Consider the following 144,179-nt stretch of genomic DNA (forward strand, 5'->3'; position numbering starts at 1 on the left):
TATGCTGTTGTCTGGGATTTTGTTTTGCTACTGCTTAAACTGTCTCATTAGAAGACAATTCCTGTGTTTATGTTTGGTGCTTAGTGTGCATGTGCGATTGTTTTTGAAAAAGAGTTTTTACCAGCATGAGGAGAGAGTGCACAGTTCAGTTCTCTCCGTTTCTTTTCACACTAGAATGCCAGCCTCATTTTTAAACCTGTCTGTCAACAGGCGGCCATGCTGACAATACATGCTGGAAATAAGGTACAGTAAGTGCTTAGAATTACCACTCACTGAAACGACACCATCCATCCAGCCTTCAAAGAAATCCATTTAGGGGGTTTTGAGAGTTCTCTTAGCTGTGTGATAAAGTGTGAGTGATATGATCTTGAGGAGAAAGGCTCATCATGAAGTTGAGTACAGTACACTACTCGTCTAATGTAAACAGGCATAAAGATGAAGATCTTGTGTCCTTCACATAATTCATACATTCAAATTTAAAGGTGCATTAATAAACTTCAGCCTCTCTATCACAAATCAAAATGTAATATTGTATGTTATATAGTGTCACAGTGAGGCTCTGTGACACAATTGTTATATCGTTATATTAGTTAATTAATTTTTGTCTTTTGTTACTGTTAAAGCACATTTATTTGACTCTCTTAGGTTTCTTTATTACCTTTTATTACCAAATGGTTTAGTCCAAGTAGGCGAGCAGGGCTTGGTCTTTTTAAGATGGCCTCTCATATTTGTTAGATAACTCGTTAAGAGATGATTTTTATGATTTTTATTATTATTTATTTTTATTATAAATACTGAAAACAGTAATTCAAATATCAGTATGTGCTTTGTGTTTTTTTATTTTATCATTTAGCATATGTGGTCATTAGCTTAGCAACATTAGTCAAATTACTTGGTTATTTTTATTATTTATATGCTATTATAGTATTTATTTATATTTTAAACTAGCGTTAATTATTACATTTCACTTTTATTTTGCTTGATTTTATTTATTTATTTATTTTTGGTAATGTTTCTAACTAGGGTTTCATTAATTTTTATACAAGTTTCACTAATTTTAGTACAGCAAGTCAAACTTAATTTATTTCTGGTAGTTGCAAATTCAATTTCGATCATTTACATTTAAGTTTAAGTTAAGTTTAATATTTAGATTTCGTTTTATTTTGAGGATCCAGAAAAGCCAGCTGCTTACAGTCGAACATGTACATACAGTAAAGCAAAATTATATTTTTATAACTTTTAGCAATAGAATTGTCAGTACCCTTTCAGCTATTAGCAAATAAAGGCTATTCAAGTCAACACTCGTTTACTGTAATGTAGCCTGCATACTTAACTATTAATTGAACACCATTAGACATGGTCATTGGGATTATTTGACCAATAATAATAATAATAATCTTCAAGGATACTGTGCATGGAAAGCCAGTTTCAAAGCACTGTTCTTGGTGTAAATATGTTTCTAATTTACAAGGTGTGACCTGTGTGGCCTAACAGTAGATGACCTTTCAGTGGAAACCCCATTTCCAGCTCAGTCACTGCTGTTTGTCCTTCTCACATACAGATAACCAATCATTTTCCATCCTGTTTTTCATTGCTGGCAGTTTGTATGTGAGAAAAAGATAACATTTGACGGCTGTTGTGTTATTTTTGTAAGTTCAGGGTATCATGTTCGACAGTGTGATGGTCAGCTTTGTTTACACGTGTGCAAATATGGTTTCTTATCAAAGGTGTGGTTAGACCAGGGCAATATTTTTGTCTAAAGTACCTGGTGAAATGTAATTTGTGGGGGACAGTGTGCATAGTTGGTACGACAACCCAAACATGAACCCAAAAGCATATTTCAGCGATGTTTACCATATAGAATTCAAAGTGGTCTTTATGTTTTAGTCTTTTAGAGTGGAAACAGACATGGCTCTGGCTGGGTTATGGAAAAAGAGACTGTGTTTTGGATGAATGTCAAAATATTATCAATCAATATGACCAATCTAAATATTTTCCCCCCACATTGTACATCTGTCTCACTCTGTGTTATACTGATATGCCTACTGGGCTGACCTGACGTCCAGATAAAAGCCCACGACACACAAACAGATCACTTCCCAGACTCAATACTGAAGCCACGGCTCAGAGAGCTTCTATAATCTCAGACAGAGCTGTAACCAGTGGGATGTAATTAAAGCACCTCAAGCAGTGCACAAAAGCAGCTCCTCTGGAGCTGAGGATATTGGCCATGTGGTGCCTTTAGTTTTAGTTTTTGCATGCAGGAAAAATATGCAGACCACAGTTGGACTTTGAATGTTTTATGACTCAGATAAAAATTTTCTGAACCAGGGATTCAGTTTGTCATAATGTATTTCCATCATTTTTTTTTTTTTTAATCTTGCCAAATGCATTGTTGGCAAAGTAGTTAAGGAGCGAACAACTAGACCTTTAGGATTTCCAGCCTTAAGTTTAATCTTTTGATGTTTCTATATACGTTTACAAACTTATATAAGAATAAATATATAAATTATATATATATATATATATATATATATATATATATATATATATATATATATATATATATATATATATATATATATATAAATATATATATTTACATTTTTGTAAAAGTCTGCATTTATTTGATAAAAAATAGTTCAAGCAGTGATATTGTGAAATATTATTCAAATTAAAATAAGAATTTATCTTTAAAATGTAATTTATTCTAAAATAAAAGTATTTGTTTTTAAACTTATAATAACTTATAATAGTAGTGTATTGTAGTTTCCACAATAAATTATTCCTGAGCATCAAATAAGCACATTAGAATGATTTCTTAAGAACCTTGAGAATTTTTTTTTTTATAGAAATTGGTTTAATTTTTCCTTTCACTTTTGATCTTGCTAAATAAAATTATTTATTAAAACAACTTTACTGCAGTTTAGTTATACAGTATACTGAATGTGAATTGCATACCTTGGCATTCTTTCAGTTAATCTAAAACCATAAATAATGTTGCATATATTCTATATCAACACAATGTAATTTATTTATTTATGTTTTGACACTCCACATTTTATGAAACTGTGAATCGGTTTGGAGACCAGAAGATGATTCCATTCCTGGGGCCCAACATTTGGTGCTATATACTCCTGGTCACAAGTAACACAGTCCTCTCTGTTTATGGAGATGTATATGAAGCATATCACTACATTGTGGATGCGGTAATGGTTGTAATAATAATCGCACTCTGCATGCAAGTTTCCAACCAATGAAACACAACTGTATCTGAGCGTTAAGATGCCTGAAACCCTGTCTTACGAAAGTTGTAATTATTTCATGTAGCCTACTATATTCAGCCAAGTTTAGCATGTTTGGCAGTATTTTCTCACAATTTTCGTGTTGTGAAATTGTATTATTATAGTTTTCTATAGTATTTAAAACTGAGGAAGAGAGAAAAAGAGAGTAGGAGAAGGAGAGAGAGGGTATATTTTGTCCAAACACTCAGCGGTAAATCAGCAGTCAGTAAACTGGGCCAGTTCTATTGTTGGTGCCTTGCAGCAGAAAACAGAGTCACTCCTCACATTAGTATTCAGGACTGGACTCATTACAATTCAGACAGTTTGCTTGCCTTCTTCATGTCTGCCTGTACACTATAAATGAATTACTAACTATACAAAACCCAGATAGCATGGCTCTAATCAATAAACACTGAGTTAAGAACAAGTGAGATAATAAGATAATAAGATAATCAGTCAAAAAGTTGACTTGAATAACTAGGCAAATACTATTAATTTTTATATCAAAAGTGTCCATTTTAACAGACACTTTCAGGAACCCAATACATGAACCATGGGGTGACAAATATGCAGTGTATTTCTTATTCGGGCCAACAAAGAATGAACAAAAAAAGTACTTAGTGCACCTTTAAATAATTGGTTGATAATAGTCAAACTGCAAACTACATTACATGCAGTTTTTTTTTAAGCTTGTAAATGACTATCTGAGCATGAGTTGTATTTCCTATGTGGGAAAGTGAAGCTTTTAAAAGCTACAGTACCTGCCTTTGGAAAACTTCATCATGTAAGGCTTTTACTGTAATGGGTCTTGGGAGGGGAAGTTGTAAGTTACCAAAAGGCAATTTTGTGGGCTTCCTCAGAGGTGCTAAATTCTGCATTATACTCCAATTTCTTCATGAAAAACTAAAAAAAAAAAAAAAAAAAACCTTAAGCAAACGTGATTATTTTTCTGTGAAGGGTTGTCTTGTGTCTCAGGCATCAGCATTGACAGCAAACAGTGCCTTAATGTGCATTAATGTGTTTTTTTAATGCAGTTTCAGGCACCGATGTCCTTTTCTTTCTTTTTAACATACAACAAGGTCTGCATGAGTTTACATTTATGTTCTTAGCAGATGCTTTCAGACCAAAGTGACTTAAAATAAAGTGCACAAATCATGTTAATGGTTATTTCCATGACAGATAATTGCCATTCATGTGATTTGTGCACTTCATTGTGCAAGTCGCTGTAGCGTCACAGGCTGGTTAATCTCTGGTCTCGGCTCAAGGCAACACACCATTACCTGCCAACACCTGCTGTCTTTCTCTTCCTGAACTCTATACCCCATGAGAGTTCAGTTCACGCTTACCTACATTCACTCTAATGCATAATGCATTACTCATCTTGCCCTTTAAAAAACACATTTATTAGCCATATACAGTATGCAAGCTTATTTCACTCTCGCAACCAGATAACTGGGTCTCTTGTGCTTAATATCTATCTCTAGTCATTGATACTTCATGCATTGATTGTTCTCTTTTTCACTGATATATGTAGAGCTTAATTATTTCTCTTTTAAAAGTTTCCTTTTTATGTTTGGCTTTGAAGTTCCCGTTGTCTAAAGTACTCTCTTTATTACTCATAAAATCCTTATTCATTAATCAGAAACTACTGCAAAGTAAGAATCATAAGAATCATAAGAAGTGTTGGGTGTCTGACAACAATATGGGTTTAAACTGACATGAGAGTGAATAGACGTTGACAGATTATTCATTTTTCGATGATCTTAACCTTCCAGACTCTTTTGTTTTCCGTCAATGTTGATATCTTATCCTGTATAGCTCTTCCAGAAAGCTCCCCCACAATATGCTCTGCTGTCAGGTGTGTGTGTGTGTGTGTGTGTGTGTGTGTGTGTGTGTGTGTGTACATCGTACAAAGCGCAGTAGTATGCCTGAAAGCTCTGTCTGTGGTCTACAGGATGATTCAGCTTTCCATGTGGATCCTCTGCCAGACACATTAGCTTCAATCTGCTGGGAATCTCATCACATGCTTCTTGGCTTTATGATGGCATGCTGCTCATCAGAACCAGCGCTGCTCCGCTGCTGGTTGTAAAAACCTTCATCAAAAAGGTTTGGGTCTAGAAACATCCCACATACCTCTGTAGCCGCTCTGTCGAGGAGTGTGTCATGTTGTCAGCGACATTTCAAAGGGTGCAAAACCCTGGATATGCAGAAATGATTGATGGGAAGATCTGATTGATCCTTGGTGCTGAGTGTAATGCGCAGCCACCAAAGCTGTCAATCATTTTTTCATCCAAAAATTTGAAGTGTACTTGGCTATGAGAGAATTATGAAACATTGACAGTTGTCGCCGTTAACGCCCTATGAAATGATCCCGTCATCAACAGTAAACAACTCTACATTAACTAAAAAAGTGAGTTAATGCAAGAAACATTCTTTTGCTTTTTGCTGTGTTTACGAAAAGGAGGAGCATGGTCAAAACCTTTATATGTTTTACCGTAATAATAAGGTTTAATGGTTTAAGATTTATTGCACTAATATATTATTTAATGAGGCACCATTCGATCTTAGATGCTTGTATCACATGCATCTCCATCAATCAGCCATTTATTTATGAGACAAGCATACAAAAATTGTTTGGCCATAACCTGACTTGGTTCTATGATAGAGTTTAGATTTTTTTAGATGCAGATGTTGCACTCAAAAGTGGAGGCGGATTAATGCAAGATAGATAAACATGACCAAATGATTAGAAATATAGAAGTACAGAATTTGCTTCTTTACAGAGCATTTAGTCTGTCACAGGCTTGCAAAAACATGAAATGCCAATGCATATGCAATGCATATTTATGTTTCCCCCCCAAAAATGTGGTCTTTATCCAAAGCCACTTATATTGCATTCAGTTCCTCAAATTTCTGATACTAAATGCCTAAATAAATACAAAAGTAAAATATATCAATCTCTAGTTCCAAAAGACCTGGAGGTGTCAAAAATCCCCTGGATGACACAAAATGACACAATTTGCATCATCTGGCTAACATTTGCAGAGATATAAACAGGGATTTCTGGGTGAAGGTAAAACAGAGATACACTACACATATACCAGCATTTTAACAATACAAATCTGCAAACTTAAAATGTACTAAAAGTCACAAAACTCCCATTTTTATTTCATAGGCTTTTTAAACTGTTATGATCTTTCCTGCAAACAACAACCTAGCAACCATCCTAGCCTATAAATAAAATCTAGATAACTTAATTATTCTATAATGTCTTGTAGCCACCCTCTCTCGGTCCCAGACTTGAAGGTCAACACCAGAGAGCATGCTGACCCACTTTTCTATGAGGCACATGGAGTTCCCGGCCAGTGACTGGAAGGCATTCTGCAGCGCACCATCTGTGCACATGGAGAGGTCAAATGTCAGCATGCCTGCTGAACCACACCTGGGAAAATTCCTAAAATGCGATGGATTCGAGATAATCACTTAAAGCATACGATAGGAGACCTTCGTGGTGCATAGACCGAAGATACTCTCATCAACGTAAACTAGCTTTATTTTCCGTTTTTATACATATTCCTGTATAAACATCCTGTTCGAGTTGGAAATGTGTCATAAAATGGGTTGTGAATGCCAGACATTTGACTTTAAAACATGCTCTACTTGGATATTTGACTGATATGTGAGGGAAAAAATGTGTGAGGAAATGTCGGAATGGTTTATTTGAGCGATTCGAGAGTTCTGAGTGTGGAAAAACTGTGCAAAGGGGTTATTTGATTATGTAAATCAGATGTGGGAAAGCCATTTAATGCGAAGAGAAAGTATGGGCGGCTGGAACAGGCCAGGTTGTGGGGAACAGGCCTCCATCCAAGCCTCTTAATGACAGTCATTGACCCCCTTCTGTCTACGACTTTTGTGAATAAAGCCACAAAAATGCTCACATTCCTACATTCATACAGAATAAAGAGATGGGAAATTCTGCTGCAAAAGGTAGGAACTTTTACCTGATACAACCAAGCAGGAATCTTTTACACCCTGGAATTTCCTTACCCATGTATTCATGTATATGTAAGCCTGAAGAAAGGTTATCTATAAACTTCTGTTGTTTTTACAGCGATGTTCTGGGTTAGATTTTGTATTACGGTCTTCTGTTGCCTGTGTCATTCATCCGTTCATTCTTTATCGCACTTCTGTGAGTAATCTTAGATTTCCATCTCTGCTGGAAATAACCTTAAATACTTCTGATGTGTCGTGAATGTGTGCAGGTGCAGGTACTCAAGCGTGAAATAGCGATTCTTTGTGCTTTATGGGCACGAAACACTTCACTCCAGCTCACATAATGCAGACCAGTGGATCTTTTCCAAATACAGAGACTAATTCATACCCCACATAACACACACACATCTTCGAGACCATAGCTGCTCAGTAGGGAACTGGCAAAACGTCTTCTTTTCACAGATAAGGTTACCAAAGTTGAAATCATGCGTACATATGACCGGAAATGTGAAAGTTAGTCATCAGTGACTTATTCGTTCCAGATCTGTCAAATTCAATTTTGAGTTTAATCATTGAAAGACATACAAAAGGGCTCGGCTTTCCAACCTACCTCTGTTGAAGGTCAGTATGCAGTTATTCCCTTAAATTCATTATTAGTTGGTCTGCATAATGGTTGAAATCAAAATGTAAAATCAAAAAGCAGAGGAAATGTACGTGTTGATTTTCTTAGCACAAGCTGGCTGACTTACAACCTTTTTGTTATTGAATGACTTTCTCTTTCATAAATGTCTCTCTTTAATTATGCACAAAGAACCCTTCTCCCTAAGTGGTCTGGTTACTGAAATTGCATTTTCAATTGCTACTCTACTGAATGCAGCACTTCTGAGTCTGAAAGATTGTCTTGCTAAAGGTCAGCTTATTTTTTTGCCCAGGCAAATTTCTATTTCTTCAAACACTGATGGGAAGTTAATAACAAAAAAACTAAAACAAAAAAAAAAAAAAACAGCAGAAATGCAATATTAAGTACAACTGCAGCCCATGCTTTCAAGCTTACCAAACCTGCAGCCATAAATGAATAATGAAGGAGCAAATGTTATCAATCACAAGTGTCACTTATTCTTATCTTACGGTGTCAAATACACCACCCAGGTTCTCTCATCCATCACGCCATCCTCCTACATTATCATTTCATTTCAAGGCAGAATGATTTAATGTCACTTATGTGGCTGAAGGCAACTTTAAAAAACTTTAAGTTTTTAACTGTAGACATGTGATCTTGTGGTCTCCCTCGTGGCTGTTATTCATTAAATATAACAGTTGCAAGGGCATAGATGGACACAGAGGGGGTGAAGCTTTGAAAAGAGATGGATATAAAAGTACAAAGAAAATACAAACTTTGAAAATAAATAATATTTTGTAGTCATAAAATTCAACTATTTTCTTTAGTGGAGCAAAAATACACAAACCAACTGGCAATGCTGTGTCTAAAATGTACTTAAAATTAAACTCTTGTTTATTGAAACGTTGAATTAAAGCAATATCACACTCACAGTCGATGTAGTGAATCATGGAGAATTTGTGGATTATTGGGATGTTTTTATCAGCTTTTTAAAACTCTCATTCTGACGTCACCCATTCCCTACAAAGGATCCATTGGTGAGCAAGTGATTTTGCTACATTTATCCAACTTTGTTCTGATGAAGAAACTAATCTACATCTCGCATGGCCTAAAAGTGAGTATGTTTTCACCTTATGTCCCTTTTAGGATAAACTATTAAGTGTTCCTGTGGCTCAGTGGTAGAGCATTGCATTAGCAGCACAAAAGGTTGTGGGTTTGATTCCCAGGGAACAAGTCGCTTTGCATAAAAGTGTCTGCTAAATGAATACATTTATTAACTATTCCTTTAAATGCATTTGTAAACTGAAAAATTCCACAATCCAAAAATTGAAACAGAACTGCAAAAATGGCTCAGTCCTTTAACAATATATGGTAAACCACAGATCAAGGGCTCTCTTAAATTTGCAGAAAATATTTATGAAGCATATAATGCATTAAAAATTGCTGGTTGTTAATATAAAAAACTATAGGCAACTGGGTTTAAAAGCTATATGTAAATAGCAGGCTGTTCGCTTTAGAGTAATGGAGGTTTTTCCCCACACAGGAAACAGATTATTAGAAAATCATACAAATTTGACATTGACAAATGCCATGTACAAATAATACATTTACAAGAGGGATTACACCTATTTAATATACAGGAATTTGATATTTTACTTTAGGTAATGACATTTCAGCATGCTACATTAAACCTTCATCAAATTTACATGGTATATAATTCTTCATAAGCTTAAAGTGTTACCCATAAGCAAACAATATGTAGGCGTTTGAGCTCTTTATCGTGAACTCAAACAAACCATCTATACATTCAAATGTGAAGTTTGCCATATAATTTGAAGCTGGCACTGTGCTGCAAATGAATTTGAGCGTGCCACGTACTTCAGGCTTACTTATTCTGCTTTAAAACTGTTTTTGTGGGATTTCAGACTGTGCTAAGCCTAAATTTGTGGGTCTTAGTTTAAATACTGCCCTTATCTATGTAGAATTATCACAGTGAGAGGAATTCTGAGGTTTCTGTCTATATCCCTTGCAGGAGGCAAACAAAAATTGTTTGCAGATCTTATACGTGGTATACCCAAAAAGCATGAATTGGGAAACAGAACCTACTAATTTAGAAAAAAAATCGTGAGAGTACTGAATTATACCACTGTAACTTTTATGAAAACTTTTAATTTGTGGAAATGAAATACAATACAGCTAACATTATAAATGTAAAATACTCTTTTAGTGCTGTGTGCACAGAATTATCTCAAATTAAGCCATGCATTTAGGAAGGGAGCAAAATGGTAATTACAGTGTCAGAAAAAACAAATGGTTGTCTAGCTGTACACCTACTTATATAAGACAATTTCAAGAGTCTGTTACAGTGAGACAGAGGGTCAGTTCCTGTGATTCCTTCAGTTCTCTAACAGATTACATCATAGCATCCTGCTGTTCTGTGAATAGCGACATTGAAGACTGTCTAAGTAGCCTGGGTCTCACTATTGAACTAGAATTACATCAATATTCACTGGACCATAGAGCACTCTTTGTGTCCTCAGCAACTACAAGATTGATTCTTTCTCTCTTCCTCAGTTTCTTTTCTTCAATTTCTCAAGCCTTCAAAGGGATCCAAATACTCCCTGCTGTTTGAAGAAAGCAGTATATTACCCATAAAGCCTGCCTAAAGTGTATAGCTTCTTCTAAATGAAAAATATGTGTAGGTTGAAGACCTGATTATTGGAGTAATTCATTTGAAAAGACTTGACTTTTCCCACTTTTGCCAAACACAATTGCTTGATTTGTATATATTTTATTTCTCCCTGGATGTGGGCCCTCTGCTGGATGTTTTAAAATTCAGCTCATTTAGGATTGCATGTACTGTATATACAGTAGACTTGACATTTTTATCATTATGACCTTTGTAATATGTTATTAATAATAACTGACCTGGTTTTAACAAGAACTGAGTGTTATAAACTAAACAAATCAACAGTATTCACAACTGTTGGTTATGGCTGCAGACCTAAAACAATTGATTTGAACACCATTTCTTTCAATGGGACACATCGGCTTCAAATTTAAAGTGCGAAAACGTGTCATAATATTCGTTTTGTGCCTTAATGGTCTGCTGATCAACTGCATAATCACAAAATTACTCCCTTTTGAATTTTCACTTTCTTGTCTAGCATGCATTTTTTTTTAGCACATTTTAAATTCACGCCCGCTATATTTGTGACATGATTCAATAATTAATGTTAACACCACAGCAAATTAAATCTGAGACGTGAATAATTATTTCACTCAAAAAACATGCCTTGCATCTATGACAAGAACACATTTTGGTTTTAGGACAACTTTGATTAAAGGTTTTGACCCACTTCAATTGTTGATTAGTGTGCATATGGTGAGAACACTTGAGGCATTTTGGTGCTTCTATATTTTAGTTTTCTATATATTTAGTTAATCATTTATGCTTATGTGTCATAAACTAATAGCATGTTACTATATATTATATCAATCTACCTTGACTGCTAAAATATTATTAAGGTATTAACTGTGCTAAGGGAGCCAAAAGCCAAGGAATATTGCTATTCAAAACTATTTACATGACTAAAAATCTGCACGAAAAGTGAATCAAATATTTTGTAAACATTTCAGAATGCGTGCAATAGAGGGTTAAGTCAGACCGTGTGTATGTGTATACATACCCAGGAGGAGGGGTAGTGCGCACGCGCACTGGAGCCACTAACCACACGCGGCTCAATCACGACATTTATTCGGCGTCCACTATGCATCATCTCAACACTCTCGGTGTAAGGACGTCTAAACACAGTCGAGCGTACTGTAAATACTGTATGTGCATCATCCACTCTAGCCTACGGGATTCTCTCCGCAAATAACATGGGTTAAGAGGAGGATGTCTGGATAATTCATTTCAACACTTTGCAAGGATGGGGACTCGGATATTGTTTTTTAACAGAGGCATTTTGACAAAGACGAAGAGAGAAGTCAAAGAAGGGCTTTAATATCATCCTTCTACTCTTTCATTTCCTTTCCTTCTTTTCTTTTTGAGAGATGATCGCAGAGTTGGTGTGCAGCGCCGTGGCACTGCTCCTGTATGTCAACACACTGGACGCCGATTTCTGCTACGATGACAGGTATGCCAGGGAATGAACCTGATACATCTGCACGTTCTTGGTCGTTGTAGTGAGTTCATCGGTTTCGTAGCAACCGGAGAACATTGAGCCGAATGTAGTGGCGGCGGCTTTTGTTCTTTTCATTCTGTTACATGTTGCGACAGCGCGTGGAATGGCGGCGCGAGCATGACAACTGACAGCGGATAAACAGAGCCAGTCGTGCAACTTTTAAACATTAAATCTTGTGCATGTGTGTGTGTGGTTATTTTTATTTATTTTTATTTTTTTGTAATGCGCTCAAGGACGCGAATCACGTGCTGTGTATTTGTGATGGTCGGGAAAGTGATGATGCCTAAGAATATCGCACTCTGCTTGTTAATTTATAACGGGGAATTGTCAGCCCGGGGGAACTGAGCGTGTCTGAGACTGCCAATATAGAATTAGAGTCCGATAGTGATATTAAGGAATGGGAATTGTGTTCCTCATGAGACTTTGAGTACTTTTGATGCATGCTTTTCGTTTGGCATGCATTTACTGCCCTCAGTAGTCTGTTGCCAAAATAATGAGAGAATCATATAAGCGTATCGACTAAAACGATGAAGGCTAACAAATGAGAAATAATATTAAAAAGTATGTTAACGGCATATATGAGAACTAAATGTAGCCTGTATTTAATAATGGCTACTAAAAGCAACATCTGGTGTTTAAATAATATTTAGAATATACAATCCTTGTATGTATGTTTAACTGCACTTTTTCTTATTAAAACCTATTAATTGAGGTCTCACGAACTTTTAGTAGGCTACAGTTAGTCTTGGTTCGTTTTGGATGGGTCATTCATTTGCGGTTAAGCAAGTGAGTAAAATCAAAACAAAAACCACTCCGACTGATTCATACTTGTTCTTAATTCTCTAAAACAAACGACTCATCACAGAGTCGGTATTTGGGAAATAGGACTGCACTGGCCGCTTTGTATGTTTTTGATTAGCTGAGATGAACCAGCTCATAAGAGTTAGTCACTGTTGAATCGGACTGCACCGGTCATCATTTTGATTCGATAAAGAGAACCAGATGATGGGAATAATTTGTTATGGAATCACGTTATGAGAAAATCCGACTCAACTCGAATATCATGAAAATAGCATGAATCTCTTCTAGCTGCCTTAGTAATATTCAAGTACGCGTTGTAGGCTAATATCTCACGTTGTCCCGCCACTTGTTTCTAATGGACGGAATAGCCACATCTCCATCAACTCTCTCATATGGAAAACGGTAGCTTTTCATAATCTTTTTACCCCTCTACCCCACTGGGATGACACATTTATTTTCCTAAATGGCGTTAGGGCACGTTATAACAACATTCAAGAAACCTAGAGCTGCACGACAGTTACGCGCCGTTGAGAAGCAATAATCCAGAGAGGAAGCGAGCGACGAGAGCGTCCACTGTCGCCAGTTGTGAATTAATGTGTCTCCAGGGTTAGATTCCTACATTTACAGTGACTAATTAATTTAATTAGATGCCTACCAACATTCTTATGCTATAGCCTACTAACCATATAGGCTTAACATGTTTTCTTTCTGGCCGACTATCTCAGAAATGTGTGGAATCTTAAAAATGGGCAAATTATCATTTTCCTCAGGTTGTCAAGACATGCATTTTTCTGTCATTTTCTTCATAGCATAGCAGTTAGAGCAAGTATGAATCCTCTGAGCAATAAAACCAAAGTTTCAGTTACAGTAGGTATTGTAGATTGTGCACTGTTTTGGTTTTGTTGTGTAAACTGCAGTCTGAGTAGATTTGTCAAGCAGTGCCTTGTTTTCAAAAGACTCATGTTTGTGATTAGTAGCAGGCTTCATTTAAAGCCTGTAACTTTTTTTGTGTTCAAAATTAACAAAATGTATATAATAAGGGAGTACACCAGAAATCCATTTTCCAAACCATGTTTTTGGCTTATCCTGGATCACTACGGTAGCCTGACTACGTCAGACTTCCTACTTCCGCTCAATTTCATTTCGCTTCTGTACTCAGTCTGATACAGCGTCAGAGCTTTCTGTTTTCCACCGGTCTGGAAACAGCCGGGCCAATCAACGAACAGAGGGCGGGCTGAGAGCCGTGACGTAGATGCGTAGATTAACTTCGCATAATCTGCAAAAGTCGTTTACAGCCATGTTCACTCCGGTATTTCGATTAATTGAAATGGAATCGAAATCGTAAATCAGGTTTTTTTTGTTTTGTTTTTTGGTGTAACTTCAGTGAACTATGGCTCGTTGTAGTAAATGCTGCGCCATCTGAAAGCAGGTGATGATGATTTACTGCTGATTACAGAACTGGCTAAACTAACAAAATGCGGATGACAATCGCATTCAGTTTATTGTGCAGCCCTACATATGTATGTATGTCACATAACCTGATTTTTGGAATACCTCCATACCTTCGTCGTTCGTCAGACATAAACCGAGAGAAGTAGCTCCGGCTACAATGTCCACAAGACGCATGCAGTTCTGTTTATTAACCGCTAATGCTCCAAAAGTTACGGACTGCAGCTTTAAAACTATAAGTGACATTTTGTCTCACAGAGTTCCCAGAGGTGGAAAGAGTACAGAAACGAGTGTCAGGCCAGTTCTGGGAAGTTTTACGCCTCCTGTGCTATAGTTATACTTTAATTTGCGTTGAGAAAGAGCAGATGTGATGTGGCAGCAGTAGAGAAGCCTTTTTTTTTGGTTTGGTCCTGATATCACACATGTAAATGAGAATGGTACCTTAAATCACTGCAGTGACCTCTGTTATTCAACCAAAGGCTTGTGAGGACCAAAGTTGGTAACATTTAAGTGAGCACTATCCGATATCCCTAGTCGTATAAGGGCTTTTTTAAAAATGGGAGGTTGGCATTTGATTTTGGAGCATAATAAAAGCGTTGAGGAATGGGGGTTATGATTTTTAATGTGGAGACAGGAAACGGAGCACTTAGCAAAGTGGTTTCTGCACATATATATTGTGACCAGAGTAATGCAAAAAACATTCTCTTCAAAATGCTGGCTAAAAAGATTCCAAAAATGAAAAATGTGAAATTTTGATGGCAAAGGCAGCGTGACTTATACATCAACATTACAGTATATGTCTGGATTGCCTCGTCACTTTTTAAGCATGACATTTAGTTCCTTTTTCAGGCAACTTATGGATGTTTCATGTTGGAAGAATTTCTTAAAAGGAATTATTGTCTTAAGGATTATAACAGAATTATAAGTGAAAAAACATATTCCCGATCTAAATATGTTGCCTTTAAAAAGTGCTCCTGCATCTCTTGTGGGTTTATACATGATGCACTGCTAAATCCATTTTTGAAATGACAGTTATTGTAAATCTAAAGGGAAATTGCCTCTAATAATACAAGAAGCTAAACTTTCTATTGCTTCCTCATTAAAAACTTCAGCTGCTTCCTCCTCTCTAATCCGTGTACCATTGATGCTGTTGTGACATACCATCACTCAGGTCTATTAGGCGCTCTGTAAGCTTGACTTTAGTGCTGTGTGTCCTTAGGGAGCTCTCTGTATCTGCTCTTCATCTCCAAATCACACTCGACCCTGACACCTGTGCCACAGAGTGGAGGCCATAACTTGTAGAGCTCATATCTGTGATGCCATAATCCCCACACCCAGAGAAGAGACGGAGAAAAGAGTGGATAGATGCCAGGGCTGAGTTATGGCCTCATCTCCGTAGCCTGCTGTGAACCTGTCCAGAGGCCTGATAGATGAACGCGCATGAGGAATTATCGTCATTCACCTGAAATTGAGGGCAAACCCATTGCCGTTTCAAGTTCTCGCGGGCTATTATTTATTTGGGGTTTGTGGTTTTGGAAAAGAAGGCTTTGAGTTGGATGAATGAGTTCCTAAAATGGGTAATTTTTCTTTTTTCCTTTCGCATGTCGAGTAGAATCAGATACGTTTTGAGTACTTCCTCCACAAGTACTTATGAAGACGGCATGAAATGGCATTTGCAATGCATTCATCTTCTATAATGTGGCAGTTTTCAGAGTGCAGAAGAATATGGAGCTGAAAATAATGCATTATGGGATTTGTCTGGACCGTGAAAAGTGGACCATGGTAGACCATGATAGTATTGGTTAATAATTTTTTCCTTTTTGTGCAACCTTGGTTGTGTAAGGAGAAATTAGAAAAAAAAAAAAAAAAAATATATATATATATATATATATATATATATATATATATATAAGGTACTGTATACATAATTTACTTTATCTTGCATAATGGTTCATATTGCCTTTAAGAATGTGAATATTGTAAAGTCTGCTTCTATATTGTCTTTAAATGTTTCGCAAGTATGTTTCGAAGCAGCATCTCTCTGGTGCTTTTAGCTCTACACTGTAAGAACTGAATGTCATATTAAACCTCCCCAATGATTCTTCTCCATTAAGCAATTTTCCGAGTGGTTCTGCTGGTAGTTTAGTTTCCAAGCCTGTTTAGCTGAGGCTGCAGGGATGAGCTGGTGTGCGCTTTAAATAGCCTGCGCTGTTGGTTTGGGTTTGTGGTGCTGTCTGGCTCTGTTCTCCTCAGGCCCTGCTGGAGTGTCCACCCTGTGGATCCGACCGCACACTTTGGCTCTGTGGTGATGTCGAGAACCAAGGGCGGCAACCCAGACTCAGAGCATCTCTCTCCTTAATCCATCCATCCCAGCGGCACCCTGTAATTATCTCGGAGAGAGAAAAATTAGAGCGAGAGACACTCTACAGCTCACACCACCCCTACATGGCCCCCTTTTAATCTTCCAACAGCTCAGTCCAGATGGTCATGTTTGCAAGGCATTGTGGGTGTTTCTTTTTTTCTTTTTGTGTTCCTCCTCTTCTGTACATTTGTTTGAGGACGATTCATGGGGAGTGTGATGTAGACATCAGCATTCCAGATGACTGTGATTATACCATTGACTCAAAGAGTCTCTTGCGAGAAGGTGTTGGATCATTGGCATATTGTGGTCCAGCAGAATGTGTGTTCGTGCTTCACTGTAGAGGCACTTTGTTTGTTAGTCTGGTGTGTTTTCTTTTCAATTAGTGCAGTGTGTTTCCATGCGAGTCTTGTAAATGGTTGACTTCTAGGCCTATACTTAGAACATTTGTCAGAGTTCTTGGGATAAGATTAAAAATGAGGCTCATCAATTTTTATGCACAGACAGTGCACAACTTCTCCAAGTGCGTGCCAGTGGCCTGTGAGTTTAAGAGACTTCAAGCTGTGGGTTAAATCATATAACTTCAGGGAGTATTTTGGCACATCCAGAATGGGGGAAACGTATTGCCTCATCTTTTGGTTTGAGTAGAGATGTCATAAAATAAAACACCAATATGAACAGCCACCTGTGCCATTTGAGTTAAAGCTGCTTTTGAAACAGCTGCATTCGCTTTACAGCAGTATAAATGTTTTTGCTTTAAGTTCATAATGCCGTGACAGTAGTCTGTCATTTACTGAGTGTATAGATGGAATCAGAGCCCAGAATGAACATGGTGTTATAGTGGTATGTGCTAGTTAAGTTGGCTTTGGTGAGTCAGTTGTAACTGTACCAGTAACCAGCTGGCTGGTAACTTTATTAGGAAAGGCAACATTAAGTTGTATAAATCGAAAGTGTAAGTGACATCCATAAAACGGACTAAAAAAAACAGCATAATTAAGAAAGGATCTGCTGTATCGCATGTTTAATGACAACCTAAGGGGAGTTTTTGTATTTTTTCCCCATATACTTTTCTCTATTATGGTATTGTGAGTATCACAAATATGCAAAGAAAAAAAACAGCTACATATACTATAAGAACTGCACTTTTGATTAATGCAAAATAAATAGTATTAAAATAATGAACTTTGTAAATAGTAGGGCTGGACCAGAATATTAAATAATTGAAATATTCGTTCGGTGTGTTGGCATTAGATTTTCAATTTTAAGATTCTAATATTTGTATTTATTTTTTGAACACCTGGCACCCCCCCGATACGGTTCTCATTCGCCCTTGAATATGAATCGCCCATGAGGGAACGTCATGATTAAGTTCATCTGGAAGAGAAGAGAAAAATGCCAAGACCTCAGCTGTGTGAGCACTTTAAATTGAGTGAGGACGAGACAAAGGCAGTGTTCTGTAGTTTATTAAAAGTTTTTCAATTCTGAAATTGTCGCGTGTCCATATTGCGCCAAAATGCGACACTGCACTCCCTTGGGTCCACAGCAACACACCTGCCATGCGTGAAGTCGAATGGATGAACAGTTCTCAACATAATAGACAGACAGACAGACACACATACACAGATTTCTGCCTTTTTTACACCGTGTCTGCTACGAATGTGACAGTTGTCATGTCGCCGCACCACAACAGCTAAATTCTGTCTACACTAGTGACAAAGTGGCCATTGAAAATCATTTGAAATTTGTGTCAGTATGTCATAAATAGAACGCAGCAGCAGTCGGGAAGTTGTCAGCCGCGCGCCGCATAATCAGTTCTATTGTGTAGACATGGTGTTAGAGTGAAGAATATGTTCATCCCCCTCCCGCCGAAGCTTCAAATATTCGGTGTTGATTACTACTAAAGCTTCGAAGCTCAAAAAATATTATTAGAACCAGCCCTAGTATTAAAACTAGTTAATAAATGAACTTTTCACCACACTAATCAATGGTGAATATATTGTTTATTACTACTATTAAAATTATTTTCAAATATTAATGTATAATATATCTTCTCATAGATTAGTGTACGAAGTTAAAAAATAATGTTAAAATTTTACTATTAAAATTGGCCCATTGGCTCAAAGACATCACAATTAAATTAATACATTGTTTCAGTTAAATATTTAAATAAATTATTTTCCAACAGTGCAGCACAAAATTTAACATTTGAATTTGTGCATTTGGCCGATGCTTTAATCCATACACATTTTATTAATAAATTGCTGGAGTGTAAAACAGTGTTCTCATTGCCCTCAGGAACAACTGGATTCGCAATGGATCGTTAAAAGTCGAGGAATGTATAGACGTTTTTGTTCTCTGAGAGACTCCTCTTGGACCAATCTCTCTGTGACGTATTCTAACCCCTGAGTTCTGGGTCAGCGGCCTTCTGATGAACCACCAACACTATTAAACACAACCCGTTCTACTGTAGTTGGCGTGTGTGTGTGGGGTTTTGGTGTCTCCCACGGAGTAATCTGACTAACAATTACTATGGCCATGACCTCGTAAGGTGAACTTTCTCAAGGCTGTAACCTCAGACCAACCATTTCTCCAATTTACTGCAGTCCTGCTGTGTCCGGGGTTTAAACTGAGTGAAAATCACCATTCAGTGTGTGTCTGACAGAAATACCAATGCAGAAGTACATCCTGAAATGTTCTTAATGTTCTTTCTCAATTATATAATTAGAATGACTTTAAAGCATCAGATTTAGTCTCTCTCAATATTCTGTGCTTAGAAGAACAGTGTGTGTGTGTGTATGTATATATATATATATATATATATATATATATATATATATATATATATATATATATATATATATATGAAACTGATATAATAAGAGGAATGTTATATTTAGAAAAGCTATTAAACATCACATCAAAGCTGTGTCTCTTTCTTTTCAATAATTTAAGATAAAAAAATATGCTTTAATCATTTGGAAATAATTACTTTGACATCAGACATGGTATCAAACTATTAGCATCATATTTACTGTAAGTGTATTGTTTTTACTTTTTTAAAGTACTTAAACCATGCAGGTGCCTCTTGATAACCATGTCCATTGTCCAGATGGCGTCTAGACTGAAATCTTGGGATTGGGAGCAAGCCGAGGTTTTTGCCGACTCTTCTCAATCATTTGGTAAGCAGAGGGGGCCTCTGTCTCTCTCTCTCTGTCCCTCCAGCTTGATTACTGAAGTGAAGCGCTGTCAGAACAGCCTGAGATTGGATGGCTGTCGTCCCACTCTATTGGCTCTCTGAGGGAGCAGATTCTCTCTGTGATTGCCAGGGCAGATGATTGTCATTTGTGATGTGTGGGCCGAAATGAGCTGCAGGCCAGTGCGGCCTGACCCATCGCTGCCCATGGGGCTCTAAAATGGGCTGTTGGTCACAGCTGATGGCCTTTCTGGCCTCCTAAATCAGACAGGCCGTAATCAGCACTGAAAGAGGGAGGCCATATGTACAGCAGCTTTACTGCACAGTAGAAGACAGCAGTGAAGATTAACTTTACTGGACACGCTGTAGGAGTGCATGGCTACCTCTACAATCGCTCTGCGTCTTTGTGGCTTTCATTTAATTAAAACCCAACAGATTATCTTTCTAGATTCATTATTTTGGCCGCCTTCTCCCTGCCCCCTTCAGTTATCAAACTAATCACATTAGCCACTAATTAAGGTAGAATTATACCCATGCATAAAGTATATGCATCTTACTCGAGTCTTGCTCTTACCTTTGCCCTGAAAACTAGGGTTACATAATCATTTAAAAAAAGTAAATTAAATGAATAATTGAAAAAATAAATTAAATATACACTCATTTTTGATTAATTAAAATATTTGAATAATATATATTTAAATAAAATAATCTTAATAATAACAAATAATGATACTAGGAATATGAGTAATGTATTATTATTATTTTGCATGTTAGAAGAATGTAGTAATATATTTTACAATAAGTAAATAAGCATTAATTTATTTTTATTAATTTAGCACTTAGCTTTGACTTTAAATAAATAAAAGCGTACATTAAAAATACAAGTAACTTAACTGGACAAAAAAATGAACTTTTTTGACAAGTGAATTACAACCTGTATCTGTTTTACTCTTCACTCCAAGAATGCTAAGAATAATAAATAATAACAATAATAATAATAATAATAATTATTATTATTATTATTATTTTGCATGTTTGGTCAAATTATTTGACTTCATTTAGCTTTTCATTGTTGTTATTCAGCATTATATTAGAATAAATAAATGAGCATTTTATTAAATTCTCAGTCAACTTTGACATTGATTAAATAATAAATGCATAAGTCACAACTAAATTAGACCATGAATTCACATTCAGAAAGGTTCAAATTCAATGAAAATGCAAAAATAGCTGGGTTCGGTTTCATTCTTACATTTTTTTTTCTCTCTCTCTCAATATGAAAGCTGCAGTTTCTGTGTGGTTTTTGTCACTTTTTTTAGGCTTATATCATATCACAGTTCAAATCGTAGTCGCAATATTTGAAAGAATAGCACAGCGACTACAAACACTCTCAGAAATGACATTACAGATGAGAGTGAACTTGTAAAAGAATGAACAACAAAACTTGGCTCTACCAACAGAAAGATGGATGTGAGTTAGTTTGCTCTTGCTTCAGGGGATGTTTAGTTGGACGCTTTTCAACAAAATGTTGATGTTATGTCTTCATTACACACAGGTCTCAAATCATTTCCTTTTATTTCACTAGATTGTTAAGGGTCAGAGACATGAGTTTTGATTTAGAGCTAATGTTCTTGATGGATCTAATGCGGTGTTCCTGTCCTGTGCCGGCCTGCCTTCATTTTAATAGGATTAGCAGTAGCCTGTGGATTGTGGGGGGTGCTGTGTCAGTAAAGCGTCTGATCCATTTGAAGCACAAAACCCCCCTGCTGCTAACGTCTAAAGAGGATGCTATAATGCACTTAAAAAAATGAAGCAAGCCTCTTTTTTTCTTTGGTCTACCTTCTAGTGTCTCCTGTGCAGCTTCTATGCCTGCAGAGGAAGCTGGGACATGACCTGGCCAAGAAGCTTTGTGCTTTGTGGAGATCTGTGTGGTCTCTATTCACTCTTCCGCCTGTGCACACCATTAGCGCTCACTGATGAGAAATAAGCCTCGCTTGTGCTGCCTGTTGGCTCAGATGAACAAAGAAGTGCTCGTTTTTTTTTTGGAGGCAGAGAGTAGATGCAGTGCCTTTGTGTATCAACCTGTCAGAATCAATCTAATCAGCACTGCAAACATGTACGTGCTGGGAGAGACGACCCCAGCTGGAGACCAGAGCATTATTTGGGTGTATTTAGGTGCTTTAGGTGTTTCTATTGTTATAGATGATCAGTTTTCATGCATGTGACATGCTTGTAATACTTCATCTTTCTTCGGGTTTACATATTGATGTGTAATATTTTTGTTAAATGTAAAATCTGGTATTAAATTTTTTATGGTATTTAATGATTTTTCTCTCTAATTAAGATTGCAGTTTTAAAAATGTAAAAAAAAATAAAAGTGTGATGTATTAAAATATTGAGGAATTATATTTTTATTAGTGCTGTCTGACGATTAATTGCATCCAAAATAAGTTTACATAATGTGTATGTACTGTGTATTTTTTTGTATATATAAATAGACACACACGCACGCACACACACACACATATATTTTATGATATATTTATATACAAAATTATATTATTTTAATATTTCAAAATATATACTGTAAGAGTCTGTATTCATATACATAATAAATATACACCCTACACACACACACACATTATATAAACAAAAAACTTTTATTTTGGATCCGATTAATCTTTTGACATATGATTAATATGATATTTAGATATAATATCTAAATTGATTTCTGGAGAGAAATATAAAAAAAAACTGTTATACTGTTAAGAATAAAAACAATATACATAGTATAGAGTTATATAACATGTTTTTATAAGTTCATTATATATAAATGTGCTAAATTGTTACAATATGTAAATTTGTTTTAATTTCAGTTTTTAAAAAATCTATACATTTTTGCTGTATGTAGGCCTATATAATAGTTTTCATTTCAGTTTTTGGGAAACAAATAGATTTTCCTTGTATGTATATGATAGTTTTGAATTATATTTTCATTTAAAAGTTGAAAATAAAAAATATTGAAATTAAAATAATAATTAAATTATTTAATATAGTATTAGTATATTAATTATCCATTATGTATGTTTTTAAAATACATTTTCTCATTTAAGGAAATTAATTTTACCGTAATATAAATGCATTGAATTTTAAAGATCATATGAAACTATCTTTTTTTTTTTTTTAATTGCTGCATTTAAAATAAGCATAGCATGTGATCCAATAGAGCTACTGAAATGGAAATCATTTTACTGAGACTTTCAGCGCTCCAACAAGCCTTCCCTCTTTCTTTCTCTTTTTAGATCTTTAAATATTTGCGCAAATCTTCTAATGCATTTATGCAAAGTCAACAAATGATGTTGTTTTTGGCTCTGACTCAGTAAAGCTTTCATTTCTCGAAGGGTTCAGTTCCACAGTCCTCTCTCTACACTGATCTTATCATAGCTATTACCTTTGATTCAGCAATCCTGTGGCTGGCTTTGCAAGCCAGAGATGACTTTGCCAACCTCGTGTAAGCAAACTAGGGCATGTGAGCCGTCTGTTTTCCATATCTGACATCATGCCAGATGCGCAGTGCCCATTTGGTTTCTTACAGAGATCAAGGGGATAGAAGGAATAGATTCTTGTATTTAGTAATAAAGGCTTTAGAAAATGAGCTAAAGTCTGCATAGTGTGATTAACACAATGTTCTTAAAAATAATTTGTGATTTGAATTGTCTGACTACTTCAAATGGATAATTTAACCCCAAATTAAACTTCTCTCATCATTTGCCCACCTTCAAGTCTTCCATATTTGTCTGACTGCTTTCTTCCACAATAAACAGTTTCGTCACAAACGTTTAGCTGTTCTTTTGGAAGCCAGTGGTTTCTGAAGGCCAATAAAAGCATGATGAAAATATCATAAAAGAGGTCCACATGTCCTCTAAATCCATAGGATGGCTTTGTGAAAAAAAAAGGCTGAAACTTAAGTTATTTTTCCGTTTGTCACTGTTCTCAAATCTCATTCAACTAGCATTAAATTCAAATTTACCATGACAGTCATGAGACATGCGAGATCCTGTGAAGTTTGACATCATTGACGAATGAGAATGAACTATGGCCAAGGAGAAGATTGAGTGAGTGTATGATGACTATGTTATAATTGTATTGGTAAGTTATTCTTTTAAAATAATTTAAAGAGATAGTTGACCTAAAAATGAACAATTTGTCATCATTTGCTCACCTGCCATCAAATTTCTTTCTTCTGTTAAACACAGATGGTTTGAAGAATGTTGGTAACCAAACAGTTGCCGGTAGCCATTGATTCCATTGTATTTTTTCCCCATACGTCAATATATAAAGTGCATTCTTTACAGTATCTCTTGTGTCCAACAGAAGAAAGAATTTCATACAGGTTTGGAACAGCTTAAGGGTAAATGATGACAGAATTTTTATTTTTGGGTTGAGTTATATCTTTGATTTGCATTCTTAACTTATTTTTTCTTAAATGCGCCATGTCTGTAAGCGTTGAATAACCAATGACAATCCAGATTTAGAGCCCTCTTGCTGGCTGTCTGCATGTGTCTTCTCTCAGCCTGGCACAGAGAAGTTGTTAATTGGTCCCATGGAGGACACATCTGAACGTCTAAAGCAACACTTGCTGTTTGTCATCAGTTTTCCATCTTTCAACATCCAGCTGACATCAAACTTCTTTTTTCAGTCTGTGATCTGCGATACTAATATCCGTCTCTGAGGAGACGAAGACTGCCTGCACTGAGATGTCTGTTCTTTTTTTAGATTTGTTAATTTAGGTAGAAATGAGAGTAGAAAGAGAGCAAATCAAATCCAACAGCTGTCACAGAGGCTTCCTTTGGCTGTGAGTGATCGCAAAGAACATCTTGGAGGTTGAGTCATTGCTTTTGGAACGACGTTCATGTTGTCCTACTTCCAAGTTATCTCTTGTGTCATCACTGTAATGCATACAAACATACAGTACTGTATCTAACGCTGACATCAACAGGAATATGGCAGGGAAGAGCATTTGTGGGGTGTTTTATGGGACAGTCAGGATTACAGCTGTCAGGATATTTTAATTTTAGCAGTCCACACTAATACTAGTCTTGTACAAGTCTAATACAAGTCTTGATACCAGTTTTGAAAAGAGAGAGAAAAAAGAACCTAAATAATAATTAAACCTTCTCTTGTATATAAGAGTGTTTAATATATGTACACTACCATACAAAAGTTTGGGGTTGGTAAGATTTTTAATTTCTGCTCACCAAGAAGGCATTTCTTTAATAAAAAAAAATAAATAAAATAAAAACGGTAATAGTTAAATACTATTAACAGTTTAAAATAACTGTTTTCTGTTGTAATATATTTATGAATTATTTTTTTCTTTCTTCAATGTCACATGATCCTATAGACCGGGGTGCACATAAGGTCCGCATGCTACAATTAACTGCACAGTGACCAAAATAAAAAATGCTGTAAAAAAAAAAAGTTTTGACAGTGCATTTGTGTATGTGCCACAAGGATGAGCTGTTTTCTTTCAAATTGAAGCTAAATACACGTAGAAACCTTGTGGCGTGGGTGACACAAGAGCATATGCAGTACGGTGATATGGAGTGACACAGAGGAGACAGTTAACAAAGGAATTATTGAATAAAGTTGTTATTTTTGTTTTCTTCGCTTACAAAAAGTGTTCCCGTCACTTCATATAACCCAGATTGCACATTTGATGGCAGATGGAGTTTACTGACGACGACTTTTCATACCTTTTATGGGCCATTACACTGTTATTTACTTGGCAGTTCATGGGACAGTCTCAAGCCTCCAGGTTTTTATCCAAAATATCTTTGATTGTGTTCCGAAGACGAACTGAGCTATTACGGGTCTGGAACAACATGAGGGTAAGTGATTAATGACAATTTTCATTTTACTTTTTTAGACTATTTTATCCAAAGCAACTTACAATTGGGGAATACATAAAGCGATTCTTCTTAAAGAGGCAAAAAAAGAATGTAGTAGTAAAAATTAGTTTTTTATTTTTAAGTTTACTATAAAATAATTGTAGTTGTATTTAATACAAGGCCTGCCTACCATTTCATTTTAAATAGTATTGTCACGCATTATTATTTAGTTTATTTTATTGTAAAAACTAAATAAAGAATACTATATTTAGCCCATTATAATATCGTATAACTCATTAAAGGAAAAAAAGTTGTTCTGAGGGTTTATTTTTTTATTTTTTAAATATTTTTACAAAAACACTCAGTAATACAATAAAGATAACAGAAACAAATGACAAGCATTATAACAAGGAAGACAATAGATCAAAGATTTAAAAAAAAATGAAGTAAACAGTGATTGAATTCTTTGTGCTCATCCTGGAGATTGTTGTAATATCCGTTATAGACACACCATTATTTGCATTGCGGTTGATTTGCCCATACATATTCAAACCAAGTCTAGCTTGACTATCGATTGTTACATTTGTATTATTTTAGTGTTGACTTTCTTTCGACATCCCTATCGGATACTATACCAACATCCACTGTTTGTCCTGAACCCCGAAGAACAGGCCTTTATTAGGCTTAGCCTGCCAATTTTCACTCTTCTCACACTTAGTATTAGTAATAATACCAGTCATAAAACCAAATGGAAACTTTTACTGTGAAAAGATGTCCAGTCAGACATTTCTCCAGATAAAGAACCACTTTTGTCTATTGTGTAGGTTGCAGGGCATTGATCTTGAGTAAACGGAACTACGGGATGTTTTCCCTCACTCTTGAACTCACGCACTGTTTGCTTTGCCCAGTGGGACGTCAGGCAGAGTGGGGTCTTCCTTTCCTGGATGGGGGAGTTAGTGGAGGTTTATTTTTGGGTCTCAAAGGAAATTTAGCTTTTGAGAGAATCCATGTGTCTTTTTGACAGATTGGCCACAGATCCTGCCGGCACTATTACGTGTAATTCAACATTCTCGCATCTACTGAATATCTCAGATTAATGTAGTTCTATTAGTCAATGACTCTTTACTCTAGCTGGGTCTGAAAGTGGGTTTAGATTGAGTGTCTAAAGAATAACAAACTTAGCACTGAAGAAACGCCCTTGATGACTTGGTGGGGATCCTTTCATAATCAATAAGTAGATTCTTATAAGGAGTTTGGACCGCCAGATGTAGCCCACCGGCTTGACTGCCAACATGATGAAAATGTCAACATGTCTAATTAAAACCATTTTAAATGATGCGGACCCTTTCGGCTTATCGAAGATGTTTGCTTTTGCGTGATTGACTGCTATAAAAGTTTGAGGCCCATCTCAGGGGTTCTCATCAGAGAGACAAACACAAAAACTTCAAAGTTTCCATCTTCTCATCAAGGGCTTAAATAAAGGAACTGTTTGGAAACGCTCAGTTGTGCTGGTCTGTCACTGACTGTGATTGATTTTGTTGAACCTTGTGGTGAGGTTCAACATTACACAAGATGTTTTGAACAATTTCCCATGATCCTCCTGTGTCTTAGAGCGCAAACAATTGAAATGTTTTGGTAGAAAGTCTAAACCCATTGAACTTAGTCATCTTGGTCACAGTCTCATATATCGATTTTAAAAAAAAAAGATTGTTTTTTTTTAAAATTGGTATAGAATTTCATTCATCTTTTATTGGCTATAACATAAAATAATTATTTGTATCATCCTTTCTTTTCTTTAATACTAGTAGAAAGAGTACAGGAAACAATGGCAAGAATACCAAGGAAGAGGGATAGAAAGTTTTGAGATCAGGGTCTGAGCTTGTCACTTGCACACCGCTAGGCCAGGCTCTGGCTCGCTCGCATTTCTAAAGATCAGGAAGTACATCATCCAAACATCTAATGCAGTAATGGAAGTCACTCCATCAAGCTGCGTCCTGTTAATGCAGTTTGTCCGTTATGGACAGAAATTGATTTTACTGTCTCGAGTCACATCTTAAAGCATTTTGTGTCATATTACAGCATTACCAGTTCATAGCATAGACTGTCGAAGCACTTTTCACATTTATTACAAGACCCACTGATGAAGAGATCCGCAGATGTGGATTTTTATGTACGTATTGTTTGCAGATTGCCATAAAATGACATAATCTGTTGCTTGTAGCATCTACTTTCCAGCCCTAAATGACACATAAGCTTAATGTGTCTGGGAAAGGCATCTTTCCTGTGCGCTGTGTCTGGGGAACGGTTTGTGTTTGTGTGTGCATGTGGGTGTGTTAATTGTCTCTGTGATTAATACTGGTTGTCTGTAGTAAGATGAATTGGCAGTCTCCTGCCCTCAAATGTTTGCTGGCGAAATCTATCTTTAATTGCACAGTAATGGCTTGACATGAGAAAAAACAGAGACCTCTGGAAATCATGAGCTTAGATTGAAATGTAATCACATCTTGCTCCTAGCTTCAAAAGGCAATTAGCCAAAAAACAAGTTTTGTTAAGAAAAGAGAAGACGACTTTGGTCTCACAAGCCCAAGAGGACATGTTTCCATTGGCCGTTGCTTAGTGATGCCCATGCTCAAATGGAGCTTAAAAACAGAGTGGTTTCTTTCCAACCACACTGCACTGACCTTGAAATTCTTCGGTTTATCCAGTTTGCATCCTCGGTGTCTTCTGCTGATATCGTCAAGGGCCAATAGAGTGGTATTTTCAGAGTGTTTTTGTAATGAAACTTGGGCTGGGATTTGATCCCAAACAAAATAGATTTTGAATTGTTGAAGGGCCTAACTTCTATGGGTGTGATTGCGTCTATTACTGTACCTCAAGTTTTCAACCTAGTCCCAGAAGAGCATTAAATAGGGTACTTTATTCATTGCTTTGACTTGAATAATTACAGTGCACCCAAAAAAAATAAAGTTAATTTTGTTTGCCAGCTCATTCCTTGACTCTTTCTGTAGGTTATACTAGTTGGCGGTGATGAGTAAGGATTTTTTTGAGCATTAGGATATATAATGAGAGACCTTTAACTCAGCAGACTTCGTGATGGTCGTGGATGAATAGCACAACAATGGCACATGGCACACAAAAGTGGAAACGCTTCAGGAATGACTGGTTGCTTGACATGTCGGTCAAACGGCCTCATGGGTGGGCCTTGGCCAATGAAAGCTGACATACATTCTCTACGCGAGACTAAGTACTCACTAACAGAGATTTAGATACATTTGTGAACAATATTTGAGAGAAATAGGCCTTTTGTGTACATAGAAAAAGTCTTAGATCTTTGAGTTCAGCTAATAAAAAATGGGGGCAAAAACAAAAGTGTTGCTTTTATAATTTTGTTCAGTATATTTAGCTATAATTACCACATAATCTTGCATTCTTGGGTAAAATGTTCATTTCACAGTTAATGTTAAAATTAATCATCCACAGCTGCTGCACGTTGTCTAAGAGCACATTATCAGCTCCATTATAAATGAATTGTGATTAATTATCGCTCAGTTCTGCATTCTGACTTCCATTGCATTTGTCTGATTAAACATGATCTCATCTGGAAGCCGGCCATTAAAGATCGTCTTGCTTTGTATGAATAGGATATTTACATTTGAGTGTACAATACAAATCCTGCATATCCTACTGCCGCTGATGGCTTGACCAGCGCTGTGGCTGGCTGCAGATTTTTCCATTCCTTCCTTCACCCAAGCGGGCACGTTCGAGTCAACGTTCCAGTCACTTTGAAGTATCTCAAGTTAAATTGGATGGTGTCTGCACAGCATAAAGAGCATGGAAGAGTTATTTGTCTTACTTAGAGCGTATCTGATTTATAGCGGAAATATCTGTTTGTAAGTAAAGTAGCTCCCTCTGAATCTATAACCTCAGCACACAGAGGCGCATGGCTCTTCACAAGGTTTGGTTTCAGATCGTGTAACGGTTGTCGTTGGTTATTATTACAGTTTAAGCTCTGTTTAAATGCTTTAATCATCCATTGTCCTGGATTGTCTGTCTTTTGGGTCTGGTCTTGATGGAGTTGCTTGACTTGGCTTAAGTAATATTTGCAGTACTTTCAAATTATGCTTTTTTCAACTGTGTTTAACCAAAGGGATTAACTTTTTACATAACAGAAAGCATACTTATACCTGTATGCCAATGAGTATAAGAGAGTTTTTAGGAAAAAAAAAATAGCAGAATACACTCAGTGTATGCAGTCTGGTTCCCAGATTCCAATAGTTGTTGATCCCCATTGACTTCCATAGTATTTCTTCCCTTACTTTCTTCAGAATTCTTCAAAATATCATCTTTTGTGTTCAACATTAGAAGGAAACTTGTACAGGTTTGGAACAACATGAGGGTGAGTAAATGATGACAGAATTATCATTTGTGGGCGAGTTGTTCCAAGGAAATGAAGTCAGCAGCATCTAAATTCAGTTCAAACTCTTTTCTTGGGATGTTTAATCGGCAGTAGCACCCAGTGAATGAACGCACTCCGCCAGCAGTGACGGGCTCAAGCTTTCACGATAAACTAGATTAAAGGTTAAATCCCCGTAGCGACACCCTTTCTGGGACTGAGAAAACCTTCAGTCTCTCCTGCGATTCTTAAATTTGCGCACCACGGAGGGCTAGCTTTTCGTAATTGTGTTTATAAAGGAAGAAAAACAACACAAGAAACATCTTGATTATCATCGCCACAGGGTTCTGCCTGTCGAAACAGGCCAAACTATAAGTGAAACCTGTTGTGTAATGCTGTGAAGTTCAGAGGAGAATGTTACTTGGAAACATATTTGTTGAAAGTAAAACTCCTTGTTGAGCTTGAAAGCCTACTTCAAGATGCTAGCTTGAGATAAAGTGAAATGCTGCAAAGACGCTATGCTATAATTGAAACTCTGTGTAAGTTATCTGTGAAGTTATTAGTTTTTTCTGTAAATGTAATTTGGGATGTCACAATACTAAAATGTCACTATTTGATAGCAATTTCAATGAAATACCATAACGAAATGGAATTAATTTTAGAAAGTCCTTCTAAATCTATGGCGACAAACATTAAACTAGCTGATAGCTGCAAAACTAGTTAGTTATGATTATTTATATCTACTTATTATTTATTAGTATATTAGTAGTATACCAAAGTACTATATCTACCTACATCACTACGTAACACTTCAGCCTATACTTTTTGAAGTCTGAGGTATTATTGGTCAGTATTTGATTTACAAGCTGTAGCTTTAGATAGAAAAATTAAACATTTAATACAGTTCTTGCAAAGGCCAATGCAGTCTTTCTCCAGGGGTATATTGAGAAGAGCTATTGAATTTATTTAGAGCAGGACAAGCTTTTCCAGCTGTGAGAGATGAACGTGAACTTGACAAGCCCCTTCCATGGAAGTCCTACATCTTACAGTGAAATTCCCTGGTCACTATTTGAGTTTTTTACTCGCAATTGTCACCTTTATTTTGTTTCTCTCTCCCTGTTGCTGTTTAAAGTAATTTAGAGTTTGTCTACTGAAAGTATAAGGGGTCATATGCAGAAGTTCTGAATTTGACAAAGTTATCTTGAAGCACTTTAATATGCTCAGACCTTTAACAATCTAAGAAGGCTTTGCTAGAGTGATCAAGCTTAGATAGTAGGTGGCTACTGGCTTGGTGTCTGCATTTATAGTCCAACTGAGGCAAAAGAGAGGATAATGATGTAGATGACGTTGGTTGACAGCACTTGACCTCTGGCTAACTTTAAAAACAAAAAATGACACCTTCGCTTTTTTGTAACTTTTTGACTAGGGATGGGAATCATAAAGAATTTAAAGCTTCTGGTTCCAATTCCAATTCCACTTGAGTATTCTGGTTCCTTAGTGGTTTTATTACCACAATTTATTGTTTCAGGAAGACATTTGAAAAATATTTAAAACATTTCTTATAGCATATAAGTTTTATCTCACCTAAATTCAAGCTCCGTCTGTGAACAGTATATTTGGATTGCATAAATGCATTTATAAGGGGAAAAAAAGTAAGATAACACAAGCCCTACACAACCCCCGCACAGCCTCAAGGGCCCATATATCTGAAGTTACATGGAAATCACTGAAATCCTTTTATAAAAATAAAAATAACCAATTTTTTGACTTAACTTTTTAGACTACTGCCATCCTACCATTAGAAAGATGCTGTAACTGCCAAATGATCTCTGTCTCTCTCTAAATGTATTTTCTATCATATAGCTGCACATTTGAGAGCGTTTTTGTGGTATGTCACTATTGTGTGAAGATAGTATTTTGTCTTGGGAATTACTGGGTTTGGCAATCTTGTCATGTGGATAATAGGTAGTTGTGGGGAAAATATATATATTTTCAACACCATCTTTCAGCTCTCCTTTGCTATTATGCCTTCAACTCAGATTTATGGGTATTCACAGTCAGTAGATCCAAAAGTGTAATATAAGCCAGTCATTGTCATTTCTAAAAAGCGGTGATAAACGTCTTGAGCATCCAACAAAGAATCATGCCAAGTCTTGATTCTGCATGCTTATTTACGGTTTGGCGGGGCATTTTCATTTGTATATTCATACGTTTTAAATAAGCAGTACCCCAGCAGTGGCATTATAGTGTAGTTGAAATGTAAGAAGGATTTTTGTACCAATTAAGATGTGTTTGTGGTGTTAGCTTGGAGTGGAACATAGATAAATCGACCCAACCAATAAAACCGACGCTGCTATTTGCCTCAACATTGATTTCTAACTTCAAACTAGTTATAAACCATTTCCTAATTTCTTAAGTCCCTAGATTGTGCTTTTGACTGTAATAACTGTTGAGACAAACCACAAGTGTCCATCCGGTCCATTCATATATGCTGCGGGAATTCGAAAGACTGTTTATTTTGGTTGATTCAAAGCTGTTTGTGTCATTTTATTGGATCAATGGTAAAAATGTCTATTGTTTCTTCTAAGTATGTGCTTTTTTAGAGATTATTCATGTGGTTGAATAGTGCTTTTTGGCTGCCGTTAGGTCACTGCTGAGGAAAAGTACATCCATTAGTTGCTGACTTGGACGTTGGCCAGCGGTGAATGGTCCTTTAGGCTTTTGCATTGATCAAAGGAGGTCAATGCCATCGCTGTTCTCAATAAACGCTTGGACTCGGGCATTCTATCTATTGTCTTCCATTACCTAATTGGAAAGGATAAATCAATGGCAGCAGTGCTGAAATCGGCCAGATTAGTTCCTGTTCGTTCTGCCGGTATTGGCTCGGATTGTGCGTGAGGTGACGGTTGCAGAGGCCATCAATGCGATGGAATAATTAAGGCTCTGTCTGTGTTCTAACCCACTTTAACCGTGATTGGCCTGCCTGGGGCAAACCATCTCCTGGCCGGCCTTCAGAGAGAGTGCTCCTCAAAGACACAAAAACACTTTCAAATGAATGTTGAAGGACGACTGCCCTGTTTGTCCAACAAGGCCACCAGCAATGCTGAGGACAGTGCTGGTAATTAGGAAGGATCGCTGTAGTGGATCCAGCTGAGCTTTTAATGGCAGCTAAATGCCATATGGGTTTTTTTTTTGTTTTTTTTTTTTGCATGTTCAGGTCTCGGAACAGATTTGGGTTATTGAGAACTAGGGCACACAATAAGGCTTGGTTAATTAATTGTTAAATGCTGTTAACACACTTTCTTGGGAAAAAAAATTATATATATATATATATATATATATATATATATATATATATATATATATATATATATATATATATATATAAACATATTTAAATTGTATATATTAAAACATATTTAAATTGTATATATTAAAACATATTTAAATTGTATATATTAAAACATATATTTAAATTACATACTACTATATATTTTTAATGACTTGAGATTATTATTATTGTATTTTTTTGCTGAAAAAAATAAATATAAAAATGTAATTCAGATTTTAAATTCAAATTTCAATTTGTGATTTTAAAGTATATCATCCAAAGAATTTTACATAACAAAATAGAGAAAAGCCCTTGGAAAGGGACCCATTTTGTTTCTCTATTCATAACAAATGCAAATCCAGCTGAATGTAGTTCATCCTTTTTATCCTTTCTGAAAAGGAAGGCTTATGATGTTTGCTGCTTTAATGAAGTATAATACTGTCTGGCCCACGGCAAACAGTAGTGGTCCCTGACAGCCTGCTTCCTTCATAAGTGACTTGATGTAACTGTGTTTCATAAGTAATATGATGGTTTCTGGAAACTGTCAGTATTGAAAATGAGATCTGAAACTGGCAGAGTGGTTAGTGTAACAACTGGTGAATCCATAAGCAGTATCTGCACAGCCAGTTTGCATTTTATAACCATATGCTGGTGGGCCAAGTGATTTTTGTACTTTGTACTTTTTATTGGTTTGCAATTTTACATACTTTTAGTGGTTGTTCAAGCATTGCAGAATTTTTTTCTCGAGTATTCTGGTTGGATAAATAGGCTTGTCATGAAGATGCATGGAAACATAGCATGCTTTTTGTCAAAGCTTATCTTGTTAAGTAGCTGGTTTTTCAGGAGAAGAGTCCATAACAGTCATGATGGTTGTCAAGTTTGAGGTATTTCACAGTGTTTAAGGGTTTTATTCCTCTGTAGACTTAAATAAGGAACTGTTAAAGCAGCTGCTTTCTTGGAACAAAACCCATCCAAATGCTGTGTTTTCATGCATTGAGCCTTACCATACCTGGCAACGTTGCCGTCCAGCAATAACACTCACAGCCAAAACAGGGTTTGGTCAATTGCACCTACACTTTTCAAATCATAAAATCTGTATGTGTGTATTATTCTTTGAGTTTAGGAAGTCTTGAGCCAGGGAAAGGGAGGAGAGGGGATGAGGAAGTAGAAATAATACTCCACTTTGCACCTCATAAAGAACGGAGCTTGCACGTGAAGTAGGGATATCCACAATCCTAGCTCACTCGTCTTCTCCGAGTGATGTTTGAAGTGATAAAGGCTTGCGAGAGGAGCACAAATCTTCTACACGCTTGTGGCTCTTCACCACCTTAAGCATTAAAGTAGATATATACTATGCAATATACTATGCAGACATACTCTAAAAAATTACCAAGAGTGGACAAGTTTTCAGTTAAGTGTGATAAAAATAGTGTTTTCTTGGCTGGTTGTATGCAGAAATCAACCTAGAGTTAGAGTTATTATCTGCATACTAGTTACTCAATACTGAATTAATATTTGACTTGCTCATTGACATTGATGCAAAGTCAGATTTTGAACAAACAGAACCCTTAGATAAAGAATGGAGCAACCCTTAAGCCATCACAACAATCAGGCTTCTCATCAATGGACCAAAGTGGAATACAAAATTTAGCAAAATTTTACTACTGTAACCTCATATCTAGTCTAGTAGTCATTCAGGTAACCCACTACTTGCAGCTGGCCTTTTGCAAAGAGCAAATTATGTTGGCTACACCACTTCAGCCTGACTTTATTAATCTGATTTCGACTTAAGCTCCATCTTTCAACGGTTCTTTTACGGTGGTAGAGTGAAAACAGAGAGTCTTGGGTATGTTTCACCTCCGCTGTTTCCATAGCCCACACATTGGCAGGAAGACAGAGCGAAGCAGGACATTGTGTGCCGAGATTAGCTGCATTCGGCCACAAATCCCAAATGCTTGTGGCCGCTGAGCAGAACTGAATGTGCGTACTGTGTGAGGTTTTAACCCACTTTGCGTGACTTGAATATTTAATAAGAGTTAAGCTCTAGGAATGCGCACACTCTGGCTCTCTCTCTGTCAACCTCCTCTGGTCTCTCTTCTTTCTCTCCCCTCACTCATTTAATTATTCTACAGAAGCTTGAGGGAAACACCCCCAGATGCTGAAGTGATGATTGAATTTATTCAACACTTTAATCGAATAGAATACATGGGCGGCCAGCAACAGATGTCATGTCTTTTAGTGTGACTATCTATGCACTATATGCGTCTTAATCTAAAGAAACTTGTTTACTTTTGCAGAATGGGTGGAGTGCAGTTAGACCATGACAGCTACTCTTTTGACAAAGTCTAAAAGATGTATTTAATAGTGTACATCTATAATAATCATATTTCGTCCATGGTGAGGCCAAATAATATCTTATTCTAACACAGGCTGCATATATTTGTTAATAAAAAAAATAAAAATAAAATAAAAACACAGTAAAGACATTCATGATGTGAAATATTATTACTATTTAAAAAAAAAATGTATTTGAATATTTTTTTTTTAATTGACGTCATTCTGTGATTGTTTACAGTTGATTTTTTTATTTCTTCAGTGTCATTCAAGTGTCAAATGATCCATGGTTTTAGTTTCCCGCTTTTTTTAACATTGATAAAAATAGAAATTAAAATATACTGAGCCCTAAATCAGCATATTAGTATGATTTCTGTAGGATTGACACACACAGAAAATGATGCAACGACTGCTAAAAATTCAGCTTTGCAATTACAATAGTAAATAATAAATAATATATTAAACTACAAAACATTATAAAAATATTTCACAATATTATAGTTTTACTGTACTGTTTTACAGTTTAAGAGGCTTCTCTGAACAACATTATAAAAAATACTTGTAGTCATTTTAGTGCATTATAATTTTGTCATTGTACTCGCAACTGAATCTATGACCATTCTTGATCTCAGAATGGGAATGGGATTATCTGATTAACCCGACCGAGCACTGTGGACGGCGCTGAAGTGCCTCCACACATCCTGCTGAGAGAGGCTTAACCTCTGTCCCGAGAGAGAGAGTGGCAGAAGGTACTTCGCTCATAGATCAAGACTCATTAAGCTGTGTGATGCAACACAGTGTAAAGACAGTTGACACTGCACTAGTAAAGCTCTTTGCCTGTCATTCGGACTTGATGTCATGTGTGCTTGTTGTCACTGGATTGTTTGTGTTCCTTTCCATCTTTTGGGATGAGGTTTTGGTGCTGAGTCTGTTTGACGTCAAAGTTTGGTTCGTGAAGCTCAGTCTGGTTTGTTCATTTGAATTTTTAAACTGACCTCCAAACGTTCCATTCAAATTTGGAATGATCTAGAAGGACAAAAGCAAACAGGATCATTGAGTTCAAGCTCAAGCCTTTAGGTTTTTCCACACAAATGTTCTTTAGCTTTTACTTGAGCAAATCTAGATGATTTACAAGAAGTAGGTGAATTTCCCTCCTTTTTCTAAAACCTTTGACTTTCACATACTCTGTGGAACACTAAGCAAACACCAGTGCTTTTCTAATTAACCTTGATAAGTCCGATTGAGAGGGTTTTCTTTGACACCCGAGCTTAACCTCACAAAGAAGATCACAATGAGTAATAATAAACACTGATCCGGTCACCCTGACCTCACCGGGTTGATTGATTGATTGACACACACACTAAATTATGTTTGGCATGCTCTGATTTGCTCTGCAAACATCCGAACATCACCATAATCCAAACATTTGACATGTTAGTCCTTCGGATGTCAGTTTCTTTCAGTTTATATATTTAACTCTGTCGTTTCAATTAAGTGTTCACATTCTGTTGTATGTCTATTTATGCTTCTTTGTTTTACTCAAAAATGTCAAGGTTTCTTAAAGGATTTTCATATAAGCATGAGGAATATGGGGGATTTTTTTCTATGCATTTTTGACACTAATTTTGAGAGGAATCTTTGTGCTTGACATGCATTCTTATTCAAAAGTCTTCACGTCTTTCTGGCTTCTGCATGCACAAGTCATTGTATACAACTATACGCTGGAAAAGCTGGGTTGACACGTTGAAACGTTAGGAAGAAAAAGCTTCGCCATTAGGTTATCTTAATATTTTATAATGTTTTGTCTGCCTCTGGGCTGAATATACAACAGAAGTCTTCTCGACAAAATGAAATGCACTGAAGCAAATTTGCTACAGCTCTGGAAATTAGTTTCTTGGTTTGGAAGCAACACTTTTTATATATCCGTAAATATGAGTCTTACATAATCTAAGATTATTAAAAAAAGATAACTTTTTCCATAATAAGTAAATAAATAACCTAAAGTTGATATCAATTTAATAATGCTGTTAAAAAAAATCTCAAAACGTTTATTATTTCATACTGTACACTTGAACATTTTGTTACCTGAATACACTTACAGCATTTAAAACAACTATTTTGATTTTATTTAATGTAATTTTATTTTAAAAATTTGTAGATTGAATCATATGCAATTTTAAAACCGGCATTTATCATTTATGGGACTTAACATAAGTAACTATCGCTTATCAATATCAGCAATTTTAATATCAGTGCATTTCTAACACAGATGCATTAAACATGATGCAAGCTGATGCAATGTACTGGGCGGTGATGATGTGTCTGGTCTACCGTGTTTGTCCCTATGATAGCAAAGGAGTCTGGTATTGGAGGTTGAAGGTCTTATCCTGTATACCTAATGAGAGGAAGTTGTGTGTAATCATCATTGGCAGTGACAGAAAGGCTTTGATGCTGTAACCTGCAGAAGATTACTTGCAGCCGCTATCTGTTTCCCAGGCTCAAAAGCAACGTGTGCCCTATAAAACCGATTTCTACCCGACCCGACATGGCTGTGCTGTGTTATTTGCTAATAAAAATATCTCTACCCAAACTAGACACAGAGCTCAAGATGTGTTGGATATATTTTTTGGTCGTGAGGAGAAAGTGCCTTTGTGGTGACATGACGGTTAGGTCTGTGCCGAAGGCAAGCAAAGAACACACAAACAAACAAAAACGCATCTTGAATTCAAGTTTTTCGGTCACGCAAGTTGAACCCATCAGTGACACTTTTGTCATATAGAAGTTTTTGTTTTCTGGGAGGTTTGTTTTCTTTTCTTTTCTTTTTTTTTTCATTTGGGAAGCAATCCCGCCGTGTATTTTATGTCTTTACTTTATGAGCTTCATCTGCAATGTCCCAGAGAGAATTTACTGCGACAGATTCCTACAGGGTGAGCAGGCCTAGTTCCCAGCCATTGTCCCAGACCTCCCAGCCCCTGTTTAACAGGGCTGCTTCGTACAGGTGGTCTGGAAGTCACACACTTGCATTGCTTTAAGTGTATTTGTTGTGTCCTGCTATTTGCTTTAAAGGAACAGTTACCATTTTGAAAATTTGCTGAAAATGTACTTAATTCATGTTGATGAGTTTGTTTCGGCATTGAAACAAGTTTGGAGAAATTTAGCTTTTACATCACCAATGGATCCTCTGCAGTGAATGGGTGCCGTCAGAATGAGAGTACAAACATCTGATAAAAATATCATGATAATCCACAACATGACTCCAGTCCATCAGTCAACATCTGGTGAAGCAAAAAAAGCTGCATGTTTGTAATAATAAATAAAAAATAAATCCATCATTCTAATTTTAAACTGTTGCTTTCAGCTCCTCATAATATTGTTTTCCCCAGTGAAAAACATAATCTTGCCTGAATAAGGAGAGAATGCACAGATCAAGCACTGAAAGACCAAAAAGACTGAGCATTTGAGCATTGATTGAGCATTATTAGACTCATATTTTTGCAAGAAACAACTTTTTAAACTTTAAACACCTTGTGGGATTTTGGATGGGGTCTCATTTTGATGGCACCCATCCACTGAAGAGGGTCCATTGGTGAGCAAGTGATGTAACTCAAATGTACAAATTTCTCCAAATACAAACAAACTTCTCTACATCTTGGATGGCCTGGGGATGAGTACATTTTCAACAAATTAAATTTTTGAGCTATTCCTTTAAGACTTCACCACCCTGCAGAGATTTTAATGCTTTGACTCACGCTTCAGAAGTGCTACCTGCTGTACGATCATAATACGACATACCTCTGTACATGCGAGGTGTTTTAAATGGTTTAGTTTTTTTTTTACTCAAGGCTCTCATCTATAGTACAGCTGGAAGACGGACATCCATAAAAATGCTTTTAATTGCTTCCAGTAGTTGGCTGTGCAGCTTTCGCAGGCTCAGTGTACAGCGCTTATTCCATCGTGGAATGAAATCACGTCTGGTATGAGAAGGTGAAGAATTTTTTTACTTGTGCTTTGATTTATTATAAGAAAATTTGAAATAGTAACTTGGCTTATACTAAATCCAAAGATACTTAATTTTATTCAACAATAACAAAATGGTTTTTAAACCTTCATATAGTAGTTTTCAAATCCTTATCAGTTGTTGTTGTTGTTTTTTTCCTGGAAAAAGAAAACATCTATAGAAAGAGATATTCATATCCATCAGAAAAGGAGTCTGGTGTACTACGTTTGTGCCTTGATGTGGTTCCAGCTCTTCAGCAGCAAGAAATTCTTGTGCTCTTTGCTCTTTAAACGTGGCCCCTCATGTCATTTTGATTTAAAATGTGGTAAATGTATCCACATGAAACCGCTGCTAGTTGCAGTTAGTTGTCTGAAACTTCGCGATAATTCACTCTTTCAAGCCAGTAGTCGACGCAATACCAGTTATTTTTGAAAAGTTGATTTTTACAATGCTGTGCATTTAAAATGCATTGCTGTAGATGCTCTTTATCTTTTATTTTCAGGAATGCAGTGCATTTGGCTCCCATTGAGTTTCCAATATAAGTTGGTTGCTAGGGTGTTCTGGGTGGTTGCTAGGTGATAGCTTGCAGAAAAACCCTTAGTCCTACTTTAAGTATGAGCAATATAGTGAAGCATTTATTGTTACCATCATGCTGTCCTTTTTATTTTATTATATTTGTTTGGAGAAAAGGTTTGTTTAATTAGCGTAATGGCATTTATTGAAGAATTTGACTAGATTGCTTCTTTGTCTGTCTCTCCTCCTCATAAAATAATTATGACCGTATGATGTCATTTTTCTGATGTAGTTCTTCTTTAACAGGCCTGTGCATGTGGCACCCTGGAAAGCCTTTTACCCCATGAGAAAGCCTGAATCGTTTCTGGTGGTGCTTTCTAGGTCACTGTGTCATTTGTTCTTGCACTCCTGTGAATTTTTTTTTCTTCTTTTTTTTTTTTCTTAAGTACACCGAGGGTTAACCTACAGGGGGGATGGGCAGAATGTGCCAATGGGGGTTTTCTTGTCTAGTTGGCCAAGCCCACTCAACCCCCCCAAAACAGGCATCAATCTCAGCAGCTTGACCCAGAATCACGACACTTTCTCAGTTGCTAAGAAATAAGAATCCACAATGAACAATTAGCCTGAATTGTTAAATACTGGTATTATGCTTGTAGGCTGGAGAGTAAACTAATATATAGGTTAAATAATAGAATAAAAAGTAACTGTAAAAAGATCAAATAATTTATATTTACCTATAGAATACAGATATTAAAAATGGTCAATTACAGTATATGCATTTTTCCACAGTTTTTTTTTATTTTATTGTATATTTTTTTTAGTTCTATATGAATGATACATATGTGTCAACATTTTAATAAATAAAAAAAAGATGATATTTGATATGTTTTGTCTAGCTCTAGTATGGAATAATTCCTGATTCCTGAGCTTTAACTTTTCACCATGTTACACTGATTTTGTGAACCGCTTGATTTATTTTCATCCCTGATATTTTTATTAACTGGAGATTATGCTGTTTGAATAATACGACCTTTTCTCCCATGAGGTCTAAGTACTGAAATATATTATCTAGCATTTTTCCCTGAGATATAAAGAATAATTTTATGTGACCTTATACTTGACGTGTACAGAATGCATTTATCAGCGTACAGATAACTGTTGAAGAGCACATCTTGGAATGAGGTTCCACAATCGCAGTCCTCCTTGTACCAAGATGTTCCTGAATTCCTGATCAGAGCGTTGTTTCTGCAGGTTATCTTCATTCTCGACTAAACAAAATTCCTGCTGAAGTTATAAAGTGCAGGGAAGATTAAATGAGCCTTTCTTATCCAAGCGCTTTAAGCACTCTATTAAGAAGAGGTTATGTTTCATGATGTTTCGCTGTAGCTTGGCTCAGCTCGAACGTTTCTTTGCCTGAGCTGTCTGATAAGATAATCTAATGTTTAGACAGCTTAAGCAATAGATAGTGCAGTGGTTAGATGTGGCTGTCAACACTAATTGGCTTCGTGTTGAACATTTGTATCCCTAAAGTGATAAATCTGCTTAAGTTCAGAATTCTCTTTTGGTTACAGTTTCCTTTGAACTAGATGTTTTATTAGTGCTGAGGCAAGTTTTACTGTTATTATTGCACATAGGTGTTTAGAACAAACCCCTCACTCACTCTCAGTATTGCATTTTGGTGCATAACTGAAGGCGAAAAGGATGCTTCAAACCATGCGATTTGTTGAGAAACAAAGATTTTACATCAGCAAGTAACTAGCTATCACTACCCTCATTGCAACACCCAAAACAGCATAGCATCATGGCGGTGACCCTTACTTTGACAAAGAGCACCACTTTACTTTTGAAGAAACTGTTTATTAGTGGTGTTAAAATATAATAATAAAATGGTAATAATAATTATATAACCAAATAACAATAGCATTTTTGACTTGTTACTATTATTATAAATATATATATATATATATATATATATATATATATATATATATATATATATATATATATATATATATATATATATATATATATAATATTATATATAATTATGTATAATATATTGTGTAAGTTTTAAATCTTTCCTTTCTTAGACTTTGTTATTAATATAAATACTATACATTATATATTTTAAGTCATTAACAAATTCTTGATTTGTCAATTTATTTTATCTTATTTTATTTTATATAGTAATTTAATCTTTTCTTTCCAAGACTAGATTATTATTACACAATATAATATTATTCTTTTTTTTTTTTTTTTACACGCACGCACGCACACACACGCACACACACTCACCCGGGAGATGCTTAGCACTTGTTGGCCCTTTTGCCTTCTGTCTGTGGTCCAGCTCACCCCTAAACCATCTCGATTGGGTTCAGGTCACTGGACCGGATATAAATATATACAGAGCACACTCTATTGTATTTTAATAAATATGCTTGATATAAAAGAAAATAATTTACAATCTGTTGACAAATAAACACTGCACTTTCTCACCATTTTATTGTAGAATGGGCTGCCTGTGTTTCCCACATTTAGCACAAATGCCCTCAAGCTAGTCCTACTAGCATGCTAGTAAACACCCCGGACACATGGTCTTCTGTCAGCAGGGGTAACAGGCTGATGACATCTGTATGCGTCTGTTTATGTTCACACTAGAGCCTGTTGCACGTATAACAGACTGCAGATGGTGTTCAAGAGGAAGTGTATGGCTGTTATCTCAGAGCTAGTTTAGTCACCATCCTTCACACCTTCCTTCCTGACACGTACACACACTAACACTTTGACCCTAATTTTTCCAGAGGTTTCCTGGGTTGTGCCTTGTGACTCTGTTCTGTGCATGGCCAGGATGGGAAAAGCAGCGGCAAACTGGCGCGCATTGATGCAGCTGTTGGGAACATGTTTGAAGATGTTTGATCTGAGCCCATCTGTTTTGTTTTGCTGGTTGTGACTTTGGTAAAGACACGGCACTTTAACAAAATGTCAGCTGCGTTCATCAGAAACTGATTCAAATAAGAACTGACTTGGGTTCGCACCTTTTGAACCTCTCTGAGCCCAAAATAATATTATTTAATACAAGACGTTTTGGCAGAAGTGAACTTTGAGCAGCCGCAAAGGCAGAGATCTCAAACGCTGTAACACTAGAAGCTTAACGTGTTGGAGCAGTTAATTTCTTGCAATTTAGATTGTTTTGATTTCTCTTACATAAAAAAGAAAATATTATATTTGCCATTACTTTCATCAGAAAAGAACACATTTTCAGGTTTTAAGTAGTAGTACTGGCTAGTAAAATGAATCCACTTAGTAGCACTTATTCTGTATGATGTCCTGGATGTGTTTTGTTTTATATGGAAACCCTATGAAGGTTTTAGCTTTGTTTGGCATGTCTGCCAAGTTTGTGGGGAAAAAAAATGTCAGAATTGAAAAATTGTCTCACTTTTAATTTATATATGACTTGAATTTGACCACAATTTTAGTGTTTTTTTCGTATTCGTCATCCTAAATATTAATCATGTTCAGAAACCGTGTCCAATGCGTATTAATCCATTACAAAGAAATTTGCAAAACAATACAAAAAGGAGTCTTTAAGCAGTGAGGATAATTTTGTTGTCCTCTCTTTACTTAAAAAGAGCAAAAGAAAGGAAATATTGGGTCCATCCAATCCTGAGATAGCGTAGAGAGTTAGGGGAGTTCCACCTCATTATCAAAAATATGTTTCTGGGATTATCCCAGACGATTCAGTTTACTTCAGGATATCAGTGACTCAGCTGGACGCTTTGCTAGAAATTCTGGAGCCAAATATTAAAAAGATGACCAATTAACTCAGTGTGCTAGGACCTTTACAGTGCTTTGTGCTGCAAGACTAAGTGAATCAACTTTTCAGACGCCATTCTAGATTCTAGCCATTCTAGACACCGATCCTAATTTTTTTTTCGGAGACGGTCTGTAAATATGATTGACACAACGTGAGGTCGTGTTTAGTTTTTTACATGCACAAATTTTTGAGGAAAATTTCGGACTCTGTGCAAGGACCTTAAGAGGAATTGACTGAATTGCAGTTCAGAGAAATTCAACAGAGCCATTGCATTTTGGGAAATGATAGATTTATCGACACAGTAAAAAAAAAAAAAAAAAAATCAAAGTTGTTAATAAAACAAAGATTATTGTAGTACCTTTTACAAGACGCTTTTCTACATCAAAATTTATGTATAATTTAATGTGTTGGTGTGTTTTTTTTTTTTTTTTTTTTTGGTGAAATTTGCTTGCAATTTCTCAGTGAGAATTGTTTCTACACCTCTTTAATAATTGTAATGTCTATATTACGATCTATTATATTTCTAATTCTATCTATCTGTCATTCTTCCTCAAATATTTAAGCCTTTTCAAAACTTTAAGGCTTTACCAAGCAAACATTAAAAGTTTTTCTGGTTGAAAATTCTATGTAAAATTTTGTTTTAACTCTACTTGTATCCAAACTTGTATCTCCGTGCAATTTTACAATGTATCCGCAATTCAGTTCTGAAAGACGAGCTGCCCTGATGTTCGCTTGTCATTTACGCAAGGTAAACACGGACTAACTGACTAGTTTTCTGGGAGACTGCAGTCAACCAGGAAAACAACATACTTTTGCATGCCCTACAATAGAATCATTGCACTATTCCTGTTTTCTTTCTCCATTCTCCAAGTTACCACCTGGCACAGCTTTCCTCTTCCCTGAGGTATTTTGAAGTGTCTGCATATTGCGATCCATTCAGTAGTCTCCTCAATGATGTTGAATAGGCTTAACTATTGTTTCTTGGGGCTTTTCTTAGCTATCTGCCCTATTTACCCACTGAGGGAGCTTCCGTTGTCTCGTAGGCATGGGGAATAGTCAAGCTGTTACTGGTTGAGTAATGGACCACACATGATTGAAGCTCACAATGTTCCTCTATTGCCGTGCCTTCAAGTGTGGACAGAGAAGCACCTCTCCTTCTCCGCCTCTCCCTCGTTCTCACTCTCCACCGCCAGTTGAGAGGCTCAGTTGTTTCTTTGTGTCATCCATTCATAGGGTTGGTGTATTGGGCAGAGCTGAGGCTGGTTCTTTGTCCTTAGCATTGAGGGTACCCTCACTCAACCCCCTCCACTAATCTTTCTGCTCTCCATCTACAACCCAACAATAGAGCACTAGCAAGCATCTCAGACATGCCATGAATGTTAGTTCCCTTTTGTTGGTTTTCGTTTGCTCTGATAGAGCAGTGAAATAGAGGCATTTCAATTTTAGACATCGACACTCAAGGTATTGTCTCACATCCTGAAGATGTCTGCAGTCTGAGATGAGCTTTTTTGTCCTTATCCTTGTAAAGTCTAGCCATATAAGTGCTTCAAAACATTTTTGCTTCATGCGTTATATTTTATTTATTTATTTATTTAATGTGCAACCACTTTTGTTAGTAAGGAGATAGTTGAGTACTGGAGCTGTTCATTGATGCAGATTCCCTGATTCAATTTGATTTTGATTCACAAGGCTTCGATTTGATTTGATTCTAAAATAGTGAAATTATGTCAAAAAGTCGGACAATCATAAATATATGCTTAATACAAAGAAAATATGTATAATGGACATTTTCTGCAAATGCAAATGGGTAAGTAATAGGGCTGCACGATTAATCACGATTGTCATGAGCATTTAGTCAGTAAAGCTGGTTTTGTGATTAGCAGTGAATCTTTATAATTGCAAACAATATAATCGCAGGATTATGAAATCATTTGCGATAATGCAAATGATTCTCAGTTAACTACAGCTCTGTGTTGTAGATGTTGCTCCATCTGAAAGCAGGTGAAAATACCACATTTAATAACGTTTTAACTCCAAATTCACTTCATAACATCAGTCAAGTGTTTAAAATAGGGCTGGGATAAATGATTATTTTCTGATTATTATGCTTTCCCCCCAAAAAAAAACAAAACAAAAAAAAGCAGCCTGTCATGGAGAAAAAAAAAAATCTCAGAATGCTCCACGTGAAACTTTGGCGTTCCGCCCTTTTTCTATCGTGTCTAATGATTTTGATTAATATGCACGAGGGAGAGAGAGAGAGAGAGCAAGACAGCGCTCGTGTAGTTTGAAGACTGAGAGTGCGCGAGCGCGCGTGAAACTTTGGTGTTTCGCCCTTTTTCTATCGTGTTTAATGATTTTAAATAATATGCACAAGGGAGAGAGAGAGCAAGAAGCGCTCGTGTTGTTTGAAGACTGTGAGTGTGTGCGCAGCCGGGGCTCTCTCTCGTACGCGTCTTTTCAGGAGCAGCAGTCATTGTTTTCTACATCACTCACCGATCAAATAAGGCTTTGACAGCTGTCAAAAAAAAAGATCAATGCAGAAAACCCCCTGGATTGGTTATATAACGTTGGACAGAATGTTGATCCGGCCAACTCGTATATTCAGCGCACATAAGGTAAACGTTTAGCAAAACTTTTTTAGAGAAATAAAAACAGGCCGACGAGTCGATGCACATATTTTGCGTCGACGTATTTTTTGCATCGACGTCATCGATGACCTCAACGTGTTGTCCCAGCCCTAGTTTAAAATAAATCCTTTTGTGAGATGATGTGGCCTCTTAAACAGAAGAATTAAGGCACACAATATTTCATTGTATTCTAAGCAGTGATAATGATAATGTCGATTAGCATTTCATTATAGATATACTTTATTATGATGGAAATTATAATAAGAACTCTGATTCACATTATATTGCCATAAATACAGTTAACTTTACCTGTGTGTTGTACTTAATGAAGAAAAAAAACACAAGTGTAAAGTGTAAAAAAACAAAGTTTGGTAACATAAAGAACAAGAACTATTTAAATCAATGATTCACTTTTCTAAAATTATCCACTATACTGTGTTCAACTATTAATTTTCTTTGTGCAAACAGAGAGATGCATTGCTTTTGAACAATTATTTAAAATGGCTTAGTAGTCATTTAAAAACTGCTTAACGTTTAGTTGTTCATGTAATTTGTCGCAAAGTCTGATCCGGTTGCATTTTTCAAGATTGCTGTCTCAAATCGAATGAATGCCATTCACTATTCTCTTTAGATACTAAGTATTCAAATTAATTTTTGCCTTAATGTTGTGGGAATTTGGAAAGAAATTAGGTTTGTACCGAAACTGCTCCATAAGTTCGATGGACAAAATGGCTAAAACAATTTTATTGGCAAATTTGGACTGTCAGTCATTTATATGTATGTACAATATGATTGGCTATTTGTAGAGGTATAAACCTACACTGGTCTCACGGTTCGGTTACCATTATCATGTAATCGACCGGTTCAATTCAATATCACGATGCATCACAATGCATTGACGATGCACTTTTAGATCAGACCTGGAGCCATTTTTGAAGTGTTATATGGAATGAAGGGAGCCAGACCTCCTTCAGATGTTGGTTGTTATAATCACATCTGCTGTTCTGCAACATAATATACACCACTTAGTTTCATGTTCATGTGTTCATTCCATGGCTTGGATTTCGATCATAAATTCTCATACATGTGAAAGTCCTTTCCTGGTTAAAACAAAGAACTGTTTAAAGTATCACCCACATGTTGGCAAATCCCGTCTCTTGTCTTGCATCGTTGGGGTCTGTAGTAATCTCTTGTGATCCTAGGCACTTTTTTTTACCATCTGTAAAATTCATAAGTTACATTTTTATAAATTTCATGCAAACTCAATAACAACTGAATTGAATTAATGCATAGTCTTGTAAACATGTCGCTTTTATTAGAGCAAATGTTTTATTACTTGTTTGCTGGCCAGCATTGGCGGAAATATTAACAGATATATTGAAAGATTTCTGGAATTTTGAAAGTAATCCATTTGCAGGTTGATTTCCCTCAAAAGTATAAATAGATGGTTGTGATGATTTGTTTGGATGACTCATCCAATGGCTTGAGTTTAAGGCATGGCTAACTGTTTGAATGAAAAATGGTGGACAGGTGTATTTTAGTGGGATTAATTGCTTATTTCCTCTTGTGATTCCATTTTGTCGCTTTAATTTGGATTGACGAAAGTCTGTGAGTGTAAACAGTCACTGATTGGGATGTTTATGAAAGACCTCTTGAATTAACTTTATCAAAAAAAAGCTCAAGTTTAAACAACATGGTGAACTTCATTTTCTCAGACTCAAGGCTGTTGCTAATCAGGAAATAGATTTTGATTGAAGACTTCAAAGACGCACACTTGGGACAATGGGAAATGGCCTCCTCCTGACAAATGTTTGTGCTGCTTTCCAGAGGAAATGAAAACACCTCTGGAATGCAATTTCAGCTTTAGGTTCATATACGTATGTCCTGTCATCTGGAGGAATGTGGCAAGTGATTTGTCAAGAAGGCTTCGTCTGAAGTGCTGACTTCCCCAATACCCAAGTTTTATTTCAAACAAATGGATTCTGTCATCATCATTTTAGCGAAGTCAATCACGCACATTTTAGCCGTAACTGTGGCATGTTTTTAGCTCCTTGTGGGTCAGTAATGTATTGTGTATTAGGACTTTTTCCACATTAATGGCAGGAAAATGCAATTATAATGACAAGTGCGTGGTGTGGCACTGGCCTCATTCAAGGTATGGTTATTTGCTATGGCCTGACTGCTTGGGTTTGATTCCATAAGACGGTAGAGATTTGGCGCTGCATGGTATTGATTGATGGATTCTGTGCTGAGTATTCCTCGGTTTCTTCATCTCAGGGAGTGAGGAGGAGAAATTTTTTTAGCTTTTTTCTGATGGGTTTCTCCTTGGTGTGGTCAGCTGCAGTCGTGCACTGAAGATCTCTGGGGTTCTGATTCATTGAAACCATATGATGAACTAAATATTTTGAAAGGATCCCAAGCAGCGAAATCTGCCAGATTCAAGCTTGAGTTTCCAATTACCAATGATTTAGACTTCCAATTACCAATGATTAATGATTTAGAATTAATTAGTTTTGGGTGGTAATTGGAAACTCAAGCTTGAATCTTAGTGATGATCAGAGAACTGATGTGGTCCCACAATGATTGAAAAGTCAATTGCGAAATCAGAAGGCTGTAAAAAAGGATTGCTTACCAGGATGGTGGTGTGGTTTCTGTGATTCTGTGACTATAAAGTCTAAAATGCGTAAATGAGCTCCTATACAAAAATGCAAATTGACACCATGTGGACAAAGCATTTAAAAACAGTTAAGTGGCTGGTTGGGTTCCTTTTAAGAATGTTTACAGGATTACCAGGCACTTTCGTCTCACGCAATAGCACCGCTAAATATATTTTGGTAACTTTTGAATTAATGTCACGCCTTAATGGGAAAGATTTTGTTGTATTGCAAACCTTTTTCCCCTGTCATTTTCCTTCTAGCCACTAATTTAAGAAAATCCTTAGTTTGTTTAAAAAGTCAAAGGCCATTCCACACTGAATTAAGTGATTTGGATTGTTTTCCGGAAGCTTTTTTTCTGCCCTTTTTATTTTTTTTTTAAATGAACTCTTGTGACTGGTTTTGTGGCCCAGGGTCTCTCTCTCTCTCTCTCTCTCTCTCTCTCACACACACACACACACATATATTTATACTGTATATATAATGAAAAACTAATTTAAAGTTGATATACACATGCACACACAAACAGGATAATATCTGGGCCAGATACAATGATTTGAAAATCTGGAATCTGAGGGTGCAAAAAAATCTATATATTGACAAAATCGCCTTTTAAAGCTGTTCAAATGAAATAACCAATGCATATTGATAATCAAAAATGTACTTTTGATATATTTACGGTAGGAAATTTACAGAATGTCTTCATGTAACATAATCTTAACTTAATATCCTAATGATTTGTAGTATAAAAGATAAAAAAAAAAATTCGACCCATACAATGTATTTTTGGCTATTGGCTTTATATATGAAAGTAAATGAAAATTACAATTAAAGTGAGACCAATTTTGATTATAAATAATTATATTATTCTAAAATAAAATAAAAATATTCATAAAAATAGCTCAGTGTAGTTAAAAATAGAGAATATTACCTACTATTTATTTGTAGTGTTTATATTCTTATTAAAGTATCGCTTTGTTAGCTTGGCAACATGCTATCATCAAATCCTCTGAAATTAATCAACGTTTTTTGCTGCAGCCTGTGAGAGCATTTCTGATCCCTCACTTATGTGGTTCCATGACTGTTAAGATGATGCAGTATGTAGGTAGTGATGCAGCTCTCTTAAGTTTTGGAATATAGCTGTTGTGTTTTATGTTTTGTACAGAATGCATTTTTGGACATACTAAAAGGATGATGTGTTCCACAGCAGGAAGTGGGGCGGGGTCAAAGCCAAGGTCTCATCATGTATGTGCTGTTGGGGGTCATCTGTGATTTCACTCTTAGGACACACACATGGGACAGTCAACATATGTACCTTCAATTATGAGCAAGCCTCCTAATGTGCAGCTAATAATGTGTGCGCTTGATCGAGAGGCGTCTGTGATAACAGTGTGGTTGCATCTAATGAGATCACACTGTGCACCACCATGAACCATCCTCTGTGATTGTCTATAATTAATGTGGAACATGTGGAATCACACATGGAAGTCTGCTTTGTGCTCCAGTGAGCTCGGTAACAAAGGGAATCTTTGTGGAATAGAGAGAGTTTTGGAAGGATTTTGCATTGTAATTATGAAGATTATCCGTGACAAAATAATAGAAGAGGATGAAGGATTTTAACCAAAGAATGAAGAGAACAAAAAACATCTTTTCTCCTTTTTAACGACACTGAAAAAAAACAAAACAAAAACATTGCAATATCTTCTTTGAACATTTTTTCACTAAGAAATCGCTTGTAAATTTCATAAATAATTACAGAGAAACAAGACAAGTAACATGTTGAATTAAACATGACATTTTGAAGTGGTAAAACCCGCAAAAGCCTTTTCTTGTAAAACATACTCCATTAATCTTTGTTTTATTTACAACTTTTTATTGGCCCATTATTTTATTTTGCACTGGGAAAATACAAACATCACTGAGATTACAGTAATTCAGTTAAGGAAAACATTTCGCAATTAAATCAAGCTTTCAACAAAAGATAATTAGTTTAATTTGGTTTTTAAATTTTATAAAATTATATAAATGTTGCATATCATTTAGCATACTACACTTTTTACCATTGCATTTTTGTCCCATTTTAGTTTAACATTAACTATGGCACTATTTTCTGGCATATAGTTTAGAATTAATTAATTAATTTTCTTTTTCCATTTTTAACACAAATGGATTAGGTAAACTTTATTTAGCAGTTTTAATTCAGTTGCATGCTTTGAAATAAACTCAAAAACCTTATTGCACCAAACTGAACCATCAATAAAACCATATTTTAAGTGTATTCAATTATTTATTGGAAACTTTCTTTCATTCACGGACTACCAATTTTCCAAAAATTAGTAAAATACCATTCATTCTTGAGGGGGGAAAAATAAAGTATAAATCATGCACGGCACAGATCACCCTGGAGGGCTTTCTGCCTCCTCTTGATTGATTTTCTATCGCGGCCTCTAGTTGATAGATTACCTGGTGTCTTCTGAAAGGCCGAAGTAATCAGTATCCCTTCTCCAACACATCAGACTTCTGATGAACGAAGTTTTTGGGGTCAAGACAGTGGAGGAGACCTGGAATAACCATATGCATCAGGAAAAAAAACTTTATTATGGTCTGAAGGCAGTGGGAGTTGTGTGGGGGTGGCAAAGTGTTTTTGTCTGCCAATATTTTACTGAAGATGCTCAGATTTGGTTGGTTGAGCCACTGGCGTTCATGGTCCATAACTGTAGTGAGTCTCGGCTAAACCAATAGGATACCATGGCCTGGCACGGCCAGTTTGTTATTATGCTTCATAAAAGAACTGCATCGCATGCAAGGAGACAGTCCAGCCCGCAACTTCAGAACATCCGCCACGTGTCCATAGACCAAGAATCTGTGCGCTTCAGTGGCGGAAGCAAAGCCAAGACAAGACGCAAAAGACACTCAGCTGAATTCATTTCATTTCATTCCATTCCCAAAGTATTTCTGATGATTTTTGTCTACAATGCAGATGTTCTTTTTGAAAATTTCTAACATTTGCCAGACTATTGCACATAACTCACCGGAAAGCCAACACACCCCGCTGACAAGGCAACAACTGAGAATGTCGCTGGTGCACTGGTCCAAAAATGAGGGAAAAAAGAGAATTCTTAGGAAGAAAAGGGGGGGGGGGGCTGCTCAGTGGGCGCAGTGTATTCACTTCCATCTGAAGAGATTTTTGTGTGGATCTCCTCGGGTGACCACATGTTCCCCTCTGCATTCCATCAGCTGGTTCTCATCCATCCGGTGTCATTCTCCTCATTTTCCTACCCACGTGCTCCTGTGGGTCAACAAGAGCCACTCGAATGATAAACCATCCCAACAGGATGGGTCTTGCACGCAAACACAATGAGCAGGTCGCCCACTCTCTCCCTCTTTTTTCTCCATGGGAAGACAAAGAAGCTTCAGAAACACGCAAGAACAAAGTCCAGCTAATTTATTACACTCCGGCCAGAGGGACTCGAGCCGTGACAAACAGCCTCCTGTTGAGAGGCCTGTGTACTGTGGCCAGAGAGTGGGCTGAGTATTCAGACCTGGGTCAAACTCTGGATAAAACAAAGCCTCTTTATTTACCATAAGATTCACAGAGCATGACACATTTGGCAGATTAGGCTAATTGATATTGGATGGATGACATTTTGTATCCATTGTAGCAGCTAAGTAGCATTTGACAAAGCTTATCCTGAGGAATTTGTTAATCATTGTTGCCTAGTAACTAAAGTAGTAGTAGTTAACAGTAGTTTAACTGCTTTCCAAACCATGGCAGTGTAGCTTTATGAGTTTATGCAGCCTATTTATTAGCACAATTTGACGATAATAGATTATGCTATTACTAGTTATGCAAATTTTGTACTCTAAAAATTACATAATGGCAATTTATTTATTGTTCTTGAAACTGAATGTGTTAAATGTGACAACGCTGAGCTGTACTATTAAAATTGCTATTAAACAATAAAACACCCCTATAAAACTACCATTTAATCATCAAAAAAAAAAAAGATTCATTTCCATAACCCTGTTTGTGTGAGATCCAATATGGAGGGCAGTCTGGGAACTTTTGGTTTTTAGGTTTAAAGGGATAGTTTACCAAAAAATTAAAGATTTTGTCATCATTTACTCGCTCTCACGTCGTTCCAAACCTGTATGAGTTTCTCTCTTATGTTGAACATAACAGAAGATATTTTGAAGAATGCTGGTAATCAAACAGTTGTTGTATCCTATTGACTTCCATAGTATTTTTTCCTTATTGTGGCAGTCAGTGGGGAACAGTTTGGTTCTTCAAAATTCTTCATAATATTGTCTTTTGTGTTCAACATAATAAAGAATTTCATACACATTTGGAACAACATGAGGGTGAGTAAATGATGACAATTTTGATTTTTGAGTGAATTGTTTCAAGAACCCAGTTCCAGTTGCAACAAACCTTAAAAATTAAGATTTTTCGCTCAGTACTCCCTCAACATCAGTATATTGTAGGTCATGAACACCACACTCAGTTCAACAGTACATTTGTTTTAACAATCTATTTGATGGCTATTCAGAAAATCCCTGTTCAGCACATTTGTAACCTTTACGCAAGATGTATCATGTGTCAACATTGATTCCAAACAGGTGGTTTTGTTTGCAGTATGAAGCGCTGACTGAATGACGCACATGCCACTTTATGATCCACAGGAAATGAATCTAAGCTCCAAAGTTTTTACCTGATACAGTACAAAGCTTTCACACCTCTGTGAACTGTGTGCGTGTACTCTTAAAGTAATAACCCATTAAGCTGATTAAAAGTGACAGTAATTTTCACTTTGCAACACTGATATTAACAAATGTTTCTTGAGCAGAAAATCATCATGTTAGAATGATTTCTGAACGATCATGTGACTCTGAAGACTGGAGTAATGATGCTGAAAATTCAGTTTTACATCACAGGAATAAATTACATTTAAAAACCTTTTTTTCACTTGTAATAATATTTACAATATTTCTGTTTTTACTGTATTATTGTACTGTATTTTATAAAAGATTTTAATAACTCAAACTTTTGAAACGCTTTTATTAGATAAATGTGTGTATATATGGATGGCATTTCTGAAGATCAAGATCTTGGACAAACTCTGGCAGAAATTCAGCTTTCTTTGGTCTGATTTGGTTCTTGTTAATAGTAGTGTAAACATAAGGAGACATTTAGTGGTTTGCCATGTGGGGCTGAAGTCTGGGAACAGCTTTTTCCTATTTAGTTTAATTGAACATTTTCAGATACCCATCATTTTGCCAAAATTCAAAGATGTTCCTTTTGACAGATTGTGTCTGTATGGAAATAAGACAGGGGAGGCGAGACGCTAGAACGTGCTGGTATATTTGTGCAGTGAGGAAGCTTGGCATACAGAATGACCTCAGATTTATGAGACTCTAAAATGCAAGTGTATGTCCCAGGCATGTCCTTTCTGTGGCTTTCATGCCGCCTTCTGATAATTGCTAACTCTAAAATGCTTTTTTCCTAGAGGCCAGACATTTGTTGTTCTTCTGGGAAGTCTGTTACTGTCTATGAAAGTGTTACAGGACAGATGTGTAGGGTGTAACTTATGCTTTCTCATCCCTTTTGGCCAAAGCTGCATGCTTTGTAAATAGTTTTCTGCCTTTTACAGTACAATGTTTAACAGACACACAGGAAGTGGAGAAAGGAGTGACAGTCACCATCTTTTCTCCTATTCTTTCTTCCATTATCTGATTACTTGCCATGTAATGTTGTCCTCTTAGTAAAGCAATTGGCCTAATAGTGAGTCGTGTAAAAGCTGTTTATAATGAAAAGTGGTGGTCGCTTTTTCACCATGCTAATTTTGTAGTCAATGTGCTGAGTGGACTTTTTTTTTTGTCAATAAGTGCCTAAATGGAAATGGCGTTTTCATTGATTTGCCATTAGTGGACAATTGGTTCATTCATGCGGCTAAAAAAGTAAAAATGGATGCTGATGTGTATATTATTTTCTGGAAAAGATGCAAGTGCCATAAATTGAATCATGCTTCTTTTTTTCTTTTTTTTTCTTAGGAATGGCAAAAACGAGAGTCCACCCCCATTCTCTTTTTACTTTGACATGGTTGCAAACTAGATAATGTGGCTATTGTGGCGTTTAGATCAACAATGTCCAGCCATGACCATGTTGATTTCATGGTGGCCCGAGATGGTGTGTTCCGTCTGCGGAGCCCCCGACCCTTTCAGTGTGTGTCTGCTTCACTGTTTGTTGAAGCCCACCGACTGAAAGCCTTTAGTCTCACTCTGTCTGACCATAATTCAATAATACACCAGCTGACATTTTGACTAGCTTGCCAGACTCGCATTGAAATGCATTGACTTAGTTTGCCGTGCTATTGATTTTCTTTTGTTTAACAAGGAACAGTTCAAAGTGTCAAATCTATTAGTTAATGTCTTAAGAGATCTCTTTGTGCCTCGCTTATTATTTGACATTTATTTAGTGTAAATTGATGACAAAATGCATTTTGCGACTTTAAAATGTCAATAGTTTGTTTTTCTATCCAGCCATATGAATTCATTAGCCTTTTGAAACCTGTTTGCGCCTCGATAATTTGCCATGTATAAATTATTTATTTATGCAAACAGATTTTTTTATTTCCTATTTCGAGGAAGTTGTGATGCGGTAAGACTTTTGAAATGATTTGCGGCATGACCCGATGCTCTTCATCAGAGGAACTTCAGGAAGGATTCACTGCAGTATCAGATGTGGTAGCCTGTAGTGACATCTTGGTAATAAACCAACATGATTTCAGGTTCCCATTGATTTTAGGTGTCGAGCACAAGCCACAAGAATGAGAAAATGCAAAAGAATGAAATTGAATGCAAAAAGAACAAATGAATGCAAATGAATGAGAAAGTGAGTGAATGAATGCAAATGAATGAATGAATGCAAATGATTGAATGAATGCAAAGGAATGAAAAAATGTAAAGGAATGAAAGAATTAATTGACTAATTTGGTGCAAAAAAAATAATGAATTTAAAGGAATGAATGAATGAATGAATGAATGAAAAAGTGTGGAAAAATGGCAGGAAGAACTAATGACAAAGTATGCAAGAATGACCAGCAGACCAATTAAAAAAGTATGAATGATAAAATGAACTCAAAATAATTAACGAATAAATGAATTAATTAAAAAGTATGGAAAAAATGGCAGGAAGAACTAATGAAAATATAAGAATGACCTCCAGAATGAAATGACTGAAGTAAAAAAAAAAAGACTGAAAGAATGAAAGATTGAAGAAAAGAATGAAGTAAAAGATTGAACAAAAGAATCTTGAAAAAGTGAATAAAAGAACGACTGATAGAAAGAGAGAGAGTATAAATAAAAGAATATATGAAAGAAAGACATTTTGTACTTTTTTTGTGAGCTGCTCAGCTTGGATTGTGTTTCCTCAACAGTTCAGTTCTTTATTCTGACAAATTAATTGATTTTCCTCTTTTATAGCCCATACAGCTTTTCTCCAGAAACTGCACAATAGAAAAAGGCTCTTGTCCCTGAAAGCTCTTCTCGCATAAGCACCACATAAGGGGAAGGTATTCTGTTATTGACCTGCAGGCATTCTCATGGGAAGAAACCTTAGACAAAAGCCCAGGCAGGAGAGCAGAGTGGACAGACCGGATGGCCTCTCTGTATGCACTCTCAAAATATGACTGCGGCCCTTTCAGACACTGAAGCCGGGTGATGACACATACTTGGCAGACTGAAAAACACATCTCCTACTGCCTGTGCTCTCCCCCGCCCCCGCCTCTTTCACTTGCTGGCACAAATAGAAAACAATTATGCATTGTCTCAAACTTTTCAGAAGAATATCTGGAACCATTTTTGCCGCGATTCAAGGGAGCTATGTTTGTTTTGTTAAAACGTATAGACCCTGAATGTACTTGTATTATAGGAACGGCTGCTGACGTTCATGCACTTTGGCGGAAAGAATTTCCTCTGTGCAGATAATCACGCGTCGAGACTAAGTATCCATCTGATTCGTAAAGGAGGAAAGTCAATCCTTGGAATATGGTCACTCCGTTATTGGTCACTTTGTTGCTTTGTGATTCCAGAGACCAGACTCTTTGCATGGTTTGTTTTGCTTTTGGCTCGAATTTTAAGCCTTTGTTTTGGATGTAGCAAAGCTGTACTTGTCTGAAAACACTAAGGTCGCAGCCTGCCATCGACACCACAGCATTAAAGCTCCTCTCATGGCCGCAGAGCTGAATCTTGCTCGCAGTCTGAGGGAACTGGGCTCTAGATTACACAGGACTTATTTTGGATTTCACTTCTCATTAGAGCTGCGGTCAGCCAAAACGTAACAACGTGCCAGTCACGGCAGGGATAGAGCGATAAGCAAACATTCTTTGACAGATGTGGTCACAGTATCCCCAGCACGCTGATTGGACTCTAGATGAAGAAAAGTGGCCAGTTTCGGGATCGCGTGATACCACCGCTCCCCTGAGAGTTGTCAAGAGTAAGAACGCACTCTTGCATGTAAAAACTTTCAGTCCCTCTCTACTTTCTTTACAGGTGAGAAAGATCAGTCCGTGCAAGAGATTAGCTTTCACATTATTTGTCTCACTAACTCCAATTAGAATCATTCTAGGGAGTCCGATTTCCTCGGGGTGCTGTCAAGCCAAATCAGGCAGTGGCTCAAGATTTCACGCACTCTGAGAGCTTCCACTGTTACTGATATTCAGTTACGATCCACCACCAGAGCTCCAAGTGATCGTTTCTTCACGTGAAAGCCGATCTCAGAAGCCCCTGCCTGCCAGGCCTGGCACAGAGTTTGTTGTCATGTCTGGGCTTCTGGGTGTCAAGTCTTCAGGCAATGGTGTTTGTTTTCTCTGGCTCACCGAAATATCCAGTAAATTGGCACCTTCTTCCAAATGATGGTAATTGAACCACAATGGCTCTCGTGTTATCCTTTTGTTTGGAAGGATGAAGATCTAATTTGACGAATGGCTTGGAGAAAATATACCAGGGATACCTGAGGGGGAAGAAATCGTGAAATTCTGCCAAGAAAGTGAGTGATTCGAAGTCAATGCAGGGAATTTAAATGTGTCTGATGACGGAGCGCTTTATCTCATGGAGAAATGTAGTTCTCAGAGCATCTGTTTTTCTTGTGGACTCTTACAAGGCAATGGCTGCAATTTCAACACGTCTTGTTGAAAATTTCCCCCAAGACAACCAAGAAGTTGAAGCGTATCCTGAACTAGTTCTTCTTGGCAGTTTAGTCTGTCGTAACATCTCCTCGCTTTTCCCAGTTCCATCTGTTCTCATGGGCGACTGGTAGACAGACGTTCGCTGCTGGCCACTGTGCAAGTAACAAATGATCAAAGACTTTGGCTCGCTCTACAGCCAGGGATCCATTGCTCTTTTTGCTTCATATCTTTCTCTTGTAAACATGTTTCCATTAAAACTTTTGTCTCCATTCTGTGTTAATTGCATGTTCTTGGCGCCATTGCTGTGACGGCTGATTATTCAGTTGCACTGATGGTGCGTTATCGCACTTGTCACGTATTTCCCATTGCATATTTTAATTACAGCTTATGTCATTGCTTGCACTCTCTAAGGAGACTAATTACGCTCGACAGTTCAGCAGCATCTTCTTGTGCTCAGGCATACATTCATGATCACAGGAGGTAGAGGGGGTTTGTTTCACAGCAAGATACCACTAGCTTTGGTTTGAATGACATGGATTTTGGCACGGATGACTGCATATGGAATAACGTAACTGCCTAGTTGCTTTGTTTACACGTGTTTGTGTTGTTTGATTGCCTTGAGGGCTTTCTCTCTGTCTTGTTGGGCGGCGCAACACAGGCAGACTGCGTGGGCACAGTGTGTGTCTGTGGCCCTCAGAGCATATCCCACCCTGCCTCCTCCTGTTCCCTGAACAACTCTACGCTTTTATAAGACCTTCTTCAGACATATTTAGAGTCCCTAGCTTTTTCCCAGGGAGTAAACTGCACATTTATTCTTCCACTCACTCATTCTCTTCTACATTTGGCCATCTTCATACATTTTTCATTCCCCTTAGTTGTTTGTCTCTCAGTTTCCTAGATGGTTTCTGGCACAGTTGGGTTGGTTTGATTGACGGGCATTTGGTACCACTTCGTGCTTGCTTACGGCTAAATGGAGGTCCCTGTCTTTCTGTTGAACTTTTATTTGTTTTCGTTCAAGGGTGAAGCACATGTCCTCACTTTCTAAACATTGAGGAAAGTCAGAATCAATGTTCCCTCCTCTTTCTTCTGAGGATCTATCTTATTGTGTCCCAGTCAAACCTCACAGGCTTAATTAAAAGACCAACTTTGTGTGAAGAACTTTGTGTTGTTCCTGAAGAGAATATAATGGAATAGTCTAATCAAATAAAAGAGTATGTTTAGAGTTAAACAAGAATTTCTGAATGTTATTGAGTCCTGTCATGTCCATGTCTGCAGCACAAAATGGTCCAGGTTTGGTTATATGCCAGAGTTTAATACTTAGAGGATTTGACAAAAAAATAGGGGTGATGCTTGCCTTACTGAATGACTTTGAAAAAGCTGAAAGATTTTGTCAGTGTTCAGTTTACATGCAGTTATACTTTCACATATGGTCTCATGCCTGTGATGTGTTTTAGTCATGCACTCTCGTGATCCTTTATTAAGATTGCTCTGTTGGAAATTCAGCAAGGGATGAATGTCTGTCATAGCTCATGCACTAATACAACGAGTGTGATGTGGTTTAAGGACTAACCCACCCATCACTCTTAAAAGCAGTATAAGGGCCTTATAATATTCATAAAAATTTTTCCTATATTCACTTATATTTTTTTTCTAAATTCTTTTCTTTTCTGGATTCAGTTTATATTTTTCTTGACTCTTTTTTTTAATGGTTAAATTAATAATAATAATAAAAATATATATATATAACATTTTATGAAAACATTAAAATGTAAACCAGAACATATAATGAAATAATGAATAAGTATGTATTATATAATTATATTTTCTGGATTACATTTTAATGTTTTCATAAAATGTTAAGAATAATTATTCATTTATATGTATTATATTGTATATTGTTATATTGTATTATATTATTATATTGTATTTTTCAGAAAAACTTACATTTTACTTTTTTTTTGGGGGGGGGGTAAATATTCCTTTAAAAACAATGTTTTAATTATGATTTTATTAGTAGTAGTAGTACTATCATTAAATAAAGTAAATATACTTCTGTCACAGTTTCTTCAAGTTAAACCAAACTTTTATTTTGATGGGTTGATGTGAAGACCTTTAAGTTCCTGTTTGTATATGATATGACAAGCAGTTCTAGAGATTATGTTCATGTGTTCATACATTCATATGTTGAGCAAAAGCTGAAAACCAGAGCATCACGTGCGCTTTAAAAGCGTGTAGAAAAACTATACTGCGTCTGTGCCATTCATTCACACGATTCATATCAAAATAGTATTTTTGTTGCTTAATATTCACAGACACTTGTCCATATTTCTCTTTGATTTAAGTGTACTGACCTACTTTTGATTTATTCATCCAAAATTTGGCGAATTCCATGACATTCTACGTTATACAGTAAATTCTTATGACTGGATTCCGTTTGCGTTTTCCGCATAGCGGAATTTGTAGAGCCCTACAGTATCCTAATTAATTAATAGTAAATTCATTGAATTTTAATCCACTTGAATCTTAATTCTTTCTTTTTCTCCACACAGCCGTGCTATCAAGACCAACCAGGACCTTTTCCCTGAAACGCCTTGGATCAACATCTTCTACGATGACTTCTGGGGGACACTTCTCACCCACAGCGGTAGCCACAAGTCCTACCGCCCACTCTGCACGCTCTCTTTTCGACTCAACTATGCCCTGGGTGGCTTAGATCCCTGGGGTTACCACCTGGTTAATGTGGTTCTACACTGCACGACGACCGCCCTGTTCACTAGCCTCTCAAGCCTGCTGCTGGGGTCTGGTTGCTGGAGCCTGCTGGCCGGGCTTCTCTTTGCCGCTCATCCCATCCACACTGAGGCTGTGGCGGGCATCGTGGGCCGGGCCGACGTGGGAGCCGCCCTCTTCTTTCTCCTGGCCATATGCTGCTACATACGCCACTGCTCCCTGAGGACGAGCGGTGCACATGGATGGAGCTGGATGTGGTTCTTAGGCACCTTGGCGTGTGCTTCCTGTAGCATGCTGTGGAAGGAACAAGGCGTGACGGTGCTGGCCGTGGCTGGCATGTACGACGTGTTTGTCTTCAACAGGTTGAAGCTGCAGCAGGTTCCCGCACTCTTCCAGAAGGTAAACAGCCTTTATCCACCATTTGGAAAACCAGCTGTGTTTTTATACACGTGTATCTGATTTCCTAAACTCTTGCTGTGTTTGGAGGAGCCCAGCGATGTGTGGATGGATTGTGCATGTGTGTGCTGGTGGATAATTTGTATAAAAGTTCATATGTGGTGTTTGCTTTCCATCAGGATGAAATTTGGAAAACATTTTGGCATGTATGTTCAACTGAGTGAACCGTAACAAACTGAATTTTTTTGTTTTTTTCGTAACACACTTAAAATGTGTAAGAGCGGAGGGCAATCAAATGAAAATTGGTGTTTTTACATACATCTGGCTAGAGATATTTGTGTTTTTGCTTGGCAGCAGACGATGACCTGTAATTGCGAGAAAATGTTTCTGCACCACATCAAATTTCGGCAACCTTATTGCAACTATGTTCACCTCCTTGATTTGGAGTTTGCTGAAGGCCGGCTCTTTAAATTTAAATGACCCGTTCTGCTTTCTCAAACTACCGTTCATCCGAACCCGTCACGGGTGAAGTCAGTCCCCACTCCCCAGTAAACTCCTGTTTTTAATGAACCCTTCATAATTGGAAAATTTCCTAGTGAGGCCGGAAAAGGCCTGGCTAACATTTTGAAATTGTTTTATTAACAGCCAGAGTGCAATCGTAACAAATGCTCCTTTAATGATGTTTAATGATGTGGATGCATTGTGTTTACATGAGAACAGTAATTAGTGTGGCGATCACTCATAAACAGCAGCAATCAGTGAGTGCGTGAAACGAGGTATGGTGGAGAAAGTAAGGACAGGGAAATCAATGATATTAGAAGGATTGCAGACAGTGATGCCTTGCTCCTTAGTTTGCAGATCTCTGCTCTTCAAGCAACCGACCATCAGGTCGACTTTTGCTCAACCCTGGCTTGTCAAGAGGATTTACCATCAACCATCAAAACACACCGACATTCTTAAACATCAACCAGTCAGCACAAGTGAAATTGATGTGTGCACAGATGGGACTGAGGATTACAGACCCATTGAACTCTCATGTCGAAGTATAACTTTTTTTTTCTTTTTCTTTTTAAATAATTTTTGCATTCATGTTCATCAGAAATAATAAACTATAATAAAATAAAAAAAAAACGTTTTTAATGTAACCGTTTATATAAAAAAATATATATTGGTCACTATTGACTATTTAATTTCCCATGCCAGATTCTTCAATTTTGTGTATTTATATTACCATTTCCATCATCTAGCACTCATTTAAAAGGATAAAATGAAAATGTTTTCATGTTTACTCACCCTCGTGTTGTTTCAAACCTGTATGAAAGAATTTTGGTAAGTATACAGTTGCTGTTAGCCATTGACTTCCATTGTATTTTCTTCCCCTCTACAAAAGTCAATGGCTACCAGCAACTGTTTGGTTAACAACATTCTTCAAAATATATTTTAGTGTTCAGCAGAAAAAAGAAACTCCTACAGCTTTGTAATAGCTTAAGGTTTGTATTCTCTAAGTATTTACCAGTTTTTCCCTTGTTTATAGGTCTTTATTGCTTTGTTTGCTTAATAAAAAAAAACCGCTTAAGATTGAGTATATGATGACAGAATTTCAATTTTTGGGTGAGCTATGCCTTTAAAGTTAATCTTTGATAATTTAATAATACTGTTAAACAAACAAATATACAACAATCATAAATTTTTCAGTCCGTAACTTAAAATTGTTTGATGCATACATTATTTTCTTATCCATTTGGACAGAATACTAGTATATCGTTTACAATACAAAATAATATTGGTTATTGGCCATAACATGAAAATAATTAGGCCTATTGCTTTTTGTATCCGCCAATTTCAGTTTTATCTTCTACCTTCTAGCTCCTATAGGGCAGATGTTTAGATTGAGATTACTTCATTTATTATTTGCAAAATGTGTTTAAAATCAGTGGATGATGTGCATTTTATGTGTGTTAGAGAAAAAACGTGCTCATAATGAAAGAAATGCTCCTTTAAAAGGGCAAATTTTGGCCTTTAAATTTTATTTCTGACAATGTACATTTTCGTATGATTTGCGCTTATAAGTGTACAGTATTTTTGAACCAGCTTCACTTCTCAACACAATGGCCTGTGACATGTCCGAGGGAGGCCAGTCTGTGATGCTGTCTGCCTCTGGCTTATTCATGATGGCACATCACTTCAGTCTGGGAAGTCTGGCCTGTAGGTGACAAAAGAGCATGATCTCTCATATCTGACAGCTCTCTGTGCTCTGATTGACTCTCTCTCCATCAATCATCAGCTCTTCTATCAGCCCCAGCTGTCATTTAAACTATATTAAGCCGTACAGTAGAAATTCTTCGCTCCACAGAGTGCCAGAGAGCATTTGTTTGTCCGCGAGCCCATGTGCTTCACATATCCTTTCCGCATCATGGCCCGGCTGTGTTTTCACATTGCTGTCATCCAGTTCAGCAGTATTAGCACGTTGTCAGAGGCAAATAATTCCAGATCTTCCTCTTTGAGAAGAGACTGTGTCACTCTGATTTACGAAAGCTTAGCGTAGAGTCGATTCGAAGGGGAAGCCGGAATTACGATCTAAACAAATAAACATCAAGACGTCTACGATCTGCAAGCCCAAGGACAAATACCCCTCATCTGCCAGGGTGCCGTGTGGTGATAATTCCAGAGATGAAAGCTGGATGGGTTTTAGTGAGGAGGCAAACTGCTTCGTAAATCCAAGGGAATGAAGACTCATTCGCTATAATGAGACGATAAACTAAACGTTGGGGAATGAACTAAAAAGCACCAGTGTTTAGATGTTAGAGCGCATTCGTCAATGTGGCATAATAAACATGTCTATAATTCTCTTTGTCTGGTGCTGTACTTGGACCTGCTTAATGTATGAGGCATAGAGACATATTAATGGCCACTCCTCGTCCATCCATATTAAATGTGTAGGCTTGTATGAGAATAGCTATGTGATCGTAAATTGGCCGCTTATCTGATTGTGGTATGCGGTTTATGACATCATCCGATAGCTTTATATCAATGCTAAATCGTAATGTCTCCTGGAAGTAATTGCTCTGTGGGCAGCTGGTTTGGACTCAGGATGATCACTTATGGAGACAGATGATGCCTTCGATTCAATTATCTCAAGTTTAAGAGGGTCTGGCCGTTGTGAGGCTTCTAAACTGCATTAAAGTGATTCTTAGAATCTCCCAAGTCTGTTTAGAATACTCAATTTATTTCCAATCTTCTCTTGGAAGCCACAGTTAATTTAATGTGTGTAAGTAGTTCTGGACAATACAGATAAGCTGATAATTATTTTTACGGTTTGGGTGATAACTTGATTTTTTTTTTTTTTTTTTTACTATTACAATTGCAAAGAATGTAACAATTAGGGTTGCAAAAAGGTGGAAAATTTCCAGTAAATTTGGAAACATTCCAGAATTTTACATTTACGTTTAAATTTTACAGGATTTTTTATATATATATATATATATATATATATATATATATATATATATATATATATATATTTTTTTTTTTTTTTTTCCTGGGATTTTTGGAAAGTTCCCAGAAATTTTACATCCCTTTGCAACCCTAGTAACAGTGTATTAAACATTAAATTTTGAGGTAGAAAAACTGAAATAATATTTTCTTGTAATATGTACTGTAATAGTGCTTTGGTTTCTAAACAAATTAAAGTTGAAAAACTAAATTCAACTGTTTGTGAATTTAGGTACCACAACATTGCATTTTAAAAAAATGTACATGTGTTTTTAGATAACAACAATGTAATTTGTATGTAAAAAAATACTATAAATGAACATTTACAATTAAATATTCGACATCATCCAGTAACAACAAATATAGATAAATGAGGATATATTAGTATGCAATATGGTGCTGATATATCATAAATATGCATCCCTCAATAATGCTAATTTCCAGCTTTGAAATTCACCTGACTCTTGTGAAATAATTTTGAGAGATGTATTACCTAAGCTGGGATCAGCTATAATGGCATGGCTATTTTTCTTCTGCCATTTCAAAAATTGGGAGAAAAATAGGCATCCAACCTTAACTTCTAGTAGCATTTTTTTATTCTCTTAAATTTTAACCCAGTGTCACAAAGTCTTTTTCCATATAATGATAATCATTCACATACTAACGCTCTTGCCTGGATCGAAGTGTAATGGTCTGGCTACACATTCCTCACACCTCTGCTGTCTCACTGTCGTAATAATAGCCAGACAGGCTTATCTGCTGTGAATGCATAATGAGCTCTTTCCATTAGAGCCGTGATTCCATTACCCCTGCAAATATTGTATTCTTTTTTTGAGGTTGTATTAAGGCATTGTTGAGAAAAATCACACTTGCATTTAAGGAAATCTTAGAGGAAATCAGAGCATGTCTCGGGTAGCATTTTACTTATGAACTGCTGGCATGTTGGAAGTAATTTAAAGCTCTGTTTTAAAACCTAATGAGCTGATATTGACTGTTTGCATCCTAACTATCGCCTCCTAAATTACCAATTTGAACAATGTTTGAATAGGCAGCATGTCTTTGTGGCACACAAATAGAGCTCCATGTGGGATATTTGACTCAAATCATTTGATTCCAAAAGAGTTTGACAGTATCATGTTGCTAAGCCAACAGTAGGATAAGTAAATATTGTAAATATGCTACAGTAGTCTGCCTTAGAATTTGTCTAAATCAAATCATCTTAAGAGGCAGCATATAATTAAGATGCATGCCTATGTGTAAAATGTAGCCTAGGTAGTAAGCTTGTTTGGTTTTAAAGCTGAGCGTAAGTGTGCACGTGCACAAACTGGAGAAAGAGAGAGAATGAGTTAAGTGCATAAGCACATGTTGAGTTAACAGAGAGTTGCGATCTAAGATCCTTTGGCAGAATCTCACTCCAAAGCTCTTGGGGGATTTTTATTGAGAGTCCTGCTAGAGCTCTAGGATGCTTTTGGTCATTGCTCACCCTTTTAAAAAAGCCTCCATGCTCACGGCCAATCTAAGTATGGTTGCTGAGATATTTTACATTGAATACTCAAAGATTGACGTGGATTTTCAAACTTTGTCTGTAACCTTTTATTTTAAAATGAATTTTTAGAGCAGGTCCAATCTGCGTTACAATGAATGTATGTTTTTCATGTTTAACACTCACATATAACATTGTTGGCACCGGCAGCAATTGCATTTATGGTGTAATCAGTTTATCTTTATGTGGAAAATGCAGTTTTATTAGCTCATTTTCTGGAACAAGTTAATAGGCTCATTTTCAGTAACAGATACTGAAGTTAGATACAATTAGCGCACTACGTTTGGCAAACACACCTTTCAGAATGAGCTCACAATGTTTATTCATCTGCATTAAGCTGTAAAATGTCTTTCCTGAGGACTTGGCAATTTTGCCATTTTTCCACAGTACAAACGGCATTGTTGGTAAGCTAATAAAGTAAATGTGAGAGGAGCATTGTGACAGAATTTCGCATGGCTTTGTGCAATACAAAGGAAAAGAGTTTATCTTTTTTTTATTTGTTATAATTCAATGAATTGTTGAATTAGTATGCAAAACGTGTTAGGGGTCAAATCATCCAGTCATAGAGAAATATGAAAAACAACTATCTCATAGTGCAGTTGTAAAACATCGATAACAAGTATACAGTCTAGTATATACTGTAAATAATATATATAGTATGTGAAATAGTGGTTATAAAAGTTATAATTATGAAATAAAAGTTGAAATGAGATAATGTCATTGTGATTTAAAAAGTCGCAATTGAGATACATAGTCATATATTTGAGATTTAAAGTTGAAACTGAGATACTAAATCAAAAGTATGAGATTTAAAGGTGAAATCGAGAAACTAAATATTAAAATTTAGAATTTTTATCTCATAATCATGACCAAGTCAATTATGAGATTAAAGCATTAACACTGAGATCGTTGACGTCATAATTTTGATGTTTTAATGCTCTTAATTACGATTGTCATAATTATGAGATTTAAATTTAAAAATGAGATTCTAAACAATAATTGAGATCAAAATGTAAAAACTATTCTAAAAAGTAATTTTTTACATTCTTGATTATTACGTGAAAATTTTATTTATCTCATAATTTCAATTTATGTCAGAATCTTGGCTTTGGATCTCATAATTATGACTTGGTATGCAGTTATTTTTTTTTAAATCTCATAGTTATGATGTATGAAAGTAATTATAATTTTTTCACTATGTGGCATACATTTCATTTACATATATAAAAAAATACTTTTTTATAAAAAATAAAAAAAAATCTAAAACCACTCATAAAATCAATGAAATGTCATCTGACTGCACCATCACAAAGTAAAGGCAATGATAATTATGCTTTAATAAGGCATGTTTTTAACATCTTTTTCCCGTAAGAGCATGGCAGTACTCGATAAGTCAAGTGGTTTACCGTGTGGGTGGTTCAGTTGGAAGGAAGCCCTGGTATGTCAATGAAGCATGTGTTAAGTTCAGCTCTGGGTGTTTGTGGCTGTGTTTAAAGGTGCTGTATGTGAGTTTTTGACATCACTAAAGCATAAAAATTCTGTAATATGTTTTACAGATATTTAAGTTAACATACTTGTTCATTTGGAAAACAATGCTGCAGTCAGTTACTCCCCTTTGAAAATGTGCGTTCCGGGCTGGAATGTCAGTCTCTGTTTTGGTTTGTTTTGTGAAACCCACCCACTGCCAGTTTACCCAATTACTGGGGAAAAGGGGAAACTAGGGATGCATCGATACGATACTCTGGATCGGTATCGGCTCCGATACTGGCATTTTCTGCAAGTCGATTATCGGTCAGACGAGAGCGATCTAAATCTGATACTGCCCGTATACTATTGTGTTATCGTTGAGCCCCCAAAAAATGGTATCGTTGCATCCCTATGGAAAACACAGCATATTTTATTTCATTTCATTTCATTCATCATCAAGTGTGCTCGTTCCTGTTGGTGTCGTCAATCTGGCAAATATTTTGAATTTGGATTGCAATACCTAGTTCAACCACTCAGTGTCAATCCTACATACAGGACCTCTAAGGGAACAGGTGTGAATTTATGACATTGACCTTGTTTGTACACACGGACACGTATGCACATGCACACACTCAGACACAGATGGTATTCGTATGCTCTAATGCCTTCTGTCAGTGTATGATGAAGTGATGCTCTGTAGGCATCATCCCATTCAGGAGCACCTGCCCACCAGGAGCACATTTATATGGCTGTGTATAGCTGCTTCAACAGTCAAAATGGCTGCAAACCAAATTCTTTTGTCTTGTTTTCTGCTCTCTTTTTACATCAAATATGAATTTAAATTAAAGAAGATGCTATGCTCTCTGTATGCATGTATCTGTGCATCCAGGCATATCACCCTTTCCCCTCGCTCTTTCACACTTAAAAAAAAAAAAAAAAAGAGAACTATCCAGCACTACTCCCATGGCATTTAAGAAATAGGAATTCAGAGATGAAGACGATGTGTGAAAAGATCCAATGCAGTTGGAAATATTTTAGTTGAAGATGGTGGTGGGGGGGGGGGGTATTACAAGAAGTACTTCTTTTGTATATGTGAAAATGTGTCCTGTATCTCTGCCTTTTCCTTGTCTGCTTTAATTAATGTATTTCCAGCTGCTGTTTAGTTTGCAGTGAGGTGCGTGAGAAGCGTTGCAAGGCTTCATTGTTTGTTTTTCCCAGAGTTGTACGTAAGAGCGCTCAGATCCAGTGATCTGTCACAGCTCCTCTATATATAGTGCTCTGTGGTTACTGTGTCTGAGCGGCTCTCTCTTCTGCTGTCTACCCTCAGACTCGAGTTAATGCATCTGGAAACATGAGACTCGCTCTTCACACACACAAACACACGGCAGTGTTGATGATCTGTTGATAATTTGGAAATATCTAGTTTGATACAGATGATCATGTGATTGATTGATTGATTGGTTTTGGCTGACCTGGATATCTGGCACGCTTGCTTTCCCCTTTGAATGAACTTATTCAGTGTTGCAATAAACACATAATATAGCATTGGCTTTGTTATGAGAGTGAGGGGGAAATTTTATTATGATTTCTTTTTAAATATCTGACTCTAATTTGTTTTGGTTTTTGTACTCTAAAACACAATCACAGAAAATACAGTGAGTTCTAATATTATAATTTTTTCTGTAATGCATGCACAGAATTTGTAATGTGTTTATTTCTGAAAAAAATGTGATAAACTACTTGAGCAAAAAGCTATTTACCTCCTACCAGAGGAATATCTCATTTAAACTAGCGACTGCAAATAAATTACTTGCAGATTAGCTCATTTGATTGTTTCTGCTCATAATTTCTCACTCCCTAATTATCAATTAGCATTATGCTCCGCCGACTCGCCCACTCATGTAATTACTCGTTCAGCGAGGAGAGCATCTGGAGGTCGAAATTAGATTTGTGATCTTCATCTAAAAAGCTGCGCGGTGAATCAAGGCCATGCTGATGTGATGTTTGCCGTGAAATGTTTCTGTCTTTATTGATCGTGTGCTGCATTGCTCTGCAAATCCTGATGGTCCTTGAGGTGGCTTTTTAAAGGGCACTTCTCACATGCAGAATCTTCCTGAAGATGCACAGTCCTCCTGAGGCAGTGCTGCCATTTTACATTTCTTTCTTTAGTTAAATGGCATGATTCATTGAACCATGCATCCATTTGGCAAGGGAAACATGTTCGGGGGTTGCACTTTAGTTAGCTTTTTAGTTTTTTTGTTTTGGCTTAAAACTGCTTTTAGGAACTTGTTTACTCATAAAGGGGGCACATTCTGCACTTTTGTAGCATTTTATTTTCTCCCCTAAAAATCTACTTATAATGTTAATCAAGGTTCTTGCACAAAAAAAAAAAAAACTGATGTTGTACATGACTATATCCCACCTTACGTTTTTATGTGTGTGTGTGTGTGTGTGTGTGTGTGTATATGTGTATATATATATATATATATATATATATATATATATATATATATATATATATATATATATATATATATATATATATATATAAAATATTTGACCAACAAATCATCATATTAAAATAATTTCTGAAGGAAACTTATTCAAGTTATTATAGATACCAACTGTATAAATTAAATGACCTTTTTAATTTCCATAAAAGCATCTGGGTGGAGAGGAAGTTGTGAGTTCTGAAAGTCTATGTATACACAGCTACATAGTAATTGCGAACTATTTCATTTTAAATGAGCAAAATAAATCCTTGTTTTTTTTTTCCAAAGACCTTTTTTTTCATCACTGAAGCAGCAATAAGCTCTCTGTAATTTAAAGAGACCACCTGTGATCTAACCTAAATGAACTCTTGAGTGTGTAAACTGAAAGGTTTCATTGAATGATTGCTAAAGGTTCAAATTAATGCCTTTTTCTACTTAGGGCTCCACAGATCTTTTAGCTACGCTAAGCTCTCATTTCTATAAAACCAAGAGGGAGAGGCGAAATATGAATTTGTGTTCATTATCATAACAAAGAGGCAGTTTAGGCAGTGTGATTAATGATCACAGGGACGTCTGCGGGGTAAACCTACTCTCTTTCATTTCACGTGTGTATTTTTTGTTGTTTATGCTAATGTGCACAAGAAGAGGTTGTATTCTCTACAGCTGTTTTCTCTCATTTTTCTCTAGTTCTTACAGGATTATTATAGTCTTTTGAGTTCTGTGTCCTCCTCATAGCCGCCGTTTACAATATGGACGTGTCCCAATCGCTTGCTTTTGTTCCACTTCATAAAACCATATGTAATGAAGAGGAAGCTTCTGCAGTTGCCAAGCAGAATCTTTCATTTAGCTTGATTTCTGTTCGCAAATTTGGTTACGAAGATCCACTTCTGACTTGATCCAATCCGTAAACAACATTTAGTCAGATGTTACTGAGGAAAAATTAAGAAATTTGTTGAGAACACTCAAAATGTCAATTTTCATTGCTGCTTTTCTCAGTAGATCTTTTTTTTTTTTTTTTTTACTGTGCAGTGTTCTGTTTGTTGCGAGTAGGCCTAATCGTGGTCCATTTCTCATGTCTTTGTTGTAGCACTTTGGAGTTATTAAAGTGCTGCAGCAGAACCATGAAGCATCTACTCATGACATGAATGCTAATACTGTTTAGAGTGGAACGACTCCATTTTTCTGTAATGTCAGAGTCGTTTGCCACTTCAGCAGTATTTCAGCGCTGTGATGTGTTTGTACTGTTGAGCTGTCGTTCTGATCGTGCTGTAATTCAGCAGAAATGTAGCTCACATGACAAAATGAGAACAATGTGAGATGAATATCATTTCTTAGAAGTATGCTTGAACACAATGAAGAATAGCTCACCCAAACCTCAGTGCAAAGCACTCTTGTATTATTTGTTAGTAGTTTAGATGAAATCTGCAGAGGCTTTAACAAGCTAAGATGCTCTGTGAGGAAGCCAAGAATACAGGAAAACACCACCAAAAAAAAAATGCTGTGAAAGGTTTTATTATTCCCACACTCTTTTCCATTTCCAATAATAGTCTCTGCCTCATTTATATTTTATTTTTTTCCCCATGTTTTTTTCTTGTATCTTTTTGGCAGACATTCGCCCACAGAAGTAGGAGTTGCTCTTTTATTTAGCTTTTCTCTTGCTGCTTATACTTTCCAAATACACACACACACACACACACACACAGAGAGAGAGAGATTGGGGCTAGTCATCTTTGAGGATTTTGAGTAAATTTCTGTTGCACAGTATGGATTTTAATCCTGTTATGAATCCTTTGTCAAATACTGAAATGTCTTGTTCGAGATTCATTATTGATTCTGAACTTTTCTAGTTTTCTGGGTAATGATGAGATACTGATGCTCACGTTAAGTGACCCCTTCCCTTAGTTATATACAGTAATAGTATAATAGCCTCACACAGAAATCTTGATTATTTCAGTGGGTTTCAATACACATTGAAAAAACTACCCGCTTGTTATTCCAACACCCGCTTGTTATTCCAAATCTGTATGGCCTGCTTTGTTTCCCATATTAATTAATTCATTTATTGGTGTCGTTAGTCTCTATCCACTTCCATTGTATTTTATTTTTAAAAATGGCAGTCTTAAATGGTTAATAGTAAAAAAAAAATGTAGCCAGATTGAGTCTTGTTTGGTCTCTCACAGGACAAGTCTCAGAGGCAGAAGACTTTGTACTGTAAGCCCTAATGTAAACCGTTGGCCGAAGTAAGCCTTTGTTTGGGTTGTAGATGCTGACTGGTTAATTTACTGTTGCCTGTCCCCTCCGGTCCAGCACTGGTCTGGCTGAAGATGGAGTGTGGTGTTGAGGAATCCATCATTTCCTCAGAAAGGCTTTTAAAGCCATGTCTTATGGGAAGTTTTAGCATGTTCAGGTTCTTTATATGTACTTAGTGCTATGAAACAGTTGCTGGAGCATACAGTAAAGCACAGTATGACCTCAAGGTGGCCACATGCATGTACACAAACATGCTGCCATATACCACAGCTTGTCATATGGCACTCAATCACACCCAACATGTTTTCTCTGGTCAAGTGCAGCCAGTGTAAACAGCAGTGTATTTGTTACATTGATGCATTTATAACCTACACAGCCGAATCACAAGTCCATGTTTGTTTCACATTATTAGTTTCGGAGAGCTCTGCTGACTGTGCACAGGAGTTCTCACTTCACACCACAGTCCATCCAAAGCTGTGAAGCTGCAAAATGGCCTAAAGTAATTTTACCTGAAGAGATAAGGTTAGTTAAATTGGTGTTTTGCATATTTTTCATCTAACTCTGTGCCTCTGAGAAATCTAATTTAATCCGGATATGAATATGTGTGATTGCTTTATACAGTGTGTATTTTTTACACTTCTCATAAATTTTGACCTTCGTTGTCTTATCATCTTAATTAATACTACTTTTAATAAAATATGTGATGTTTTAGTTATTTTAAATCACATTTATGTTCGTATTCGGAATATGTGACCTTTCATAAATCCCACATGAAAAGAATAGTTCTACCAAAAATTTAACTTTTAATCTCTTTTACTCACACTTATAAAGTCAAAGGGGTCCAAACAAAATTGGTCCTCAATAACATAACAATATTTTTTTTCTGCAAAAGAAAGAAAATGCTTCACAATTAAGTTTTTTGGATGAACCATCACTTTAAAAAAAAATTGACTATAGAAATCTCAATCCCATTCAAATCAGTTCATTAAATCACAGATGTCTTTTTGATAAAAAAGTATGTGGATTAAAATGCTATAATTGTCATTTTCAGAGTGGACTAGGGTCACATGGTCCATTAATTTGATTTGTTTTTGTTTTTTTGCAGAAAGTTCTCTTTGACCTTAGTGACCTCTGAAAGGGATGAATCAGTATCTTGTAGCTGCTGCTGAGGATTGTGGACACACACATGCTCGCCGAACAATTCAGGCTAAATAAACAGCAGCGATTTAGGAAGCAGAAGTTTATGCTAGGAGGTCTCTCTGTGGCCGCACTCAATAAATTTTTCACAGGGAGCAGTTTTGAGTTTGAATAGATTGGGGTTTCTCAATCTCATCACTTTATTTACATTTCAGATTTTCCTCTTTTGTGGTTAAGATTTATATATTTGGGAAATGGTGATGCATAGCTGCAAGGCATTTCTTTTGGCTAGCCTGGAAAGCGCGAATACATTGGCACATAGGCCTAAAAATCCTTCAAATGTCATTCTTCTTCATCTATAATCAAATCGGACTGCTGACCTGGCTGAAATACCAAGAACAGTTTAGAAAGCAAGCAAACCAAAGGCCAAAATAATTTCATCTTCAACTTTCTGATCCGCTTTGTGCTTTCCACAGTTATGGCCTTGCTAGGTAATAAATGTCTCTCTTTATTTGTTAAATATAAAGTTTCATATTCGCATCGGCTTAAAGGCGAGCTCAGGGTTGACTATACACCTGCAATTGAAAGATTATTACTTTTCCTGTGATAAATCTTCATAACTTAATCATCCATTATTATTTTCTCATTCTTTTGCAAGTACTGCATTTCTTTCCTGCTTTGCCATTCATAGCAGGGCGAAAATGCACCTTCACCTTGAGAATTTAGATATCTGTTTGCCGTTTGATTATGGAGTTTGTTACACTTGGCGTGGCATATCAGTAGTACCAGCTTATCTGAGCACATTCCCGTTTGAGCTGGAATGATTACTGTAGGACTGTAGCCATCTGGAACACTGGCACATCTTCAAGTATGGAAACGTCTCAACAAACCAAGACCAAACATTGCTATCTTATTTTATTTACTATTACTTTTTTCATTTATTTGATGTTTATCTAAATTAAGACACTAATCAAAGAGGGTATGTTAAGGAATTGAAGGGGTTTTGTTAAGTGTCAATCAGTTTGATCAAACTGATACTGGAAGAATGTTAAGTTGTAAATCAATTTAAATGGTGTAAGTGGGAAGTTTGTGGTGTAGTAGCTGTCATTTGTTTTTTGGTTATTTAGTTAAGATCTTGCTTCCTAGTTCCTGTAAGTAGAGCAGCAGTAGAAGTAATACAGTATTACAGGACTTATAAAAGTCTATTTTGTTACATTTCAGGCTAAGATAATGCTGGAGTGTGGGTTTCTCTGCTGATTCCATTTGTGTGGCTCATAGAGAATTTGCTGAGAGCAAGGTATAATAATGCTCTGGCAATTGTCTTTGTGCCTAAAGACAATTCCAAGGCTGTTTTCCCACCATAATCATATTTTTTTATTAGACAAAACATTTAAATTGTTATCGGTCGTCTGATTTAATGGAAAATTGGATAGCGTCTTGCGTTCTTGCTTGCTTTCTCTCAGTTTCTGTCTATTGTGTGTTGTGTGACATTTCGGTCCTTCATATTTATTTTATGTTATCTCAGCTTCTGCTGCAATAAATGTTTCTCCAGTAAATGTTATCAGAGCGTTTGTCTTTGCTGCTGCCTTTCTTTGCCAAATTTGTGACCCTAGAGAACAAAACCAGACTTAAGTCGCTGGGATATATTTTTTAGCAATAGCCAAAAAACATTGTTGATTTTTCTTTTATGTCAAAAATCATTAGGATGTTAAGTAAAGATCATGTTCCATGAAGATATTTTGTAATTTTTCTACTGTTAATATATACTTTTATTAATTAATTTATTTTATTGCACCCTCAGATTCCAGATTTTCAAATAGTTGTATCATGGACAAGTATTGTCCAATCCTAATAAAGCTTGTTAATTCAGCTTTCAGATGATGTATAAATCTCAATTTTGAAAAAAGACACTTAAAGAGATGTGGTCTAGTGGTCAGTGCACATAATCCAGTATGTTTACCTTTTTATTCTTAATATCATTTGCCTATTTGTTCCAAAGCTGATCTGATTTAGTCAATTAAAATTAAACCTGCTGTTTAATGGTAAGGAGACATCTTCCAGACTTACAGTAGCTCTCAGGCAGAAACTGTTTTTACCTAAAGATTATAAATGGTATACATAGAAAATTTGAATGTAGAAATTGTTGTAAGGTTTGTTGTTGCCATTAAAGCTCCATGAATCTTTAATGGCAGTGCTTGGAGGTTTGTCGTCTGAGGTTGAGCTAAGTAAATCATCTTTTATAGCTCTGCACTTGTCTTCAGGCCCAAAGTTGCAGATTCATTTGAAAAGTCTCATTAAGTGCAGCGGATTACTAAGTGCAGACTCGGGTGGCTTTTATCCGTCGACTCGGCTCTCCCCAAATCCCTCATGGTTACAGCCAATTTACTCATGAAGGAAAGTCAAATATTTAACACCACCCTCTTCTATCAGTCATGAAGGTTAAATCCGAGAGTGATGAGGCACACGTTAGCATTCAGGAGATGGAAACACTGACAGACTTCTGAGTAAAAGTCCTTACTCTGAAACTTTGAGGAAAGGTCAAAATATACTGGTAGGAGGGCAATCTGCACATAATATGAGAGCAGCTTGTTGGTTTAAGTGAATTTTAAAAGCTAAATCCGGATATGGCATCTTGGCTATTTGGTTGTTTTTTCTTGATCCGTGCTCAAAGCAGCTTCAGAGTAAATATTCAGCTCGTTGAAGCTGGATCGCAAATCTCACGGGGTGTTTGCCTTGGCAGAATGGCTTAGATGTTGTCCAGTCATGTGCTTGTTATTTGTATCAGTGGCTGGGTATTGCAGGATTTTGGTTTGGTTTGAAGCATACTTGTGGATGGAGTAGATAAGAGTTCTAAAATTTAGTTTTTGTAATTACGGTATCTCCTTCATATAGCAGCATATTTAAACCTCCAAGAATTTTTTTTTTTTTTGCATAATTTAAGTGCTATCAAGGCACACTCCTCTCCATTTGAATATTAATCTGTTAAATCTTTTATTAACAATAATCGGTTTAAAATATTGGAAATGCAAACTGAAAATTAATCATGCATCATAGTTGAGACACAAAAGGACTAGAAATGCACAGTAGGGCCTTTATTTTAATTTGTTTGTATTTTATTTTGTCATTTCTTTAAATTTTTTTAAATATAAAACTTAGTATATTTATTATCCAAAAATCATTTATGCCGTTTATTTATTTTTATATATTAAAATATCTTAAATTATATATGATTTTATTTAAAAATAATTTTTATAGCAGCCATGGAAGTAGTGGTAATATTATAAATATTATATATATATATATATATATATATATATATATATATATATCAACAAATTATCAAACTTTTTGGGAGCACAGAACATATGTAGTATTTTTTTTTTTTTTTTTTTTTTACCTTTCTCATTTAATTAATCTCATAAAATAGAAGAAAAATGCATTTTTGAGACAGAATCCAGAGCTTATTGAACTTTTGGCAAGCTTCTTTCTACCCCAAATGTCCTGGAAAAAAAGAACTGCTGCCAAAAAAAGGTTTTCTTTCTTTCACTTTTCTTTTGAATTGGTCTGTTGTGTGCTTTATCTCCGCGGATGTTATCCTCGTAAGCCTGTTTCTAGTAGTTTCATTTCAAACTGATGGAGAGGGACTGACAATGGAAAAAGCCTCGGTTTTGTGTTAAACCACTTATTTCGAGACAAACTGGATAATAGACACGCACACACACACACAAAAAGAGACAAAAGCTATATTCCACATTGGGCTGCAGAAGACCTGACTTTGAAAACGTAGGCCGTATTATAAAGATGGACACTTCTTGTTTATGTGGGTGATGATGGAGATAGAGCAAAGCACTAAAATCTCTCTCCATCTGTGACTGGTGGTGGTTCTCTAAGGGTCTGGTGTTATCAGATTTTGTTCTGCCTTTCTAGTTGGTTTTCTGTCTTTGTGTCTTTTTTTTGCTTGAGCTGTAGAGAAGGGAATGTTGCTTCAGGAAGATGAACATAGTATTTAGAATCCATTCTTTTATGGTGACACGTCTCTGCGTAGACATTCAAATAGCATCGTCTTCAGTGTGTGCACACATGGACGCGGTTAAGTCCACAGTGTTTTACAGGGTGCCAGATACTAGGCAGACTAGAAGTGACAATTGTTGTTTGTCTGATGGCCAGGTAGTGTGAATAAGAGAGTTTTACTATGTGTTTTTGTTCTTAAATTCTCTTTTCTGTTTTTTTTTTCTTTTCCCACACAGCCTGAGGACATTTCTGCTTGGTTAAACGCTGCCACATTTAGTCCAGCATTGTGCATCAGTACACTTCAAACAGTGAGGCAAACACATTCCTGCTTTCTCAAATACGGTGTCTTGTTGTGAGAATTGGAAGGTTTTTGCCAAATAGAAAAGTCAACATGAAACCGTGTTTTTGAAGGTTTTAACTTGAGTAATGTGTCTTATTCCAGAGTGAAATGGGATATTCAGTGAGGCAAAAAGGTGTCAACCTTGATTTTATCCACTGGGACTAAATTATATAAGTAAATTAATTGGGAATCATGAAACGTTTGTGTTCCACACTATACCTGAATGTAGGTTTGTGGAAACAATTTGCAAGAGGCCAAAAAACTGGTTAACGTTCTCCAGTAGTTCACGCTTTTTTGTATGTATGAGAACAGAAAGGAAAGTGGAAAAAGAAAATTTCAGTGGAAATCAAGTTTATTATTTTGCTTAAATCTTATGAAGACAGTTTGATTTTATGTACTGATTATGTACATAAGTATGATGATTTATGTAATTATGTACTCATAAGTTGTGTTCAGTAAGATCAGTGTGTTAAAAATGTGAGGTCAATTTTGATTTCCCTTTGACATAAACAACAAAAGATGGCATTCACACACACACACACACACCCACACAGATTGAAACCTACACAAATCCTGGGGTCTATGTGCTTTGGCTCCAAACCTGCAAGTGCTAAAAGCCCCTGCTGGTTCTCGAGAGCCTGTGCAGTCCCAAACCTGCAGCCGCCTCATAAATCCAGCGAGAATCCTGTGTGCAAGCATTCACACTCCCGCATGACCTCACTGACACATCTTCAGCCTCCACAATCCGTCTCACTCGCGCCGTCTCACCCCCACAGGGCTTAAGCTCCGTTAGACCGCCGCTAATTTGTATAGAGTGGAGTTTTTATTTATTTATATATTTATATGTGTGTGCGCACAAGAAACAGCCTATATTTACAGGCTTTTGGTGAGATTGGCTGACAGGGTCATGTGGAGTTCAGTCATTTTCTCGTATGTGCACTAAAATGACAGATGCGCCCACATCACCGCACTTATTTGCAGAGATTTATACCTGTTGAAATGTATGAATGTCTCTCGTACTTTAATCCGTTTGACTTCACAATCCTTTAGTGCTAGATGAAGATGTTGATACATCACCCCAAAGCTCTTCTGGCCCCTTTGAAAATCCCATATCTATTAAGAGAAACATTCAGGGAAGAAGTGTCATTAGATGTGAAGACATTTTAAAAGCCTTTTTTCAAGGTATGAATTCTTTGATTACAAGGATGTAGTTATGACTGTATATACTGTGTGATCGTCGCTCTTTTACTGGTGTAGTTCACTAATAAGAGACAGGAACTGCCTCTGTACTACAGATGTAGAGAAGCATGTGTGGACTTTCAAGTTTAATCAAAAGGAAATAGCCGAGCTTGCTAGCTTTGAGCGTACAGCTTTGCTTTTTTTACCAAAAAAGAATGCTGCGTGAAAGTCGTCATTGACGTTTTTATGAAACATGGCAGGCATCTTGTTGTCAGCTGTCCATGAGAATCATCACAATGTATTTTCTGTTTGAAGATAACTACCGTATTTTCCGGACTATAAGTCGCACTTTTTTTCATAGTTTGGCTGGTCCTGCGACCTATAGTTAAGTGCGACTTATTTATCAAAATTAATTTGACATGAACCAAGAGAAATGAACCAAGAGAAAACATTACCGTCTACAGACACCAGAGGGCGCTCTATGCTGCTCAGTGCTCCTGTAGTCTGCACTGAAAACATAGAGCGCCCTCTCGCGGCTGGAGATGGTAATGTTTTCTCTTGGTTCTTGGTTCTAAATGCGACTAATAGTTATTAGCGACTTATAACTTATATAGCGACTTATATACGTTTTTTTTCCTCGTCGTTTTTTTGGACTGATCGACTTATACTCAGGTGCGACTTATAGTCCGAAAAATCGGTAGTGATGATGGTTGAGTAAATATAAGATGACCCATTCCAATGGTCTATACAATTATGTGCCGATATTACACTGACCTCAACACTGTTGTTTGCAACAACAAAATAAAAAAGCATACTCAACTTCAACTAACTACAAAACAAAGTTTAAGTGAAGCTTTAATATGAGTTCTTTACACCTAACTTAGACTTTATTTACATTTTATTTTGTATATCATTATCAGTATTGGTAGTTTAAGAATCATTACCGAATTAAGCAAGAACATTATCGGAAAACTCTACTTACTGTAATATTTTCTTCGAACTAATTTTCATTTTAGAGAGATACAGTATGTGGGCATTTGTGACCTTCATACCAATGCGGTTTAGACCTGCCTCAAAGTACTTCTGTGTTTCTCTTCAGTCGGCCCGTTCCGCTCGGCCTCTGTAGCCTGCTGCTTCAGGACCCCTGTGGGACGGTCCCTTTACGACCTCTTCCCTTCAGCCTACAGTTCACTCCGCTGGGACGTGCAAGTTCCACCTGAAACAGCCAGCTGTACTGTATGCACGAAATCAAAACACCATCAGATCTTATTAGTATTTATCATGTAAACCATTTTTATTTATTTCAATATTTATTACGTTCATTTCTAACTGCACTGATTTTATATGTGTTCAAGCTATTGTTGTAGTTCTGGTGCTGTAGTGTTCATCTTTCGCAATCGTTAATGCACCCATCATGCCTTTCGGTCAGTAAACTTAAACAGATGTCACAGGAACTGAGAGACACAGGTTATTAACTTGATGTTGTCCAAGACTTTAATTGGTGACAGACTGATATGCCTTACAGACATAGTTTTCTTTAAGTGTGCTGCAAAACAAAAGAACAAGCTTACATTTTAAATAGCTTTTTTTGTCTATTTATTCATTTAGGGAGAATATAATTTACAGGATAAAATAATTTGAATGTAAACAAAATGTACAAAATAACAATTATAAAAAGCTTTCACACCCATAAAGTGTGTTTATAAAAATATAAGTCATTATATATTTTTATTGTTTAAGAATTCCTTAAGTTAAAATTTTTTTTTACATTTCTATTTTTCTCTTGGTGGCATGTGGCTCTTTCTGTCATATCACAGATTCAGAGCTGTGTGCCTGTCATGTCTTACGGTAAAGGTCATGTCGTTCGGGACATGCTCTATACATCTGTGCTACATAACATGATTACATGGGAAGTGGCCTGTTACAGACATTTCCCCTGTGAGTAATAATATGCTCTTTTTCTAAACCAGAGATGACCAAAACCAGGACAAAAAATCTATACTGTATAAAGCAGCTGGACATTAATGCAGAACACATACTCACTGTCTCACAGTCATTCTGTTAGTGAGTCAGCTGGGAAGAGGAGTATTTCACTGTGAGTTACAATAAATGGTGTTATAGACTGACAAAATGGTTCACAAATAATGATTAGGGAATGCTTTCAAACATCAATCTTTAATATGAATGTTTTCCAAATGTTCATAACATCTTGTAAGGGTTATGAAATAAAAATGAACATTTTCATGATTTACTTGCATTGTTTCAAACCAGTTGAATACAAAATGAGAATTTTTTTCCCCGTTCATTTCCATTTATTTAAAGTGAATAGGGACACATGCTATAAGATGTATGAGATCTCTGTCAGTTCTCTGACTTCCTTCACTTTTATTCTGCTTTTTAAGCAATGTTAACATCCTGCCTTACATTTCCATTTGTATTCTGCAGGAGGAGGAAAGTCAGAAAGGTTTGGAACGACAAAAAATGATTACAAAATGTTCATTTTTGGGTAAACTATCCCTTTAATGGTGATTGACGAAGGCCTTGAAGTAATCATTTGTGTTTTTGTTTGCCATCTGTACCGAAAGAGTTCCGTGTTTGGAGGAAGTCCTAAATTTGCTCGAGGGTATCCACGATCCAAAAACAACACTAAAAGGAAGGCGTACTGAGCTCCGCAGCTGCTCTACCAGCTACTGGTCAGGATTCCCTCCTTTTACTTAACGTGTAAAATATTCAAACACTCCATAAATACTCTAAAATCATTTTCATGCTGGAGTGTTTAATATCAGCACTGCAGTGTGATGGATTGGCACCTTTATGAGGCCATATCTTGTTTATTTTATAAAGTCTGTGAAAGCCGGCTCTATGAGACAGAGATGAATTGCGGCACTGCCTTGTGATGTGATGTCAAGATGTACTCACTGACCAGCCATCAGTGACGCTACGTTTATTATTATGGCCTCTCTGAAAAATGTGGAAAATGTGTGTCTACATTTGGCCAAGAGTTTTAAATAGTTTATAGTGACTGGAGATGAAAAGGGCTGATTGTCATTTACCATCAAAGGCCAGGCAAGGATTGATGTCACAATGAAACCGTAGTATGTGCATGTGGTACAGTATGTATTGAATAACTCTTTAGACTCCAACAAATTGCTAATGAAGGCTGCTTGTGTTCCAGATTGTGCTCCAGATCAGGTCACAATAATATTTAGTGCAGTTGGAATGTATTGGTCAATCTTGGTATTGGTAATAAACCTGGTCCAGATGTAAGCACAAGGATTTGAAAAGACGAAAGGCATACAGCAAAAAAATAGCATTTGATAACGAGTGCGTTCGCATTGTGGTATTTTCCAGCCAAATTTTGTTCTCATGTTGTTTTCCCTGGTTTCGTTTTTTTTTTCAGAAAAAAGGTTTTTTTTTTAATTGAATTCCCTTTTTTTTTTTTCTTTTTTTTTTCTAAATAAAATCAGGTTCCATTTTTATGTGATGTACAGTAGGTTGGATTTTGCCAGAATAATATATTTTGTGAATTTGAATATGTTGGATTCTGCTTAATCCTCTTTGAAATCCCAGTCATTTTGTCTTTTGATTGATGTTGTTTTTCTCTGTTTTTGTTTCTCAGAAGAAGAACCTGCACCTGCTGTTGAGCGTTTTTCTGCTGGGCTTCTGGGGTGTCATCCTTCTGGCTTGCCGTCTTTACTGGATGGGAAACAAACCTCCGAACTTTTCCAACTCTGACAACCCTGCAGCGGACTGTCCTTGTTTCTTAACTAGGATGCTAACATTCTTTTTTCTCCCCGCAATGAACATTTGGCTCTTCCTGTGCCCTGACATGCTAAGTTTTGATTGGTCAATGGATGCATTGCCTCTTGTGAGGAGCCTTGCAGATTGGCGAAACCTCCACACCGTGGCCTTCTACACCTCGCTTCTAGCGCTGGCATGGTTTGGGCTTTGCCATTACCCAACCAAAAGCAAGGAGACCAATGGGAAAGCACATCATGTAGCAAACGGGAAGTCCACAAATGGACACAGTTGTAGCTATGAACACTCAACTTTTTACTCCAACTCAGTGCAGATGAATGGAGCAAATGGTACTGCAAAACACCATTCATCATCTTTGCCCACCACAGAGAGTTTGGTGGTCTTCTCCTTGGGTCTGCTGGCCATTCCCTTCATCCCTGCCACCAACCTATTCTTCTACGTAGGCTTTGTGGTGGCAGAGCGAGTACTGTACATCCCTAGTATGGGCTTCTGCCTGTTGGTAGCAGTGGGGATGAGAGCTTTATATGTCAGAATGAGGAAGAAGTCCTCAAGAACTTTGGTGCTAGGCTGCTCAGCAGCCCTGGTCCTTCTTTTCGGGATTAAGACGGTGCTGAGGAACCGTGACTGGCAGAATGAGGAGATGCTATACAAGTCAGGGATATCTGTGAACCCTGCTAAAGGTAATTTTAACACTCTGGGGTCTGAGGAGATTTTGGAGCCCTTCAGATATTTTGACATGACTTCACATTTGTACTTATTTCAGATACTTATCAAATTGAACATAGTCCAAGTAATTCAGGAGATTCTACCTCCCCTCTATTGAATTACATATTTAACTATTTTCCAGTGTTATTTTAGTGCAGTTGAAATAATATTTAAATTTTTAGTAATATTTTGAACACTTTTTCATATAATTAATTGTTTTAGTATATTTGTTTTGTCATTTTAATGTGCAATTTTATTAAAAAATTATTTAATATTTATTTAATATTTTATTTCAATTTTTATTACAGGTAACAATGTTATTTTCTGGTTTTAGTAAACTATAAAACCCTGCAAGATACAAGTAGTGTAATTCTTGTTTATGTAGCCATATTATAATATTTAGTTACCCAAAGTCATATTCCCATTCATCTACACTACAACTAGGCGATGTTAAAGAGCAGGTCATAGTGTAATTTAAAGTTTCCTAATAATGTTCCTAATAATGAGTCCCCTACAACAGGTTTAAATGCATCTAAGGTCAGAAAACATTGTAATTTTTCAGAATATACATTTAATATTAGAGTCATTTGCCAATGATAAGGAAACTATTCATTCCAAGCAAGTTTGGAGCAAACCCCTCCCTTCCACAGTCCTACTCTGCTCTGATTGGTCAGCTGGCTAAGTCTGTTGTGATTGGTACAGAGAAGAGTCCTTGATCCAGTTATCGAGTGCTAGTAGTGACAAAGCACCTTTATATTAAACAATATAGTGCTCCAATCCATTCTTATAATAACGACACAAAATACACTACTGTAATGTTTGAAGAACAACAGACAAAAACGCTCTGTCTTAACTTTTAATCAGAACGCAGAACAGCTGTATCACAGGAGCACCGGCTGAAAACACTCGTTTGTCGCTCCCACATTAACCCTATAACTGCCAGTGCAGCAAAATAAACAGCAATTTCACTATTATTATAAAGTCTGTGTGCTACATTCTTTATTGTTAAACAAAGTAATTAGAATAACATCAGTCTACATTAATATACACATTCTTAGGAAATAGTGGGTTCACCGCAAATTATCAGAACTACTTCAGTATAATATGCTTCACATATTAACACAAAAACTTGATATTTTAAGCACAGTTGAAAGTGTACAGATAAAGTGTCAAGCTTACTTACAGGTTGTGATTGGGAGAGCTTGCTAGTCCAAATTAAAAAGATTAGAAGCCAGCGAAGATAAAAGCCAAGATGAGAGAAGCTGTCCTTGATAAAATGACATGCACACTACAAAAAGATTCGAAAATAAGATGTCTTAAGGCAACTCTGAGTCGACTCTCTCTTTTGAGAGACAATATCTTTATTTATCATGCACTTTTTTGATTAACAACTTTGCAGATTGTTTTCATGTACGGATAGCTATGTTATAAACTGCAAATTAGATATTTAAAAAAAAAACAAAAAAAACATGACCTGCTCTTCAAGTGTTACTGAACTTAAAGGTCCCGTTATTCGTGCTTTTTTGAAGCTTTGATTGTGTTTACAGTGTACAATATAACATGTGTTCATGTTTCACGTGTAAAAAAAAAAAAACAGTATTTTTCACACAATTCACCTATCTGTATACCGCTGTTTTCACAGTCAGGAAAACGGGCTGATGACTTCCTTGTTCTATAAAGTCCATCCTTCAGAAATACGTAAAGAGTTCTGATTGGATCAGCGGTTCCTGTGTTGTGATTCGTCAGCAGCTGAGCACGCACTGCCCTCCTGGTAACGTGATAGGGATAGAACACACGTGCTGGAGTTTTTACTGACGAGATGAAAATCGCATTCATTTTTTTGCACAGCGCTAACATTTAGTTAACAAAGCTAAACAGCGTTGCCCTCTGTGTAGTAAGTTACAGAAACTGTTAAACGCACCAACTTAAATAATAAAATACACTTACCGGTTGTGGTCCATAAACAACGCCTTCTCCAGACAAAGAGGGAACTGCTCCATCTTTCAAGAATAATCTTTGTGCGAATCCGGCATTAAACTGATTGAGATTGAGAAAGTTGTCCTCAGCAAGCTGTCCTCAGCAAAATGTGCTGCACATAGTTTTACATGTGGATCATCATTTTCGGGAACCGAGTTAAACATAAATTGTAACCATTAATCTCCAAGTACAGCGTCCCTGGGAAGGCCAAACAAAGATGATTGCGTTTCAACGACATGGCAAACACAAATGCAGCTCTTCCTTCTTCTCCGTCGGAGCGTAGCAAGGCCACGCCCCCTGTTTGTGAATTCATGTGGGCGGAGGTTAGTCAAAAAACTGTTTAAGTGATGTCATTACTGCAGGAACTAGAGGGCTGTAGCCCAAACGGGTCGTTTTTGTAGGCGGATTCTGTTAAATATAATATCTCGCTTGGCATTGAACTTTGAGCTTTAGAATTTTACAGATATTATTTATACTCTAACAACAACATTACACACTAACTAAAGTTTAAAACATGGGATCACGAAGAAGGGGACCTTTAAGGGTGACAACAGGATGTGTTGCAATCATTTATTCCCCAACAAATGCTGCTGCGAACCAAAAATGGAAGTTGCTCATCATTAAATTTTGAGGGTTTATGTATCAAGTTTCTTCAGCCTCTCTTCATTTCTGTACTCATTTGGTCTATGGCTCAAGTATTTACATTTAAAACTGAAACATTTACTTCGATCATTTTTCAGTAAGTGATATAGACATTTATGAAGTGTGCATTGACATAAAAAACAAAAACACATTTCCTTTCTAATTACTAAATTCCGTACTAATTTCCAGTAGCACAGCAAATATTGCTTAGTTAATGATAAGCAAAAAATGATGATTAATGCATTAGGATCATTAGAATTTCCCCCACTTTGACATTGTTTCATGCATCAATTTCACTTTGTGTGTAGCAGAGCCACTGAACTGTTAAATGATCATCCTCTCTTATTGAATTCCATCTATTAACGGCAGCCAGTTATCTTTATTTGTTAAATCTCTCAAATTGATTATCACAATTTAATTTAAATCGTTTATCAAGCCAGACTGCATCAATATGACTTTGTATCACCTCCCGTGCACTCGCCCCTTTCATCGCACAGATACTATGCATGGGTAGCATCTAAAATTGCATTATGGTAATGTAATTTACTTCTTTTTTTCCCCCCTTGCTTGTACCTCTCATAAGCCTTTGAATTGCAGATTCTGTATCCAGTTTACTATGTGACTTGGAAGCCCAAAACGTTTGCCAAGTTTCACATTGTTGTGCTATGATGTAACTTAACCAACCAAAATGCAACATTGTGAAATTTTATGAAAACATTCTGCAGACCATATCAAAGATACCATACTTACTGTATCTTAGTCTCTTTTTTTTTTACCAAATTTTTTAGATGTTCCTAGATTTCTTGTATTTTCAGAATGTTAATACATTATTCTCCTTTCTCAGCTTGGGGTAACTTGGGAAATGTTCTCAAGAACCAGGGAAAGGTGGTGGAGGCCGAGCGAGCCTACAGGAACGCTCTGTACTACCGGAGGAACATGGCTGACATGTTGTATAACCTGTGAGTGAGCGAACTTCTTCCTGACAGCTGACTTTATTGATCTGTCCTAGTAAAGCTGAGCAAATCTCCTGAGAGGCCAGACTATGACTGTCCCCAGATTCATCAGCCTTCCAGAGGACGGTGTCAGGGACCCACTAGACACATTAACCCCCACAGTCAGGGCATGAAGGCACTTCATACATAATTCATATACCGCACACGTTTGGGCTGTAGTCAGTTATCCATATAAGAAACGGGGATGGGAATCCTTAGGCACTTCACAATCCGATTCGATTTTAATTCAGGGAGTTGTGATGTGATTACAAAATGATTCTCACTGCATCTAATTTTTTCAACAAGAGCGTATCCAGTAAGTGAGTTTAGAGTGATAGATTCTGCACAATACATCATACATGGGATGTTTTCCTGCATATGCTTTTTTAACAAATAACATTATATTAATAGTAATAATAGTTAGCATGGAAAGCCTTCTATAAAATTAATACAAACACAGGGCTTTGAGTTTTTCATTTTCATTCTCTGGATTTCATAGTTTCGTAGCTGATTTCATAGTTATTTAACAATTAAATATTGTTCAGTTGAATGCAAATAGAGTGGATATAATGAATATCATTTTATTACCATATTATTTTAAGTGTGTCTTTTTCTTACTGAATATTTTGTTCTGAAAATACAACAGGTTTGACTTTTATTTATGCTGTAGGATATTAGTCCATCTATTTCAAATGTGCCCAGATGATTTCCTAAATAAATCTTACAGGGCATTTGGGAAATAACTTTTTTCTTCCCACTAACATTTGTAAACGAAGTACAAACTCATGGCTTTGAGTTTGTTTTTTTATTCTTTGGAAGTTGATTTCATAGTTATTTAACTCCATTAAATATCCCGAAAAAATAGTTAGATGTAAATGGAATGAATTTAATGGTTTGTTTTTTTCTTTTTCCTTTTTGTTAATTTGAATTAAGTCTGTTATCCATACTTTGTAACTGTTCTTTTCTCATGTTTCCTTCCTTTTGGATTGCAGGGGTCTGTTGCTCCAGGAAAACAACAGATTCTCAGAGGCCCTCCACTACTATAAGCTGGCCATTGGGAGCAGGCCAACGCTGGCTTGTAAGTACAGCTCCTCTTTTTATGAACAATTTCAAGCCGCCTCAGTCTTCACTGTGTCCAGGCAACTACACGATTAAAAGGTCTCTCTGTGTGTGTGTGTGTGTGTGTGTGTGTGTGTGTGTGTGTGTGTGTGTGCTCGGACTAAGTCCAACATTAAAGAAATAATGATGATTCACAGGCCTACACAGTCACTCTGTTTCCACTCTTGTCAAGGAGTGATTGACGTTTGATTCAATTTCAACAGAAAAAAAGAATCTAGGCCAAAATCCTTTTATATTATCTGAGCCAGTGTGGAGGCATTTGCAAATGCATGCGCTATTTTTGGCTGTTTTAAAGTTTCACATAGAATTTCCCATGTTGTTTTTAGTGTCATGGGAGTAAATTATTGCTACTCTGCTTGAATGACTAGATTTGCCCAGGGAGACAATTATCATGATGTGTGCAGCAGGGTCTGGGGATTTTTAAGTCAAATTCTGCTTTACAAATGGACATTCTCTATTCTCTGATCGACTAACTAGTCATAAGCATGGTTTAGGGTTGTCTAGTCTACCAAATTTTGTAGGAGATACATTTTTAATAATACAAAAGAGTAAATATTAATATTCCGAAATATATTTATTAATAAATACACGGGTGAATAAGCGTATTAGAATGACTTCTGAAGGATTATGTAACACTAAATACTGAAGTAATGGCTGCTGATAATTTGGATTTGCCATCATAGGAATAAAGTACATTATAATCAAAGTATATTAAAATAGAAAACGGATATTTTAAATTGTAAAACTGACACAATTTTACTGTATTACTAATAATAAATTTTACTATTTTTACTTTTACTGTACATTAAATGTTAAGAGACTTTTTTTTAAACATTAAAAATAGTTCCAAACTTTTCGCATATTTATATAGTATACATATTTTACTATTAATGTTTTAATATTAAATATCAAAATTAAAAAGCATAAAGGTGGCAGAAAACACAGTGCCCACAAAACGTACAAATGTTACAGAGCAATATATAAAAGGTAGGAAAAAAATAAATTAAAAAGAATAAGAAAATAAAGAAAATGTAAGAAAAAATAAGAACATTTGTACTCAACACATAAAACAGTAATAATAACCCATTAAATAAAGAATTATGATTAGAGTCATGTTTTTGCATTGGTGCAAAACTTGAAAGAATCCCCCCCTGAATTTCAGAGCAAAAATATCTCCTCACTCTACTTTCCTCACATGCCAATTCAGTGCAGTAGCATTTCCTCCCATGTTAATGTGTCGAGACATCTGTGAGAGATCTGTAATCGTTTGAGATCAGAGCACGCACACATTGCGGCTCTGCGGAGAGCGATGGATGTCTACTAGTCCCTGCTGCCGGAGTTCTGATAGATTGTCCCGTCCTGTGATATAAACTCATTTAAATCTGTGGTTCTGTGTGTATCTTTGGTCTATTAAGAGCATCTGAATTGAGCCTGCAGCTGGAGTGGATATTCCCCTGCTGATTTAGATTTGATTCTGGCTGGCTGAATAGTGAATATGTATTGGCACCTTATCGACTAGACTGCAGGCTGCTGATCTGCATAAATCAACTAGTTCATTCCTGCAGCCCCAGTGGAGCTCTTTCTCTGAGCCTCAATAAGCCTCATTACCTTTTGCACTGATATTCACCCTTTCCTCTCTCTTTCAGCTGCCTACTTGAACACAGGGATTGTCCTGATGAACCAGGGCCGTCTAGAAGAGGCCAAGCGCACTTTTGTCACTTGTGCCGATATCCCAGATGAAAACCTGAAGGATCCTCATGCACATAAGAGCTCAGTCACCAGCTGCCTGTATAACCTGGGAAAGCTTCTTCATGAGCAGGGCCACCAGGAGGTGAGACGCTCTCCAGCTCAGTTAAAGCCTTTCGATTTCAATTCTGAGGTTACGATTCACACCACAGCTTTACAGACCAATACTTTAACCATAAAATGTGTCATTTCCGACCGTTTTCAAACTGGGTTCCTTAAAAAAATATATATATATAATGAGAAAAGAATGATCATCAAAATGTTACATTTCAGACTCTTGAACTTGATTTAATTGGCTTGTATTGTTTGTGAAAATTAAGGCTTGGACTGAATAGACTTCGTCGGAATACTTTTGTTGAATTAATGGTGTATTCTGTTTTTAGGAGGCCATATCTGTATATAAAGAAGCGATACAGAAGATGCCCAGGCAGTTTGCCCCTCAGAGCCTTTATAATATGATGGGTAAGTATGACGCTGTCTAGAACGCTTTGTTCCAGAGTCAGATATAGTTTTGTATGACTAGTAAAAAAAATTAAATAAAAAAAGCCATTGCTCCATTACAGTGTCAAAAGATCCTTCAGAAATCATTGTAGTATACTGATTTGAGATGCAGTTTTTCAGGATTCTTTGAAGAACAGAAAGTTCAAAAGAAAATGATTTTTTTATTTGTTATTTATTTGATTTTTTTTTTTTTTTTTTTTTTTTTTTTTTGGTAAAGTGACGTCATTACGGTAACTTTTGATCCTAGATGAATAAAACTATTATTTGCAATTATTAAACATAAAAATAATTTAAAGTGCCCCTATTATGGGTTATGAAAGGTTCATATTTTGGTTTTGAGTGTCCCCAACAACGCATTCATTGTCTTATATGCATTTACTTTTACCTTATTTGCTTAACGACTCCCAAACAATTGTTTTTTCCAAACCCCTCCCATGCTGAAGCTAATCTGCGGTGATTGGTCGATTGGTCTCATTTTCATTACATCATGCCTGTAATGCCTGATTAAGCAGTGTTTGTGAGTGCAGTGCTGCTTTGTTTACATCCGTTACCAGGGAAACACCTATTTTTATGCTCCAAAAGCAGCACCTAGTGGCAAAGAATGAATTTGCATTTTCATTCATACTAATGCTAAAAGACCTACAAGTGGGTGGGCAATATGCTGATGTTTCATGTTGATGTCAACATGAAACGACTTGGGATTCGTTTTAAAAATGACTCTCGTTTTAATGATTCAGAGTCGACTGTTTCTTTTGAGAGACAATAACTTTATAGACGCTACACTTTCAGATGTAAAACTTTGCAGGATGTTTTTTTTTTTAAATTCATTTACAGATATATTACACACGGCATGAAAGGTCAATTTCAAAAATACATAATTGGGGCACTTTAATATTGTTGCAGTGTTTGTTTTATTCTTATGCTGATTGTTTTCTGTGATGTAGTGGACTGTTTTTCTTAGCAGAGACTTTAAGCTCTCTACAAGATAGTAAAATTTACACGATAAGCTAGTTAAGCTGTCTACACGATCATAAAATAATTTCAAATCAAATCAATAATTTATGTCTATATATTTATTTGGTAAGCAGTTGTGTAATAAGTGGGATCATGTACAGTCAACAGGCCATTCTTGCAAAATAAACCCCTTCAGGGTGATAAAAGACCTCACTGTCAGTCTTATTTTACAACAACTTCACAAACAAGATAAGTTAGAGGCTTTGTACAAAACAGAGAGCGTGAGAATCGTTCTGTTTTATTTAGAGCATGGGAGCAGACTGTCAGATTTTAATATCTTATGCAACACATTTACAAACCCACAGCCTTCAGCCTTTCCCTCCCATCTCATTTTCTCACAATTATCTCTTGCCTGTTTTTCTCTGTAATACTTTTTTCGTTTCCCCTTGTTCATTTCTTTCCAAGCGCATTTGTTGTTAATTGTTCGGGTTTGTGTTCTTTTGTTTGTTGTCACTGTTTGAACTGTATTGAGCTCGTTCTAACAGCCAAAATCGACAGCTGTCTCCTCTGACCAACTGAGCCAAATACAGCTTGACTGAGGAGGTCCGATTGTATCTGTTAAACAATCCTTCGAAACTGCTAAATATACCAGCATGTGGATGATTTGTACACTACCTTTCAAATTTGGGGTAGGTAGTTTTTTTGTTTGTTTTTGTAAGAACTATCTTACCAAGGCTGGATTTATTTGAGCATAAAATAAAATAATTTTAATATACTTTAAAATGGAATTTATTCCTTTATGATGCGAAGTTGAATTTTTGGCAGCCATTAGCCACGTGATCCTTCAGAAATCATTATAATATGCTGATTTGAAGCTCAAGAAACATAATTTTTCAGAATATTTTTGAGAAATAGAACATTCAAAAGTATAGAATTTATTCAAAATCAAAATCTTTTGTAACATAAATGTCTTTACTGTAACTTTTGATTACTTTAGTGCATCCTTGCTGATTAAAAGTTTTTTTTTTTAAATTGCTAAATTCATGATCTCTTCTGTTAGGACTCTTCTGAAACAATGTTTTTCTATTGCACAAAACACATGCGTGACGAATGAGGAATTGTGTTTGTTTAAAATTCGGTAAACGAGTCAGTGTTTTCTGTATTTCTTCAAAATCTGCATTTCCAAACCAATATTCATGTTCATTTACAAACATGGCACGAGTTTTGTGTGACATCATCATTCCCAGCTGTCATTAGTGAACCATCTGCAGTATGTCATTTTTTTTTATCTTTAAAATAATAGCTGAAAATTCCAGCGTTATTTGACTTTAGGCTGTTTTAATGACCCAAGTGTCCTATATTTGACATTGGTGTGGACAAGACGTCTATTGAGACTGGCGGGTCTTGTTAAACCCCAGTGTAGTCACGTATGCTCTGCTTATGTTATTTTAGCTCTAATTACATTACATTAACATTGTTTAGGCTGGGTTATCTCAGGGAAGTAGCTGTGATAGGCTCTTCTGTAATCTGTCTGAGAGGAGCGTGTGTTTCATTGCAGGTGGGTGGGGAGCTGGAGGCTGGCGGAGGTATTAGATGATGTTTAAAGGATAGGAGTGTGTGTTTATACTGGTGTCATAAGGAGTCAGCTCTTATGTCTGGATTTATAAGAGTAGGGTTGGCACTGGGACAGGCATGGCTTTGAATTGCTGAGCTGAAGACTGGAGCACAGTATTTTTTTTTTAGAGTAGTATACATGGGTCATTATCACTGTAAAGTGCCTTTTAACCCTTAAATTTCCTATTCTCTTTGTCATTTCATAAATAGTAGACAATTAAGGAATTTAGAAACATATTATCTTGCCATTCATTTTTGCTTTCAAATTATAAATACAAAAAATAATTTGTGTAAACCCCTTGTTAAAAAAAAAAAAAAAAAACGCATACAATTCATACATGTATTTTTATTATTATTTGGAGAAAACTGTGATATTTGGATGCAGTTTTTTTTTTTTTTTTTTGATGTTATTCCCCCACACTTAGCTACTGAACACACTGGATTATATAGATATGATTGAATTATTATTTAAAATATTATTGTAAAATATTAAGATGACAGGGTGGACCAGCACATGACGAGGTGGACACATAATGAAGAACACACAGAACATGGCAAAATATGACAATGAAACATTTATTAAACTTTGGAATAAATATTACATTCTCAATCACATTTATATACCCCTTCCCATTCATTTTAGTTTTTAGCAATATTAACTACAAATTAATGCTTATCTAATAAAATAAAACTGAATAACTGAAGTAACTAAATAACTAAATGGGTTTCACTCTTCGCTCATTTTGCATAAACGGACGGAGAATCACATTTCATCGAGTGAATCTTTGTGGTTCATTTTCAGTTGACTGCTTCTATTTTTTCCATGGAATAAACCACGGCGAGGGGCGTGCTTATGTGCTTCCTTAACTTCTGACCTTTTGACCTGACCCCTGTCTCTTCCCCTCACAGGAGAGGCCTACATGAGGCTGAATAAACTGACCGAGGCAGAACACTGGTATAAGGAATCCCTCCGAGCCAAACCAGACCATATACCTGCACACCTCACTTACGGCAAGCTCCTGGCAATGACGGTAAACTCACTTTCTAATGGACACTGACTGAATAAGGGATTGAGTTGGCTAGCTGCTAAATATTTTGGCTAGTAAACGTGATAGTTTATCCTTAAATGGAACTTATGATCCCTTTTGTGCTATGCTGCGGGACACAGAAGAAAACATAATAGTCCATATACCATATTTTCCGGACTATAAGTCACACTTTTTTCATAGTTTGGCTGGTCCTGCGACTTATAGTCAGGGGCGACTTATCAAAATTAATTTGACATGAACAGAGAGAAATGAACCAATAGAAAACATTACCGTCTCCAGCCGCGAGAGGGCGCTCTATGCTGCTCAGTGCTCCTGTAGTCTACACTGAAAACAAAGAGCACCCTCTCGCGGCTGTAGATTGTAATGTTTTCGCTTGGTCCTTGGTTCTAAATAAATGCGACTTATAGTCCAGTGCGACTTATAGTCTGAAATTAAAGACAGTGGGTCTTTAATGGATATAAAACATAGAGACATTAGCTAATTGACTAATTATTAACTCAAACATGATTGTCTGTAAGTCAGAACTCTCTCTTGAACGTTAAATACCCTTTAGGCATCACAAAGCTTTAGAACACATTATCTGTCTGTGTCTAAGAGAAGCTACCATTATACAGTATAAAGAAACCTTTTCTATCCATAAATCTAAACGGAGAAGTCGTCCCTCAAGACCAGACGCATTCTTTCTTTCTCTCTGATCTTGAAACTTAAAACTGAAAAAATGAACCAGCTAAAAACAGAAGACTGAATTACTCGCACGGATGCCCTGGGTCTGAATTCACTCAGCAGAAATCCGTGTGGACAGATAAGAGAGAAGATGTGTTGAGAGGAGGCGATGGCTCTGAGAGTTCCTGCTCTGCGGCCGAGCGTATTGTCTCAGGTTTACCTGTGTCTGTCTCTTTTCATTTCCACTCTGACCATATGGTCCTCTTCAGGCCTTCCTTATTCATGTGGCCACCACCAACTGATTATGTAAAGAAAATACAGACCGTCTTAATTTACCATCTTTGAAAGCTCAGCAGACAGCACAATGGAGCTTTATGATTAAGCTAGGATGATGAAAATCAAATGAGAAGTGTGATGGAATCTCAGCTTCATAGCAGTATCATTTAGTCAACATTGTCCATTTACTTTCTTAATACAGGTTCCTGTTTTCATTGTGAATGATTCATCAATGCTCGCCATTCTAAAGACGAAAGTTATTTTTATAATCTTACTGTGAAGTAGCAGTTTGACGTGCTCATGTAGAAAATGTCCTTTATCTGTCGCTGTCACAAAAAAAATTGTAGCAGTAGCTAAAATATCTATATACTATATTTAAATGTATTAGCAGAATATCAGAGCATCTAAATTAATGGCTTTTTGGTAAGCTATCAAAAAGAAAAAATATGTCTACAGGGTTAGAAAATAATTTTTTGAATTGTTTTCAGAAGACACTTACTGTAACTGCATTTATTTGATCAGAAATACATTAAAATAAAGTGTTATTTATTTTTATATATATATATATATATATATATATATATATATATATATATATATATATATATATATATATTTAAATATCTATTCCTTTTATAGCAAAGCTGATTTTTTACTCATTGATCATTACTGCAGTCTTCAGTGTATAATATGCTGGTTTGGTGCTCAAGAACATTTATAAATTCAATGTTGAAAGCAGTTTTTCAGATTTTTGTGAAATATTTCTGATAAATAGTTTTTTTTAGGATCTTTTAAGATCTGCATTTATTCGAAGTAATGCATCCGTATTAATGCATTTATGACTCACACGCACTCGTATCGGTCAATTTTGAAATGATCACCAATGAAAGACTCTTCTAAAGCTATTTTTATAAACCTTTTATTTTTTTAATTTAGTTTGTTTAGGTGTTCTTGACAGTGTCGTAAACCTTGGTGCAAGTAACAAAAACAGTGTAGTATTTATAGCATTCTCTTCATAAACAGTTTATAATAACCACACATTTCTGCCAGTTACATCATTTCACACAGCCAAGAATAAGCAATGTTGAAAGGGTTCCGTGTCTCTGTCCCTCTCTTTCTTTGTCTCAGTTAACTAAAACCCCAAGACACACTGTCCTCAAACATCTCAATCCAGGGACTCGCAATGTAACCAAAGAAAGCACTACGCAAACTTCCTGAATGAAGCCATTGGAAGAGGCCAGAACAAGTCAGTCCACCAGAGACGAAGTCAATCCATCACAGAGCCATACTGCTGTGATGAAACTCACTCAAGTGAGAGCCAATTCAAAAGGTGTTGTCTTCACTTCAGAGCCGTACTGATTTTGGAGAAAGTTTCCAGCTCAAATCTGCCAGGTTCTTACAGTTTCTGCTTGCTTTATGCAGAAACAGAGTAAAACATGAGTACCCATAATCCTTTGGGATTGAGGGGGCCTGAGCAGTGATGTGAATAAATTTGAATGAAAGAAAGGAAAACGTTTTGTGCACTTCTGTGAGTTTGCTCAAGTGTAGCGAGTATTTGTTTGTCAGTTCCATCGACATTGTTTCATGAATGATGTGCGTTTGTAGGTACGGTAGACTTTGTAGTTTATTTGCATGGCAACATTCATTATTTGGGTTGTCAGTCAAATTAAACTTTGAATGGTTTTTAATGTTGTAATATTCCAATTAATTTAATTAAACATGTATCATTGTTTGTTAAAAGAATTCCCATCAGAAATGAAAGATGTGCTTCAGTATGAAACGCGATAGAAACCATTACAATTAATTATATAACATTTAAAGTGTTAAATTGACAGCCCTAGTTGTAATATCTTTTTAAAATTGCTTTACATAAAACAACATATTTCCATCCCATTGCTGTCGGTCTTGTTAAAAACAGAAATGTTGTTCTAATTTAAGATAATATATTTCTATTGTAATATATTTTAACATGTGATTTATTATTTATTTGAAAAAAAACTTATGTGAAGGCAAAGCTGATTTTTCAGCATCATTACTCTACTCTTCAGTGCAGAAATCTTACTAATTTGCAGATTTGGTGCTCAAGATTTTTAAATTTCAGTTGAAAATGATTACTATTATTTTTTTTATTTTTTCTAGAATAATTTTTTAAGATTATTTGATCAATGGAAAGTTCAAAAGAACAGCATTTATTTGAAATAAAATGATTAATAAAAAAGGCTCTGCTGTCATCTTAATGTTGTTAATTCATCTAAAAATATAAATTAATGATGAGGAAATGTTCTTCGTGTCAGCATCGCATTGTCCTGGCATCATTTCCAGGTGGGGAACAGGGAAATCTTCACGGTCAGGGGTCAAACGAGAGGACACATGATGAAACTCAGTCCTTTCCCCCGCTGTGCTGACCTTCCCTGACCTCCCTCCACAAACTCACCGGGTCAAAGAGCCCAACCCCAGGGATGTGAGTCTTTGTGTGAGTGTGTGTGTGAGTGTTTCAGCTGCGTAACCGAATTCTCTCATTTCCATCGCTAATCAGGCTCAGAATCCGTTGACGAACACCACAGAGACGTAGGAACAGCAGTGTGTCTGTTGTCTCTCTGATGTCATGCTTAGATTAAGGGGTCGGGGGTCCAGCATACGGGTGTGTGTGTGTGTGTGCGTGCGTGCGTGTGTGTGTGTGTGTGTGTGTGTGTTCAGAGGAAAGGGGTAAAGCAGGATATTGCTTTAGAATGATAACACGACCTCGGCGGATGACACTGAGATGTGTTTGTCAGGAATTGACCAAGCTTATCCTTGTGCTGAATCTTTACTTACTGGAGTGAAGACATGCTTTGTTTCATGTGCAACATACCCCAAAGTATAAATATTTTGGTATTCACTACCGTTCAAAAGACTACAGTCAATAAATGATTTTTATAGAAATCACTACATTATTCAGCAAGTATGTCAAATGGATCTAAATATTTAGACAGTAAAGATGTCTATTTCGTTCTTCGAAAAAAATCCCATAAAAATATTAAGCAGCAGAACTGTTTGATATTGATAGGAAATGTTTTTTGAGCAGAAAAACAGCATATTAGAATGATTTCTAATGAAGAAATTGGAGTGAATTCAGTTTTAATACAATAAATGTAAAATATATTTAAATATTAAGTTATTTTAAAATGTAATTTTTCACAATGTTTTTACTGTGTTTTTTTATCAAATAAATGTAGCTTTGGTGAGCATAAGACCCTTCTTTAAAAACATTACAAAAATCTTCAGACTGAACTTTACTCTGACCTTTTTCCCCTCATGGCATATAAACTATACAGGTGAAGTGTTCCAAGTGACGGTTTCTCTATTTTTCTCACACTCTTGACATGGTGTAAGTTTGCAAACATCCATGTCTAACATTAAACAGCACTGGCTCTATCAAGTGTAGGCATCGCTGTGAGTGCAATGCATTGATTTAAAGTTACACATCGCTGCGCTGGGGATTTACATTCTACAGTGTAAATAAAAATACATCACTGTTTTGCGTCTGGTCTGCAGATAAATCCATGCACAGTTAATCAAGTGAGAACACGGTATGATAATACATCTCAGACTGGAACCAGTATGAATTCTTCAGGTTTTAAGATATATTCATATTCATATATTCAGTATTCAGTTTCTATCGCTCTGTTCTCTGGAATATTTTTATGTAATGATCACTATATATATATATATATATATATATATATATATATATATATATATATATATATATATATATCAATCATCATTTAGCCGTTTCTTTCTTTTTCCCTAATATAATTATTTTTTTTAAATCAAAATTGTTTATTTATTTATTCAGTTGCATAATATACAGTTATCATGCATGCATGCAGTCCCATTTAATTAAATATAAAATATTATATTATATTATGAGCTATGTGTGCTATATTAACTATAATGGAAAACTTTTTCATGTTGTTGATTTTGTCTGTTATTTATTTTTTTATTTAAAGATAACTCTTGGAATAATATAGTCAAAGTGTGCAATTATAGCAGCTGAACACATTTCCTGTTGCTCTAGTGAACATTATATATCAGGCCAAAGGTTAGAAATGAAAAATGAACATTTCCATGAAAACCTCGCCCTGAAGAAATTCCTGATATGCTTTGTTTGTTTTCATTTCAGGGTCAGAAAACGGAAGCGGAGAAGTTCTTTCTCAAGGCGATCGAGCTCGATCCCACTAAAGGGAACTGCTATATGCATTATGGTTGGTATTACTTTATTTTATTTCTTCTCAACTTGCACACACGGGCTGAAACGACATTAGATAGTCATCCAGTTATGCAAAGATAATGAAGTTATGAATCCGCACATTGCATCTACTCTAGTTTGGCTGGCGTAGTGAAATTCATGAAATACTCCACAACGTCTTGTGCAGTTTCTCCTCAACTCCATATTGACCATAATTGTTCGCGTTTAGCTCTTTAGCTGCCATTTGTCTTGTAATTGAGGTTACAGTTCTAGGCTTTTTCACAGCAAGATAGATGGTACTGAGCAGGAAGTCATTGTTTCGGCATTATCTGAAGCGTACCTGGTATACAGACGTTATTCAAGTGAGACGAAACCACCCACGCCTCAGCGAGCAGAGAGAGATAACGAGGCCTTATTTCTCAAAGGATAAAGCATACGAGTTTTCATGTGTGTCTGCATGAATTTGATTTAGCCAAATTATAGCCTGTGGCCATTTTCTCCAACTGAGACTCAGATTATTGGAGCTCAGTTTCCTTCCCAGGGACATTTTATATATATATATATATATATAAAGAACACTTTTTCTAAAGACAATTATTTCTGTGCATCGCATCATTATTTTCAATGTTAAAGGGATAGTTCACCCAATAATTACCATTCTGTCATTAATTACTCACCCTCATGTGGTTCCAAACCTGTAAAACCTCTTCGGAACACACATTAAGATTTTATTTTTTATTTTTTTTGATGATGAAATCCGAGAGCTTTCTGACTGTGCAGAGACAGCTACACATCCGACACATTCAAGGCCCAGAAAGGTAGTAAGGACATTGTTGAAATAGTCCATGTGACATCAGTGCTTCAACTGTAATTTTATGAAGCTATGAGAATACTTTTTGTGCGCAAAAACAAAACAGAAATAATGACCTTATTAAATGATTTCTTCTCTTTCATCTCAGTCTTCAATGCATGTGATTTTTTTTTTTTTAATTGAAATGTGAAAAATGACAAAAACAAAACTCTGATACTGTAATAGCCAATTTTCTTTTAATATCTAACAATATTTTACATGCGTTATTATATTATTGTACAGTATACTCTCATATTTATCAACTTTTTTTTTCATTTTTGAAATATAAGTACATTTTAAAATTTAAAGTAAAAGTTTATAAATAAATAAATATATATATATATATATATATATATATATATATATATATATATATATATATATATATATATATATATATATATATATATATATATAATTATATTAATATATTATAATCCTAATAATTTTTTTTTTTTTTGGTCTCGACAAATGAGTCTTCCGTGCTTTTCTTCAGATCCTAGGTTTTTATGGTTGACCTGTCCCTGGATGCTCCCATGCATGGACTTAGTCCAGATAAACACAGCATCACAGGCTAACCCCAAAAATATGTTTTCCACTCGATCGCTGCCAAGGCATCTGCGTAATATAATTTAGTACGTGTCTGATCAGACATCTTCAGAACACGTACTATCCAAAGGCCATAAAGATGATCTTGTATTTCCTTCTATTGTTCTTTAGTGCATAACCAGTGTATCAGAGAACGTGGCTTCTTCTTTGAAATTTTCCGTTTCGCGTGATAGACCACCACTCTCATTTACCATGGGGAGAAAGACTCTGCTTAGTGCAGATTTTGTAATATTTTCTTAATGCAATTTGTGTATGCAAATAGGTTTGTTTCCCACTATCTTCACTTTGGATTACATCGCTTCTTAGGTTTCTATTTTGGTCATTTCTCTTTGGGAAAAAATGTTTGGTTTTGGCCCAGTAGTGGTCAGAAGTGTGGAGAGCCTTTTCTGCAAATAGCAACAGGCTATTTATTCCACTTCAGTCTTGACTGATGCCTCTAGCAGCGATACTGCAGAGGTTTGAGATCCCACTCAGTCCCCTTTCCACAACCTTACAGGAGTAAGCATTTAATTTGTCATGGAAACATGCCTATCGTAGAAATCTCAATTGGACAAATGGTCTGTCAGATGGTTCGCGCGGCGTGCAGCGGCCTTGCTATCTCGTGTTTCACAGAATCATTGAGAGGGCAGACCAAACTATCCATCCCACAGCCAAAGGAAATATTTCACATTTGTCTTTCCGAGGGAGTAAAAGCAAATATAATATGAAATTCCCCTGCTTTTTTTTCCCCTCAGGTCAGTTTTTGCTGGAGGAGTCACGGCTTTTGGAGGCCGCTGAAATGGCAGAGAAAGCGGCCCAGTTGGACAGTGAAGAATTTGATGTGGTTTTCAGTGCAGCTCACATGCTCAGGTGAGGAGGACACGCTAAATCCATACGGACTTTTTTTTTCTCCCTATGATTAAATACCCATATTTCCGGACAAAGCATAAAGATTTTTGTAGCACATAGCAGCCATATTGGTTTTCAACTGGTGGTTTGCAAACCAAAAATGTTTTGTTTTTACAGGGTTGCAGCCAGCAAAAAAAAATTATACATATATATATAATTTTTTTTTTTTTTTTTTATCAGTGCAAATCCAGAAATTCAACTGGACTTTATTCAATTTCGATAAAGAATGGGGCAGGGTTTTTTGTTTGCTTGTTTGTTTGTTTGTTTGTTTGTTTTGTAGATACAGTAATTACTATATTGAGTTATCACCTTAATGTCCAATAGCAAGTCTGGATCCTGAAGCAATACATGCTGCACTCAAGGATGTTTTTTAATTCTTCCTCCTCCCCATTTGCATGGATGCTTGCGTTCTGTTGCGGTCCTCTGCAGCACATGTAATGGAAACCCTGCATTAATACCCTTGCCTCAGGGTTTCTTTTGAATACACTTCTCATAATTGCTACATGGAGTTTACATGGTGTATACAGTTACGCACTTCCTAAAAAGTATCCCAGTCCTACTGCAGATTTTGCATGGTGCTTTTTGCTACAAGAACACTTGGTTGTTAATTGTAGTCTTAGGCTGTGTCCCCTGCCTTCTTGCTAGCTTGCGGTCCGACTCATTTGAAGCTCGGGTTCCTGGTGTGTTTGTCTTGGAAGGACTTGCAGAAGGGTCTCGGGTGGGGGGTGGATTTGAGTGGGGTGGGGAAGTACGAGGCTGCTTCAGATGTGCGGCTCTCAGGGGCCTGTCTGCACCGACAAGTTTGCTTCCTTACTATCAGTTTCCTTGCCCTCTTCAAACGAGCAGTGATTTTTTTTCAAACCCCGGCCAAATCGTGTCACTGCCACGCAAAGTAAAACGCCACTTTTACTACTTCAAAACAAGTTTGCCCTTTTTGTTCTTTTTTTCTAGTATGCTAAGCTGCAGTACTTTAAAGGAATAGTTCACCCAAAAAAGAGAATTTGCTGAAAATGTTGAAGAATGTTTCTTTATATGAAAACATTGACAATCTTTTTTATTTTATCACTTGCATTAATTTGGCATTACAACACTTCAATCCTCTGCAGTGAATGGGTGCCATCAGAATGAGAGTTCAGACAGCTAATAAAAGATCACAGTAATCTACAAGACTCCTGTCCATCAATTAATAGAAATGTATGCTGTGTTTGTACCAAAAAAATCCATCAAGACATTTTAACCTCTAGCTATTGCTTCTAGCTTAAGTAAGAGTCCTGTATACATTTCTGAATCAGGAGTGAAATATGCTCAGATGAGGCACAGTCCTAAACACTTCTAATCAAATATGTTGGTGGTTTGTCATGTGAGAGGACAACAGAGATGGACTTTTTCACTGGAGGAAGCGTTATGGACATGTATTTTGGCCAAAAGCTACAATTTGAAGTTAAAATGGCTTGATGGTGGATTTGTTTCTTACAATTACTTCACAAGATGTTAACGGATGGACTGGAGTCGTGTGGATTATTTTGATGTTTTTATCAGCTGCTTGGACTCTCATTCTGATGGCACCAATTCACTGCACAGGATCCATTGGTGAGCAAATTTCTATTTTTGGATGAACTATTCCTTGAAGGGGTAAATTTAAAATGCATTTTAGAGAGGATTTTAGCTTTCTATTCATCTGTTAAAAGTCTTTCCTTCTTAAAATCTAAATTAATCTCCTTTAAAGCATCTCTTTTGTAATTCTCCTTCTTATACAAATAAATTTCAAGACAATTGCTGTCAGACTTCAGATAAATTGCTTCCAGCCAACGTTGCTCATGTTTTTAATCCATAGCTCTCCGTTTATTTGTGAGGAGTTCTATAGCTTATTTGAAGCTTTCATGTAATGTAGTTGTACATGGTTACATCAACGGGTCATGAATTATTTTATGCTTTTTCTCGGAAGGTTGGTGACCACTTTGGAATGAAATAACGAGTAGACTGTGGTGGGTTGGAGGAAAAGTTTGGTTGCCAAAAATTAAACATTTGGTTTATTGTATTTTGGAGGTTTATATCTGACTTAGGGAGGTCCAGTTGGTGCTGTCTTTTAGATTTTCACCATATATTGCAGTTGTGGTCATGAAGACCAACACAGTCCTAGCACAGTTTTGACTCGGTGTTAAGGGTGGTCACTTTCCCACTGTTGATTTTAACAGAATCTTTTGTCCCTGAAGGCAATTGCGGTCACGATCAAGCCCCATTTTATTACGTGCACATGAATGTGAAAATTACACAGACTCATCGTTCAGGAGGAAAGGATTGTAAAACAGAATTGTGGAGGGTGAACAGTAACACATGGTTTTGGTTAAATGCTTAAGTCCACTGTTAAGAACCAGTCACCCCATAGGATTTAATGTAACTTTTTTTCTTCTTTTTCTTTTTTTTAAACAGGTTTAAAAGTTAACAGGTCATTTTTAGCCATGTGCATATTCAGAAATGGTCGGGCCAGTTAATTCAGGAAGACAAATCATTTAAATGAGGGATTTTCAAACTTTTTTTGCTCATTCATATTGCATGAGAGAGAGAGAGAGAGAGAGAGAGAAAGTAAATGTCACACGCAATATGTTATCTTTATAATGTCATTCTACTAAATTGAATACATTAAATTAGTGAATATCATTATTTAAAATATTGAGTAATGTTTCAAATATTTTTAAAAGCAACCATTGTTATTCTCATTTTATTCATTTTAATTAGTAAGTTTTCTTTTTTTTTTTTTTACTTTATTATATTGTTTTATTATTTTGCTTTATTTTTTACTAACCCAGAAACCAACTGGGCATCAAATAGACAAAAAAAAAGTCACTGATCCAGATGAGCTGTTTTTTTTTATTAATTTGTAAATATAGGCATGCACACCATGCAGATTTGTCAAGTCACATTTTTATTCTACAATTAGAATCAAAGAACATAACGGTTTTGGAGGCCCCTTCTGCTTTAAAAGTTATTCTTATTGTTTCCTTGAATATTTTAATTATTATTCTGTTTTTTATTTGTAGTGGATAAACTGTAAGGACATAGGCAGCGTGTGTGTAAGGCTGGGGAAGGCTTAAGCCTATGTTATACTTTCCACATCCGCAAGTCCACTATGGACCGCTTGGTAGGCGTGACATAAAGATCGTCCTCGGAGAGTGTGCGGACAATGCATGTGGTCAGTAGGCTTCAAAAGCACCATTGCACATGCGCAGGCTGTCTGAGGTAGCCCGTTGATACTCGAACCTGTACAATCTGTCAATAAAACGATATAAAGACAGCCAGATGTGCAATTATTTGTTCACATGTTTGTTGTGGAGCAGACCATTATCGTACACTTTCGGTAGTATAAATACAAGTAGTCCGCGTCCATGTACTCGTCCGAATTGCTCATGTGGAAAGTATAACACCGGCATTTGCCTTCCCCTGGCCATAGGGACTTGGGGTAAAATGCCACTAAATTGGACAAAAATGCCCCTGCACAAACAAATGTAATCTCTTATGTATGTTGCTAACAAAGTGAATATGAATAGACAGTGTCGATTGCAGCATTAAATTAAGATCTTCTCATGTGGCACCGTATTTATTTAGGCGTTTTAAAGAGTTGCGCATTTTAACCAATTACACACAATTCTGTTGAGCTTAGGAATGCAATGGCCAATCAAAAGCATTCAGATGAGTCATCGCTGAAACTCATCAGTTTTGTTAAGAGCGCGCGCATTCGCTGACTGAATTACGGACGCTTGTGAATTCTGTCATCATAAACAACAAAGCACAGATGTATGTTCAATGTAAGAAATATATTCATTTTCGCAGTGTATAGAGCTTCATGATTATAACGTTAGTTTCATTTTTTTTTTTTTTTGACAGTGCTTACACTTGCATTAGATCAATTTTTGTGATAATGTCACTTTCTATATATAACTTAATCGCTGTTTGGATAACCATGGAAAAGGAAACGTTATATAACCTAATGATACATTTCTGACATTTTTATTCAATTGTAATCACGTTAAATACAAATTCAGCCCCATTAAAAAAAAATTTTAACCTACATGACACCCATGTCTGGCTCTTGCCTACAAGGACAGGTTTATGATGTTTAATAAATTTGGCTGCTTTTAGCCTTACCTTGGAGTTGCTTCACCATCCGGCTTTGTACTGTTTAAGGACATTGTAACCTACTTCTATAACAGCTGATTTTTCACAAACTAACTTGAAAAAATGACCCAAAAGTGTCATCTGTTACTGTACAAAGGAAAGGATAACTCCATGTTTAGCTGTTCGAAGTTCACCACGGTCCCAAACAGGATGTAGAAAATGGGATTGGTAGATGTTGCAAGCCGAATTCAAACTTGTCAGCTATTGCATGTGTCCTAAACGCAACTTTTGATATCTTCAGCTCTGCTTGTAAAAATGTCCTCCTAAATTGTATTTCAGTCCGATGTCTTAATTTATCTTCTTCCTCATTCATCTCTCTGTCAAGGTTAAGAAACTGGAATGTTTTCCACACATATCATTTATCCATCATCTCACTGCTTGAATATTTCAAGTACAGGACATACATATTTTCCCTTAATTAAAAACTATTTCTTGAAACGTTTAACCTTAGCTTTTTTCAGCAAAGAGTCTTGCTGAGGATGAAGGAGGGTTTATAAAACCAGCCAGTATAGAGAAAGTGGTCATTTATCATAAATAAAGGAAATCTTCAGCTCTCTTTCATCATTACAACCCAGCCTTTCTTGGCCGACAGTCATTGTCTCCATATTGAACTCTCTTCAAAAAGAAGATATTGCTACCAGCAGGTACAAGCAGCTAGAGGATGGGTTTTTTTCCCATGGAAAAATAAAACCTTAGAGTTGTAAAGAAGCTAAAGATCTTCAAAGAGTGTCCAGTAGGTTGTAGGTCATGACCTAAGAAATGAGGGCACATTTTCTGCTCAAAAATTGTGAAGTCAGGCATTTTTATAACCCTGTTTGGCTTCTGCCTAGTTTTCCATGGCCTTAAAGTTGGTTAACAAATAGTCCATGGTTTAATGGCCAGCGATAAACTTGTGCAACAGGATGAAGTAACTATGTTTATTTGCTCTTTCAGGCAAGCCAGCCTCAATGGTGCTGCTGAAAAGTACTACAGACAAGCAGCCAACCTGAGACCCAATGTAAGTACCTAAGCCGTGCTGCACATGGGACGTCTGCCATGCACACACATGGTAGTTGACTTTAAATGATTGGTGTGACTCAACTGCTCCCCATAAGTTGTATCAGTGACCAACTGTACATGCTCTGTTGGCAGTTTTGGGGTTTGCATCAAAAAACAAAAAAAACATCAGTCTCAAACTTTAAAGAGACGCAGTGTGTCAGGGAAGTGTACTGTGAAGTTAGCAAAACACACAGTTGTTTGATTTCTTTGGAATATGTGGATGCGTTTGATGTTCAGTTTGCAGCTGCCTGAATGGGGAACAGAAGAGCAAACAGAAGAGCAAAATGAACAAATGGAAATGTAGAAAATTGGCAATATGTTGGATGGCTGATATGAGGCTCAAACCTGTTAGGTGAAGTCAGTTTAAGATTAAGAAAGTGGTTTTGTTGTGTTGTGTTTTTGTTTTGTTTTGTTGTTTGTGTTTTTTGTTTTGTGGAATGTTTAATTAACCTTCATTAAAACATGAGTGGAATCAGTTTCAAATTAATTAAATTTATTTGTTAATTTAGAATTATAAGAATATAATTACATTTAAATAGAAAATATAATAATTATTATTATTACAAATAAATTATTGATTGCTAATTACTATACATTATTCATTTATTTATTATGATTTCCTTATTTTATATAATAAATATATCTCTTAGTGATGCCTATGTATGCTTTTGGGTATATTGAGGGCATATCATTTGTTTCAGCAACTGTCAAACTATATGCAAACTATTATTTCCTTTACATTATTACTTTGAAGTGGACTCAGAAACATTACTTATCAAGTTATTTGATACTAGTAGTAAACCTTCCTTTTTTTCTAAATGATGCCTTTATTTCAGTGTTGTACAGTGCCTGGACATTTTGTCTTCAGGGATGTTTGTCTCCTTAGCAGCTGTTTCAACAAAAGTCCCAAGATCCTATCCACATCTGGTACCGCTGATGCTGTGTCTGCATGCCAGGGTGGTGTTGTGAAGGGATACTGTGCGGTTAGAGTGAAGGGTGAAGAGGAAGCAGGGGGGTCAGGAAACTTCTTGAGGCCACAGCAGGGTAGATTCCCCTCCGCTGCTGACTTCCTCTCACCTGACACTATCTAGAAAGGCTCTATGTTGTGGTGACGGTTATTCATAGTTTTTGGCTGGTAAAGGCACAAGGACTTACTCTACAGGAATCTAAAGTGGTGGGTCTCTACAAACATCTGGACAACAATTTAAACGTTACACCCGTCTGAATAGTATACAAACACAAATATATGAAAACGAATATGAATTGCAGGGCTTGACTTTTCGAAATAGTTTAAAACAAAAAAAAAAATTTTTTTTAATTCAGGTGTTGCATGCTGTAATGTGAAGCTGTTTTACACTGCTTTTTAGACTTTTTTTATTATATTTTATATGTATTTATATATTTTTTTTACATTTTGATATACAATTATATACAATTTAGGTGAGTTACTTTCATTAAAGAATTTAACTGGGTAATCCTATTACAATTTAAAAACAAATGCATTTATTTATTAATGAAGGAAAAATACCTATATTATGATTTACAATACCACTTTAGGGATTTCAAATAAATTATACCATTATTTTAGGACTTTTGGGGTCATATCAAACCCCAATTTTTCATAATTTTAAAAAGTCAGTCAAATTAGGGTCCTGTGTACTGTTGATATGAAGATATTGATTTTTCACAGGTGTTTGCTATCTTGAATTATATATTGTTTTATGTAGGGCTTTAGGATTACAGAAAACAATCTGCAAACTGAAAATGTCCTAACAGAAGTAGATTTTCCATTTTTCTATTGATTAATTGATTTTTATTTTTTTACTTGGATACTTGAAGCTAGTAAAAAGAAACAGCCGATTATAGCCTAGAATATATTTGGTTTTGAGAGGAAGGTATATGTGTCACTTGAGCACAGTTAATGCCACAGTTTGCAGTTCATTTGTCCCTCAGTCTCGTTTTGAGGTTTGATATCGCCGTGTTGGGTCAAATAGTGCTAATGTCTTTCTTATGCGTTGTGTAGTTCCACAACGATCGTCTCCTTCTACATTTCCGTGTGGGAAAACAATGGCAGCTGGCCTAAAAAGTCAGTTAGTGTTAGTTTAACTCTCGTGAGTGTTGGATAATATACGACTCTCTCCCTTCAGAGGTGGCAGAGCAAAGCATGAAGCATGTCCAAAAAAGGCTTTTAATTGAAATCACATCACCTTCTTGCAATGAAATATTTTTTATATATTAAATTCAGTCATGCCAGCCTGTGTTTTAGCCCCAAGTGCTGCAGCAAATATGTTTTGTACGTCCATCTCGGGACTCTTGGAATGTTGGGTTTAGTTTAGGTTCAGTTTGATTTACGCATCCATTGAAATCTCCTTATGTGAGAAGAATCAGCGTAGTCAACATATTGTTTCCATTGAAGCCTGATGCATTCAACATCACTCATGTAAGCCTGACATAAGTAAAACAGATGATGTGCGTCCGGGAGAGTTATAGACTGTAGAATGACAGCGAGATTCTGGTTAAATTTATCGACATGTGAACCCGAAAACATTTCAGAAATGCCAGTGATTCGCTGGAACCTGGTTTGCTTGAGAAGAAGCATGCAAAAGACATTATTTGCTTCCTTAAAGTGACTGTTTGGTGTTTTTCTTCCACAGTATCCCGCAGCCCTCATGAACCTCGGAGCCATTCTCCATCTCAACGGCAAACTCCAGGAAGCGGAGGCCAATTATCTGCGAGCCTTGCAGCTGAAGCCGGATGACACCATCACTCAGTCCAACCTGCGGAAGCTGTGGAACATCATGGAAAAACAGGGCTTGAGGACCATGGCTCCTTGACTTGGACATATTTGATGGAGCACCTTCACTGAGCTTGTTTTCTCTGAGCTCTCGCTAATGAGAGGTAATCAGCATCATAGGGCTTCAATCCTGGGTTACCTCACGGGACGAGCAACTACGTCTGGTAAAACCAATAATCTAGAACTGTGGAGCTCCCCAGACGTGTCAGAAGTTCTTAACTTGAAGTTGCCCATAGATACATACTTGAAGTCTCATGATAAATTCGATTTTAATGAGTTAGTCAATGCTTAATAGTCTTGAAGGGCAATATTTGCCCTTAGGCTGTATGAAATTGCGAAGGAATGAGAGTGCTACAACCCCCATGAGGCTATACTCTGCATGTACAGTACATTTCTTCATTCATATGATTGGAATCATTAATATTTAATGAGCACATCATGGCTGGTGGAAACGCGGAAACAAAAAATCATATCATCGAAACATCAACAAAATAATGAGATAAATAGACCAAACATGAAATAAACATTTCTCACTGTAAAATACAAGCATTCTTTGTGTCAAAATGATCGATTTGTGAGGTTGTAGACTTAATGACACTGTACATAGTAGCACGGATGATATGTGAAGTTTGCGGTATTTTTTGCGAATGCATTTGCACGTTCCATCAACGTTCCATCGATCCAGACACGCCTGCCCACGACACTAGATCATTTTTTGGGTTCAAGAAATTGGATCCTTTTGATTAATCTTGCCAAAAATGATAGGAAAACAGGAAAGGAACATTCGATAAGCTATATATAGCCTGAAGGAAATGTTAGAAATTGAACTTGCAAGCTCTCTTTGCCTTACTTTGCGAAAATCTGTTACTTGTTGCATTGCTAATATAAGATGGGGATGGAAAATGTTCACTTGTTATAAAATCACATTCAGCAGTGTGTTAATTCACAGTTACAGTACACTACCGTTCAAAAACTTGGGGTCGGTAAGAATTATTATTTTTCTTTTTTAAGAAATTATTACTTTTATTCAGCAAGGATGATTTAAACTGGTTGAAAATGACAGTAAAGACTGGAAAGATTTCTATAAAAATAAATGTTGTGCTTTTTATTCGTCATTTAAAAATGTAACACTGTTTTCATAGAAATAAAATACTGTTTTCAAGATCGTTAATAATAAGAAATGCTTCTTGAGCACCAAATCAGCATATTAGAATGATTTCTGTAAGATCATGTGACACTGAAGACTGGAGTAATCAGTCGGGTCAGCATCAAATTTATTTTACATTTTAATAATATTTCACTTAATTACTGTTTTGTTACTGTATTTTTGATTAAATAAATGCAGCCTTTGTGGCCACAGGAGACTTTATTTATTTTTATTTTTTTCATAAAATCCCAAATTTTTGAAAGGTAGTGTGTTTATTAGATCTGAACATTAGGATCGTGGACACTGATTCGTTCTGCTGGCAGTGTCCTTTGACTGAATTGGTTCAACAGACTGGTAACTCCTAACCAAATACAAATCCTCTCACTTATTGCACTCATCTAACAATATACAGCTATAGTTTTGTAAGGGATTGTTTATATGTAATGTTGGTTTAATATTTTTCTTCTATGTTCGAGTGTGTAAATGGAACCTAATATATAAAATGACACGTTACACAGTGTGATGTTGTTGCTCAAACACAGAAAAAAGTGAGTCAGAATCATTATATACAATTACTTGTTTAGAATTGTTTGGTTCATTCTGCAATTACTTCATAATTGTCTTTGCTCATCCTTAATTGTTTCTGATTTCCAACTTTGTATATGTAGTGAGTAGGAATAATTGGTGATCCCACCAATCAATTTGTAATTTTTTTTTTAAGAAGGATATTTTGTGATATGAGCCATGTCACGATCACGTCAAATAATGAACTGTTTTGACCCAAAAAATGAAATTCTGTTGTTTCTCGCCCTCAAACCCATTCTGTTGAACACAAGAAAAACTAAAAAGTTAAGAAAAAAATGGTGGATCTGTTCAATTCAATTACAGTGGAAGTTTTCAATCTTCAAAAAGAACAAAAAAAAAAAGCGCCATAAAAGTTTTATTTAAAGTAATTCATAGTGGTTGTTATTTTAACTTAAGTTTTCAGTTAACTTTAATAAACCTGTCTGTCATGTACAATACTCCATATTTTCTGAAGCTATGCTATAGCTTTGTGTGATAAATTAGTATGTCTTATAAACTTCTTATTTGATTCTTTAGCTAAATTTCAGTCCCTAGTTCATTGCAATAGCATGGAAATGAGCAACCGAGGGTGACAAAATTACAGAATTTAAATTTTTGGGTGAATGATCCCTTTACAGTCAGATGGCTGAGTCAGTATTAACTTATTCCATTTTGTGTGGTCTTGATGGGAACAAAAAAAAAGCAGCTGGCTCTGTGTTATATGTCAAGTGTATAAAATATTTCTGATTTAAGATGCCCTTTTTAAATATATTTTTAAGCTGAATTAATTAATCAATTTGTTTCAATGAGGCCTGTGTAATGGAAGCATTTTCAAGGGAATAAACCCAGAATTTGTGATGCATTTGTCTAGAGAGTCTCTCAGACAAACCGGTTTCTTCACATTTCTGTACTTCCATTGTCTTCTATTTCATCCCAAAGTTAATGAATCGAAATGCAAACAATTGCCAATAGCATTTCTAAACTAGAACTGGACATTATGACATAATCATGCAGTAGATTAAAAGAATAGTTCGCCCACTTTAAAATCTGGCAATTATTTACTCGCCCTTATGTCATTCAAAGCTGACTTTTTTTTATCCGCAGAACACCGAATAAGATTTTAAAGAACAGCTTTGTGACAACATGAGAGCGAGTAGGAGAAATTTTGCATTACATCACTTCAGAATGAAGTTTGCATGTTTGTTAAACACAAATCCATCATTAAGAGGTTTTTAACTTCAAAACAAATACATTTTCAGTCGGATATTCTGAAATATTCCTTTTAATGCACAAAAACACCACTGAAGTAGCATAAGACAGGAATAACAGACCTCCCATAGTTCCTCATAGTTAGCACATTACCATAGCAAACCATTTGTAATTTTATTCAGTCTCCGTCATAAGTGATTGTGTCTTGTCTGTCCTCCACAGTGTAAGTTATCGGCGTAGTTTCTAGTGGTATTAGTTGCTACTGCATTCTTAGCTGTACCCAGTGTGTCTGTTAAGATGTTCACATGGACTCACACGATGCAGACTTACATGTCTAAGACACCTGCACCTGTACTGTAGACGTGAGTGTTGAAGTCTTTCCTCAGGGATTTAGAGAGGTGGTGATATCGACGTTGGTGCTCTCAGAGCAGAGAAAGAGTTTACTCTAAAAAGGTTTTTTTTTTTTCTGAACAGTGTTGCATATGTATAAATTATCAAGATTTGTAGCCTTTCTTTCTTCTGTTTTTGTATTAAGACTGACGTATGTGCCAGATAAGACTTTTCTCAATGTCACGTTTTTCCATAATAAAGTACCCGGTGTTCTGCTCTCTTCTCCAGACTCTGTATCATTGAAATGCAAACATATTTTAAGGACTGTGATCCATTCCCTTTCATTTTGTTTACATTCAACATCATTTATCTTAAATGTTGGGCTCCGGTAATGCTTTATACAAAGACTATAGGGGGTAGCATTGAGTGTCATTGCTGCAAATCTTATGGTTATATAAATGCTTTAAAATAGAACCAAGAATTCATGATCTCCATAGAAACGGTCTGGAAGTGGGTGTTTAATGTAGGGGAATTATTGGCATCACTTTAAAATAAAGTTAATTTCCTAGTTGCTGCATTAGAATCTAGATCAGTGTTCATTTGGAAATATATTTTTTGTTCATTATTAAATTGTGCTTGCTTATAACACACTTATGTTGAATTAAACCACTGGAAATGTGTTAATATATGTACAAACATTACATTACGTTGCATTAACCTACATTAATAAATGCTGTGAAACATAATTGTTGGTTTTTAGTTCATGGTATTTTAATGCATTTTACAGACTTGCACTGACATTCAAATATTTTGGGACAGTAAGTATTATTATTGTTAACATAATTATTATGTAATACAATGTATACTTTTAGTGATACTTCAAATGTGGTAGAAATGATCAAAAGTGACAGTAAAGACATTGTTACCAAAAACATATTTAAGATAAATGCTTTTCCTTTTACTTTTCTATTTATCAAAGAATCTGGAGTATCAGAATTTCAACAAAAATATTAGTGAGCATTGTTTTCAACAAGAATGATAAAAAAAGAGATGTTCCTTAGCACCAAATCATTGGTTATGTTTGGAAAATTCAGCTTTACAATCACAGGAATAAATTAAAAATATATATTTGTCTTTTTCCAAAAACATAAAAAAAATCTTACAAAACCCAATTTTTTGAGTGGTTGTGTGTTTACTGATATATTAATTCTACTAACTTTTTCAATATTTAGTTTTCAAGTTATGTCATGTCACTTTTGTGTCCAGAAATGCAACTGCAGTTCTCTTCATAACCAGCCAATAGTGTGTTCACACCACTTTATTGCCGGTGTTTGCACAAGTTTCGTTGTTGTTATTATTGCTTATAGTTTACATTTTGGGTTGTTCAGATATCTATGCATATTCAACATTGTTTGTGCTGCAGACATGAATGATATCTCATACTGTGCTGCTTACAGTGATCACACTTAAAATTTCCTTTTTACATTGCGCGACCAAGATCCTTTCGCAATTTGTTTTTGAAAATGTGAAGGTAGTTAGAAGTTTAACCTGCAAATGTTTTGGGTCTGTTATTCATATCTGCTATATTAACTATATAATGTAAATATTCCCATTCACATCTGGGACGTGTGTTTCGCCCCTCCTCCACACACACTATCCTGTTGACAGCCAGAAGCCGTCCACCCTGGAAAGAAACTAAGCCATGTGTTGTATCTCACATGTTCTTCTCCATGGCCCTTTCTCACGTCTGATCACACTATGGGGCCTTGTTGATTTAAAATGTGTGAGGCGTTTGTGTGCATGTCCGCTACATGTTTCTCATCTCCTTTACAAAACACAGGTGTCTCGTATCTCAGCGAGTGACAGTCAGACAGAAGACTGGTGTGAAAAGTGCTTCAGCTGAAACAGTACAGTCTTTGAACCACACAACTGTGTTTTCTTACACATTGCTATTCTTTCCAGCCAGGATTTCAGGATTTTTCCAGAAAGCCAATGATTTATGCCTTCAGCTACTTCACAAGATATATATTTAATACGTTTACTCAGCAGTCTCACTCTGTGTTCTTAAGCATTTAAGATTTATCTTATGGGTTATGTAGTCTTAAAATTAAAGTTATGTTGAGAATAGCATACTTCTAATATTTCTGCATGTACAGTATACTAAACATATAGGTACTTTTTCCTGCATTGTAATGCATTTAAATTGACCTTCCATGTCCAGTGTGACTAATAAACACTAATTCATGTCAACTACAATTTTCAACACCATTTTATTGGAAAGTTCACAAATTTAGCAAAAACTTGGATTAAAAATGCTAAAAAAAAATAAAAAATTAACTTGTCTCATAATGATTATATGACAACATTGCATGCTATGGTTTAAAAAGGTTTGCATAACACCATTAGTAACAAAGTTATTGGAAAGTTGGCACACTTTTACACAAAACTTAGATTAAAAAAAAAAATTCAATGTGGCACTTTTTTTTTATAATATTTTTACTTAAATTCTCTTGTAATGTTTTTTTGACAAAAAGTGTTGCATGCTATTTTTAGTATGGAAAAGTCACTATCACAGTTTATTGGAAAGTTGCACATATTTACAGAAACATTTTTGTTGTTTTCCCCCCTTGTTTTATTAACTTATTTTGTAATGCTTAGATGACAACATTTTAGCATACTATTGTTTGAAAAAAGTTTTGCATATAACCATTAGTAAAAGTCATCTTTTACAAAAATGTATTAGAAAGTAAAGCAAGTTTTTACACAAATTAGAAATACAAAATGACACTTTTTCATAAAGCTTGACTCAAAACTTGTCTCATGTTTGTGTGACAATAATGCAGCATACTACAGTTTAAAAAGTTTTGCATACTAATATTTAAATGTATATGAAAAAAAAAAATGTGTCATTGGATATGTGACAAAAATGTAGCATAGTGCTGTTTTAAAAACATATACTGCTGTTATGCATGTTGTATACTTAATTTGCTCTGCAAAAAAATAGTTACAGTTTTTCTAAACAACTGCTTAAAGGGTTTGCAGATTTAGTTTTGTCTTTCCATAATTCCTCTGCAGGCTTTTGTTTTGCAGCTGTGTCTGCTCAACTAATCATCGTAATAATTAGCCACAAACCAGCTTCAATTAATGTACTAATAAGATTCATTACAGGGAAGTCTATGATATTCATGAACACAAATGAATATAAATGTTTCTGGTTGCAGTCAGGACAAGCCTCATGAAAGCATGCACAGAACTGTTTTGCAGGGTACATTTAGGTTACTAATTTATTTCTAAAATGTTGCAGGTATGTTTTCGACAGCCTAGAGCACAGTTGAACACATTTGTGAATGGTGCATATTATATGCATTAATGTAACTTTAATTGAGAGAAATATGGTTGTTGATGTTTACTTATCTTTGTGAAAAAGTTAAAATTGTTAAATTGTTAATTGTTAAAATAATCATTAAAAGTATGTTTTAAAAAACTATACTGGCTGGTTACATGTTAATGAAAATTTGAAGTTAATGTAGTTTTACTTTAAGGTACTGTACATTTTTTTAAATGTCCTTTTAAGAAGTAGACTTATTTTAATCTGTTGACTAACCTATAAAGCACATGTGAAGTGCTGTAAGTTTTAACTTCCATGTGTTATTCAAGATTACATTTAATGTTAACATTTTTACTGTTTTTACTACAATTTATGCTAAATTGCAACTCCATCATTAGTAAGGTGTAATAACAAATATATTTAAAAACGTGACAAACAAATTACATGTCACAAAATTACATTAATTTACCACAAATGCTTGTCAGTACATTCAACAGTAAACTTTTACTATATTTTAAAGATATTTGAAATTTATACACTTCTTATACTTCTTATATGTCCTTCTTTGGGGCAAAAAAAAAGCATTCTAAAATTGAGCTTATTATGTTTAATATAAATTTACATTTGAATAAATTTTCACTTAATTGCAATTAAAATACCAAAATATGAATATTGTCTCTCCTTTCCCATCCACACCTATTAAAGCACGACTGTGAGCATTCACCTTTTTCGACAGTTCATCTGGCTCCTAGGCCTGACCCAGGTTCAGTGATCTGAATACTGGGATAAATCTCACCCAAAATCTCATACAGCACAGGCATCCATCACATGCAATATGATTTCCTGTCCCTCTATCAGTAAGTGCACATTTTGATCTCTTTGATTAGGCATTAAGTCTCCGATCCACCATGTCCAGCGATGGAGGAAATCAAAACATCTGTATCTTGTTTTCCTGACCCACTTCGTCATTACAATATTGCCTTTTGCACAAAGAGAACTCTTTGGTAAAGGAGAGGAGCTTAGAGTTTCCTCACGAGTGCCTTTTTCTTATTATGTTGTTATATAGAAAATCTGCCAGCTGTTATCAAGCAAATACTGTTAGGAATGTGCAGACAACCTATTGGGCCTTTGATCTGGCTGGCCGCTTCCAGCAGCCTCGGGCAGAACCGCGGTATCTTTTGAGGGCAACGCGGTGCGTGACGAGTGGAAGTCTTCATCTCTGGACCCAATAGCTGATGTTATTGCATGACAGATGGGGTATTAGGAAAGGGATTGTGCACAAAATGTGCATAAATTCAACAATGTGGTATCAGCTCTTTCAGGCTTTTCATAGAGTTTTCTGAAGCGTGAAGGAAATTAGATTTCCCTTCACTTTCTGTTGGAGATGACAGGTATGTAGAAGCGGGGCTGTATATTGGAAGAGTCAAGGTGTGACTGATAGTATACATACAATCTCATAATACAAGAAAATAGGAAAGTTTTTCATTATGCATTAGATTGCATCCAGGTTTCATACATATATAAACTAGAAAAATGGCTGAAGCAAGCATGACTATTATTATTGCTTATTCTTGTTTTGTCCCTCGAAATCGAAACCAAGGCTAAGCGTATCAAATATTGCATGTTTTTGTTTTCTGTTGGTTTATTACATTTTTATAACACTTTATACAATATAAATTCTTTCAAAGCAGCTTGTCTTTTTGATGTATTATTGCAGCTCATCAGTGTAAATATGACTGTCTGTCCACTGGCTGCATGTTTAACATGGAAGTCACATAAGCAGCTCCAGTGGTCTGCAATTCATCAAGTTGACATCTTGATGCACATGTAATTTTTCTCCCCACCTGAATATATGATGTAACATTTAAGCAAGCAACGGCACAGCAATGCTAATCTGATTTGACTGTATGATAATGTTTTCTCCTGTGCACCAGTATTAATCATAAACTTGATCCACCAAGATAATCTCCACATATTAAATGCAGTTTGGCAAAAATTACCAGGTTTGGTGGCCAATAGAATATTGATTCAGGTGTTGTAATGTTGTTTTTATAAAGAATTGGACATTTTTGGGTCTATATGACCTTCCAAAGTGCACCAAATATAATTTGGAACCTCTCTTGAAAGCAAGGAATAAATTAAAGAACAAACCCCAAAGGTAATGATCTTCATTTGAAGAAATTAAAGAAATAAATGATTTGAATTGATTTAGGGGAATAAATCAAAAGATAGAAGAAAAGTAAAAGAATAAGAATAAAAAGCAATCAATTAACTGTTCGTAAATAACATGCTCTCAATAATTCTTAAGTTCATGAATCATATATAATACGATCTGTATTTTCAATTCCGAGCATTGAAATTTTGAGTAGAATGCATCACTGGATATTACAGATGGTTGTTTAAGATTTCTATTGTTAAAAAAAAAGCTGTCAAATGTCTGGCTACAGTACTTAAATTTTACCTCCCTATCTTTCACCATTAAAGACTGAAGCACTGTGCTGAAATTCACGATTGGTTTACAGTAAAGCATTTGTAATGTTTTTAGGCTCCCTATAGATGTGATGTCATTTTAAACCTGTATGACTTTGTCTTTGATGGAAAGCAAGGAAAAAGATATTTCGAGGAATGTTTGCACTTCCAACACTTTTGGAGCCCATTGACTTTCATTGTTGGAAAAAATGGTTACAGGGTCGGAAATATACAAAGATTATAAAAAAGCAAATCATCACCTTTTTCATTTTTGGGTGAACTGTCCCTTGAAATTCTGCTTTGATTTCTAAACTTAACACACTCTTGAGATGTGATGTGATGGTTATTATGGCCAGGACTTGAGTAAGTTATACTGCACAGCTGATTCTGAGAGATACTGCTGCAGAGCATGTCTCAGCTGTCAGTAAGGCTTGTCTAACACCCTATTACGGTAACAAACTGAATATCCCAAGGGTAGAATGGCTATATGTCACATCTTAATGCCCCACACTGGCAGTCGGCCTGAATGGTGTTGGACGGTGTAATCACACTGGGTGTGAAATGAGGAGTGAGCGATACAACCCAGACCACTGTCATCCCACAACGTCCATCTAAATTATAGCAAACAGCCATCCTGCCAAAACTGGAGACTCCTTTTCAATAAGTTATAATCAGTTGACATAGTGGGCAAGGACAAAAAAGGAGGAATGACAACCTTGTCAAACTAAATTGCTGTTTGCAGCCTCACACTCTCTCTGTGTCATCTTATCTCTGGGTCTCACAGCTGGGATGCTTTGCATCTGTTCACCACAGTGTTTGTGTGGGCAGGTGGGTATGTTGTGCATGTTTTTGGGTTTAATTAGTTACGGCCTACAAACGGATGCAGATATCTCAACAAGACAGGTGGAGACCAATTCAAAGAAAGATTGGATGTAGTCCAGGGACACTGCTGAGATGGATTTGTCCTTGGACACACACTGCTTATTAACCTTTCAATCCAATCTCGGTGCACAATATAATGAGGTTTTCAACGAGTATTGACAGTAAATTGGATAAAAATAAGGTAGAGAGCTGTAGCACCTGTGCCTTTCTTCAAGGTTAGATATATATTATTCCTATTATTGTAGAAATAAGACATCTATAGAAATCAGAATTAGGAATATACACAGATAGATGTGTTGTGAAACAGAGTAATATATTTTCTAATGTGGTAATATTTTACATTAATGTCCTTGGTTCACATATTACACATTTGTAAAAATATCTGAATAAGAATTGATGCGTAATAGTAAAAATTTAAGAAATCTCTCACAGAGCTGCATATATATTTGATCAAAAATGCAGTAAAAACAGGACTTTTGGAAAAATATTGTTGCAATTTAAAATAACTGTTTTCTATTTTTCTAGATTATAAAAAGTAATTGCTACCTGTAGTGCTACAGCTTGATTGATAAGGTACAATACAAATATAATATACTGTATGGTCTCCTCCCTCAAACTAACAATTTTGTATCTCCTCATATTTTAGGGTAAAAATGTTTGTCATGTTTTTATGCATACAGTATAAGTACTGTATTTCTGCAATATTTGGATTTACAGTACACGGTGAATTAAATATTACTAAATTACTGTAAAAAAGGTTACAGTGCATACTCCTATAACAATGATTCATTATGTTGCTATAAAATATTAAAACACAGGTCTCAAGACAGTATAATGAATCACCTGCATCATAATGCGGCTTTTTATTTCTATCCTGACTCTCCTGACCTTTCACTGTCCCACTTTTGACAAGGAAGGATTTCTTATTGCATATTGAACATCTACATAATGTTCCTACTTTAAATGTACATCCACTATGCGATCTTTAATATCTTGCAGTAAAGCATTATTTATTGTCTGACTTGACACATGCGAATTTTGTTTTTTTCTGTGAAAGCTTCATCAAGGAGTAATCACTGTTTATGTGATCACACTGTAAAGCACTATTATCCATTTTCTCAGTGAGCAGCAGCTGAAAGACGTCAACTCTGGAGCAAGGCTTGTTAGGAAACAAAACATTCTTTATAGGGTCTAAATTTGAGTTCATTTAAGAAATGAAAAATGGTGAATATAAAATGCACTTGTGTTAATGGTAAAATGTAGGATTACTCAAAATAATGATAGTAGGAAGAGTCATTTTTCTTGTGCTGTGATGTTTAGCGTCCCAGATGAATTGCTGACAGAAAACTATTAGCAGCCCCTGAGAAAAGACGGATTATTGCAAGATCTTTTTTTAACAAAACAACACAGCTAAGAATTTGATCATGCATTATGCTCTACAAAAGCTTTTTTAATGAAAAAAGGGCATTAGCATTTCAACACTTAGCATTTAGCTCCATTTTTTATGTCACCATCCGAATATGCTTTGCATTGCTTTTTTCTTTGTAAATATTGTTGGTTTTCATGCTCCATTTAAGTATCGTTGCTCAGAGGAATACTGGCATGTGGATGCTGGCATCATCAGCCACTTTGGTTGGTTCCTTTCGTTCCCAACCATCTGTTAAGTGTAACAGTTGAAACTTTTGCCAAGATGTACTGTATAGGAATCGGTCTCATTTCCTGAATGGCCACAAGAAATGTGCTTACACTAAACATAAATGCGAAATTCATCCTTCTGCCATCGTCACTCCATTTAAAATTAGTTTATACTGCTGGAAAATCAAGCTTGAGATGGTAACTGTGTTTTGGAATGTGGTAGCTGGTAGACCATCTTGGACCAGCAAAAAAGCTGCTACCAGCTTATATAACCAGCTTCAGGTGGTCCGACTGTTTTTGGGAACATGGTTGGCTAGTCAAATAAACATTTTGTACCAGCGAATGACCAGCTACTACAGTATGTTCCAAAACACAGCTATCATCCAAAAATGTAATGTAAAAGAATAGCGACAGATCTACCATATTGTGACAAATATAAATTATAGACAAAGAAAAATCGTAGTCATTGGTTGATGATTGGATGGAGGCAGAAACTGACACAAGCTTGCAGTTGGTTGTTAGAAAGGGCCGGGATCTAAAGGGGACTAAATTATTTCGAGAAGTCTAGCATACATCACTAGAGAGAAGTATGTTGTTCTAGCAGAAGATTGAGTTTGATGTTTTGTTTAAAAGTTACGAAGTCCCAAAAAATTTAATCCATGCATGAATGAACCAATAAAATGCGTTTAGGCTACATCCACGTTAATCGGTATAAAACTAAATATTTTGTCCTTCTTTTCCACACTGGAAATTTTCGCATCGTAAAGTAAAAATTGACGTATTCGTAAGAAAAAAAATTCAGAACAGAGAGTGTTTTGAAACAAAAATGCTGTTTATAAATATATCCAGATTAATGTAGATGTAGCATTAGATAATAGATAGGATGAATTTCCATTTCATACCAACTTTAAGTTGGATTTTCCAACAGGTTTAACATTGCAACACCTGTTTTTTTTAGACTGAAGGTCTATGTCAACGTAGCACTCAATGCCTCATGGCACAGAACTGCTTTCTTACCTTACAAAAATGTCTCAGTGGAGCCTTCAGAGGCTTTTGGAGCAACACAAACCATCAGAATTTCAACGTGATGTTTGAAGTGCAGCCAACACACCTTACACTACCCTTCAGGATGGATTTTGCTACCTGGCATACAGAGTGACACGTTAGCCTATATTTCCATAACAGAGCATATGTTTGGAGTATATATAACTGATTTTCTCTCTCTTAATGCTTTGAATATCATCTTGCTGAAAACAGACTGCTGACTCTGTACCACAAGGTGCTGCTGGTACCTTGTCGGACCCCCAGAGTGGGTCTAGCAGGACCCTGTGGCTCATTATTTATCCACTGAGCTCCAGTCGTTGCTGATTGGGGTCCTTAGGGAAACATTACAGCAGACGATCTGTCCCAACCAGCCACCAGATTCATCCATCATGCAAAACTGGAGCGCTGGCAGGCTGTGCACACCCTCGGTAGGTCCCACAGAATCGTTGCCGCTGCGGCGACGTGACGATAGGGAGTGCAAAATGTTCCTAATAGGTTTGGACGCTCACAGGGGACAAAAATTTACATGTTAGAAATGGGACACCAGTGGGTGGATGCATAGGTGCAACACAACCTATATTGGAGAGTTTTGTCTTACCTTGTTTTGACACTGTTGGCTTTGCTCAGCACACACAGGTCCTTTGCAGTAGCTGACCTGTGTAGCTCTCATCCTGGCAGGCTCTTTCCAGTAATTCGATACTTTGCTAGGGTTAGGGACCCTATTTACAAATGGCGTAAGTGAGTGGGGGCCAGTGTGTTTCTGAAGTTTCTGACAGTTATGATACGAATCCCGATGGAAGGTGCTCAGACTTGCGGTTTGGAAGAATACCAAGAGTTTTAGAAGGTTAGTGGTTTAGAGTGATTTCTGACTGATATGAAAGTGAATATTTTCCCAGAGATTTGAATGGATTTAAAAAATGCAAGAAGAAACCACCTAAGTTGTTGACATTCTTAACCCTGCTAAAGTGTCTTCAAATTGACATGCATGTCTGCTTTATTTGGAGCTTTTCCCCCACGATTTGGATCCTTAAATGTATTGTTTGGACATAAACTTGAATAATCTTTCACCTAGAAGCTATTTTGCAAGTTGTCTCAAACACAATAGACTTTAAGTTCCATTAGGATTTGATTAATGTGCCAAAAGTCTGGCTTTCTAAACATTAGGAGCAGTGAAGAAGTGCAGCACTTCTTCAGATGTGAAGCAACAGTTGGTGTTCAACACTGCTGTGACATCTTTTTGGATGAACATTTAAACAATGATTCAAACGTATACACAAAGAGCAGTGTATATTTATTAACACCAATATATTATCACCGTTGGGGAGTAACTAATGATAATTTTTCAGCTCAGGTTGTGTTTTAGCAAGACAAAATGCTAGGGTTGCACACAAGCAAACTGGGATTAATCAAACACTTTTCTCTATAATATAGTTAGAATCAATAAGTTGATTTAGGATAAATAAACCAATTCAAAAATCATTTACTATATATATATATATATATATATATATATATATATATATATATATATATAGTAAATGATTTTTGAATTGGTTTATTTATCCTAAATCAACTTATATATATATATAAGTGAAATGTTGTTTATTATCTTGCTTTTCATTCAGACATTTATATATTTTAAAGTTCTATAATTTTTTTTTATTATAGCAGAAATTTATACTCAACTTAATGCTGTCACCCTACCATAACTGACACTGTACTGTTGTTAAATCTAAGTTTAACATCCATGTTACTGTTTTTTAATCACTTTTCTAACTCTTCGGAATTTCTCTTTTACTTATGAACTCACCAAATAGCAAACTCAAATGCTGTACAGTATGTGGCTGTAAAAAAAAAAAAAAAAAAAATTAATGAATTTAATCATTTCAGGATGGAAGCTATATCTAAGTAATATCTACAAGCTTTGGTTTTTTTTTTTTTTTTTTTTTTTTTTGTAAATATAAAATCCATTTCCTTTATTAAAATATATAGTTTAAATTGGGTGGCCTGCTCCGTAGGTAACCATTAAGTTGTCAATGTAAAACAAGCGATTTTCTTTATTAGGTTGGGAAATTCTGTTGGCTCTTAAGATCCAATTTAACTATAAATCATACAACCTGAAATTGTCTCAGAGACCAACAGACCACATTCCTTCATTATAATTTTATATCTAACTATTATTTGACTCATACACAATAACAATGAGATCCCATACCATTAGCAGATAGGCCAAAGCAGCCTTATGAAGCCTGAAAAACAACTTGAAGAACAGTATTGACCTCAGGCAGAACATAAATTCCCTAATCGTACACCCATCAATCAAGTGCTTGGCACAAATATCAGCTGTAGGCTTAAACAACCTTTCAATGTCATTAAAAAGGCCCACCAAAGATTGTTCCTCCTGCTCCACTCAAGAGGTTGCCAAATCCTTCTAGAAGATCAAGCAGCTTGATCTGACAGAACCAACCAGAAAGTGGCTCGCCGTTCAAAATAATTAAAATAGGTGACGGGAGGAAAGGAGTAATTGGTGTTGCCCACTTTTTATAAGCAACTTATTTCTAAAATGCTTTATTAATACAAGCAGACGTGGGTTGCATTTTTTAGGCTTATTTCCAAAACACAGTCACACATTTGTGCCTGCTAATGCTTGGCTCCCACAGAAAAAAAAATAAAATATGACCGACCACTAATAGCAGTTGTCAAACATCTGACCTACTGTTCAAGCCACAACACTATATGGTTTGTTTCTCCATGTCGAAACCAAGCCAGATATCTACAGAGGTTTTCCAAAATGTATATTTCACAACCCAACAGCAGTGGAACATCATGATATACTGTATATTTTAATTTCAGGTCTATGTGAAAAATGGAATTCACAGATAGTCTAAACATTAACGTGTTAATTTACGACAAAATGCAGTTATAATTTCTATCTCTGGCTATTATATTATATATTTTATATATATATATATATATATATATATATAAGGTTATGGCTTAATTCACTGTCAATGATATCTCAGTATTTAATCAGTACGCTGCACTGGCGTCATCTGTTTACCAGTCTCCTCAAATAATACATTCTCAGACTTGAGTTATACATGCTGAAATATTCCACTTCTACGCAGCTGTAGCGAAATTCATAACAGACAAGACATCTGAAGTATAATATCTGCGAAAACATGCTCTATGTTTTATGTCCGCAATTGAATTACAGTGCATATAAATTCCACACAGGTTTTCGGAGATATAAACGTAACTTGTGTTTTGCTTGCACAGCAGGAGTCTTTTTTTCACCTGCGACGGCTGAACATCAGAAGCACTCAAGCATGTGTTCATAAACGCAGTATATTTCTGTGATGGCTCCTTCAACGTTCCCTGTCAACAGTCTGAACCTGCTCTAGAATGCATTACATGACAGAAGATAAGGTATGTGAATTGTAGTACTCTTATTTTGAAATGTTTTGACTCCATATATAAAGTGTTTGTTCTTCAAATTATTTGAAGTCGTTCTTCAAAGGGCAAAGAATATGCTCGTTTGAACTCTACTGGGGCTTAATATTAAAAGGTGCTATGCTTCATTAGTAGGCTAATCATTTATTTGAAATGTGATTGTCATGTAACAGATGTGACACCTGATAGAGGTGGTGTGGGAACATAAAATCATACAGGCTGGTTTGATCTACATCAAAGTCTCTCTACATCCTTCTGAGGACTCAAGAAGGCGGCTGAGTACAAAGACTTCACAAGAACCAGGTGAAACACATCCACACACTCATAAAAGATTTGCTGCAGAAGTAAATCAGTGGCATTATATAGCAAATCAACATGTGTAAATGGCAAATGTGCTAAAAAAAAAAAAACCCTGACACACAGTCATGAGGGGTCTAATGGGGTCTTTTGTGTTTTATGGTTCTCTTGTAACATAACAAGTTGGTTACACCACACCGCTTTTCAAATATTAATATTCTTAAACAAATTTGCTTTACTGATTATGTTCGAAGATTTTTTTTAGATTCCTGTATTTATTTTATCTGCATGCAATTTCTGTTACACCAGCTAGATTTTTTGTTTACTTTAAGCCCCACAGCAAATAAATGTATATAAAAAAAACATAAATTACATTAAACATTATGTATGTTTTTAATGTAATTAATGTAACATTATAGTCAGCCAAAAATGAGCTTGTTGCTTGTTATTGCAAATGGTATGACAGCATCATGAAAACAGTTTATTTATATTTTCCCTTTATTGTAATAGTGATATTCACTCTGAAATACCCATATTATAGTCTGTGCATGTGTGTTTACAACTGGAACTAAAGTTTCCCTTTTATTATACACAGTCTTCAGTTCTCGGAAGTCACGGAATTGTAAATAATCGTGAGGTCAGTTACTTAAATCACTTGAGTTAATACAACACCCACAGCAAATGACCCTCCAAACACACATCTGTGTACCATAAAGCCAAGACCTCCCCATTAGGCCAAAGACTTGTGTTTCACACATGGAAGGCACATTAATGACTGAAACATGTGGGCACCACTTGCTAAAAACAACAGCCCACGATTTCATTCATACCCCATGTCTTTGCATAGTTTGCATTATTGGCTTACAATTGATAAATATCAAGCCTCTCAAACAGTTACAGCATGGGTTTGAAGTTTATTTGAATGTTTACCATCAAAGTCTTCATGTCTTCGGAAATTAAAAATATCCTGAATATATTGAATCTTATTTACTGCTGAACTGTCAGTAAATATTTACTCACAATCTCAGGATGTTTTGTTCTGAGAGGATGATTGAGCCGAACATCTGACGAAAATCTGCCAACTTGTACTACAAGCCCAATGATGTCTTTTATGCACTGATTATGTTTCAGATTTAGTTTTCATTATTATTTTATTCATTATGCCAGTGCATAGTATTAATATTCTATTCTTGAATGAAGCATGCAACTCAATGCAACCAAAACAGAAGGAGTGAGACCAGTTATAAACATAAAAGACTTGAGTGCACTTGGACTGGATTGCTGCCTGAAATAAACGCTCTTCAACATGTTTGTATCTATTTTCCATGAGTAATAGGTTGTTAAATATTATTTTTTTTCAAATTAAGGTAATTGCTATTCACTTTGCAAAGCCATTTGTATGAGTCTACAGCCTGAAGGTGGAGAATGCTGAGAGGTGCGCTGTGTGTAACCCAGAGGAGTTGTGTAAAAGAATATAAAAGAAAAACAGCTCAAAGCTAAAAATAAATGAGTCATTGTTTCCGTGGAGAGGCTGGCATTCATTAAAAAGATTGGTTTGAGGAGGCAGTAGTGTGACAAAAAAAATATTTTTATTCTATAATGGTAAGTATGCACCTTGGGTGAATTGGGATTTTTCTTTTTCAGCTTTTTTTTATTTCTTTTGACAGTTATATTTATTTTGCATACAGTGGAGCATGGCATTACATTTAAAGGGGGGGTGAAATGCTATTTCAAGCATACTGAGTTTTTTACACTGTTAAAGAGTTGGATTCTCATCCTAAACATGGACAAAGTTTCAAAAATTAAGTTGTACGTTTGAAGGAGTATTTTTGTTCCCAAAATACTACTTCCGGTTTGTCACAAGTTTTGGAAAGTTTTTTTCGAGTATGGCTCTGTGTGACGTTAGATGGAGCGGAATTTCCTTATATGGGTCCTGAGGGCACTTTTGCCGGAAGAGCGCGTGCTCCCGTACAGCGAGGCTGAGCAGCACAGACATTTCGAGCGATTCACTGAGCGTCGCGAAAAGTCACAAAAGAAGTGTGTTTTTGGTTGCCAGGGCAAGACAACTCAAAAAACAGCATTAAAGGACCAGTGGATGGAGTTTATTTTTACAGAGTATCAACGGAGTTGTGCAAGTGTTTTTATTTGTTCCCTGCATTTCGAAGAAAACAAGGCCTAGTTTGATGACGGACGTATCGTTTATTTCTTAAGGATGATGCAATCCCAAGGAAAAAGGGTCACGATCGTGTGTTGGAACCGCAGGCGGTGAGTAAAACTGCTTCAAATATCTCTGCCTCCTTGTTAGTGCGTCCCCTCCCATGCCGGAGACCCGGGTTCGAGCCCCGCTCGGAGCGAGTCGTTGCTGCTGCTGCTCTCGTTCAGTTTCAGCCTCGGGATCTGATTCTGGATCATAAATAAACGGCTAAATCTGACTGTAAGCCATGGTTTGTTTTGGATGATGGTTTTTCCCTCACGGTAATGTCACAGCTTCCACATGCTCTCAACGCAAAAGCCTATTCGCGCTCGTGATTCTTTAGCTCCGCCCACACGTCACGCCTCCAGCGGCTCAGACTATCTTTCTCTTATGAATATAATAAAACTAAAGACTTTTTGGAGTTATGAAGGATGCAGTACTACTCTATAGGTACTCAAGATTAACAGAATATTGAGTGAAAACGAGCATTTCACCCCCTCTTTAAGAGAAGAAAGAAGAAAATGGGATAAAAAGATGGTTAAAATATTTTTATTTCATTTCATTTTGCACAATTTTTTATTTATTTTAACAGTCAGAAAATTTAAAAAATTAGTTTTAGTTTTATTTTGCACAACTTTTTTTTATTTATTTACTTTTGCATATTTATTGCATATATATATATATATATATATATATATATATATATATATATATATATATATATATATATATATATATATATATATATTAGTGAAGCATAACGTTAAATTGAAGATTTATCATCATTTTCTTTTTACCTTCATGAAACCTGCATTATATTAACAAATATTAACATTATATTACACAAGATCTACCTCAGTAATGAAACAGCAGAATAACCAAAACATGCACTGAGCACATGAAAATTAGATCATATGTTTTACTAATAACGTAAATGCCTCTGATTATTTTGAAACTGTATCCCTACTGAAAAACTGTTTACAAATCTGTGACTCATTGGCACTGAATATGTGTGTGAGATTTCTGGCAGATTTTTGGATGTGTAAAAGCTTTCTGGATGTGGCTGATGGCCTTGATGTACAGCGGTGAGGTAACTGACACAAATCTCCCAGAGGACACTGACCAATCATCACGCCGAGTATTAAATCTGGAATTGGCACTGCATGCTGACACACAAAATCAAAACAATAAGCCACTTTAAATCTTGTTCATACCAAACTTCCCTCTGTCAAACTAATATTTAACAATGATGCTAATTACGTAAGCAGTGAAAAAATAAGCAATGTTTTAGATTTAAAAAATAAATAAATAAATTACTGTATAGTATATTATTTTATTTTAAAAAAAGCAATACAGTAGCATTTTTACTGCTGTTCTCGGACTTTTGGACTCCACTGTAGAGGATGTACATCCATTTCTTCATGCATATTTATATCTAGATGATTTATAAATACAGATTGTTAAATTACGTGGCAGTGAGTGATTGAGAAAACTACATTTGTCATTGTCTTCGTGTCAGTCACTACTATACTGGCATATTTCATAACATAGGAAATTATGTGAAATTAATCATACTCCTAAGTGTTTTGTAAGAAAGGTTTCGCTAATGTCAGTCTGTACATGGGTGGTTAAACACCTGTGAAATATCAGTGCTACTCTGTTAAAGACTCCGTCCAAAACAAGCAAAACCAAGCCCTTTAAATGTGTTTATCTTTCCACGTGCATATGTCCAACAATCCCAAGTGGCTTTAGTCATAGATGGCATCAAGCACTTGAATCCTAGATACTAAATGTGCATAGTATAGGTGAAAATGTGGTATTCATTATAAAAGTTTTTCTATGTGTCTGTACAGAATTCTGTTACATAAAAAAATACATCTAAAAATTTTTGTAAAGGTAATGTTGATTGTCCATTATTACTACAAAAAAGTATGTTCTAAAGTACATTATATTGCCTTATTTTACATTAGAATGGCACATGACACTGGTAAACTGATGTCTGTCACACTTCCATGAGAACCTGTTGCTCAAATAAAAAAGGCCTTTTGGCATTCTTTAGATTTTTCTTCTTCTTCTTCTTCACTCTATTTGTCATCTTTGGTTTCAGGTCTTTTGAACTGTTCTGATGCCCAATGATTAAAACACCTCCTGGCCTGAGTGACATCTGTGCAAATCCCAGCCATTGAAATCAACTGGGCATCATTCTTATCGCACTGTTCCCAGATGTGCTGGAGCAACATTTGTCATCTCATCTGCATCAATCTCTAAAGGTCTGTGATCCTTTCTAAAATTAAGGAAACTGTTGCATAAATGGATCTTAATGGGATGATTCTGAAAAATCAAGACTTGACTACTTTCCAGTTCGCCATCAGCTTTGACAACAAAATCACTCTGATTTATTACAGTGTGTCAATGTTTAGCGGAACAGCTTTTGTTGGAATGAAAAACATCGGAGGGCAGGCAAACTGTTGAGGTATTTCAAGTCAAAGGCTACAGTATCAAAGCTCTTTGGTTCAGTGCAATTACGTTTGAATATTGCTTATGAGTGTACACAGGAAATCTTCCGAATTCCCTGAATCCACGTTTGACCTCGTTTAATTTGTAGTCATTATGTATCCTGAATACATCCATAAAGCTGTAATAAAAAGTTATTCTTATTAAAAAACAAAAGGGTAATTGTATACACTTTTTTACTCTTCTGTCTCTCTATGTACCTTGTTAAAGTGACATCTTCCCTGTGTGACAACAATCCCCAGTCTCCCCCAATGCATTATCATTTACAACAGAAATAGAAATAAGTCTTATTTCCTCACTGTGAATTAAGTTATCTTTCCCACACTTTTTGCAAGGCAGCAAAGGAAGGCTCACCCTCCTACTGACAGTTATTCCCTAAAGAGAGAACAACAGCTGACAGTTAATGACCCAGTTATGCAAATTCAGTCCTATAGCAGTTTGTTTGCTGCTAGTTTCGAGCATCCATTAAAATAAAGAATGCCTAGCAGAGGAACCGTTACCTTCACTGTGAGCTCTCAGAGCTGAAGGCATCACTGTAAATTCATGCTTGCCCAGGAGAATCCATTTAATGAGCATAGAAAATGTACAAGAAATGACAATATCAACCCCATTTTCCATTATGGAGCTTAATTTTAGATTCAGCTTTTGTTTCAGTTCACTTGTTACAGAGAGTTCTTGTCAGATTTGATTTACATAGCAATGACAATCTTAGCATAAGCCAGTGAGCATGCATCTTAACCCTGTTAAAGCCTAATGTATCATATTTACATTTCCAAAATAATAAAACATGATCAAATCTTCTTCATGCCTTCTGTCATCTGAATGGTAGTTTATACTTTTATAGCAAATAAATGGCTTTGTAGCATAATTATAAAAATGTCTACATTCAGGTTTTGGTATGCATGTGGACTGAAGCAACTTTTCACTTTTAAGGTCATTTTAAGGTTGACCATCCAAAAATATCCAGTCAGTACTTCCAAACCCTACTTTTTTGTTCTATGGAACACAGAATATATACTGTACTATTCAGTATTTTTACATTAAAATAAAATGTTTTGTCTTGGACCAGACTGATTTTCATTGTAGTTTCTTCAGATGGTCTTTTTTTTGTGTGTGTTCTGCAAAGTCAGGTTTGGAACTGCATGAAGGTGAATAGATGAAAGAATTTTCAGATTTTTGGGTGAACTATCCCTTTAAGTACAGTTCTAATTCTCAGTGCTAATGTTTTGTGTTTGCGGCAAGCACTACGAGAGTTTGACTGACAACCCTTTTTATAACACAGAGCACTTCACACCATTCCATGGTGACAGATCTCAGTATAATGAATTTCAGACAACTATTGTGTTTCTTCAGGTTTCCACAGCAGTGGTCTCACAGTCAAGCTGAGACAGAGATACATGTTTTCATTGGCTCCCTCAGTGGCCACTAAGAGCGGTCTGACTCTCTTCGACAGCGGATAGTTTCCATTTAATTCTGCACAGTGCTTGTATTTCCTGATTTAGCCCCTGAACTAAATGCATTAGCTCAGCATGTCAAATGCCAATTGCAACATGCTTTTAACCTTGTAAAATATATTTATTTTAAGATTACCCATGATGCAAAATCTAATAGGCTATCAGACTTACAATGCGATGTGTGGAGTATTGTTTTCGACTTGTTAATATACACTTTTATAGACCCATTGATGTTATGGGCTGTTGATATAATTCATACACCAAATGTAATGCAATCATTTTCAGCACATTCTACATTCATCATTTTAAATTATGAATAATAGCTTGTGTTGCAGGATCCAACTTACTTTGGTGTTCTTAAGAGTAAAATTCCTCTCAAAGTTCCATTATTGCTGAACGCTACACCCTTTCCCATGTGCTTGAAATCTGTGTTGCATTAAATTTGTGTTGTGCACAGTGCAGAGAATACAGTGGTAAGTGGGTATGAGATTTGCACGTTTTGCCAGTACATGTAAAAAGAAAATTTCAGCACTACGCCAGCCTTTAATTTGTCTGTACAAATTAGCATTTTAATGAAAATAGTGCTTCTGGGATTTAAAGAATAATTAAAGTATAAGGTCTGTAATTATGTGAGTTTTTGTGAGCTAAAAGGGTTGGCACACCTGGATTTAAATATGCCTTGTATTCCCAAATCTGAAACAAAATAAATAATAAGAAAATATATATATAATTAGTTTTTTTCACTGGCCTCAGATGACAGATCAGAGCTGTGTTGCATTTCTGTTCTGTAATGGTCTTTGCACACCTGCGGATGTAAAAATGGCCACATTTTGCAGATTTTTTTTTTTTTGAGACATTGCCAAAGCTTCAGGTGTGTCTTGTCTGCCTGGCCACACATTGGTCTTATCCTACCATGAACCTGAATATATGAATTTGGAGCTGAAATTGTTAAATAAAAATGAAATCCAGCACCCCACCAAAAGTAATTTGCATTTAAACCACATTTTGAAATGCATGAATGTCACTGAATAAGACTACACAAAATAACACCAAGCTCTTTTTAATAATATATATGTAGTGTTTTTTCATATTAAACTATGTGTATGTGTATGTTGTTATTTTTATAAAAAGTAGACAGTATTAAACTGTTTTATTAAAAATAGCTTGGTTTAACATTGCGAGAATGTATGTATGTATGTATATTCATTCTAAGTGTGATTTATGTATCATTTTGGGGCCACAGTACATCACTTTTGGGGCTGAACAATTTATATAATATGTTTGAGGGCTTGTGTTTTTTTACTAAGTTCTATTTCATGTAAATATGAAAACATCTGTTATCTTGGTCTCCTTTGGCAAAGTTTATTTCAATGCTGCTTTGACCAATAAAACAAGAAGGGACTCAGTCCTTTCACGCACATCTGTGTTTATCTGCATCCTGCGAGTCTGTAAGGTCATAGAGCCCGAGCATTGGGAGAAGATGAAAAGAATGACAGAGACTGATGGGGAAACTGTAAAGCACGCCAGTGGCTCAAACAAAAAGCTCTGCACTCAAATCTTTGTACAAGGTTGAGCTTTATCTAGACACAAAGAGATGCTGAGATTTACTGCGATGCCCAATTTAGTATTTAAAGGCATAGTTCACCCAAAAAATAAAACATTGGTTATTCCAAACCTGTATGACCTTATTTCTTTACAAAAGACATAAGATGTTAACTGAAGACATTTTACCATTCATTTAAACATTCAGTTCAGATATGTTTGGTTTATGTATGTTTGAAAAAGTCTTATAAAAACATCTTACTGGCCACTAGAAAACTCCCTTTTCTCATCCATTGCATTTTGTGTGAAGTATCACCAGAGAAGATGGTCAAACACTTGACCGAATCACATCCTGGAAATCCATTATATCCTGAAGCTTTTGACCAACCAGCACAGCTCATTTCCGTCATGCGCTCACATCCTGTTCTAGCACGCCTCAGTGCCATCTCCTCTCACCGGACAGGTCAGGGGTCAAGAATTACTCGGCTAAATGATTTCTGTGCCGTATTTAAAAGGAACGTTGGGATTTTTGCACCATAAAATTACACATTGACTGTAACAGGAATGATGACAGGAAAATGTCTGAATGACTCAATAGGAATGTTTGAGTACAGTGTAATTAATGTTACAAGTTGGAGGGAATACTTGGACTTTTAGATCTGAGCCATATTAAATCCACATAAAATTAATTTGAGGTCTTTCTTTTTCTCTTACAGCAATAAACAACTCAGTACTTTATTAAACGGTCTTGGTTTATAGCATGCAAACACACATCATTTTCTGCTCATCTAAACTTGGATGCAAAATAATACTGAGTTGTAAAAAAGCCTTTCAAGTTCAATACATCAGTTCATTTATGAAGTTACAGTTCCTCTGAGGCTTGTTGAGTTTGTTGCATGGCCTAAATCAGTTTCATTATTAGCCAGCTGGATGGAGATAGCCTTCCTTTCACTGCTACTGGTGACATTTCCTTGGAAAGGCCAAAAAGAATGCTGTATCTTTACCCATTATTACCCATTATTACCCATTTTAATTACCCTAACAATGCAAAAAAAAAATTCTAAATGTCACTGTCGGTGATATGAATAAGAATTCCAGATTCAGTTCAAGCATTCACATTACATATATTTTATTTATCATATATTTTATTTATTTATATTTCTTTCATAATGCAGAAACACAGGATAGATAGATTTAATCACTGCAAGAATATGAAAGAAGGCTTTATGTGCAAATGCTACTGTCTTTAAAGTGCCTCTGTTATGGATTTTTTTTTTTAATGACCTGCCATGTGTAATACAGCTCTAAGTGAATGAAAACATTCAGCAAAGTTTTAAATCTGAGAGTGCACCGTGTATATAGTTATTGTCTCTCAAAAGAAATGAGTCATTTTTAAAAGGAGCCCTAAGCTGTTTCATGTTGACATCATGATACATTAGCATATTGCCCGCCCACTTGTTGGTCTTTTTGTGTTAGTATGAATGAAAATGCGAATTCATTCTTTGCCACTAGGTGTGCTTTTGGAGCATAAAAATAGCTGTTTCCCTTGTAACGGCTGTAAACAAAGCAGCACTGCGCTCACAAACACTGCTTTATCAGGCATTACAGACATGATGTATTGAAAATGAGACCAATTGACCAATCACCGCAGATTAGCATCACACAAATGAGGGGTTTAGAAAAATTAATCCTTGAGCGAATCGTTTAGGAGTCTTTGAGCAAATAAGGTACAAAATAAATGCATATTATAAGACAATTATTTTGACCTTGCATGCATGTAAACTTGTTTTTGGGGAATCCCAAAACCAGAATATGTATTAACCTTTTATGACCCATAATAGGGGCACTTTAAGAATATTAACCAATCAGAATGCATATTCGATTAACAATGTTGTTAGATTCCTTTCAAAATTTGGTTGAAAAAGGCAAAAAGCTCCAAGACTTACCAAAAATTTGCCTTTTGTCATTGTATGCTTTTGAGCAAAATATAATTTAGAATGAAGCTGACTTAAACCATATTTAAGTTTGAGGCTGATGATTGACAGTTGTAATGTTAGTATGCGAGTCTGCTCTTTTCTTCAGGTGTTGTGATGAGAAGTCAATGTGTTCCAGGCTTCATTCTAGCACTGAATTTGTTTCCCCATAGTCTCTATTGGCTCCACATTGCAGCATGTTCAGCCACTGGTGGCTTATTGTTTTAAGATCTTTAAGTGTTGGTTTCTTCCAGCTAATTGTGTACAGAAGGCTGTTAGTCATTTTTCATTTAACAAAGACCAGCAATACACTGAAACCAGACAAAGAGAAATCAACTGAATCGAATATGAAAACTTAAAATATCTGAGGTAACAAACATAGCCAAGTGGTTTTTATGGATACATGGAAAACTTTATGAAATCATTGTAGGAGACAGACCAACACTATCAGCGGAATATATAATACTGTGCATTAAACAACAACAAGGTTACAGAACAATCCTAATATGTCCTATTATCATTTCAACTGCACTGCAAAGCTACGTTGTAGTTTTATTTTATTTATTTTTTTTGCCCTCTTTTATAGATTAACTCATTTACATACTGCACGATTATGTATGCGTGTTTATCAGATGCAAACCTGAATTTTCAGCATCATTACTCAAGTATTCAGTGTCGCATGATCCTTCAGAAATCATTGTAATATGCTGATTTATTATCAATGCTGGAGACCGTTGTGCCGCTTTTTTTAAACCTGTAATACTTTTACAATACACTGAAATAAATGATATTTTAAAGGATATTTAAATAGAAAGCATTATTTTATATTGTAATAACATTTTTGCTGTATTTTTGATCAAATAAATGTAACCTTGATGAGCATAAGAGGCGTCTTTAAAAAACATTACAAGTCTTACTGATCCCAAACTTTTGAACGGCAGTGTATATACACTCACAGTTATGAATATACACATACATAGGATTCTATAATGCTGTAGTCTCTAGATATGACTCAAGTTTCTCAGTTTATGAAATAAATGTCTGACCACTTAGAAAAGTACAGCACACCTCTCTCCCAATTTAATACATACAATACCATTAAGGGTTTATTCAAATAGCAAGCACCGCCAATTCAATATTTAGATTGTACTTTAGGATGGGGTCCTACAGCAGTTTTGTTTACACTCGAAGTACACTTGGTTTCATCATGTGTCATTCACCTTGGCATGGAGTCTTAGCTTGACTGTGCATTTCCAGATTCTGGTGTAGAAAACCAGAGCAGCATTATGGCCCGTCCTAAAAGTCAGCCCACCCACTTTTCTATGTTATTAAAATCATCCTAATACCACAGAAAGTCTTGATGGCCTTCACAGACATTCAAGTACACCAATAAAAACCTGCTGCAGACAACGGCATCTCTCAAAACCCTCGGATCAACTGCAGTACTGGGCACACACAGATGTTAACCGCATTAGTACCATCTGTCTCGTGCGGGGCACAGCGGGCCTGCAATGACACACCAGTGCCACTAATCAAAGAACCAGTGTGAGGACTCAGAGGGTTAAACTCAGCCACAAACCTCACTGTGAAGTCACGAGACCTTGACGGATTTTTTCAGCCAAACATCCGACAGTTTACAGACATCTCCACAGCATGTGCCATCAGAATGGGTATAACAGATTCATCTACATGATTAATGAGCTATTCAGCACTTGCACTCCCTCAGGTTGTGTAGTGAACACCATACAGTTCATTGAAAGTGTTGGTGAAACAATACAGTCAAATAAAGCAGCGGGATTGCATTGGGGCGTTTTGCTGGAGTATTTTAATATTTACCCCTAGCTGCGCACACATAAAAGACTGCGAATTTGTCCTAAATACATTTGCTGCACGCTCTCTTCCACCGCTGGCATGGTTCGTGTGTAAATCAGCGGTTCTACAAAAATCAATTTTTCTGTTACCCCACAAAGTGCTTGAATTGGCTAAACTGTTGCTTTCTCCACTGTGTTACCTTTGAAGCCAATGCAGATCCAAATGTGCCAGGGAGAGGGACTGATACTGTGCTGGCAGAATCCAGATGGAGGAAATCGGTAGCAGCTGTGGCAATAGTCTAAAGGAAATGCACTTTTGCATGTATGGCATGGAAGAGTGGCGTAGCCGAAGCTGGAAAGACTTGTGGGAATGAGGTTAGATCATGTTGTAGTGCTCCATTAAGTTCAGCCAGCAGGAATATTGTAATAAAAGACTCTACTTTATCTAAGTATATGAATGAATATACCGTAATTCCTCAAATAAAAGCTGAGGCCTTTATTTACCTGAACTGCAGAAGCTAACAGGCTTTTATTAGAGGCAGGCCTTTATTTCTAATTCCATCTGTTTGATAAGTGTTTTAAATAACCCGTTTTAAATTAAAAGTGATAGCGTTCCACTGGACAGAGATCATAACCTTAGCACAGAATCAGTTCATAATCAATCACCAAAAGAATCAGTTCGATTCAGACGCTTTGTGTGCTTCAAGCTGAATCATGCATGCTTAAACGGTTCTCGGTTCAGTGTACTGGTGATCCGAAAACCGATGCAACGGTTCTTGACTCGAGAACGAGAAACGCTCCGGCAGGGTGCACCAATTTTCCTTTATTTGTCCATGTTGACAACGCTCCCGGCCACTATGAGAGGCCCGGCGTTTATTTGACTACCTGTTTTTATTTGAGGGATTACGGGTATGTTAAAATAACTCATACCATAATAAATAAATAATACATTTTTAGAACTTCACAAAATATTTTACAATTTTGTAAATATATGTTGAAAATATTTTATTTAATTTTAAAAATATATTTTATGAACATATGTGTATATATGTCCAAAATATTAAAATACATTTTTAAATATGAAATATAAAATATTAAAATAATTTTATGTGAGCATATTTAGTAAATGTAATGGTGAAAAAAAACTGTTTTAAAATTAAAATCAAATTAAATTCACTAAAATAAATCAAATGGCATTAAATGAATCAAAAGTGATGACAATAACTTCTATATTTTTACCAAAAAAAATATATTTCAAATAAATGCTGTTATTCTGAATAATATATTCATCAATTTAATAATCATGCATTGCAGTTTCCACAAAAACATTAAGCAGAACAACTGTTTTTAACATTGATTATAACTTTGCCTTCACAGGAATGAATTAAAATTATATATATATATATATATATATATATATATATATATATATATATATATATATATATATATATATATATATATATATATATATATATATATGGAGAAATTGAAATAATATTTTACAATATTAATAGTTTACTTGTTGATCAAATAAATGTAGCCTTGATGAGCATTATTTCAAAACTTATTTCAAAGATATTAAAATAATTAATAACCCCAAACTTTTTAATTGTACTTTTTAATATATTCCTGATACATTTTAACCATTAAAAGAGCATTAAAAATATAATCGCATTAGACATAATATAGAATAAAAACGTCTCTCTTTTCTTTTGCTGTATGGGGACCTTTTGTTGATTCATTGATGATTAATTAATATCAACAGATTTTACCATAAGTGTAGACCTGTTAGCTTAGACAACAGAACATACTGTACAGGTTTAAAGTTCACACACTGTGCAATGGAAACCCAGAGCGAGGGCCCATGGGCAAATAAGTGTAGGTGAAGCGAACAACCCGTGCTGTCATATCTGTCTGATTATTCATCCTAATGACTTGTGCTGTTAAAACTACTCATTTTCAGAAAGGGGAACCATGGACTATTTCTAGAGCTCGGCTCCCAGGATGTCCTGTCTGAGGCACCCCTCAGGGGCTGAGAAAACTTTTCACAGAAAGGAACGGCAGACTTATTACTCACCAGGTTTTAAACGGCACATGAATCTTCACTTTCACAAGAACCTTAATGGCTCTGTTTGATGTCTGAGCAGCACGGACTGATGGGAAAATGGTTGTGTGCCTTTTTTTGTCATGGTAATTGCTCTTTGGTGGCCATTCCACTCCAAGCAGCTGTTCGCCCATCATGCCAACTAAAAGAAAGCCAGGCCTTTTTGGGACGAATGCAGGATAAGATTATGGGGAAACTCTGGGATTATGAAAGGATAATTAATGAAATGGAGCCATTTGTCAAGCGCTCCCTGACATGCTGCAGACTGGGAACAGAGCCTTACCAAATTATTCAACTGCTGCCTTTTAAAATACATCCACTTTGCATTCATTTTCATATGCAAACTTTGATTATTAACTGCCATATTATATTGAGACAAAAAGTTCAACCAATCTATGACCTTTACAAGATTTTAACCACATAGATCAAACAATTCACATAGTTTTTACCTGTTTGGCAGGCAAAATATGTTCTCTTATGTTGTGTGCGGAACTCAAAAGACACGAGCCGGCTGAGAAATTTCTGCTTCTCAAAAGCATAATTTAATCCAGCTGTCTCAATTAAGGATGGAACAGGGAAAGAGGAAGCTTCAGCCACATTTATGGTCCACCTCAAAACCCATAACATGCTGGCTACAGCATTGATCTCACATGGCCACCGTGACCATAAAGCCGCTGGACGTACCAGACGCAATCAAGTCCAATTCATTTAGCGCTGACATTGCACACACAACACTGAATGCAAATAAAAGCCTTATACTGTGGCCTTACCAGAGAGGTGATTAATGACTGTATACTGAATCCATATGGCATGGAAAACCTGCTCCTGGTTTTATTTGTAAACGCATGCTTGTAACCCTCAACTCAACACTTCAAAACTCATAACCTTCAACTTTCTTAACCTTTAAGATCTTGGATGCACTGACATTTAGATGGCAGCTCATCACTTCAAGCTCAGCTCCAATAAGGCTTCTCGTCCTTTTGGCCATGATCTCCCCAGTTAAATTTTTCCATCTCTTTGAAAGGTTACGTGGTTATCTACAGATGCTGAAAGACCTGGAAAGTACCCACATGACCAACCAACCTGCACCAAGCACATTGATTGGTCCTTGGCTCTTCATACTCCGTAACATACAAGGTACATCTGTCCTTTATTAAAGGAATAGTTCGCCACATATTTAGATTCAATCACCCTAAGGCTATCCAAGATAAAGATGAGTTTGTTTCTTCATCACAATTGAGAAATTTAGCGTTACATCACTTGCTCACCAATGCAGTCAATGGGCGCCATCAGAATGAGAGTTCAAACAGTCTTATGAAGCAGAAATCTAAGAGTTTATAATAAATTAATCCATTATAAAGATGTTTTTAACTTCAAAAAGAGTTAAAAAAAACAAATTTTGGACTTTTTTTCTCTTGTAAACAGTGCTTGATCTTTGCATAACAAAGGAAACAATTGTTTGAAGTTAAAAACATCTTGATGATCCATTAGTTTTTTACAAACATTCAACTTTTCACTTCACAAGTCATGATTTGATGGACTGGAGTCATGTGGGGTACGGTTGGACTGTCATTCCGATGGCACCCATTCACTGCAGAGGATATATTGGTGTGCAAGTGTCATAACAAATTTCTTCAAATCTGTTCTGTTGAAGAAACAAACTCATCTGCATCTTGTATGGCCTGAGAGTAAGTACATTTTTTAGCAAAATTGCATTTTTGGGGTGAACTATACTTTACTCAACTGTGATCGCAGCAAATGACTAAACCATAATATGTTCTATTTGATTTCTCAAGAATTGGAATGGCGCGGCTGGTATAAATGCAAGCACTGACTAGAGTGACTATGATCAGCTATGGTGGCCAAATTGGAGATGTAATGTGCCACAGACGTGTGCAGTGTAAATAAGGGGTTATCCAAACATTTATGAGAAAGGCCCCTTATACTGGAGAGTGGCCACGTATGAGGTGTTTCTTGGAGGATTTGAAAGAATAATGATAAGATTTTTCAACCCGAACTACAGCAATTCTTATTTTTTGAGGTGGCAAATTCGTAAAAACCTCCTCATGTAAGGAAAAACCTTTTTGTTATATGTGGGAGTTTTTGTGAAATTTCGGTGTTTCTGTTTGGCGTATTTTCACTTCTCAATTTAAATTCTCGCAATTGTTAAGGATACTTATGGAAACAGCTGTGTAGTGCTTTTTTGTGTAAAGTGTATTTTAAATTGGCCCAGGAAAGTTGCTTTTTAAATGAATCTGTGTGATTTAATACATGCAACATACTGGAATGAACTTTTATTTTTATTAGTAAAGAAATCGATGAAAGATAAATATAAAACATTTATGGCGCAAGCTGTTTACCATAGAATACCTACACATTTTGTTACATAAATATGGAACTTAGATGGGTTTCACATTGAATGTTGCAACATATTTTTTTAACTCAAAAGTAAAAAATTTTACAGTCCTATAAAAGTCAAATAAAATGAAGGAAAACTTCCTGTTTGATACTGTTAAGTGGTTTGAGGCTTTGCTCCGTGACTTTGCTTGTTTTTGGACCCGTTTATTATTCCTGTGTGGTTTACACATAATTTTCTGCATATTTTATATCCATGATGATATTTAGGGAGAGGTCCAGCAATGTAATGAGAAGTGAATGTCAGCTGTGTGAAGTTTGAGTGTGTTCAGGCTCACACAGTATCTCAGAGAATCTCCAAAACACCATAGAAAAGGCTAAAAAAAATCTTCAGATTCTGTCTTGACCTTGGTATGATCTGTCACTTTTATGGTGTTGGGTGATACTGAGTTTGACTCTTAAAATAAAAAAGTTAATCAAAGTTCAAACTTTGTTCAATGTCATGTGCTTTATAGCTGTGACTGAACCACATTAGAACCAGAAACTGTGAAGCAGATAGGGCAACATAGTAGGCCAAGTCAAAAGGTTTACGCGGGTTTCTCAGCCAAGATTTATCATGCTCTGACCTTACTGTCAGTTACCTTATCATGGAAACAATGTGTTTTCACTGTGCTTACTCTCCGTACAAGGCCGCAAAGGCAGCTGGATAAAGCCAGTAAGTCTTTTGAACTTTTAATCCAATGCAGTTTTCGCTGCCAGATGTATCTATCCTGGCAGAGGAACATTTAGCAGCAGGCAGTCGAGCCATAGAACAATATGTGCTTGTGATATAAGTTTTAGGAGTTAACTTCTAACACCTGGGCCTGGTTCCTGATTCACTTTGCATGAAGTAGTAGAAACATTTAAGTGCTCTACTTTCTAGTCTAAATATGAATTAAAATGACTCATACCAGAAAAAATAAATAATTATATTTGTATGTATGTATGTATTTATGTTTACACACAAAGTACTACAATATTTTTCTTCCTAAAACGTGCTTTTAGAACTCACATGTGACAGTTTTAATCTTTAATCACATTTACCCATAGGGACATATTTTAAAATGTACCTGTCCATCAAATGCGTTTTAGATACAATATGACTTGAACAAAATCAGTTTTAAAATATACAAAAATGCCAAAATATAATTGTAAATATATATTATAAATTACATAAATATTTTATGGATTTATTGTATATATTTGTGTATATAATAAATTTATTTTTTTTATTTATTTTTAGATACAGTATGTCTTTATGCCCCTCAGTTAGAATGAGCAAAGATGCTGGTTGAGGAGCCAAAAAGGCATTTAGAGAATGACCTCTGGATGCTACTCTAAATCTTGCCTGAGAAGCCATTCCAAACAAAAGACTAGAGATGAAATTGTTGAAAAAAGGTTGAAAATGAAGTCTCCAGCATGCCACTTAGATGTCTGTTTTCAATTATGGAACCCACCCAAGCATGGTGCCCTTCATTTGCCTGGTTTTCCTGGCGACTACATGATGCTTCTTCTCAATAATTTACTTAAGTGACATTCAGCCAAGAATGGTGATCCATACTCAGAATTCGTGCTCTGCATTTAACCCATCCAA

General features: G+C 36.0%; 1 protein-coding gene across 1 annotated transcript; it reads left to right on the forward strand.

The window, feature by feature from the left end:
• The first annotated feature begins 11,622 nt into the window (after positions 1-11,622).
• tmtc2b (transmembrane O-mannosyltransferase targeting cadherins 2b) lies at positions 11,623-111,242 on the forward strand. Its single transcript, XM_026287226.1, has 12 exons — positions 11,623-12,035; positions 61,174-61,750; positions 83,278-84,097; positions 87,586-87,700; positions 88,726-88,811; positions 90,499-90,683; positions 90,982-91,060; positions 94,577-94,698; positions 99,821-99,902; positions 102,080-102,194; positions 107,340-107,403; positions 110,099-111,242. The coding sequence occupies exons 1-12, from the start codon at positions 11,953-11,955 to the stop codon at positions 110,276-110,278; spliced, it is 2,508 nt and encodes an 835-aa protein (XP_026143011.1). The 5' UTR covers positions 11,623-11,952; the 3' UTR covers positions 110,279-111,242.
• Positions 111,243-144,179: the final 32,937 nt, after the last annotated feature.

This window comes from Carassius auratus, chromosome 18 (genome assembly GCF_003368295.1).
Source record: "Carassius auratus strain Wakin chromosome 18, ASM336829v1, whole genome shotgun sequence".
NCBI lineage: Eukaryota > Metazoa > Chordata > Actinopteri > Cypriniformes > Cyprinidae > Carassius > Carassius auratus.

Bases quoted from the DNA above. Each gene is read 5' to 3' on its own strand.
- tmtc2b (XM_026287226.1), top strand. From the start codon at position 11,953: ATGATCGCAGAGTTGGTGTGCAGCGCCGTGGCACTGCTCCTGTATGTC. The intron at 87,701-88,725 runs GTGAGTGAGCGA...TTTGGATTGCAG, and splicing joins GCTGACATGTTGTATAACCT to GGGTCTGTTGCTCCAGGAAA. The intron at 90,684-90,981 runs GTGAGACGCTCT...TTCTGTTTTTAG, and splicing joins ATGAGCAGGGCCACCAGGAG to GAGGCCATATCTGTATATAA.